Source organism: Salvelinus sp. IW2-2015, linkage group LG17 (genome assembly GCF_002910315.2).
Source record: "Salvelinus sp. IW2-2015 linkage group LG17, ASM291031v2, whole genome shotgun sequence".
Classification (NCBI taxonomy): Eukaryota; Metazoa; Chordata; class Actinopteri; order Salmoniformes; family Salmonidae; genus Salvelinus; species Salvelinus sp. IW2-2015.
Genome location: NC_036857.1, coordinates 36,351,887 through 36,485,842, shown reverse-complemented (window position 1 = coordinate 36,485,842; position 133,956 = coordinate 36,351,887). Strand labels below are relative to the sequence as shown.

Below are 133,956 nucleotides of genomic sequence, written 5' to 3'. Positions count from 1 at the left end.
GACTTTAGCTTCCCTCCAGGCCTGAGGGCGCACACTTTCTAGTAGGCTTAAATTGAAGATGTAGTAATATCGTCCGCTATTATCCTCAGTAATTTTCCATCCAGATTATCAACAATGACAAGCCGCCGGGGTATGATAGACAATATTGTCACCTCTTCCACCTCTTTAATTTCGGTTTTCCTAGATATGGCTATTATATTGTGATCACTACATCCTATGGATTTGGATACTGCTTTTAAAGCAAATTTCTGCAGCATTGGTAATGATGTGATCAATACATGTTGATGATTTAATTCCTGTGCTGTTTGTAAATACCCGGGTAGGTTGACTGACAACCTGAACCAGGTTGCAGGCACTGGTTACAGTTTGAAGCTTTTTCTTGAGTGGGCAGCTTTATGAGAGCCAGTCAATATTTAAATTACACAGAAAATGTACTTCTCTGATATCACGTACATTACAGAGCATTTCACACATATTATCCAGATACTGACTGTTAGCACTTGGTGGTCTATAGCAGCTTCCCACCAGAATGGGCTTTAGGTGAGGCAGACGAACCTGTAGCCATATTACTTCAACAGTAGATCTTCTCTATGCTTTACTGGAATGTGGTTCTTTATTTGACCGCAATACCGCCCCCGTTGGCATACGTCTTTTCTGTAAATGTTATATTTCTACCACTAAGTGAGTTTCAGAATATGAACGTTGTCTGTTACAAGCAAGTTATTAACTTCATGAACCTTGTTTCTCGTGCTGCATATGTTAATATGGGCGATTTTTTTTTTTTTGCACTTTTCTGGGTGGCTTGGTTGTTTTACTGGGAAGCTTATCAGAAGTAGACTTGATTGTGCAGGGTAAGCTGCACAAAGTGGTCTTCGTACTAGGGCATATACATGTAGTTATTACCACTAATGAGATCCTGACATTGTAGCCTGTACATTGAATATAGTCACTGATCATGTACTCTTCCTTGGCAAATGAAGGTGTGGTTCAGGTATGAATCTCTGTGAGACATTATTTTTGTCATTTCCAATACCAGGTGTATCAAACTCCAGTCCAGTCTTTGAATGATGCTGTCTGCATTACAATTATACACTTCAACAGTGTTTACCTATCCTGGTCTTGGGACATCAATGGTTACACATTGTAACTATGCAATAGACTACAAACATGATTTAACTAGTAAAAGGCTGACTTGTAATTCATATATACAGAAATATATACACTGCTCAAAAAAATAAAGGGAACACTTAAACAACACAATGTAACTCCAAGTCAATCACACTTCTGTGAAATCAAACTGTCCACTTAGGAAGCAACACTGATTGACAATAAATTTCACATGCTGTTGTGCAAATGGAATAGACAAAAGGTGGAAATTATAGGCAATTAGCAAGACACCCCCAAAAAAGGAGTGATTCTGCAGGTGGTGACCACAGACCACTTCTCAGTTCCTATGCTTCCTGGCCGATGTTTTGGTCACTTTTGAATGCTGGCGGTGCTCTCACTCTAGTGGTAGCATGAGACGGAGTCTACAACCCACACAAGTGGCTCAGGTAGTGCAGTTCATCCAGGATGGCACATCAATGCGAGCTGTGGCAAAAAGGTTTGCTGTGTCTGTCAGCGTAGTGTCCAGAGCATGGAGGCGCTACCAGGAGACAGGCCAGTACATCAGGAGACGTGGAGGAGGCCGTAGGAGGGCAACAACCCAGCAGCAGGACCGCTACCTCCGCCTTTGTGCAAGGAGGTGCACTGCCAGCGCCCTGCAAAATGACCTCCAGCAGGCCACAAATGTGTATCATGCTGTGCCCTCTGTGTAGCCATTTCAGATGTTGGAGGGGTTCACTGACACAGCTGATATAACTAGAGGATTTAAGGAGAAGGGGAAAGAGGGATGAAGTGAAGGAGAGAGACTGTTATTGAGAAAATAAGGTAGTTAAAGTGACAGTGTTCAACAGGAATCTGTGTGTGGCTTCACCTGGTGTCCACACCACACTAAGTGGCTGCAGAGCACTTTATGCTGAAAAACATGAACGGACACAAGAGGACAAACAATATAGCGTAGTTATAGAAATAATGAAGTGTCTTGCTCTTCTCTGGTTGGCCCTCTTGCCTATTCTTTGAAGGTGGAAGGGGACAGTTATACACCTGAGCCTGTTTACTGCACAACACAATCCATCAATCAGATTGATACACGAGTGTGTAGGTGTGGGTTATAGGGTGTCTAATTGTTCCAAAAAACTACAAAAATAGCCTTGTTTTGGTTTTGTACAGACATCACATCCTTACCTAAACAGGACCCTCACCTGAGAAGTAGAAATCAAAGGGAGAGAAACTGAGAATTGAATAACTCTAGTTGACATAGCTAAGTAAATTGAAGAATGCAATAAGAGTAATGTGAATGGCTCTTAAGAGCCTTTGGTTGTGCATAGTGTAGTCTGGTGTTGCCAGGGAACAGCACCCTCTTTGAAGAAGTAGGAGGTGAAAATCTCCTGCACACGGATTGCCTCTCTTGCTCCGTTGTTGGACCCCATCCTTGAAACATCCTGCAGAGCAGCAGACTCCTCCTCTGGCACGCGGCGGTGAGCTGCAGATCCCTTCCTGGTCCTCCTGGTCTGCCTTCACATGAATTCCTCCAGGAGGCAGTCCCAGATGGCCCTGGTCACCCAACCTTGCAGTGCCCTACACGGTAACTCAAGGCAATCGTTTTTGAAGGGATCTCCAGTTACATGGTATCTGTAGGAATATGGAAGACAATGTAATTATTAGACTTTTACATCACCAGGTAATTGTGGATTACTAAAGTATAATATCCCTGATAACAAATAATGATAACATTGGATTGATAGATGCATATGCACACACATGTGTAGCATGTGACAATAGCAGGATCATATCAAGGATAGCATCACAAATGAATACATAAATGCTTTGATAATTTGAATCAGCTGTGTAGTGCTAGGGCAAAAACAAAAATGTGCTCCCCTTTGAGTCCCCAGGACTGAGAACCACTGCTCTTCATTGGGACCTCTTCATATGTAGACTGGCTTTCACAGCTCTCTTTGTCTGAGGACAGAAAACCTCACAAGAAACAGACTTCATTATAGTCAAATTACACCGCACAGAATATTATGTTACTATTATCTCTGTCTTCACTTCTAGGGACTGCAATTACACAAAAGTACCTGCCCTATCCAGAATAGCCTCTACTACTTTGACAGTTGGGGCTGTGATCCTTTCACCCTCCTCCATGGCTGTTATCTAGCTACCTCCAAATGTATTTGGAGTTTGTTTTTTACAGTGATAAATACATCAAGATAGCTAGCTAATATGAAGTTAGGTAGCTGGTGGTATTTAATTCACTTAGCTAGATATCTATACAGTATTGGAAGTTGGCTAGATAGTTAGCTAGCTACGTTAGGAGCTCATTTGAGTTAGCCTGCACTGTAGCTAGTTATCTAATAATACATATTTTTGTACATTTTCAAAGTGTATTTACTTTCTTGAATAGGTTCTCCCAGCCATGTGGACGATTGGAAACAGAGCAGCAAAGTTTGTTTGTCACCAGAGTGTTTTAGAGGATATTACTATTGAACTATGTACCCATTTAATAACCAGATCGTCATACAAACTTGGGGGGGGGGGTTCTAAGCTGACATTGTTTTAAGAAAGTCTTACCATGGATCATTTAGGCCTTCTAGGCAGAGTTCCTCTGTCCAGTGTCCGTGTTCTTTTGCCCATCTTAATCTTTTATTTTTATTGGCCAGTCTGAGATGTGGCTTTTTCTTTGCAACTCTGCCTAGAAGGAAAACATCCCGAAGTCATCTCTTCACTGTTGACATTGAGACTGGTGTTTTGCGGGTACTAGTTAATAAAGCTGCCATTTGAGGACTTGTCTGTTTCTCAAACTAGACACTAATGTACTTGTCCTCAGCTAGATTATTTGGAGGTATCTGACGTACAGTTGAAGTCGGAAGTTTACATACACTTAGGTTGGAGTCATTAAAACTCGTTTTTCAACCACTACACAAATTTCTTGTTAACAAACTATAATTTTGGCAAATCGGTTAGGACATCTTCTTTGTGCATGACACAAGTAATTTTTCCAACAATTGTTTACAGACAGATTATTTCACTTGTAATTCACTGTATCACATTTCCAGTGGGTCAGAAGTTTACATACACTAAGTTGACTGTGCCTTTAAACAGCTTGGAAAATTACATAAAATGTCATGCTTTAGAAGCTGCTGATAGGCTAATTTACATAATTTGAGTCAATTGGAGGTGTACCTGTGGATGTATTTCAAGGCCTACCTTCAAACGCAGTGCCTCTTTGCTTGACATCATGGGAAAATCAAAAGAAATCAACCAAGACCTCAGAAAAAAAGTGTAGACCTCCACAATTCTGGTTCATGCTTGGGAGCAATTTCCAAACGCTTGAAGGTACCACGTTCATCTGTACAAATAATAGTATTCAAGTATAAACACCATGGGACCACGCAGCCGTCATATCGCTCAAGGAGACGCGTTCTGTCTCCTAGAGATGAATGTACTTTGGTGCGAAAAGTGCAAATCAATCCCAGAACAACAGCAAAATACCTTGTGAAGATGCTGGAGGAAACAGGTACAAAAGTATCTATTTCCACAGTAAAATGAGTCCTATATCGACAAAACCTGAAAGGCCGCTCAGCAAGGAAAAAGCCACTGCTCCAAAACCGCTATAAAAAAGCCAGACTACAGTTTGCAACTGCACATGGGGACAAAGATCATACTTTTTGGAGAAATGTCCTCTGGTCTGATGAAACAAAAATAGAACTGTTTGGCCATGATGACTATTAATATGTTTGGAGGAAAAAGGGGGAGGCTTGCAAGCCAAAGAACACCATCCCAACCGTGAAGCACAGGTGTGGCAGCATCATGTTGTGGGGGTGCTTTGCTGCAGGAGGGACTGGTGCACTTCACAAAATAGATGGCATCATGAGGAAAGGAAAATTATGTGGATATATTGAAGCAACATCTCAGGACATCAGTCAGGAAGTTAAAGCTTGGTCGCAAATGGGTCTTTTAAATGGACAATGACCCCAAGCATACTTCCAAAGTTGTAGCAAAATGACTTAAGGACAACAAAGCCAAGGTATTGGAGTGGCCATCACAAAGCCCTGACCTCAATCCTATAGAACATTTGTGTCAGAACTGAAAAAGCGTGTGTGAGCAAGGAGGCCTACAAACCTGACTCAATGACACCAGCTCTGTCAGGAGGAATGGACCAAAATTCACCCAACTTATTGTGCGAAGCTTGTGGAAGGCCACCCGAAACGTTTGACCCAAGTTAAACAATTTAAAGGCAACGCTACCAAATACTAATTGAGTGTATGTAAACTTCTGACACACTGGGAATGTGATGAAAGAAATAAAAGCTGAAATAAATCATTCTCTCTACCGTTATTCTGACATTTAACATTCTTAAAATAAAGTGGTTATCCTAACTGACCTAAAACAGGGATTTTTTTCCTAAGATTAAATGTCAGGAAATGTGAAACTGAGTTTAAATGTATTTAGTTATGTGTATGTAATCTTCCGACTTCAACTGTACTTGTCCTCTTGCTCAGTTGTGCACCGGGGCCTCCCACTCTTCTTTCTATTCTGGTTAGAGCCAGTTTGCGTTGTTCTGTGAAGGGAGTAGTACACAGCGTTGTATTAGATCTTCAGTTTATGGAAAATTTCTCGCATGGAATAGCCTTCATTTCTCAGAACAAGAATAGACTGACGAGTTTCAGAAGAAAGTTCTTTATTTCTGGCCACTTTGAGCCTGTAATCGAACCCACAAATGCTGATGCTCCAGATACTCAACTAGTCTAAAGAAGGCCAGTTTTATTGCTTCTTTAAGCAGGACAACAGTTTTCAGCTGTGCTAACATAACTGCAAAATGGTTTTCTAATGATCAATTAGCCTTTTACAATTATCAACTTGGATTAGCTAACACAACGTGCCATTGGAACACAGGAGTGATGGTTGCTGATAATGGGCCTCTGTACGCATATGTAGATATTCCATAAAAAGCTGCCGTTTCCAGCTACAATAGTCATTTACAACATTAACAATGTCTACACTGTATTTCTGATCAATTTAATGTTATTTTAATGAACCCAAAATGTTGGTTTTCTTTCAAAAACTAGGAAATTTAGAAGTGACCCCAAACTTATGAATGGTAGTGCATGTGTTGCCACCCTAGGCTCACGCACTGAAGCTCATAAAGCATATCTTGAACTTTTATTCAAAATAATAAAATACCGTCATACCGTCCAATTTAAATACACAATATTATATTTTGTTGATATTCCCCCCGTCCTACTGTAGAGCAGCTTCACAGCAACACGGGACATTTAATTTCATGAGGACAGGACTCTTATTTTCAAGTGATCGGGAAATATTTTTTTAAAGGAACAGACAGGTTAATGATATCCATATGTTATGCCATTTTCAGGGATGATGTAGAACACAGATTCAAATAAAAGTAAAATGTTGGAAATTAATACAAATATGCACTGTGCATGGGCTCATCGGAACCTGCCTCAAATCAAATCAAAATGTATTGGTCACATACACATGGTTAGCAGATGTTAATGAGAGTGTAGCGAAATGCTTGTGCTTCTAGTTCCGACAGTGCAGTAATATCACCATTCCCCAACAACGACCTAATACACACAAATCTAAAGGGGTGAATGAGAATATGTACATGTAAGTATATGGATGAGCGATGGCCGAGTAGCATAGACAAGGTGCAGTAGATTGTATAAAATACAATATATACATGTGATATGAGTAATGTAAGATATGTAGACATTATTAAAGTGCCATTGTTTAAAGTGACTAGTGATCCATTTATTAAAGTGGCCAGTGATTGGGTCTCAATGTAGGCAGCAGCCTCTCTGAGTTAGTGATTGCTGTTTAGCAGTCTGATGGCCTTGAGATAGAAGCTGTTTTTCAATCTCTCACTCCCAGCTTTGATGCACCTGTACTGACCTCCCCTTCTGGAAGGTAGCGGTGTGAACAGGCAGTGGCTCGGGTGGTTGTTGTACTTGAGGATCTTTTTGGCCTTCCTGTAATATCGGGTGCTGTAGGTGGCATGGAGGGCAGGTATTTGCCCCCGGTGATGCGTTGTGCAGACCGCACCACCCTCTGGAGAGCCTTGCGGTTGAGGGTGGTGCAGTTGCCGTACCAGGCTGTGATACAGCCCGACAGGATGCTCTCAATTGTGCATCTGTAAAAGTTTTGTCAGGGTTTTGGGTGACAAGCCACATTTCTTCAGCCTCCTGAGGTTGAAGAGGCGCTGTTGCGCCTTCTTCACCACACTGTCTGTGTGGGTGGACCATTTCAGTTTGTCAGTGATGTGTACGCCGAGGAAATTAAAATGTTCCACCTTCTCCACTGCTGTCCCTTCGATGTGGATAAGTGTCACGAGAATTATTTTCTCAATGTTTATAATTCAAATAATCTACTCAGTCTGCAACCCAGAATCTGTAAGATACTGGTTGAATGAAACTGACGGAGGCCCAGCTACAATAGTCAGAAAGTTTATTTACGAGAGCGCTAGTTAGTTGTACAAAACCATTCATTTTATACTGGCTCCTTACGCACATACTCTTGCACACAAACAGTAGATATCCTACGCACATACATACACACACAAACAGACTCTTTCCGCACATACTTTCACACACAAACATTAGTTATCCTACGCACATACTGTCTCACTACCCAGCCGACAGAGATTAGGGAGACCTTGGGACCTTGAGACGTACTCCCTGTCCTCTCCCGATCTCTAGTCAGGTCGGCACCGAATTTTGCTCAGACAGTCTGTGTTTAAGATACTGTAGAGACATATTGTTTTACTGACTAAAACTACACACATCATTAATTATAACTTTATAATTCTAGTCAATTTCATACAATTATATGGTTTCAGGGTGGAGTATTCTAATCATTAATTTAAACATATAAATTCCAACAACAATAAGGGGGTGGTCCCTCTGCTGTTTCCTGAAGTCCACGATCATCTCCTTTTGTTTTGTTGACATTGAGTGAGAGGTTGTTTTCCTGACACCACACTCCGAGTGACCCAACCTCCTCCTTGTAGGCTGTCTCGTCGTTGTTGGTAATCAAGCCTGCTACTGTTGTGTCGTCTGCAAACTTGATGATTGAGTTGGAGGCGTGCATGGCCACGCAGTCGTGGGTGAATAGGGAGTACAGGAGAGGGCTGAGCACGCACCCTTGTGGAGCCCCAGTGTTGAGGATCAGCAAAGTGGAAATGTTGTTTCCTACCTTCCCCACCTGGGGGCGGCCCATCAGAAACCCAATTTGCATAGAGCGGGGTTGAGACCCAGGGCCTCCAGCTTGATGATGAGCTTGGAGGGTACTATGGTGTTGAATGCTGAGCTGTAGTCAATGAACTGCATTCTTACATAGGTATTCTTTTTGTCCAGGTGGGATAGGGCATTGTGCAGTGTGCTGGGGATTGCGTCATCTGTGGACCTGTTGGGGCGGTATACAAACTGAAGTGGGTCTAGGGTGGTCGGTAAGGTGATATGATGGCGAGATCTCCCGGGTGGCGCAGTGGTCTAGGGCACTGCATCGCAGTGCTAGCTGCGCCACCAGAGTCTCTGGGTTCACGCCCAGGCTCTGTCGCAGCCGGCCGCAACCGGGAGGTCCGTGGGGCGACGCACAATTGGCATAGCGTCGTCCGGGTTAGGGAGGGTTTGGCCGGTAGGGATATCCTTGTCTCAGTATGTAAAATGTAATAAAATGTATGCACTCTACTGTAAGTCGCTCTGGATAAGAGCGTCTGCTAAATGACTAAAATGTAAAATGTAAAATATGATCCTTGACTAGCCTCTCAAAGCACTTCAAAGCATGACAAGTGAGTGATACGGGGCAGTAGTAATTTAGTTCAGTTATCTTTGCCTTGGGTACAGGAACAATGGTAGCCATCTTGAAGAATGTGGGGACAACAGACTGGGATAGGGAGCGATTGAATATGTCCGTAAACACACCAGCCAGCTGGTCTGCGCACGTGGCTAGAAATGCCGTCTGGGCCAGCAGCCTTGCGAGGGTTAACACGTTTAAATGTTTTACACACATCAGCCACTGAGAAGGAGAGGGGGAGGGGTGCAGTCCTTGTTAGCGAGCCGCGATGGTGGCACTGTATTATCCTCAAAGCGGGTAAAGAAGGTGTCTAGTTTGTCTGGAAGCGTGACGTCGCTGTCCGTGGCTGGTTTTCTTTTTGTAGTCCGCGATTTCCTGTAGACCCTGCCACATACGTCTTGTGTCTGAGCCGTTCAATTGCGACTCCACCTTGTCCCTGTACCGGTATTTCGCTTGTTTGATTGCCTTGCGGAGGGAATAACTACCCTGTTTATATTCAGCCATATTTCCAGACCTCTTTCCATGGTTAAATGCTGTGGTCGCGCTTTCAGTTTTGCACAAATGCCGCCATCCATCCACGGTGGTTAGGGTAGGTTTTAATAGTCACAGTCGGTACAACATCTCCCATGCGCTCCTTTATAAACTCACTCACTGAGTCAGCGTATAGGTAGATGTTGTTTTCTGAGAATGACCGGAACATATTTGTGATCTTCCTGTCTGGGTTGGCGCCCCCCCTTGGATAGTGCTGTGGCGGAGATCTTTGTGGGCTATACTCGGCCTTGTCTCAGGATGGTAAGTTGGTGGTTGAAGATATCCCTCTAGTGGTATGGGGGCTGTGCTTTGGCAAAGTGGGTGGGGTTATATCCTTCCTGTTTGGCCCTGTCTGGGGGGTATCATCGGATGGGGCCACAGTGTCTCCTGACCCCTCCTGTCTCAGCCTCCAGTATTTATGCTGCAGTAGTTTATGTGTCGGGGGGCTAGGGTCAGTTTGTTATATCTGGAGTACTTCTCCTGTTTTATCCGGTGTCCTGTGTGAATTTAAGTATGCTCTCTCTAATTCTCTCCTTCTCTCTTTCTTTCTCTCTCTCGGAGGACCTGAGCCCTAGGACCATACGTCAGGACTACCTGGCATGATGACTCCTTGCTGTCCCCAGTCCACCTGGCCGTGCTGCTGCTCCAGTTTCAACTGTTCTGCCTGCGGCTATGGAACCCTGACCTGTTCACCTGACGTGCTACCTGTCCCAGACCTGCTGTTTTCAACTCTCTAGAGACCGCAGGAGCGGTAGAGATACTCTTAATGATCGGCTATGAAAAGCCAACTGACATTTACTCCTGAGGTGCTGACTTGCTGCACCCTCGACAACTACTGTGATTATTTATGAACATTTGAACATCTTGGCCATGTTATAATGTGTTATAATTTCCACCCGGCACAGCCAGAAGAGGACTGGCCACCCCTCATAGCCTGGTTCCTCTCTAGGTTTCTTCCTAGGTTTTGGCCTTTCTAGGGAGTTTTTCCTAGCCACCGTGCTTCTACACCTGCATTGCTTGCTGTTTGGGGTTTTAGGCTGGGTTTCTGTACAGCACTTTGAGATATCAGCTGATGTAAGAAGGGCTATATAAATACATTTGATTTGATTTGATATTCCAGTCTGTGTGATCAAAACAATCTTGAAGTGTGGCTTCCGATAGGTCAGACCAGCGTTGAATGGTTCTCATCACTGGTACATCCTGTCTGAGTTTCTGCCTATAAGACGGTAGGAGCAAGATGGCATCGTGGTCGGATTTGCCGAAGGGAGGGCGGGTGAAGGCTTTGTAAGCATCGCGGAAGTTAGAGTAGCAGTCGTCGAGAGTATTACCCCTGCGCGTAGCGCAATCAATATACTGATAGAATTTAGGTAGCCTTGTTCTTAAATTTGCTTTGTTAAAATCCCCAGCGACAATAAATGCAGCCTCAGGATATATGGTTTCCAGTTTACATAGAGCCCAGTGAAGTACCTTGAGGGGGAATGTACACAGCTGTGACTATAACTGACGAGACTTCTCCTGGTAGATAAAATGGCCAGCATTTGATTGTAAGGAATTCTAGGTCGGGTGAGCAGAAGGACTTGAGTTCCTGTATGTTGTTATAATTACACCATGAGTCATTAATCATAAAGCATACACCGCCCTTCTTCTTCCAAGAGAGGTGTTTATCTCTGTCGGCGCGATGCATGGAGAAGCCCGGTGGCTGAACCGATTCCGACAACATATCCCAAGACAGCCATGTTTCCGTGAAACAGAGAATGTCGCAATCTCCGATGTCTCTCTGGAAGGCAACCCATGTCCGAATTTCGTCTACCTTGTTGTCAAGAGACTGGACATAGGCGAGTAGTATACTCGGGAGCGGTTGCCGATGTGCACGTCTACGGAGCCTGACCAGGAGGCCGCTCCTTCTGCGGCGCCATTGTTTTAGGTAGGCTACTGGGATTAGATCCATTGTCCTGGGTGGTGGTCCGAACAGAGGATCCATTTTGAGAAAGTGGTATTCCTGGTCGTAATGTTGGTAAGTTGACGTTGCTCTTATATCCAATAGTTCTTCCCGGCTGTATGTAATAACACTTAAGATTTCCTGGGGTAACAATGTCAGGAATAATACATAAAAAAACTAAATACTGCATATTTTCCTCAGAACTCAAAGCGAGGCGACCATCTCTGTCGGCACCATCTTGCCTATCATGACAATAAAAGAACTGGGAATAGAACAAAATTGAGACTTTAGAGGAAAGGATTAAAATAAGCAGATACTCCTTAAACATTGATAAAATACCTTAGAGTTGGGTAGTTTGCAGTCACATCAACTTCTGTCAATCATGTGTTGCTGAGAAATCACTTTGGATTGAGTCTCGTACTCAGTGAACCGAACAAAGCCAAAACCCTTTGAGTTCCCAGTCTTAACATCTCTTTTGACCTGCGAGCAGAGAGAGACAGAGAGAGCGAGAGAGAGGTATGATTACTGACATGCATGCTACCTCCATGAAGTACATCAACCATTAAACAAAATGTTGATTAGGTTGGGTTACCTGCACCATGATGACTTCTCCAAAAGTGGCGAAGTAGTCTTTCAAATCTTGCTCAGATGTTTTCCAATGCAAACCAAGAATAATGAGGTCTGATGTTTTCTCGATGCTCCTCTTCATTTAATCGCAGAGGCAGCAGCAGCGGGACTCTAACTCGGAAGCTTACAAGAAATCCTGCTATGCCCTGCGACGAACCATCAAACAGGCAAAGCGTCAATACAGGGCTAAGATTGAATCATACCACCCCGGCTCCGCTCGTCTTATGTGGCAGGGCTTGCAAACCATTACAGACTACAAAGGGAAGCACAGCCGTGAGCTGCCCAGTGACACGAGCCTACCAGACGAGCTAAATCACTTCTATGCTCGCTTCGAGGCAAGCAACACTGAGGCATGCATGAGAGCATCAGCTGTTCCGGACGACTGTGTGATCACGCTCTCCGTAGCCGACGTGAGTAAGACCTTTAACCTCTCTAGGGTACGTGAGATGGTAGCGTCCCACCTCTTCAACAGCCAGTGAAACTGCAGGGTGCCAAATTCAAAACAACAGAAATCCCATAATTAAAATTCCTCAAACATACATGTATTTTACACCATTTTAAAGATACACTTGTTGTAAATCCAGCCACAGTGTCCGATTTTTAAAAGGCTTTACGAAGAAAGCAAACCAAACGATTATGTTAGGTGAGTGCCTATTCACAGAATAACACAGCCATTTTTCCAGCCAAAGAGAGGATTCACAAAAAGCAGAAATATAGATAAAATGAATCACTAACCTTTGATGATCTTCATCAGATGACACTCATAGGACTTCATGTTACACAATACATGTATGTTTTGTTCGGTAAAGTTCATATTTATATCCAAAAATCGGAGTTTACATTGGCGCGTTACGTTCACAAGTTCCAAAACATCCTTTGATTTAGCAGAGAGCCACATCAATTTACAGGAATACTCATAATAAACATTGCTAAAAGATACAACTGTTATGCATGGAATTTTAGATGCTCTTCTCCTTAATGCAACAGCTGTGTCAGATTTCAAAAAACCTTTACGGAAAAAGCAAACCATGCAATAATCTGAGTCGGCGCTCAGAGCCCAATCAAGACACAAATATATCCGCCATATTGTGCAGTCAACAGAAGTCAGAAATAACATTATAAACATTAACTTACCTTTGATGATCTTCATCAGAATGCACTCCCAGGAATCCCAGTTCCACAATAAATGTTTGATTTGTTCCATAAAGTCCATCATTTATGTCCAAATTCTTCCTTGTTGTTCTAGCGTTTAGTACACTTTCCAAACTCACGACGCGCGGGCAAGTCCAGCGGAAAGTACGGACGAAAAGTTTTAAAAGTTATATTACAGTCCGTAAAAACATGACAAACGAAGTATTGAATCAATCTTTAGGATGTTTTTAACATAATTCTTCAATAATGTTCCAACCGGAGAACTATTTTGTCTTCAGAAGTGCGATGGAATAGAGCTTGCTCTCACATGAACGCGCATGGTCAGCGCATGTTCAGGTCATGGTAGACCTTACTCAATCCACTCTCATTCGGCCCCACTTCACAGTAGAAGCATCAGACAAGGTTCTAAAGACTGTTGACATCTCGTGGAAGCCGTACCAACATTATCAATATCCTACTGTATCTTCAAGAGGAGCTGAGTTGAAAATAGACCAACCTCAGATTTCCCACTTCCTGGTTGGATTTTTCCCAGGTTTTTGCCTGCCATATGAGTTCTGTTATACTCACAGACATCATTCAAACAGTTTTAGAAACTTCAGAGTGTTTTATATCCAAATCTACTAATAATATGCATATTCTAGCTTTTATGGCTTTGTAGCAGGCCGTTTACTCTGGGCATGCTTTTCATCCGGATGTGAAAATACTGCCCCCTACCCCAAATAAGTTAAACAGGTCAACATACACAAGGCTGCAGGGCCAGACGGCTTACCAGGACGTGTGCTCTGTGCATGTGCTGACCAACAGGCAGGTGTCTTCACTGACATTTTCAACATGTCTCTGATTGAGTCTGTAATACCAACATGATTCAAGCAGACCACCATGGTCCCTATGCCCAAGAACACAAAGGCAACCTGCCTAAATGACTACAGACCCGTAGCACTCACGTCCGTAGCCATGACGTGCTTTGAAAGGTTGGTAATGGCTCACATCTACGCCATTATCCCAGAAACCCTAGACCCACTCCAATTTGCATACCGCCCAAACAGATCCACAGATGATGCAATCTCTATTGCACTCATCACTGCCCTTTCCCACCTGGACAAAAGGAACACTTATGTGAGAATGCTATTCATTGACTACAGCTCAGCGTTCAACACCATAGTRCCCTCAAAGCTCATCACTAAGCTAAGGATCCTGGGACTAAACACCTCCCTCTGCAACTGGATCCTGGACTTCCTGACGGGCCGCCCCCAGGTGGTGAGGGTAGGTAGCAACACGTCTGCCACGGTGATCCTCAACACTGGAGCTCCCCAGGGGTGCGTGCTCAGTCCCCTCCTGTACTCCCTGTTCACCCATGACTGCATGGCCAGGCACAACTCCAACACCATCATTAAGTTTGCAGAAGTCACAACAGTGGTAGGCCTGATCACCGACAACGACGAGACAGCCTATAGGGAGGAGGTCAGAGACCTGGCCGAGTGGTGCCAGAATAACAACCTATCCCTCAACGTAACCAAGACTAAGGAGATTATTGTGGACTACAGGGAAAGGAGGGCCGAGCACGCCCCCATTCTCATCGACAGGGCTGTAGTGGAGCAGGTTGAGAGCTTCAAGTTCCTTGGTGTCCACATCAACAACAAACTAGAATGGTCCAAACACACCAAGACAGTCGTGAAGAGGGCACGACAAAGCCTATTCCCCCCTCAGGGAACTAAAAAGATTTGTCATGGGTCCTGAGATCCTCAAAAGGTTCTACAGCTGCAACATCGAGAGCATCCTGACTGGTTGCATCACTGCCTGGTACGGCAATTGCGCGGCCTCTGACCACAACGTACTACAGAGGGTAGTGCGTACGGCCCAGTACCTTACTGGGGCTAAGCTGCCTGCCATCCAGGACCTCTACACCAGGCGGTGTCAGAGGAACGCCCTAAAAATTGTCAAAGACCCCAGCCACCCCAGTATTAGACTGTTCTCTCTGCTACCGCATGGCAAGCGGTACCGGAGTGCCAAGTCTAGGACAAAATGGCTTCTCAACAGTTTTTACCCCCAAGCATTAAGACTCCTGAAAAGGTAATCAAATGGCTAACCGAACTATTTGCCTTGTGTGCCCCCCCAACCCCTCTTTTTACGCTGCTGCTACTCTCTGTTTATCATATATGCATAGTCACTTTAACTATACATTCATGTACATACTACCTCAATTGATCCGACCAACCAGTGCTCCCGCACATTGGCTAACCTGACCATGCATTGATGCACCTGAGTTTGCTGATGCAGTGGCACTGGACTCTGACCCTGATTAATAGTCTGGGTCAGCACAGAGATGAGGCTGAATACTCTCTCTGCTGAACACAAAGTAAACATTAGCTGGATATAGGGGAAAAGCGTCAAACGACTTGACCAAATTTGAATGTATCTAGCTTAAATAGCCAGCTAGTCCAGAGGGTAATTGAGAAACAATCAGATATATTTCAACGTATGCTTTTCCGTTAACCAAGTAGCTGTTCATAAAATGCGAAATGTGATTTCAATCTCATGATGTAAGAGTATCGTTGTGTCATGGTGGATACATGTAAGCTAGCTAACTGGAGACATTCGTGAGGGTCTAAAATCACAATGGCCTATTTCGACGTGACTTGGTTTAGGACAACCCTACCGCCTGGTAGCGAGTAGTTACGGGCACGCAGTGTCTTGCGATTTATTCCATTTGGCTAGCTAGTCCGGCACCAAAGCCTGCCAACTAAGCTAACGTAATTCACAATTGCAAGTCACGGGTAAATAATGTAGGGATATTAGAAGCGTGTCTATCTAATACATTTAATGACAAGCCATCTAACTACTTAAGTAAACATATGAATTACCTGTTGGCCAAAGTTTGGGTAACTGGTTCACCATGTTTAGATCATGCGGGCACAGGGGTGAAAGATTTGGCGAGTAGTGGTGATGTCAGACCGTCTGGTTAAGTAGCCAATAGAAAAAAAGCCTGTCTATCATGTTCATTGATGGGGTTAAGATGAACCGTCACTCCAGAACTAGTGGACCAATGGACACTCATTGTCTACGCCTCCCTCTAAACCTCGCCCTTCATGGAAAAATGGCAAAACTCGCAATTGAAAATACTGCCAGTGAAAGCAAAGTAACCCTTATTTTACCAGGTAAATTAACTGAGAACACATTCTCATTTACAGCAACAGCCTGGGGAATAGTTACAGGGGAGAGGAGGGAGGATGAAAGAGCCAATTGGAAGCTGGGGATGATTCGGTGGCCATGATGGTATGAAGGCCAGATTGGGAATTTAGCCAGAACACCAGGGAAAAAACACCTACTCTTACAATAAGTGCCATAGGATCTTTAGCGACCACAGAGAGTCAGGACACCTGTTTAACTTCCCATCCGAAAGACACAGGGCAATGTCCCCAATCACTGACCTGGGACATTGTGATATTTTTTTAGACTAGAGGAAAGGGTGCTTTCTACTAGCCCTCCAACACAATTTCCAGCAGCATCTAGTCTCCCACCCAGGGACTGATCAGGACCAACCCTGCTTAGCATCAAAAGCAAGCCAGCAGTGGGATGCAGGGTGGTATGTGGCTGGTAAATACAAGTAGGTTAACCAAAAGGTAGCAAATGCAGGCAAGAGGGTAAGCAAAATGGATTTAATAGAATTGGTTACTGGGAAAGTTTAACCAAAAACTATTTTTGTATTTGTTTACAGTACAGTAGGCCATTCGTGAGCTTCAACATGACTGATTCAATTCAGAAATCACTTAGATCTTAAATTAGTGTTAAATACAAGTAAAACCAAGCTCAAGCTGTTCTCTAGGTCACGAAATGTTGACCCTGAGGACCTGCATATTTGGCCTACAAATGGAAGCCAAATTGAGCTTGTTTCTCAATATCAGTACCTGGGTGTCTGGATTGATGACAAGTTGTCCTTTGTAACGCATATAGAAAATCTGACTAAGCTAAGATCCAAGATAGTTTTTTTTATATTGAAATAAATCAAGCCTCAGTATTGAAAATAGGAGAAAGATTGTTCGAACAATGCTTCTCCCTTTATATTGTTTACATGCATGCGGCAACCTCCGTTTTAAAACCCGTCTTCCATTCCACAATACGTTTTATCACAGGGGACAATTTTAGGACTCATCATTGTAGTCTGTATAAAATGTGGGACGGACCGCTCCGTCTGTCAGAAGAGAGCTGCATTCTCTTTTATTTATTTACAAAGCAATCTGACAAACTCTCTGCGTATGTAACTTCATTAATTAAGTTAAGAATCATAACTTACCAAACCCGTTCTTAAGAATGGATAACACTAGAGATCCCTTCAGTCTCCACAGAGCTGGGAAAATCTGCATTTAGTTTTTTGGCCCTAATTTGTGGAACAATCTGCAGAGTTCACTGCAGTTACATGTGATGGTGCCACTCAGGCAGTTTACATTATTGATTGAGGACCTCTATGTAGTTGAATGTGATTGCTTTTATTAAGCATATTTTGGTTTGTGTGCTGAATTATATTGTTTTATTATTATGTTTTTATTGTAAAATAGATTTTTAATCTCAATGTGACTCCCTGTTTAAATAAAGGTGAAATAAAATAAATACAATTACAACTGTAGCAGGCCAATCCTTCTGCTAGGGGTATGCTGTAGGCTTTTGTTCCAGCCCAGCGCTAACACACCCGATTCGTCTTATCAAACCTAATGAGTTGATAATAATGTGTATAATTGCTGGGCTGGAATAGAATGCCCAGCCAGTAGATCAGGGAGTGGAGCAGGGTTGGCCACCCCTGGACTTTTTTGTTCACCCGAAATGATGCTTTAATAATAACAGCTTGCTTTTACTAAGATGTCTAACATTTACAAACAAGTTCGATTATTTGTACTTTTTTTAAAATTATATTTTCATTCAATGTTGATTCATTGAAATATTTAAACTTGTATTAATTAACTTAAAAACCTTATTCAAGATGAACTAGTGTCCATGTTCATTAATTACAGATCAAAATTCTGCAATAAAAAGTTGTGAAGGGTATCTGTCTCTAATTTGTCTGTTTCCGTGTTGCTTTCTCAAATGAACATGACCTTTTTATCCAGTTGTGAGCTCTTCATTCGGTTTTATTTGATTATCACTGTCTCAGAATATCAGCCATGTGAACAAAATTTGCAAGTTAACATAAAGTATCACCAATGCAGTCATAGGCCAGCAGTATGATGGCCTAACTTGCATGTACAATCAATGTGCCCCTTGTCATTGTACATCTGAAGAAGAGTATAGCTAAACTCACATACTTACCATATTTATGGGCTGGCTATATGTTCTCAATTTAAAATGAGAGTGGATAAACAGCGAACAGTGCTTTCTTAATATGTGCATGAGGGGGCACACATTAAGTGTGTGGAAGAGCTGGTCATGTCTAATAGTTATCTATGGGACTGATACCAGTGTGGAAGAGCTGGTCATGTCTAATAGTTATCTATGGGACTGATACCAGTGTGGAAGAGCTGGTCATGTCTAATAGTTATCTATGGGCTGATACCAGTGTGAAGAGCTGGTCATGTCTAATAGTTATCTATGGGACTGATACCAGTGTGGAAGAGCTGGTCATGTCTAAAGTTATCTATGGGACTGATACCAGTGTGGAAGAGCTGGTCATGTCTAATAGTTATCTATGGGACTGATACCAGTGTGGAAGAGCTGGTCATGTCTAATGAGTTATCTATGGGACTGATACCAGTGTGGAAGAGCTGGTCATGTCTAATAGTTTCTATGTGGGACTGATACCAGTGTGGAAAGAGCTGGTCATGTCTAATAGTTATCTGTGGGACTGATACCAGTGTGGAAGAGCTGGTCATGTCTAATAGTTTATCTATGTGGGACTGATACCAGTGTGGAAGAGCTGGTCATGTCTAATAGTTATCTATGGGACTGATACCAGTGTGGAAGAGCTGGTCATGTCTAATAGTTATCTATGGGACTGATACCAGTGTGAAGAGCTGGTCATGTCTAATAGTTATCTATGGGACTGATACCAGTGTGGAAGAGCTGGTCATGTCTAATAGTTATCTATGTGGGACTGATACCAGTGTGAAGAGCTGGTCATGTCTAATAGTTATCTATGTGGGACTGATACCAGTGTGGAAGAGCTGGTCATGTCTAATAGTTTATCTATGGGACTGATACAGTGTGGAAGAGCTGGTCATGTCTAATAGTTATCTATGGGACTGATACCAGTGTGGAAGAGCTGGTCATGTCTAATAGTTATCTATGGGACTGATACCAGTGTGGAAGAGCTGGTCATGTCTAATAGTTTCTATGGAGATACGTGAGAAAGCTGTCATGTCTATGGATCTAGTGGACGATACAGTGGAAGAGCTGGTCATGTCTAATAGTTATCTATGGGGACTGATACCATGTGGAAGAGCTGGTCATGTCTATAGTTATCTATGTGGGACTGATACCAGTGGGAAGAGCTGGTCATGTCTAATAGTTTCTATGGCTGCTACCATGTGGAAGAGCTGGTCATGTCTAATAGTTATCTATGGAACTGATACCAGTGTGGAAGAGTGGTCATGTCTAATAGTTATCTATGGGACTGATACCAGTGTGGAAGAGCTGGTCATGTCTAATAGTTATCTATGGGACCTGATACCAGTGTGGAAGAGCTGGTCATGTCTAATAGTTACTATGGACTGATACCAGTGTGGAAAGAGTTGGTCATGTCTAATAGTTATCTATGGGACTGATCCAGTGTGGAAGAGTTGGTCATGTCTAATAGTTATCTATGGACTGATACCAGTGTGGAAGAGCTGGTCAATGTCTAATAGTTATCTATGGGCCTGAATACCAGTGTGGAAGAGCTGGTCAGTCTAATAGTTATCTAGGGGACTGATACCAGTGTGAGAAGAGCGGTCATGTCTAATGGTTATTATGTGGGATGATACAGTGTGGAAGCTGTTCATGTCTAATAGTTATCTGTGGGACTGATACCAGTGGAAGAGCTGGTCATGTCTAATAGTTATCTATGTGGGACTGATACCAGTGTGGAAGAGCTTGGTCATGTTTAATAGTTATCTGTGGGACTGATACCAGTGTGGAGAGCTGGTCATGTCTAATAGTTATCTATGTGGACTGATACCAGTGTGAAGAGCTGGTCATGTCTAATAGTTATCTATGGGGACTGATACCATGTGGAAGAGCTGGTCATGTCTAATAGTTATCTATGGGACTGATACCAGTGTGGAAGAGCTGGTCATGTCTAATAGTTATCTATGGGGACTGATACCATGTGGAAGAGCTGGTCATGTCTAATAGTTATCTATGGGACTGATACCAGTGTGGAAGAGCTGGTCATGTCTAATAGTTATCTATGGGACTGATACCAGTGTGGAAGAGCTGGTCATGTCAATAGTTATCTATGGGACTGATACCAGTGTGGAAGAGCTGGTCATGTCTAATAGTTATCTATGGGACTGATACCAGTGTGGAAGAGCTGGTCATGTCTAATAGTTATCTATGGGACTGATACCAGTGTGGAAGAGCTGTCATGTCTAATAGTTATCTATGGGACTGATACCAGTGTGGAAGAGCTGGTCATGTCTAATAGTTATCTATGGGACTGATACCAGTGTGGAAGAGCTGGTCATGTCTAATAGTTATCTATGGGACTGATACCAGTGTGGAAGAAGAGCTGGTCATGTCTAATAGTTATCTATGGGACTGATACCAGTGTGGAAGAGCTGGTCATGTCTAATAGTTATCTATGGGACTGATACCAGTGTGGAAGAGCTGGTCATGTCTAATAGTTATCCATGTGGACTGATACCATGTGGTAAGAGCTGGTCATGTCTAATAGTTATCTATGGGACTGATACCAGTGTGGAAGAGCTGGTCATGTCTAATAGTTATCAATGGGACTGATACCAGTGTGAAGAGCTGGTCATGTCTAATAGTTACTTTATGGGACTGATACCAGTGTGGAAGGCTGGTCATGTCTAATAGTTATCTATGGACTGATACCAGTGTGGAAGAGCTGGTCATGTCTAATAGTTATCTATGGGACTGATACAGTGTGAAAGAGCTGGTCGTCTAATGTTATCTATGGGACTGATACCAGTGTGGAAGAGCTGGTCATGTCTAATAGTTATCTATGTGGGACTGATTCCAGTGTGGAGAGCTGGTCATGTCTAATAGTTATCTATGGGACTGATACCAGTGTGGAAGAGCTGGTCATGTCTAATAGTTATCTATGGGACTGATACCAGTGTGGAAGAGCTGGTCATGTCTAATAGTTATCTAGGGACTGATACCAGTGTGAAGAGTGTGGTCATGTCTAATAGTTATCTATGGGACTGATACCAGTGTGGAAGAGCTGGTCATGCTAATAGTTATCTATGGGACTGATACCAGTGTGAAGAGCTGGTCATTGTCTAATAGTTATCTATGGGACTGATACCAGTGTGGAAGAGCTGGTCATGTCTAATAGTTATCTATGGCTCGATACCAGTGTGAAAGAGTTGGTCATGTCTAATAGTTATCTATGGGACTGATACCGTGTGAAGAGTTGGTCATGCTTAATAGTTATCTATGGGACTGATACCAGTGTGGAAGAGCTGGTCATGTCTAATAGTTATCTATGGGACTGATACCAGTGTGAAGAGCTGGTCATGTCTAATAGTTATCTATGGGACTGATACCAGTGTAGAAGAGCTGGTCATGTCTAATAGTTATCTATGGGACTGATACCAGTGTGAAAGAGCTGGTCATGTCTAATAGTTATCTTGGGACTGATACCAGTGTGAAGAGCTGGTCATGTCTAATAGTATCTATGTGGGACTGATACCAGTTGTGGAAGAGCTGGTCATGTCTAATAGTTATCTTGGGACTGATACCAGTGTGGAAGAGCTGGTCATGTCTAAAGTTATCTATGGGACTGATACCAGTGTGGAAGAGCTGGTCATGTCTAATAGTAATCTTGGGACTGATACCAGTGTGGAAGAGCTGGTCATGTCTAATAGTTATCTATGGGACTGATACCAGTGTGGAAGAGCTGGTCATGTCTAATAGTTATCTATGGGACTGATACCAGTGTGGAGAAGCTGGTCAGTTCTAATAGTTATCTATGGGACTGATACCAGTGTGGAAGAGCTGGTCATGTCTAATAGTTATCTATGGGACTGATACCAGTGTGAAGAGCTGGTCATGTCTAATAGTTATCTATGGGACTGATACCAGTGTGAAGAGCTGGTCATGTCTAATAGTTATCTATGGGACTGATACCAGTGTGAAGAGCTGGTCATGTCTAATAGTTATCTATGGGGACTGATACCAGTGTGAAGAGCTGGTCATGTCTAATAGTTATCTATGGGACTGATACCAGTGTGAAGAGCTGGTCATGTCTAATAGTTATCTATGGGACTGATACCAGTGTGAAGAGCTGGTCATGTCTAATAGTTATCTATGGGACTGATACCAGTGTGGAAGAGCTGGTCATGTCTAATAGTTATCTATGGGACTATACCAGTGTAGAAGAGCTGGTCATGTCTAATAGTTATCTATGGGACTGATACCAGTGTGAAGAGCTGGTCATGTCTAATAGTTATCTATGTGGGACTGATCCAGTGTGGAAGAGCTGGTCATGTCTAATAGTTATCTATGGGACTGATACCAGTGTGAAGAGCTGGTCATGTCTAATAGTTCTATGGGACTGATACCAGTGTGGAAGAGCTGGTCATGTCTAATAGTTATCTATGGGACTGATACCAGTGTGGAAGAGCTGGTCATGTCTAATAGTTATCTATGGGACTGATACCAGTGTGAAGAGCTGGTCATGTCTAATAGTTATCTATGGGACTGATACCAGTTGGAAGAGCTGGTCATGTCTAATAGTTATCTATGGGACTGATACCAGTGTGGAGAGCTGGTCATGTCTAATAGTTATCTATGGACTGATACCAGTGTGAAGAGTGTCATGTCTAATAGTTATCTATGGGACTGATACCAGTGTGGAAGAGCTGGTCATGTCTAATAGTTATCTATGGGACTGATACCAGTGTGGAAGAGCTGGTCATGTCTAATAGTTATCTATGGGACTGATACCAGTGTAGAAGAGCTGGTCATTGCTAATAGTTATCTATGGGACTGATACCAGTGTGGAAGAGCTGGTCATGTCTAATAGTTATCTTGGGACTGATACCAGTGTGAAGAGCTGGTCATGTCTAATAGTTATTCTTGGACTGATACCAGTGTGGAAGAGCTGGTCATGTCTAATAGTTATCTATGGGACTGATACCAGTGTGGAAGAGCTGGTCATGCTAATAGTATATGGGACTGATACCAGTGTGAAGAGCTGGTCATGTCTAATAGTTATCTAGTGGACTGATACCAGTGTGAAGAGCTGGTCATGTCTAATAGTTATCTATGGGACTGATACCAGTGTGGAAGAGCTGGTCATGTCTAATAGTTATCTATGGGACTGATACCAGTGTGGAAGAGCTGGTCATGTCTAATAGTTATCTATGGGACTGATACCAGTGTGAAGAGCTGGTCATGTCTAATAGTTATCTATGGGGACTGATACCAGTGTGAAGAGCTGGTCATGTCTAATAGGTTTCTATGGGACTGATACCAGTGTGGAAGAGCTGGTCATGTCTAATAGTTATCTATGGGACTGATACCAGTGTGGAAGAGCTGGTCATGTCTAATAGTTATCTATGGGACTGATACCAGTGTGGAGCTGGTCATGTCTAATAGTTATCTATGGGACTGATACCAGTGTAGAAGAGCTGGTCATGTCTAATGTTATCTATGGGACTGATACCAGTGTGGAAGAGCTGGTCATGTCTAATAGTTATCTGTGGGACTGATACCAGTGTGGAAGAGCTGGTCATGTCTAATAGTTATCTATGGACTGATACCAGTGTGGAAGAGCTGGTCATGTCTAATAGTTATCTAGTGGGACTGATACCAGTGTGGAAGAGCTGGTCATGTCTAATAGTTATCTATGGACTGATACCAGTGTGGAAGAGCTGGTCATGTCTAAATATATCTTGTGGGACTGATACCAGTGTGGAAGAGCTGGTCATGTCTAATAGTTATCTAGTGGGACTGATACCAGTGTGGAAGAGCTGGTCATGTCTAATAGTTATCTATGGGACTGATACCAGTTGTGGAAGAGCTGGTCATGTCTAATAGTTATCTATGGGACTGATACCAGTGTGAAGAGCTGGTCATGTCTAATAGTTATCTATGGGACTGATACCAGTGTGGAAGAGCTGGTCATGTCTAATAGTTATCTATGTGGACTGATACCAGTGTGAAGAGCTGGTCATGTCTAATAGTTATCTATGTGGGACTGATACCAGTGTGGAAGAGCTGGTCATGTCTAATAGTTATCTATGGGACTGATACCAGTGTGGAAGAGCTGGTCATGTCTAATAGTTATCTATGGACTGATACCAGTGTGGAAGAGCTGGTCATGTCTAATAGTTATCTATGGGACTGAATACCAGTGTAGGAAGAGCTGGTCATGTCTTAAATAGTTATTTATGGGACTGATACCAGTGTGGAAGAGCTGGTCATGTCTAATAGTTATCTATGTGGGACTGATACCAGTGTGGAAGAGCTGGTCACTTTTAAAGGACTTTGTGAATGATTACCTTGACAATAGGATGATTTAATATTGTCTTGCAGAGAAGTGAAAGATGTTAGAAATGATTTTCCCTGTGAGTTTCCTCCTAATACAGGATTTGTGTGGTATTTCCAACACAGAGATGCATCAGCAGGATGAGGGACACTCGGGCGTCAATACATTAAGCTCTCTCTACACTATGCCACAATCAAAGTAGTTGTTGGTTTTGTATGTCTGCTCCATTCACATCAAGGGCAGGTATTCCATTAGAGTATTCCTTTTAACCAGAGTGACATGTTGGGTATATGGAGAGATGTTAATTGGTATAAGGCGATTATTGGTACTAATTGGGGTAAGAATGTTGAGTATCAACATGCGAGAGTACCTACAAACTGAGAATGCCGACGGATTATTTCACTTAAAAAGTGAAAAGCTGAGGACAGGGGAGACTGAAGATCTGACTCCCAGCATAACATTTTGATTTGTCCTCTGAATAAACCTATTTTCCTCTCCCTGATTTGCTTTGGAGTTTGTGTTATTGAAGAACAACATAAATTGCTGACAGTGGCTTGTCATTGTTGATAGACAAAAATATTTTTTATGAACTGTTGCGTTTATATTTTTGTCCAGTGAAAGTTTTACTACTTAACCAAAATGGATCTCCATTCCCATATCCTAAATGTATCACCCTCCCTAACAAAGTATACATAAAGGCTTACAAAACTCAGGAAAAATTAACAATGAAGGCGATTGATTGCATTTTGCTGCTAAAACCTGTAGGCTGTGACAACTGCTTATCCTTGCAGCGTTATATGCATTCAATCTGTTAAATATATGCACATGTAGATATATATACACACACAAAGTCATGAGAAAAAATGTTTAAAAGTTGTAATTTTATTATGTTTCATTTTTAGAGCCAAGGGCCTTTAGATGACGATCTGATAAAATAAGGATAAAGGGGGGGGGGAAATCACAGGTTTCTTTTTTTCTTGATGGTATTGAATTCAGTCGTGGTGATAACATCCTTTACCCCCGGAGTTGGGTGTCACTAGAGGAAACGTCCCTGGCCTTGCTTCTCTCTCATCCATGCCTGGATCCTCTCCTTCAGTTCAGGGACTGTGAATAAAGACACAGCAAAACGTGACCACAAACCCCTGAGGACCTTAACAGTTAATAAGGTGTGCTAGTAGGACATGTTGCCTAAAAGAAAATGGAAAATAAACAGACTTAAATTGCATTTAGATTGCTGGTCCCCTTCTTTCATTCTTATGTGACCAGCTCTTGACTGGAAGACCATGCTGTGTGTGTACATACGTGACTCCAGCATGCTTTCGTTGAGAGGCTGTCTGTTAAAGGGGTCAGTTGGGGAGTTGAGAAGGTGGCGGAGGATGATGGCTCGGTCCATGATGTTCCCAGAGGGCAGTATCACAGGGTCAGTCATTAATGTGTCCATCAGAGGGTCTGTGGACACACACGTACACAGACAAAAACAAAGATAAAATTAAATTTTATCTTCAATTAAAATTAAATTCATAAAATCAACATATACTTTCCTCTCTTCAGACATTGTTATTACGCTCTCTGCAATTATTTTTGCATGCAAGTGTCTATGCTAAAAATAAAGCAGACTAGAGAAATGTAAAAATAAATCTTAATTAAAAGTTGTTTCCTATATTGAGAGGTTGCTGTACTGTAATAGAGGGTTTTATGTTACACGTGAGGACTGTCATGACTGGCCTGTTCAGGTCATGTTACCATGGATCACAGTCCTACAGAGACATTTCTCACTGCCGCAGAGGTGGGGGTTTATGACACCTAACGCCCACTGTAAATCTTAAAGGCAGCAGACGAATCCTTTGTCCTCTCAGTATGGAGGATTGGAATGTGTGAGTGGGTCCTATGGAGAACCTACCTCAGGACGGTAACATGCAATAAATGGACTTCGGGACAATATATTCCATCAGCCAAAATGTTGGTAACAACGATAGATGGAATATGAATGTCGTTTTTGTTATGTTATTAAAAGTTAAGACGACATTATAACAAAAACTTAACTAGTTTATAATAGTACCCAATGTTTGCATACTGTGCATTGTGTGGAAAGTCTCCAGATCAAATATGTTTTTGGTAAAGATGAAATGTGAAGTTAGTTATCTAAACCGGATCCGAGTAAAATCCATACCTTGCCTCGTAACTAGATACGCCATAAAGACGTAAACGCCCCTTTGTGACCCGGGGGTATAAAACATGTGAACAGACTAGGTGACCACGCGCTGCAGCCAAGGTCCACGAGTTGTCGCAACCCCAAAACATAACACGAGAAGATGAGATTAAAGACAGAGCAAAGTACAGAGAGATCCTTGATGAAGTCCTGAGCGCTCTGGAGCAGGTTTTCAAGACAATGACCCTAAGCACAGAGCCAAAACAACGCAGGAGGGGCTTCTGGACAAGCCTCTGAATGTCCTTGAGTGGGCCAGCCAGAGCTCAGACTTGAATCTAATCGAGCCTCTCTGGAGAGAACTGAAAATAGCTGTGCAGCAACACTCCCCATCCAACCTGACAGAGCTTGAGAGGCTCTGCAGAGAAGAATGGGAGAAATTCCGCAAATCCAAGCTTGTAGCATCATACCCAAGAAGACCCAAGTCTGTAAATCGCTGCCAGAGGTGCTTCAACAAAGTACTGAGTAAAGGGTCTGAATACATATGTAAATGTTTCATTTTTAATATATATTTGCAATAATGTCTAAAAATCTGTTTTTGCTTTGTCATTAATGGGTTTTGTGTGTAGATTGATGAGGGGAAAAAACCCAATTGAATCCATTTTAGAATAAGTCTAACATAACAAAATGTGGAAAAAGTCAATGGGTCTGAAAACTTTTCGAATGCACTGTAATTTATAGTATTCCGAGTGATGCAAGGCTCACTACCGTGGCTAGACCCATGGAATAAGCTTATGGGCCAATAGCATTCATATGATAATGGAGTCGGATTGAATATTATGGTCGTATTACTCTTATACTAATTTCGGATATCCTCAGTTGGGAGTGGATTTTCACTGTATTACAACGGCACACTCCATTCGAGCACTGCGGATAGTGAGGCATATTTATAAAATGTTTTATTTAACCTATATTTAACTAGGCAAGTCAGTTAAGAACAAATTGTTATTTACAATGGTGGCCTCCCCCGGCCAAACCCGGACCACGCTGGGCTAATTGTGCGCCACCCTATGGGACTCCCAATCACTGCCGGGTGTGATACAGCCTGGATATGAACCAGGGACTGTAGTGACGCATCTTGCACTGAGCTGCAGTGCAAACTGCAAACTGACTTGAAGTCAGCTCATTTGACCGAAGTCCTGGACTCATGAAAAAATCCTACGGACATTCAGAACATTGCGGACAGATATGTAAGATAGAGAACAGACACGGTGCTGTAGCAGGCCTAATGTGGAATAGAGGACTGTGACCAGTCTTAGTAATTTAAGTCTTACTACGACGTTGCATCCAAATGAACATGCCGCTGCGGTCAGGGGCAATTAGTAACACATCAAATATATATGTTTTGTTCCAAAACTTGCCAGTTTGAACACTAGAAAGTGAATTTAAACACTTGCGAGTTTGAACACTGGAAAAGTTGAACACTTGCCTTTAAACTCGTCAGGTGCGTCACTGTAGTCCATTTCGGACTGCGAGTTCCTGGCGACTATCTCCTCCACCTTCTCCGATAGCAGCTTGAATTTTTCAATGGTGATGGTGGACTTGATGCCGGCTTTCTTCATCTTGGAAATCACTTCCTCAAAGAGCTCTCGGCTGTATGACCGCTGGAAAGGGGGAGAGAAAGAACACCATGTAAGCCTGTGGAGTATGTATTACTACACACCATAGCAAAACGTTCTGCAACAGTAGATCCCTCCACGCTTTGGCCTGTTTGGTTCCTAGTGAATACATCCCTGAAAAGGGGGGGGGAAGGGGAGCAAACAAACAGCCTTTCGGGGGAATTTTCCGTGAGGCCTAAGGATGTTCCAAATTATAACTACATTGAGATGTCAGCATGGTCGGTACTGACAGAACAGTCACTAGCACTGCTATTTCTTCCCCAGGCTTTGTATTGTGCTAACAACCATGTGCCTTGAATTTCATAATCAATTAAGTACTTTACCCAAACCTGGTATAATGACATACACTCCCCCTCCATATGTATTTGAACAGTGAAGCAACATTTTTTTACATTCGGCTCTACACTCCAGCATTTTGGATTTGAGATCAAATGTTTCATTCGAGGCAATACAGAATGTCAACTTTAATTTCAGGGTATTTTCATACATATCCGTTTTAATGTTTAGAAATTAAAGCACTTTATGTATCCAGTCCCCCAGATGAAGAAGTATTTGGACAAATTCACTTACTGTATTAGTCAAAAGCTTAGTATTTGGTCCCATACTCCTTGCTTGTGACTACAAACTCGGATGCATTTGCGGTCTGTTTTGGGTTATGTATTGCCCAATAGTAACAATGGTGAATGGAGTATTTTTTTAAAATAAGTGAGTAGATAAGACATTTCTGAACACTTCCAAATGAATCCTGATAATACCAAAATCCTGAATAATGAGTGAGATGCCGTTCAGAGGCTACAACAAAACACACTAAACTCTCACCATTACCAATAACAGGGGAGAGGTAAGCATTTTTTGGGGGTATGATCTTTGTGCCTCTAACTTTCTCACTCATCATTATCCATGTGTTCAGAAATACACTACCGTTCAAAAGTTTGGGGTCACTTAGAAATGTCCTTGTTTTTGAAAGAAAAGCTCATTTTTTGTCCATTAAAATAACCTCAAATTGATCAGAAATACAGTGTAGACATTGTTAATGTTGTAAATGACTATTGTAGCTGGAAACGGCTGATTTTTAATGGAATATCTACATAGGTGTACAGAGGCCCATTATCAGCAACCATCACTCCTGTGTTCCAATGGCACTTTGAGTTAGCTAATCCAAGTTGATCATTTTAAAAGGCTAATTGACCATTAGAAAATCCTTTTGCAATTTTGTTAACACAGCTGAAAACTGTTCTGATTAAAGAAGCAATAAAACTGGCCTTCTTTAGACTAGTTGAGTATCTGGAGCATCAGCATTTGTGGGTTTGATTTCAGGCTCAAAGTGGCCAGAAACAAAGACCTTTCTTCTGAAACTCGTCAGTCTATTATTGATCTGAGAAATGAAGGCTATTCCATGTGAGAAATTGTCAAGAAACTGAAGATCTCGTACAACGCTGAGTACTATTCCCTTCACAGAACAGTGCAAACTGGCTCTAACCAGAATAGAAAGAAGAGTGGGAGGCCCCGGTGCACAACTGAGCAAGAGGACAAGTACATTAGAGTGTCTAGTTTGAGAAACAGACGCCTGCCATGTCCTTAGCTGGCAGCTTCATTAATAGTACCGCAAAACACCAGTCTCAACGTCAACAGTGAAGAGGCAACTCCGGGATGCTGGCCTTCTAGGCAGAGTTCCTCTGTCCAGTGTCTGTGTTCTTTTGTCCATCTTAATCTTTTATTTTTATTGGCCAGTCTGAGATATGGCTTTTTATTTGATTAGTCCACATTTTAAGTTTTTGGTTTCAACCGCCGTGTCTTTGTGAGATGCAGAGTAGGTGAACGGGTGATCTCTGCAGAAGCATGAGGAGGTGTTATGGTGTGGGGTGCTTTGCTGGTGACACTGTCTGTGATTTATTTAGAATTCAAGGCACATTTAACCAGTATGGCAACCACAGTATTCTGCAGTGACAGAATACTGGGGTTCTGGGGTTAATGGGACTATCAATTGTTTTTCAACAGGACATTGACCCAACACACCTCCAGGCTGTGTAAGGGCTATTTGACCAAGAAGGAGAGTGATGGAGTGCTGCATCAGATGACCTGGCCTCCACAATCACCCAACCTCAACCCAATGGAGATGGTTTGGGATGAGTTGGACCGCAGAGTGAAGGAAAAGCAGCCAACAAGTGCTCAGCATATGTGGGAACTCCTTCAAGACTGTTGGAAAAGCATTCCAGGTGAAGCTGGTTGAGAGAATGCCAAGATGGTGCAAAGCTGTCATCAAGGCAAAGGGTGTCTATTTGAATTAACTCAAATATAAAATATATTTTTGGTTACTACATGATTCCATATGTGTTATTTCATAGGTTTGATGTTCTCTCTATGAAAACAGTCAAATAAAAACCCTAAATGAGTAGGTGTGTCAAACTTTTCACTGGTACTGTTGTACCCAACATCCGACCATTGAGCAAGACGTGGAATAGAATCAAATTGTGAAAAGCCACCCACGGAACCCCACCCCAACAACCGGTATACAGTATCAGTTCTCTGTCTGACAAGTAGTATGGAGCTGCGGCTTTGAGTATTGCTTCTTTATCCTATGGGATGTACTGCCTTGTGAATCTGGTGATGTTTTTTTTCTGCCTGTTCAGAGAAAATAGCCATTGAAGTTAATTGCATTATTTACCATGAATTAGTGTTAAAGTACCAGGTTTTGCCCACTAACTAGATGCCAATGTTCCTGCTACTGCCATACCCTTTTATCAATTTAGCTGGTCTAGTGTTTATTAAATGGATCACAACATTTTCTTTGGAACTTGGGGTCGAAAACCAATGGCTTTTGCTCATGATGAAAATACATTGTGTGGTCATCCTCACAAGTCAAGCCAGTCCTCAATGAAAGCAATTCAGTTTGCCCCTTTCTGAAGCTGGGTGTACACTACACGATTTTGGCACCGATTTAGCAGTCCCGACAAGATTTTGAGATGGGAGACAACATCCCTGTCTTTGCCTACTCAGGGAGCACGGCCTTCACAGACACTTGTTTAATGTGAGCAGGTCAGAGACGCAATCGGAGGGCTACCGATCTCGTCTTTGAGCAGTCCCAGACGTCCGAATATTTTCAAACATTTGATTTTAAATCGGCACCAAATCTGCAATTCTCTTGTAGTGTGAGATGTGCAACAACAAACTGGTACTGGAGTAAAACATGCTTTTATAAGCCCAGTCATTGCGCAACAAATAACCATTCTAAATGCAAACAAGTGACAAACATTTTTGAGGGATGGCCACGATTAAAAATAGCTAGTATTTTTGGTTCTCAATCTCAACTCGTAATTCAAGCGTCTTAGTCAACAGTAGGCAGGCTAACAGCACATCACCCACTACTTTGCAACGTGAGCTTGAGGCAGTAGAATTGCTTGAAAGCTGAACGTTTTACTTTAAATTTCTTTGCTTCAAAGTAGCCTAGCGAAAATCCAACCATAGATACGTGAAGGCAATTTCTTTTATAAAGACCCTCATGCCATTAACCATAAATGTTTCTTTAGTTGTCCAGAAGACAAAGCCACAATCCTAGTCATATTAGCAACCCATCCTAGTTGTTGCTATTAGATTCCCCACCTTTTAAAATTCGAATAGAGATTTCTCTCTCACATATGGAACCACGCACTGTGTGCTGTTTAGAACTGCATTTTCCCACCAACTGCCTTTTGGTAAATGTGAAACGTATGTTTTATTAGCAGCTTCATTACAGGAGTTGCATGTTCAACAATTGGCAATAGCCATTTGACTAAGATGACAGGCTTGCTATTGTTGCATGTTTCCATTAAGCTCTTAATTAAAAATGTCAGTTCCTTGTATGCATGGATAGTAGGCCATTTTCTGTTGGTCACATCATTTTACTGTTCGAAATTTTGTTGACCAGTTAATGAGGGTTGGTTAGTCGGCGGCAAATTGACCGACATTTTCATCTCTAATTATAAAGCATTGCATGGCAGTCATTTTTATCAATAAAACTATTCTAAAACATAGCGATATGTAGTGTGATTAGTGACATTTACCATTAAACCCAACATTACAAAACACTATACTGTGGGTGTTTGGGACTTTTACCATTATTCAAGACCATAATATTGAAACCATTAGAACTGCTGTAGCCTAACGGTTTGCTTTAAACACACACAGATGGGCCGTTTCCTGGAGACAGATTAAGCCTAAGAGAAGGACAAACTGAATTGCCTTCATGGAGGAATGGCTTGAACTGTCCAGAACAGAATACGGGAGGCGCACAGTACTACATAGAGCCATGACTACATGGAACTCTATTCCACATCAAGTAACTGATGCAAGCAGTAAAATTAGATTTTAAAAAACAGATAAAAATACACCTTATGGAACAGCGGGGACTGTGAAGCAACACAAACAAAAGCACAGACACACACATACAAACGGATTTTGTGTTGTAGATATGTGGTAGTAGAGTAGGGGCCTGAGGGCACACACTTAATGTGTTGTGAATAGTATTGTAATGTTTTTAAAATTGTATAAACTGCATTAATTTTGCTGGACCCCGGGAAGAGTAGCTGCTGCCTTGGAAGCAGCTAATGGGGATACATAATAAAACACAAAAAAACTGAGGATGACCACACAATGCATTTTCATCATGAACAAAAGCAATTGGTTTTCTATCCAAAGTTTAAAAGAAAATGTTGTGATCCATTTTAAACCCAAGAGACCAGCAACATAGATAAAATGGTGTGGCAGTAGCAGGAACAGAGGCATTTAGTGGGCAAAACCTGATACTTAACATTCATTTATGGTAAATAATGCAAGCAAGTTCAATGGTAAATTTCTCTGAACAGGGGGGGGAAAAACATCCCCAGATGCAGAGGGAATACATTACATAGGATGAAGAAGCAATACTCCAAACCTCAGCTCCATACTACGTGTCAGACAGAGAACTGTTACTGTATACTGTTGGGGTATCTGTGGTCTTTGATCATTTTCCTGGATTCCTCATATCTTACTCATTGTTAGGAAGAATTATGGTCCAAATCGGATGTTAGGTACTATAATTATTGAACATTATATTATGAATCCTATAAATTAAAAAAGTCAAATTTGGGTGCAATCAATTAGCTTAATCAGAGATCAAATTCAATATAAACAAAACAATGTTTCATGAATGTTAATCTTATCGGTTTCTAAATACAGAAACTATTTCAGAAAAATCTGAGATGGTGGGTGTTGAGATCCTGTTTGAGGTGTAACGACCCTTGGGGGACTATATACAGTGCCTTCAGAAAGTATTCATAACCCTTGACTCATTCCACATTTTGTTGTGTTACTGCCCAAATTCTAAATTTATTAAATATATTTTCTCACCCATCTACACACAATAACCCCCTAATGACAAAGTGAAAACATGTTTAGACATTTTTGCAAATATATAGGAAATTAAATACACAAATATCTAATTTACATACGTATTCACGCTCCTGAGTCAATACTTTGTAGAAGCACCTTGGCAGCGATAACAGCGGAGTCTTTCTAGGTAAGACTAAGAGCTTTCCACACCTGGATTGTGCAATATTTGCCCATAATTCTTCAAAACATTATTCAAGCTTTTTCAAAAATCGGTTGTTGATCATTGCTAGACAACCATGTTCAGGTCATAGATTTTCAAGTAGATCAAAACTATAAACTCAGACACTCAGGAACATTCACTGTCTTCTTGGTAAGCAACTCCAGTGTAGATTTGGCCTTTTGATTAGGCTATTGTCCTTCCAGTGCCTTGTGGAAAGCAGACTGAACCAGGTATTCTTCTAGGATTTTGCTTAGCTCCATTAAGTTTATTTTTTATCCTGAAAAACTTCCCAGTCCTTAACGATTACAAGCATACCCATAACATGATGCAGACACCACTACGCTTGAAAATATAGAGAGCGGTACTCAGTAATGTGTTGTATTGGATTTACCCCCAAAATACACTTTGTATTCAGGAAAAAAAGTAAATTGCATCTTGTAGTGACTGGGTGAATGGATACACCATCCAAAGTGCAATTAATAACTTCACCATGCTCAAAAGGATATTCAATATCAGTTTATTATTTTACCCATCTACCAATAGGTGCTCTTATTTGTGAGGCATTGGAAAACCTCCCTGGTCTTTGTGGATGAATCTGTGTTTGAAATTCTCTGCTCGATTGAGGGACCTTACAGAAAATTGTATATGTGGGATACAGAGATGAGGTAGTCAATCAAAAATGTTGTTAAACACTATTATTGCACACCGAGTGAGGCCATGCAACTTATGTGACTTGTTAAGCACATTTTTACTCCTGAACTTATTTATGCTACCCATAAAAAGGGTTTGAACACTATACATATTAGCTCAAGACAAACTTTTCATTTTGAATTAATTAAATGAATTACTAAAAACACAATTCCACTTAGGCATAATGGGGTATTGTGTTTAGGCCAGTGACAAAACATCTCAATTTAATCTATTTTAAATTCAGACTAACACAGATTTTTGGGGGGAATAAGTCAAAGGGGTATGAATACTTTCTGAAGGCACTGTACATGAAGTGCTTTCATTTCTAAAGTTTTTACTTAATTTAAACTTTATATAACTAGGCAAGTCAATTAAGAACAAATTCTTATTTACAATGATGGCCTACCCCGGCCAAACCCTCCCCTAACCCGGATGACACTGAGCCAATTGTGACTCCCGATAATGGCTGGCTGTGATACAGCCCAGTTGTGATACAGCACGGGATCGAACCAGGGTCTGTAGTGATGCCTCTAGCACTGAGATGCAGTGCCTTATTCATACACCACATTATGTGTTACATCCTGAATTCTAAATGTTTTACACACAATACACATACAAATAAATCTAATTTACATAAGTATTCACACCCCTTTGCTATGACACAACAAATTGTTATTCTTAAAAATTTGCAAAAACTTTAAAACCTGTTTTCACTGTCATTATGGGGTATTGTGTGTAGATTACTGAGAAGTTTTTATTTATATAATCAATTATAGAATAAGGCTGTAACGTAACAAAATGTGGAAAAACTGAAGGGGTCTGAATACTTTCCTTAGGCACTATACTGTATCTGGGGAAGGGTCTAAACAATTTCTAGAGTGTTGGAAGTTTCCAAGAGCACAGTGGTATTCATCATTGGAACTAAACAGACTCTGCCTAGAGCTGGCCATCTGACCAAACTGAGCAACCAGGCAAGGAGGACCTTGGTCAGGAAGGTGACCAAGAACCCAATGACCACTGACAGAATTACAGATTTCATTGGCTGAGATAGGAGAACCTCCCAGAAGGACTACAGTCCTTCACCAATCTGGGCTTTATGGGAGAGTAGCTGTAGTATAGAGCCAAATAAAAAAATATATACTTTACTGTGGGAGGGGAGTGTAGGTGTGTAACATTAGAAATTTGAGTCAGTAGAACTGTTTTTACTTCCTGATTCACTGCTATGGGTACACTCAATATACAGTCAGGCTGCAGTAAGGTCTTTCCTGCAGAGTTATTTTAATGTATAAAGCTCTTTATTTAGCAAGGCTTAGGGTTTAGTTTAGATGAGATTAATGTATTCGTCATAAATGTTAAATCTTTCTGGTCATACATAGATACATAAAGTTATACAGTATATAAAATACAGCAGAGCATCCATACAAAAATGTATTGGGTCCTACTTCTACTCAGACATGGGTTCAAATACTTAACATTTTTGCCAGATGGGTGGGGCAGTTTTGGGACTTTTCTATTTGAAAACCCAGGTATGCGACTACTACAGTTTACCTGGTCGTCGGCGATGGCCTTGGCGAAGCGGGCACAGTCAAGTTGCAGGTAAATGTCAGTAAGCTGGTCTAGGAGCTTCTTGGGCTCAAAACCGTACTTCTCTGGGTTCTCCACCTTCAGGTCCCGGCACTTGGGCCCGCATAGCTGCTGGAGGTTAAAGTTCAGCATGGCCGCCAGACGAGGCCCCAACTCCTGGAACGCACAAAGCAGGAAGTTCAGTCACCAGGAAAAATATTTGTGTATCTACGTCGATGAATAGGAATGGTTTAAGGTTACTATTGAAGTAGGCTTTACACCGTACAGGCCTTGACATTAAGGTAAATTTGCCAGTGGCACACCGGGCCAGTACCAAGTGAAAAATCCTGGCTAACTAGGTTGTCTCTTCTTTCTTCAGTCGGGTGCTATTCTGTTGTGTGAACGATAGGCTGAGCCCTGGATACAGCAGCCAGTATTACTCCAAACACGCATCACTCGTTCGCTTACAGCCAGTAGTGATCTGAACCCCCACCCCCCCGAAAAAAACTTCTCATCGGATCTACATGATTCACGTAGTTCACCAATTTTGGATTCAAAATGGAGAATTTCTCAGAAAGGTGACTCGCTTGCATCCCTGTTATTGCATCAGACATTGGGAAGATTGAGAAGGATTAAATACAAATATAAATACCTTTTCTCTGTTTTGGAGTTTGAAAATGTGCTGGCCAAAGCTTGATTAACTGGCCCGGCGAGCTTGGCAGATGTGGAGCACTGCAGTAATGTTTTTTCACAGTGCAATTTGTCCCATGTATAGTTGAAGTCGGAAGTTCACATAAATAAGTTAATGACCCCAACCTGAGTGTTTCAACCTCTCCACAAATTTCTTGTTAACTTCTTATGGCTGGGGGCAGTATTGAGTAGCTTGGATGAATAAGGTGCCCAGAGTAAACTGCCTGCTACTCAGGCCCAGTTGCTAAAATATGCATATTATTAGTAGATTTGGATAGAAAACCCTCTGAAGTTTCTAAAACCCGTTTGAATGATGTCTGTGAGTATAACAAAACTCATATGGCAGGCAAAAACCGGAGAAAAAAATCCAACCAGGAAGTGGGAAATCTAAGGTTTGTAGTTTTTCAACTCATTGCCTATCGAATATACAGTGTCAATGGGGTCATATTGAACTTCCTAAGGCTTCCACTAGATGTCAACAGTCTTTAGAACTTTGTCTGATGCTTCTACTGTGAATAATGAGGGAAAGAGAGCTCTTTGAGTCAGGTGTCTGGCATGAGCTGATCACGCGCTCTCCCGTGAGAGTGACCTGCGTTCCATTGCATTTCTGAAGACAAAGGAATTCTCCGGTTGAAACATTATTGAAGATTTATGTTAAAAACATCCTAAAGATTGATTCTATACATCGTTTGACATGTTTCTACGAACTGTAATGGAATTTTTAAACTTTTCGTCTGGCAAATTCTGCGCATCGTGAATTTGGATTTGTGAACTCAAGGCGCGAACAAAAATGAGGTATTTGGACATAAATGATGGACTTTATCGAACAAATCAAACATTTATTGTGGAACTGGGATTCCTGGGAGTGCATTCTGATGAAGATCATCAAAGGTAAGTGTATATTTATAATGCCATTTCTGACTTCTGTTGACTCCACAACATGGCAGTTATCTGTATGGATCGTTTTTGTCTGAGCGCTGTACTCAGATTATTGCATGATGTGCTTTTTCCGTAAAGTTTTTTTGAAATCTGACACAGCGGTTGCATTAAGGAGAAGTGGATCTAAAATTCCATGCATAACAGTTGTGTCTTTTAGCAATGTTTATTATGAGTATTTCTGTAAATTGATGTGGCTCTCCGCAAAATCACCGGATGTTTTGGAACTACTGAACATAACGCGCCAAACTGAGAAAAACTGAGATTTTGGATATAAATATGAACTTCATCGAACAAAACATACATGTATTCTGTAACATGAAGTCCTATGAGTGTCATCTGATGAAGATCATCAAAGGTTTTGAGAAATTGGTTGTGGTTATTCCTTTGTGTAATGAAGAAGTACGGCCATCTTGAACGAGAGTCACATTAAGTGTCCTGTTAGATAGAAGCGCGTGACCAGAAAGGCTATAGTTGGTTTTAATCCTGCATTGAACACAGATCATCCCGTCTTCAATTTTATCGATTATTAACGTTAAAAAATACCTAAAGTTGTATTACAAAAGTAGTTTAACATTTTTTGGCAAAGTTTACAGGTAATCTTTGAGATATTTTGTAGTCACGTTTGAGCAATTTGGAAGCGGTGTTAATCTGGATCAAACGCACCAAATAAATTGACATTTTGGATATATATCGACGGAATTAATCGAACAAAAGGACCATTTGTGATGTTTATGGGACATATTAGAGTGCCAACAACAGTAGCTCGTCAAAGGTAAGGCATGAATTATATTTTTATTTCTGCGTTTTGTGTCGCGCCTGCGGGGTTGAAATATGCTTATCTCTCTTTGTTTACAATGGTGCTAACTCAGATAATAGCATTGTTTGCTTTCGCCGAAAAGCCTATTTGAATTCACAACCAGTGTAGCTTTAATTTGGTATCCTTCTTGTGTGATTTAATGAAAGTTAGATTTTTATAGTAACTTTCATAGTAATTAATTTGAATTTGGCGCTCTGCATTTCCTCTGGCTTTTTGCCAAGTGAGACAGTAGCGTCCCGCCTAAACTCAGATTTTTGGATATAAATATGAACTTTACCGAACAAAACATACATGTATTGTGTAACATGAAGTCCTATGAGTGTCATCTGATGAAGATCATCAAAGGTTAGTGATTAATTTTAACTCTTTCTGCTTTTTGTGACTCCTCTCTTTGGCTGGAAAAATGGCTGTRTTTTCCTGTGACTTGGCTCTAACCTAACAATCGTTTGGTGTGCTTTCGTCGTAAAGCCTTTTTGAAATCGGACACTTTGGCTGGATTTACAACAGGTGTACCTTTAAAATGGTGTGAAATACTTGTATGTTTGAGGAATTTTAATTATGGGATTTCTGTTGTTTTGAATTTGGCGCCCTGCAGTTTCACTGGCTGTTGACGAGGTGGGACGCTAGCGTCTCACATACCCTAGTGAGGTTAAGGACAACAAAGTCAAGGTATTGGAGTGGCTATCACAAAGCCCCGCAATCCTATAGAAAATATGTGGGCAGAACTGAAAAAGCGTGTGCGAGCAAGGAGGCCTACAAACCTGACTCAGTTACACCAACTCTGTCAGGAGGAATGGGACAGAATTGTGGGAAGCTTGTGGAAGGCTACCCGAAACGTTTGACACAAGTTAAACAATGCTACCAAATACTAATTGAGTACATGTAAACTTCTGACCCACTGGGAATTTGATGAAAGAAATAAAAGCTGAAATAAATCACTCTACTATTATTCTGACATTTCGCATTCTTAAAATAAAGTGGTGATCTTAACTGACCTAAAACAGGAACGTTTTACTGGGATTAAATGTCAGAAATTGGTAAAAACTGAGTTTAAATGTATTTGGTTGGTGTTTGTAAACTTCCGACTTCAACTAAAAACTAAATCAAGTTTATTTTATATAGCCCTTCGTACATCAGCTAATATCGCGAAGTGCTGTACAGAAACCCAGCCTAAAACCCCAAACAGCAAGCAATGCAGGTGTAGAAGCACGGCGGCTAGGAAAAACTCCCTAGAAAGACCAAAACCTAGGATGAAACCTAGAGAGGAACCAGGCTATGGGGGGTGGCCAGTCCTCTTCTGGCTGTGCCGGGTGGAGATTATAACAGAACATGGCCAAGATGTTCAAATGTTCATAAATGACAAGCATGGTCAAATAATAATCAGGAGTAAATGTCAGTTGGCTTTTGTATTTTGTATGTATTTTGTGCTGCTGCACAGCAATGTTCTATTCTTGGGAAGAAAAACACAAAGGGGATGATTGCGACCACTTAGTAAACGAAAAATGTAGACAAATGAATGTTGGGCCTTACTTTTCCCATCACTCGTGAAGAAAACGGATGAAGGCACATACCAGGCCGAAACACTTTGGCGTTTGTTTTTCAGGTTATTAATATTTCTACCGTAATGCCAAGACAATAAACACTTTTTAAATCAAGAAGTTATTCCCTGCGTTTTCTTCAAGAGTGCCTTGATAGTGAAAAGTAAACCCCACAAAACATTTTTCTACATTTTCCGTTTACTAAGTGGTGGCCATCATCCCCTTTGTTTTCCCGCCAGTCATAGGATACCCTTTTCAAAGAGGCTTTAAAATGTTTCATTCATTCGAGTAGAACAGCACATCGTTTCTTCTTCTCAATGTTCTATTGTTGTTGTCGGCTGCTGTATGTGGCTATGTTGACAGCCAGTAAAAGTCACGCAAACCTCATCTTTGTCAAAAACAACATTTGTAAATGGGGTGATCTAGAGCCCCTCTCTGCCTTTGTAGCCTGGAAACAGAGCATGATTCAAATGTGTATTTTTTGTCCTGGTCAGAGTGGTACTCACGGGCCGGAGGAAGGGCTTCTGGACCTGCTTGGTGAGGATGTGGAACATGTCGACCGTCTCTGTAGCCAGGGCCAGGTAAGAGCGTGACACCCGCTCATCCTGGGTCAACTGGGACTGGCGGCTCTGCTGCTGCTCCTGAGGGAGAAATGGAGGAACACTCAGTGTTTCAGTCTTAAGGCACTACAAATGAGCTTCGTAACACATTTATAAGCACTTCACAACCCATTTGTTACCTCCCCAGAAATTCCGTACTGACCCTGGGAAGCTGATCCCACTGCTCCTTGTTTTTAACCTCCTCCTGGACCTCGTGGATGCGCTTCAGGGACTCCAGGCTCTCGTCCAGCAGGAAGGTGGTGTCGTTGATCAGCATGTTGATGTAACGCACAAACTGTTTCCCGGAGCTACAGCGGAACAAACAGATGTATTGATTGACTGGGAGGCCTGTGGAAGCCACACAGAAAACTCACTATGAGTCTGAACTAGTTCTGAGTACATTTTACACGCAGCATACAACCATGACCGGACAGTGGACACCTATTTAGACCAGGCAGTCACCATAAAAGTAATTGTCATGAGATGAATACTAAGCTTTGATTTTAGCCCACTTACTTGAACTCTTCCAGGAAAGTGCCATGGTGGCCCATGTTCTGCCAGAGGCTCTTGAAGATGGTGCTGATGTGGTAGCGGATGGTGAACTTGTCATAGAACTCGCTGGTGGCACCGGTGTGCTCCACGTCTGCGGGAGGGAGGATTTACTCAGTCAGTTGCCTGTGAGAATCAGTCCACTTAACATTTTCAGACAACTGAGTCGAGCCAAACCGTACTACACATCCACTGTAGTTGATGGAACCAAGACCAAATGTGAAAAAGAAAAAAATCCAAGCCAGCACAGTTTATTGCCGCACAAACTGGACCCCCCAGCGCACCAAGTGGTCTCACCAGTGTAGAACTTCATGAGGGCCGGGACCAAATGTTTGACGGACAGTGGGTGGTTCTCCATCATCTCAGAGATGCGCTGGGTGCGCGGCTGCACAGCTGGGTTGGTGACAAACAGAACCTCCACCAGCTTGGCGATCAGGTAGGGGTTCCGGATGTAGTTCTGACTGCAGATGAACACCACCAGGAAGGTGACAATGTTCTGGACGCAGGGCTCATACAGAACCTGAGGGGAATACCTGGCAGGGCATAGAAAATGGATGCTGACTTTCAGTCAAAATCCATTTCTCAGAAGATGCATTATTTTACATAAAAAAAAAAAGGTAATTTCTATATGACCCCCATTCAAACACCCTCTTATTTAAAAGTGTTCTGCAGATATACCCTTGTTAATTCATAATGTGTAAGCAGCAATTTGGGAGGGGTGTTAATTAAAATGTATGTAATTAATCTTTCCTTGATTTCTTGCTTCCTCTCTGCTCACCACCTACTCATAACGCACTGGAGAAGAAGGTCTGGGGGGAGCGACCTTTGAACTTCTCCTGCAATGCGGTTTGAGAAGGTGCAGAGAGGATGCGAGGAAATGAGGGGAGACTAACTGAGAAAAAGTCAAACAGAGGAAACTTGTCCAGGGAGGAAGAGGGTCCCCCTCATGCATGTATCAATACAAGGAAAGAGAATGTCCGCTGCATGTCAGGGCCAGGAGTTTCTCTGGTTGGGTCAGATCGTTAGGAAATCCTTCTGGCCCTACTTATATCACATCCCTTTGAAGTGACCATTTATACAATACTCCAATAAATGTTTTAAAGATAAGACTGAAACATTTGCTTCAGGTAAAACAGGGTAAATTAACACGATCAATCCCACTCTGGTGGTCCCCATTATAGTCTGTTGGTCAGGATTGGCTAAAGCTCCAATGAAGTTGTTTTAGGAGCCAATCAAAACGAAGGATACAGCAGCCCAGTTTTTATGACATAAAAGAAAAACTTTTAACACCCAAGTTTGTAGAAATGTTTTTGTCTTTGTCTGGCTCTGCACTATGTAATAATTATGAGCATCGATCTGTCGACTTACTGCACAACAAAAAGCAGGAACTCAGCCACATCTTCAATGTAAAACTCTGGCAGAGCAGCAAAGCTTTTGGGGATCTCGGGATTCAGTGGTAGAGTTATGCTGCAAAAAGGAAAGAAGGAATATAAGGGAGCGTTATTGACCTACTTAATGCAAGTCACAAACAATACAAACAATAGCTCAATTGCTCAGTTGTGCACCAGGGCCTCCCACTCCTCTTTCTATTCTGGTTTATTCTGGTTAGTTTACGCTGGTTTTGTGAAGGGAGTAGTACACAGCGGTGTACAGGATCTTAAGTTTCTTGGCAATTTCTCGCATGGAATAGCCTTAATTTCTCAGAACAAGAATATACTGATGAGTTTCAGAAGAAAGGATTTTGTTTCTGGCCATTTTGAGCCTGCAATCGAACCCACAAATGCTGATGCTCCAGATACTCAACTAGTCTAAAGAAGGCCAGTTTTATTGCTTCTTTAATCAGAACAACAGTTTTCAGCTGTGCTAACATAATTGCAAAAAGTTTTTTTTTTTTTAATGATAAATTTGATTAGCTAAAACGTGCTATTGGAAACAGGAGTGATGGTTGCTGATAATGGGCCTCTGTACAACCTATGTAGATATTCCATAAAAAAATCTGCCGTTTCCAGCTACAATAGTCATTTACAACATTAACAATGTCTACACTGTATTTATGATCAATTTGATGTTATTTTAAAAATGGACAAAACATTTATTTTCTTTAAAAAACAGGGACATTTCTAAGTGACCAAGCTTTTGAACGGTAGTACACACACAGAGCAAAAAAAGAAACGTCCTCTCACTGTCAGCTGCGCTTATTTTCAGCAAACTTAACATGTGTAAATATTTGTATGAACATAAAATCAACAACTGAAACAAACTGAACAAGTTCCACAGAGATGTGACTAACATAAATGGAATAATGTGTCCCTGAACAAAGAGGGGGGGGGGGGTTCTTGCTGTGACGTTACCCCACTCTTTCACCAAGGCAACTGCAAGTTCGCGGACATTTCTGGGGAGAATGGCCCTCACCCTCACCCTCCGATCCAACAGGTCCAATGTGCTCAATGCTCTCGCTGGCCATGGCAGAACACTGACATTCCTGACTTGCTGGAAATCACGCACAGAACGAGCAGTATGGCTGGTGGCATTGTCATGCTGGAGGGTCATTCAGGATGAGCCTGCAGGAAGGGTACCACATGAGGGAGGAGGATGTCTTCCCAGTAACGCACAGAGTTGAGATTGCCTGCAATGACAACAAGCTCAGTCCGATGATGCTGTGACACACTGCCCCAGACCATGACGGACCCTCCACCTCCAAATCGATCCCACTCCAGAGTACAGGCCTCGATGTAACACTCATTCCTTCGACGATTAACGCGAATCCAACCATCACCCCTGGTGAGACAAACACGCGACTCGTCAGTGAAGAGCACTTTTTGCCAGTCGTGTCTGGTCCAGTGACGGTGGGTTTGTGCCCATAGGCGACGTTGTTGCCGGTGATGTCTGGTGAGGACCTGCCTTACAAAGGCCTACAAGCCCTCAGTCCAGCCTCTCTCAGCCTATTGCGGATAGTCTGAGCACTGATGGAGGGATTGTGCGTCCTGCATGGTGTAACTCAGGCAGTTGTTGCCATCCTGTACCTGTCCCGCAGGTGTGATGTTCAGATGTACCGATCCTGTGCAGGTGTTGTTACACGTGGTCTGCCACTGCGAAGACGATCAGCTGTCCGTCCTGTCTCCCTGTAGCACGGTCTTCGGCGTCTCACAGTACGGACATTGCAATTTATTGCCCTGGCCACATCTGCAGTCCTCATGCCTCCTTGCAGCATGCCTAAGGCACATACACGCAGATGAGCAGGGACCCTGGGCATCTTTCTTTTTGTGTTTTTCCAGAGTCAGCAGAAAGGCCTCTTTAGTGTCCTGAGTTTTCATAACTTTGACCTTAATTGCCTACCGTCTGTAAGCGTCTTAATGACCGTTCCACAGGTGCATGTTCATGAATTGTTTATGGTTCATTGAACAAGCATGGGAAACCGTGTTTCAACCTTTTACAATGAAGATCTGTGAAGTTATTTGGATTTTTTACAAATTATCTTTGAAAGACAAGGTCCTGAAAAAGGGAGTTTATACACACAAAATATATGGGGAATTGGGATGATGCAGACTATTACATTGATGAAGCCACAATCTGCAATATTAAAGCTGATCTATAAAAAAATAAAATACAAACTTACAAAGATGAGGAAGTTGATTCTAATATAAAAATAAACATCTTTGAATTCTTAGGTTAGTAAGAATCATTTCTCCAGGTAGCCTACTTTACTTCGTAATATAACCTTATATTACAGCATTAAAACAGTTCCCGATTGTGGCATAGTAACTTACTGTGGGTAGGCAGGATCCACCATGCGTAGGATGAGCTGAATGACCATACTGTAGAACTGCAGACATCTGCGTAACAGGTTCTCATCCAGAAGACCCGCATCGGCACAGGCTTTGGAGCACACCAGTTTCTGTCAGGGCCAAAGATCACACGATCGACGGTTTCTACTGAATATTGTCCTTCACTCGTTGTGACAAGTTAAGATGTTGAATTTTCCTGTCTGCAATACTAATTTCAGCATAAAGCATGTATCAAACAACACAAAATGGAAGAACATTTGGAAAGAAACTATGACGCACTGGATAAATGTTGCGTTTTCTATTGTTTTTGCAATTCGAATTCACCAAAGATGTATCACGTATGAAAAGTAGAACACAAGCATATGGGAGAATTGGTAAAGTTCCATACGACTGAAAAACAAAACAAAAAAACCACACATTTTTTTCAGTTAAAGTTACCAAACCTTGAGCTGGGTTTTGCATCTCTTCAGCATCTCTCGGTGTCGGCTGGCCAGGGGAGAGTCCTTCCACTGGCTCTCACTATTCTTCAGCTCTTCCACCGTCCTGCCACGTCAAACAACAGGGTCATCTTCATTAGGGCACATCATAGCAAAACTGATAACGAAAAAAAGCCTCTCTATTGGACCACTTCAAACTGACTGTGTGTGTGTGTACCTGTTGAGCTCGCGAATGGCTCTCAGCCTGCGGATGTAGCGTCGGCAGCCTGGTAGGATGGACAGGTGGTGGGTGTGCAGCGTCAGAAAGAAACACTCTGTGGGGAACTTGGGATCATAGAACTTGGAGGGGTCATCTGTCGATAAAAACAATTAGGACAACATATAGGACAATTTCAGGTAGGTGAATGGCACATCCAGTTAGTCAATTTTGCAGGTAATAATAATTATAATGAATCCCAATTAGCAGACACTTATCCAAAGCGACCTACAGTCATGAGTGCATACATTAACAGGGCATATACAGTTGAAGTCGGAAGATTACTGTGTTAACGAGAGAATCACTGTCATGTCAGCTGGTCCTTTTGTGGCAGGGCTGAAATGCAGTGGAAATATTTTTGGGGGATTCAGTTCACTTGCATGGCAAAGAGGGACTTTGCAATTAATTGCAATTCATCTGATCACTCTTCATAACATTCTGGAATATATGCAAATTGCCATCATACAAACTGAGGCAGCAGACTTTGTGAAAAATAATATGTGTCATTCTCAAAACTTTGGCCACGACTGTAGACTAGGGTTCGTGCAGATAGATCTTACGACTTTCAGATGAGACTGATAGAAGGTAAAGAATAATTAATGACTGATTGATAACTGAAATGTAACAGATCTTTAGATCTCTAAGAGTTCATTGGGAAGACGGAACTCCTTAAATAAACTTCTCCGTGGTGCCCCAGGTTGAGTTAATTGTTGCATTATTTTATTAATTCACGTAATCAATTAAACGTTAGGTAATCGATTTGATAAAATATGCCATCACATTAATTATACTAAAGACACATCCCAGAATTAGTTCCATATGGATTGATTTGAGACTGGTTCAGCCAGCAAGCAGACACCAGCTAGCTAACGTTTGCTAGCCAATTTCCGTGCACATTTCGAATTTCATTAATACTGATTCTACCACTGCTAGATGTACAATTAGGTAGTGAAGACCTGCTCATGAAATAAACATCAAATATTTGTTACAGGTTTAGTTTTAAGGTGAGATTAACTCAGACTTGAGGATGTAAGGGGGTTCAGTGGACGATGTCATCTTGATGACATTTTCTAATGTTAAGAAAGCATATTGTAACCAAAGTTCTTTTTCGCTATCCCAGGAGTATTTGCAAGTTAGACAGATCAGTGCAGACGGCTGTCGCGCTGATCTGACATGAGACCATGGCGCTTATTAGACTTGGTTTCAATGAGAAAGACAGATCTGTAACTCACATTCCTATGTGCATTTGGTTGGGTCGTGAACAAAGCTACATATCGCGCCTTTAAAGATGCATTATTGCTTATTGCAGTTAACCACAGAAATACTTTTTTTATGCAAACAATAGGCCTATAAGCTTTTGTTCACGTGTGGAGAGGTGTGCCCCTTTCCCCTATCCATTTAGGAGACCTATGTTGGCTCAAGAGAACCCCTAGAGGCAAACGTTCTGTATAGCCATTAGCAGTGTGCCTACAAATCTTCAGTGTTTCTATGCATAATCTCAACCAGACCTGTGTTCAAATGGCATTTGTTTTCTTTCAAATGCTTAGCTGTGCTCGATTGAGCTTGCCTGGCACAACAGAACCAATTGAATAGTTCCAATCTTTTGGTACTCTGGGCCGACTCAATCCAATGCTAAAGCATTTGAAAGGAAACAAATACCAATTGAACCCAGCTGTGATCTCAATGAAATACATTCCCCATCATCATCATCATCGTTGTGAGGGCCCTCAAATCCTCAAAAAGTTCAGCACTGCCCTCGATCGCATGGCGCTACAGAGGGTGGTGCGGACAACCCAATACATAATTTGGCCGAGCTCCCAGCCATCCAGGACCTCTATATCAAGCTGTGTGAAAGGAAGGACCGGAAAATCGTTAAAGACTCCAACCACCCAAGCCAGACTGTTCTCTCTGCTTCCGCACGGGAAGCGGTACTGGTGCATCAATTCTGACACCCAACAGGCTCCTGAACAGCTTCTATCCCCAAGCCATAAGATTGCTAAATAGCAAAAAGAATGGCTTCACGGACTATCGGAGTTTACCCTTGTTATATTTTTGCACTCACAGGACTCTACACACACACACACACAACATGCACTCACATAATTTATGCTGCTGCTACTCCGTTTATCATATCTTCTGATGCCTAGTCACCTTACGTTTACACATATCTACCTCTATTACTCCAGTATCCCTGCACATTGTTAATATGGTACTGAACTGACCCTGTATATATATTCAGAGATTCAGATTGTTTAATAGTCACATGCACAGGGTTGCAGGTGCGACTGCAGGGTACAATGAAAATCGTTAGGGGGAGTAGCGGGGGGGGATTGTCCATAGGGGGAGTAGCAGGGCGAGGGTGGAGCAGGTAGCCAACTATTCAGCAGCCTGATGATCTGAGGGTAGAAGCCATTGGACAGTCAGTTTTTGCCATGATGTTCCTGTACTGCCCGTGTCTAAATGATTGAAGCGAGGAGAACAAGGTGGCTGGTGATCTTCTTGGCCTTCCTGTGACACCTGGTGTTGTCGGTGTCCTGTAGGCCAGGCAGCGTGCACCCAACGAAGCGTTCGGCTGCACGTATCACCCTCTGGAGAGCCTTGCGTGGAGGTGTAGTTGCCGTATCAGGCTGTGATGCAGACCGACAGTGTTCTCTCCATGGTGCTCCTGTAGAAGACCGTTTGGGCCTTCGGGGACAGGCCAAATTTCTTCAGCATCCTGAGGTTGAGGAGTCGCTGTCGTGCCTTCTTCACTACGGTGTCCGTGAGGTCAGACTATTTCAGCTTCTCCGAGATGTGTACGCCAAGGAATTTGAAGTTATTGACCATCTCCACAGCGGCCCCGTTGATGAGGATCAGTGTGCTCAAATCTTGAGGAAAAAGGTGTCGTCTGGTAGGTTGACGTTGGTGACCGTGATTCTCTCGTGTTCTTATTTCTATTTCTGGTGTGTTTTTGTTCTACCTTGTCATTTTTTTGTGCTACATTGATATTGATTACTACATTGTTGGGTTTGGAGCTTGAAAGAAAAGGCATTTCACTGTACACTTGAAACATTATTATGACGACAACGGTGGTGTCCACATAGATAGAACAGAAAAATGGAGCTGACAAATTGTTCCATTCTGATGCATAGGAAATCTATGACATCGGGCATATTTACTGTTATATTATCTGTGTGTGTCCACTCACGTATCTCGGCCAGCCAGGTGTTGAGCTCTTCCATGGTGGCCTTGAGCCGGGTCTCCTCACGGCTGACCTGCAGGCGGCAGCGTGGGTCGAAAATGTAGTACGGGTCCACCGTCTCCAGCTTGATCTTCATGCTCAGCTGTTGCAGCACCGACAGGAAGTTAATCATGAAGCCGTCCGTGGACACCAGCTTGTCGTCTGTCTGCGAGAGTATGGGAGGAGGTGGGAGGGGAACATATGACATATAATATGAAATAAAGAACTGCTCAATAACTCCCTTAATAGTTCTGTTATTTAAGGAGTGGGNCGTCTCCAGCTTGATCTTCATGCTCAGCTGTTGCAGCACCGACAGGAAGTTAATCATGAAGCCGTCCGTGGACACCAACTTGTCGTCCGTCTGCGAAAGGATGAGGGGAGAAAGGGAAGATACGAAAAAAAGAAAAGCTCAATTTATTTAAGGAGTGGGGCAGTCCCACTTTTCCAGATAGTCTTTCACTGTTCTAACAGGAAAGGTAGGGAGAGAGGGGAGACTGTGCTAGAATAGCATTGGGTCTATTCAGACTTTGAGGCCAGACATTCTAGCTTGAAATGGTCACATTAGAAACCCTCAATACAGATGCTTTACAGATTAAATTAAAATAGGATCAATAAGCCTTTTACCTGCATCTGGGCTTTCTTCACATTGCGGTTGACCAGAGCTGCCATATAGTTGAGCACTACCTCTCTTGTCTCTCCATTTAGTAGGATGTTGTGGAGAATCTTAAACAAGTCACCCTGACAAAGAAAAAAAATGTAGGGTCACAACCAAACTTAGGAGCACAATGAAAAATATTTGAGTTAACAAAGCTAGAATCCTGAATTGTTCTCGGCACACTGGTGCTCCTAAATAAAAATTCCAGGTCGCACAGTAAAATATTTAGCCGCATATGCAAGTACAATGGTCGCACTGTACAGCCCTGCCAGGTGGGTGGGACTTACCCGGGCTGACTCCAGGTAGTGCTGCAGGGTTTGGCTACCCACGCGAATGTTCTCCATGGTGATGGCTGGGCCCGAGAAGTACTTGTCACTCACTTTGGTCTGAGTAGGAAAAGACCCCAAACAAAGTAATTTTTTTGCTGGTAAAATACAATGGCAACATAATATAAACTTGTCATGGTCATTTGTATATCTGTGAGCAATTAATTTAAATTAAAAAAAGCATTTTGTGAAGTAAACTTAGGCAACACAACAGGAACCACCAAAAAGATGTTAATCAGCAAAATTGGTGAATTCACAAAATTCCAAGGGACAAGCACTGCTGCTGGGCTGCATTCCTTTTCGTCTTTTGGCCAAATTACATTGAGTCACACAAGCACACATTCATCTAGCTCCAGGGTGAAGTTTCCTCAATGTACAGATTTAGGATCAGCTTCCTCTCCCACAATTCCAACCTTAACCATTAGAGTAGAAACTCAATACTGACCCAGGATCAGCATCTAGGGGCAACTTCACTCTACCCCTATTACTCACGTCATCTTCTGCAAAGACCGACAGGCTGAAGAATGCTCCCAGGAAGGACAGTCTCTGAACCTCTCGGCCCATCCCCGGGCCCAGAGACTTGGGACACCACAGGGACAGAGATGTCATCTGGACAGGACACACACGAGACAGGCACATAAACTCAGCAAAAAAAATAAACTCACTTTTTCAGGACCCTGTCTTTCAAAGACAATTCGTAAAAATCAAAGGGTAATTTGAAAAGGGTTTAAACACTGTTTCTCATGCTTGATCAATGAACAATAAATAATTAATGAACATGTGTAGGAGTACATGAGATACATATATAACATATATACGTATAGGACAGCACATAGATGTATAAGCTAGCTGAACATTAAAAATAGACAATTGGACACTGGGGATAGGGGAGAACTGAACAAGGTGTACATTGACACATTGATGGAGGGAGGTGACACATTATGCTGACACGCTAAATAGTAGAGGGACCCATGGTCAGTTGCTTCTAAAAACCTATAGGACAGAATCTGCTGATTCCAATAAAGGCAAGCTGAACAGGGAGTACATTGACACATTAATGAAGGGAAGTGAGACTTTATGCTGACAAACTAAAAAGATAGAGGGTCCAGCCACCATTATAATCTAACTGAAAACAGATATGGGCGTTATAGGGCATGAACCAGTAGGAAGCTTGAACTAAAAGATAATGGTGGTGAAGGACTTGGGAAATGAAGGGTCATTTGCATAAGGGATGGACATAGTACTATGTGTGTATAAATAGAGTAGCTGGAGTTCTGAGAAAGGGTGTGTTCCGCGGGACATTCCAGCTGGCTATACAATTGTATTAAAAAGCATGTTTGATTTTACAAGTTCTTGTAAGCGTTATATTTGAACTGATTTTCCACGACACATGCACCTGTGGAATGGTCGTTAAGACACTAACAGCTTACAGACGGTAGGCAATTAAGGTCACAGTTATGAAAACGAGGGACACTAAAGAGGCCTTTCTACTGACTCTGAAAAACACCAAAAGAAAGATGCCCAGGGTCCCTGCTCATCTGCGTGAACGTGCCTTAGGCATGCATGAGGACTGCAGATGTGAGGAGGCATGAGGACTGCAGATGTGGCCAGGGCAATACATTGCAATGTCCGTACTAAGACAGCGCTACAGGGAGACAGGACGGACAGCTGATCGTCCTTGCAGTGGCAGACCACGTGTAACAACATCTGCACAGGATCGGTACAGCCGAACATCACACCTGCGGGACAGGTACAGGATGGCAGCAACTGCCCGATTTACACCAGGAAAGCGCAATCCCTCTCACATCCCTCTAACATCTCACAGCAAGAACTGGTAAATCTGGTACAGTCCATGAAGAGGTGATGCACTGCAGTACTTAATGCAGCTGGTGGCCACACCAGATACTGACTGTTACTTTTGATTTTGACCCCACCTTTGTTCAGGGACACATCATTCCATTTATATTAGTCACATGTCTGTGGAACTTGTTCATTTTATGTCTCAGTTGTTGAATCTTGTTAAGTTTGCTGAAAATAAACGCAGTTGACAGTGAGGACGTTTCTTTTTTTGCTGAGCTAACATGGTGACTATTACATTACTAAGGCATACTTGATTGGTAACGGCAGTCACCAATACCACTACCCTGACAATTCAAATTGCATGTGACCTGTACAACACCCCTTCACAATGTGAAACAATGTTTGTGTCTTCTGCCTATTGTAGATCTTTGTAACGCAACCCAGCTCAAGCTCCTGAGGACACCACCTATGCTTTTTTCTCACCAAGGCACTATTACGAATGGAATTGCCTTACATCATGGTTCGCACTGATTTCAAACTCTGATGGGCACGATTCTAGTGTCGCTAAAAACAGTATAAGCTTAGTGCCGTCGGAAAGTATTCCGACACCTTGACTTTTCACATTTTTTTTAGGTTAAAGCCTTAAAAATTATAATCCCTCAGCAATCTACAAAAACAACATATTTACATAAGTTTTCAGACCATTTTCTGTGAGACTCGAAATTGAGCTCAGGTGCATCCTGTTTCCATTGATCGTTCTTGAGATGTTTCTACAACTTGACTGGAGTCCACCTGTGGTAAATTCAATTGATCGGACATTATTTGGAAAGGCACACATCTGTCTATATAAGGTCCCACAGTTGACAGTGCATGTCAGAGCAAAAACCAAGCCATGAAGTCGAAGGAATTGTCCGTAGAGCTCCGAGACAGGATTGTGAGAAACAAGATTCTCTGGTCTGATGAAACCAAGATTGAACTCTTTGGCCTGAATGACAAGCGTCACATCTGGAGGAAACCTGGCTCCATCCCTACGGTGACGCATGGTGGTGGCAGCATCATACTGTGGGGATGTTTTTCAGCAACAGTGACTGGGAGACTAGTCAGGATGGAGGAAAAGATGAACGGAGCAAAGTACAAAGAGATCCTTGATTAAAACCTGCTTCAGAGCGCTCAGGACCTCCGACTGGGGCAAAGGTTCACCTTCCAACAGGACAACGAACCTAAGCACACAGCCAAGACAACGCTTCGTGGCTTCGGGACAAGTCTCTGAATATCCCTGAGTGGCCCAGCCAGAGCCCGGAGTTTAACCCAATCGAACATCTCTGGAGAGACCTGAAAATAGCTGTGCAGGAACACTACCCATCCAACCTGACAGAACATGAGAAGATCTGCAGAGAAGAATGGGAGAAACTCCACACATACAGGTGTGCCAAGCTTGTAGCATCATACCCAAGAAGACTCGAGGCTGTAATCGCTGCCAAAGGTGCTTCAACAAAGTACTAGTAAAGGGTATAAATACCTATGTAACTATGATGTTTATTTTTTTATAAATTAGCAAAAAAATAATGAAAAACCTATTTCTGCTTTGTCATTATGGGGTATTGTGTGTAGATTATGTTTAAAAAAAAGATATACATGTTAGAATAAGGCTGTAACCTAAAAATGTGGAAAAAGTCAAGGTGTCTGAACACTTTCTGAAGGCATATATTCCTTATTTACGCATAAGGGGATTTTGTCTATGTCCCAAAGGGCACCCAATTTCCTTTATGGTGCAATACTTTTGACCACAGCACCACGGGACCTAGTGAAAAGTAGTGCACTACAAAGGGAATAGGGTTCCATTTGGGACGCATCCTTTGTCTTCCCATGGGGAAGAAGAGAGGAACTATGGAGGAGATTGTTAGCTAATTCTAAGGGGTGTAACGGTGAACCTATAGTTCGGGTACGTATTGTGGTTTTGGGGTCATGGTTCGGTTTCGGTACAGCGGGAAAATTAAATGTCAACAGTTACTGTAGTTAACTTATGTTTATTTAAGAAAATACAAAGTGTTGATAATCCTAATTCTATATGGTTACGAGTCATAATGCCTGATGAGAGCACAATCAAAAATCCCAACACTTTGTATATTTTTACATGAAAAAACAAACAATTACTCAACACTAAAATAAAGTGCAATATGCATGTGAAATCAATGTAAACATGGCTATGACATTGTATTGGCCTGTGCTAGAACGTTTTCTAACAAAGAAAAATCATAAAGGGGGTGATTCTTTTGCACCGTACTTCTACTTTCCCACTCTGGGGTAATGAGATGTCACTTAAGTAGCACTGTAGCCCTGGAGGGCCATCCATCTGTAGTAAGCTCAACACACGGTGCATTGGCCAATTCATCGATTTTGCTTGATTATATAGAGCGGGTAGTACCAGTTTGCTGAAATGGGTGCGAGAGGGCGAAGTTTGTATCGTGGCTCGCGCACTTTCACGAGGTGCTGAAACCCCCTATTCTTCTCAACCACTGAGAATGGGCGCATATCCACGGCTATAAACATACCTATCGCTCTTGTAATTTCTTTGACCCGGTCAGAATCAGCTGCAAAGGGCTGCTTAAATGTATGGGGAATATGTGGTTGTGTGGTTGTTTTGCATTTCTGTCTTGGTAGGAATACTGGGGTGATGTCGGCGTAAATGTGACAACATGTTTGAGGTCTCTCTGTCCATCGCCGTAGTAATCTACTGGGAAGCCAAAATGTTCCCAAACGGAAGATTCTCCTGGTTTATCTACCTCACCACTCGCCATCGTACAGAACAAGTTCCCGGCTGCACCTCACGAAAGGCCAGCTTGAAGTGCCACAATTAAGATTTAAATGTTGATTACAACGTGCGCATAGGCTCTAGTTGTTTTAACGGAAAAGCCTGAAATTTATTTTAGATCAGATTTACTCAAGTAGCATACAATGCAGCGAAGGCATAGCCTCTAGGCCTAGTGTTTAATGTTTTTATGTATTAATTCATGTTCAGTGTGGACCGAACCGAGGTCCCTGTACTGAATGGTTTAGTACGAAAAAAAGTACCTTTAAACGCCTACAAATTATGTAATAGATGAAGAGATAAGAACGATGTCTCAGTCTCTACGAACATACTCACCAAATTGCACATGGGGTGAGTCTTCCCAAACTTGATCTCACAGAGCTCAGCTAAAGCCTGTAGAAAACAAAACACGTCGTAAGTGAACGTAAATAAACACCCATCCAAAATAGCCTCATAACATTGACCATTGACTGTTAAATGACCATATTCAAATGTGACCTTCAATTAAGTTTCCGTCACCTGGTGTAAAAAAATAAATAAATACCCGATGTCATCTTATGGCACGTGTGTTGTTACCCAGCCTTGAGTTTGAGTACTGGGAGCCATAGAAATGTAATTACTAGCCACTCAGACCACGGCAATTTGAATGGAACCCACGTGCACACTCAATATTGCAACCGGTCCACCAATAACAGAACCATTGACTTCAATGGGAAAATTCCCATTCTTGAATATATATTTCTATGGTGGGAGCCTATAAGGTTCGCTCAGGGTTTACTGGCTCGTCACGCTAGCAGAGGTTCAGCCATACCGGGAACATAATCCATTTGGCACATCTCAAACYCCCCCCCCCCCCATCAGTTAAATAGACAGGCTCTCTCACAGGCTGCACTACTTCTCCGCTGCCACCTTACCATGAGGGGGAACTTAAAGTTGTCACTGTCGAAGGAACATTCTTTCACAGCCAGAGCCAGCCCTTGAAGGATTGGAACGAAGATCTGAAAGACACATAAGAGCAGGTGAGCAAATGAGGATTGCACCACAGTAAAGATAGCTGAAAATCAACATGGTGAAATGTACAGGATAACTTGGTATAATAGGGGGGAAAATCGTCTGCATTTCACATGGATTTTTCTCAAGTGTTTGATCGAATTCTCAATTACCAAATGTTTTCTAATTGACCTTTAAATGATTGGTCTTACCTATTACTAGCTTGGACAACGTCACACTAATAAAAGCATAGTCTGTGTGTCATTCAGTCTGTCGGTTGAGCCCACCTGTCTAAAGACCTCCTCCTGGTGGGTCATGCAGGCCAGCTCCTGGATAAAGCCATACGGCAGGTTTCGGCACAGCATGTAGGGCACCAGCAGGGACTGCTGCAGGGGGCTCCTGAGTGGAGGGGCAAGGGGAGGAGGAACGCTTTTACTCAGACACACAACCTGAACCATGTCACCTGGCCAAATACTAGTTTGAGACCAAATTAGGAGCRTATTTTGAATAAGAAAATGTGCATTGTATTCTTGTTTTCTACCATTTAACAATTGGCAGAAGAGGCATTCTTACAAAAGCCTATTTTATACTGTACGTATGTTTGCGCCGAGTTACTAAAAGCGTTGAGTTACTATAACGAACATATTAAAAATATTTCAAGAGCAGCTTTTTCCATCTTCATAACACTGCAAAACAAATCTGAAACTTTGTCAGAAACTAATCCATGCTTTTGTCACTTCAAGATTAAACACTGCAATGCTCTACTCTCCAGCTAGCACTAAATAAACTTCCGCTAGTGCTAAATACATCTGCTAGAATCTTGACTAGAACCCCAAAATGATAATCTAAATATATCATTTTACTCCAGGGCTAGCCACTCTACACTGGCTTGATGTTAAGGCTAGGGCTGATTAAGGTTTTACTGATAATCTCATTACATTGACAAGCTCTTACCCATCTCTCCGATTTTGTCCTGCCGTACATACCTACATGTATGTGTATGCTGCAGTCACAAAACGCAGGCCTTATTGTCCCTAGAATTTCTAAGCAAACAGCTGGAGGCAGGGCTTTCTCCGAGAGATCGCCATTCTACTTATCCATGTGAGAGACGCAGACTCGGTCTCAATCGATAAGTCTTTACTGAAGACTCATCTCTTCAGTAGGTCCAATGACTGAGCAGTCTGGCCAAAAGGTGCTAATGTGAACGGCAAGGCATTGGAGTGACGAACCACCCTTGCAGTCTTTGCCTGGCCGGCTCCTCCTCTCTCCACTGGGATTCTCTGGTTTGCTAGTGCTCTCTCATGCCGTCCCTAGAAGGAGTGCATCACGTCTTGCCCAGCTTTTTTCACTATACTCGACTTGAGTGGGTAGTCACTGACATCTTCCTGTTCGGTCACGCGCCCCCTCGGGCTCGTGTGGTGGGGGAGATCATCGAGGGCTGTACGATGCCTCATCTCAGGGTAGTAAGTTTGTCTGTTGATATCTCTCTGGTGGTGGGAGGCTGTGCTTCGGCAAAGTGAGTGGGGTTATATTCTGCCTGGTTTGTCCTGTCCAGGGGAATTGTCAGACGGGACCACGGTGTCCCCCGACCCCCGTCTCAGTATGTATGCTGCAATAGTCTACACAATATATACAAAAGTATGTGGACACCCCTTCAAATTAGTGGATTCGGCTATTTCAGCCACACCCGTTGCTGACTTGAATGAAATTGAGCAACAACACAGAGCTTAAAAATAGTCTGTCCTCGTTTGCAACACTCACTACGGTGTTCCAAACTGCTTCTGGAAGTAACATCAGCACAATAAATGTTCGCTGGGACGTTCATGAAATGGGTTTCTTTCGCAGAGCAGCCGACAGAAAGCTAAGATCACCATGCGCAATGCCAAGCGTCGGCTGGAGTGGCGTAAAACTCGCTGCCATTGGACTCTGGAGCAGTAAAAACACGTTCTCTGGAGTGATGAATAACGCTTCACCATCTGGTAGTGCGACAGGCGAATCTGGGTTTGGCGGATGCCAGGAGAACGCTACCTGCCCCAATACATAGTGCCAACTGTAAAGTTTGGTGAAGGAGGAATAATGGTCTGGGGCTGTATTTCATGGTTCAGGCTAGGCCCCTTAGTTCCAGTGAAGGGAAATTTTAACGCTACAGCATACAATGACATTCTAGACAATTCTGTGCTTACAATTTTGCGGCAACTGTATGGGGAAGACTCTTTCCTGTTTCAGCATGACAATGCCCCTGTGCACAAAGCAAGGTCCATACAGAAATGGTTTGTCATGATCGGTGTGGAAGAACTTGACTGGCCTGCACAGAGCCCTGACCTCAACCCCATCAAACACCTTTGGGATGAATTGAAATGTCGACTGCGAGCCAGGCCTAATCGCCCAACATCAGTGCCCGACCTAACTAATGCTCGTGGCTGAATGGAAGCAAGTCCCCATAGCAATGTTCCAACATGTGGTGGAAAGCCTTCCCAGTAGAATGGAGGCTGTTATAGCAGCAAAGGGAGGACCAAATCTATATCAATGCACATGATTTTGGAATGAGATGTTCAACAAGCAGGTGACCGCATACTTTTGGTCATGTAGTGTATGTGCCGAGGGGCTACGGTCAATCAGTCATCTCTGATGTATTTCTCCTGTGTGATCTTAAGGATGCTACCTCGATTTCTCCAGACTTTCGCTCTTCCTTCCCGGAGGACCATACCTCAGAACTACCTGGCCACTCCTGACTGTCTTAGTCCCCAATCCACCTGGTTGGGCTGCTGACCCAGTTTCTGCTGTTCTGACTGCAGCTATGGAACCCTGACCTGCTTCTGCCTCTCACTATACTATGAAACAAAGATAAATTATATAAAGGATGATAGTAAAAAAAGCATTGGAGCACCTTCAATGAAATTTTGGGCAAAAAGGCAAACTCAGCTCCAACATTCATTGAATCAGATGGCTCATTCGTTACAAAACCCACTGATATTGCCAACTATTTTAATGATTTTTTAAATTGGCATGATTAGCAAAATTGGGCATAACATGCCAGCAACAAATGCAGACACTACACATCTAAGTACAGCACCAGTCAAAAGTTTGGACACAGCTACTCATTCAAGGGTTTTTGGTTATTTGTATTATTTTCTACACTGTAAAATAATAGTGAAGACATCACAACTATGAAATAACAAATAAGTAATCATGTAGTAACCCCAAAAAAGTGTCAAATCAAAATATATTTTTGATTCTTCAAAGTAGCCACCCTTCGCCTTGACAGCTTTGCGCACACTTGGCATTCTCTCAACCAGCTTCACCTGGAATGCTTTTCCAACAGTCTTGGAGTTCCCACATATGCGGAGCACTTGTTTGCTGCTTTTCCTTCACTCTGCGGTCCAACTTAACCCAAACCATCTCAATTGGGTTGAGGTCGGGGGATTGTACAGGCCAGGTCATCTGATGCAGCACTCCATCACTCTCCTTCTTGGTCAAATAGCCCTTACACAGCCTGGAGGTGTGTTGGGTCATTGTCCTGTTGAAAAACAAATGATAGTGGGACTAAGCGCAAACCAGATGGGATGGCGTATTGCTGCAGAATCCTGTTGTAGCCATGCTTGTTAAGTATGCCTGAATTTGAAATAAATCAGAGAGATGTCAGCAGCAAAGCACCCCCACACAATTACACCTCCTCCATGCTTCAAGGTGGGAACGACACATGCGGAGATCATCCGTTCACTTACTCTGCGTCTTACAAAGACACGGCGGTGGTAAGCAAAAAGCTCAAAGGACAGATTTCCACCAGTCTAATTTCCATTGCTCGTGTTTCTTGGCCCAAGCAAGTCTCTTCTTCTTATTGGTGTCCTTTGGTAATGGTTTCTTTGCAGCAACTCGACCATGAAGGCCTGATTCATGCAGTCTCCTCTGAACAGTTGATGTGTGTCTGTTACTTCCACTCTGTGAAGCATTTATTTGGGCTGCAATCTGAGGTGCAGTTAACTCGAATGAACGTATCCTCTGCAGCAGAGGTAACTCGGTCTTCCTTTCCGGTGGCGGTCCTCATGAGAGCCAGTTTCATAGCGCTTGATGGTTTTTGCGACTGCACTTGAAGAAACTATCAAAGTTGTTGACATTTTCCGGATTGACTGACCTTCATGTCTTAAAGTAATGATGGACTGTCGTTTCTCTTTGCTTATTTGAGCTGTTCTTGCCATAATATGGACTTGGTCTTTTACCAAATAGGGCTATCTTCTGTATACCACCCCTACCTTGCCACAACAACTGATTGGCTCAAACACATTAAGAAGTAAAGAAATTCCACAAATTAACTTTTAACAAGGCACACCTGTTAACTGAAATGGATTCCAGGTGACTCATGAAGCTGGTTGAGAGAATGCCCAAAGTGTGCAAAGCTGTCATCAAGTCAAAGGGTGGCTACTTTGAAGAATCTCAAATATAAAATACATTTTGCTTTGTTTAACACTTTTTTGGTTACTACATGATTCCATATGTGTTATTTCATAGATTTGATGTCTTCACGAATATTCTACAATGTAGAAAATAGTAAAAATAAACCCCTTGAATGAGTAAGTGTGTCCAAACGTTTGACTGGTATATCTGACCAAATTATGAAAGACAAGCATTGTACATTTGAATTCCTTCAAATGAGTTTAAAAGACTTTTTAAAAAAGTATTGTCTATCAACTATGACAAGCCACCGGTGTCTGACAACTTGGATGGAAAATTACTGAGGATAATAATGGATGATATTGCCCCTCCTATTTTGCCTTAACTTCAATGTAAGTCTTCTAGAAAGTGTGCGCCCTCAGGCCTGGAGGGAAGCAAAAGTAATTCCGCTACCTAAGAATAGTAAAGCGCACTTTACTGGCTCAAAAAGCCGACCAATCAGCCTTTAACCAACCCTTATTAAACTTTTGGAAAACATTTTGTTCGACCAGATGCAATGCTATTTTACAGTAAACAAATTGACAGACTTTCAGCATGCTTATAGGGAAGGGCATTCAACAAGCACAGCACTTACACAAATGAATGATGATTGGCTGAGAGAAATGAATGATAAAAAGATGCATGTAAATGGCTCAAAGTGGAGGAGAGATTGACTTCATTACTACTTGTTTTTGTAAGAAATGTTGACATGCTGAATGCACCGAGGTGTTTGTTTAAACTACTAGCACACAGCTCGGACACCCATGCATATGTCACCAGAGGTCTCTTCACAATCCACAAGTCCAGAACAGACTATAGGAGGCGCACAATACTACATAGAGTCATGACACAGGAGCTAGCACACAAACTCTAAACACACGGTGTAATATTGTTGTATGATGGTATTCTACATTTTAGATATGAAGTGGTAAACTAATGTTATGTTTAATCTGTAATTATGTGTTGGATCCCTAATAGATACAAATACTCTGTCTGAATGCTCGGCTATGAAAAGCCAACTGACTCCTGAGGTGCTGACCTGTTGCACCCTCTACAACCACTATGATTATTATTTCACCCTGCTGGTTATATATGAACGTTTCAACATCTTGAACAACAATCTTCACTGACATAACCAGAAGAAGACTGGCGACTCCTCAGACCCTGACTGCTCTAAGTTTCTTCCTAGGTTTGCGCCTTTCTAGGGAGTTTTTCCTAGCCACCATGCTTCTACATCTGCATTGCTTGCTCTTCTGAGTTTTAGGCTGGGTTTCTGTATAAGCACTTTGTGACATCTGCTGATGTAAAAAGGGCTTTATAAATAAATTGTACTGATTGACTGCGTCGATCTACTAAACTGAGGCTACACACGCTTGCGACTATGCAAGCTGGCCATTTTGCGTAGCTAATTTTCTTTCTTGCAATGCGTATTGCGTAGGATATAACTTAGGCTTTACTCAGACACACAACATACCTGGAACGAGTCTCCTGGCCAATACTATTTGGAGGAACAAACTTATTATTGACCAAATCCTTGCGTCATATACTTGTATTCTGCCCTTTAACAAGTGGTAGCATGCATGCTAACTAACTTGCTCAGAGAATGGTGAGAGGAAACTCTAGAGTGTGGGAGCAAAGGTGTAAAAGGCATGGCAAAATAATGTGTATATGTGAACCCAATGATAAATGAGTTGCTATGGTGCTCGAACAGTAGCTCCTGCTAGGGGTGATGAAATAGCAGACAAAAAGAACAAAACATGTATTTTCCATAGTTTAATTGCTGTTTTCTTCCATGTGTCTACGAGTAGATAATTGGGCTGTAAAAAAATATCTATTTGAAATAAATGGGTCATCTGAAACGAACATGCAACAGACCTAGACAGCTAGACACTCCTATTCAATGGCAGGGGAAACACTGATGAACAGAATAATAGAAATGACTGTATTATGACCACAGTATTGGAAGAGGTCACATGTGACAAGGAAGGTGTCAGACTGACCTGGGCTGCGTGAGGGCGCCCTGAAGGACAAGAGCGGCATGGGAAATGCACTGTGAGCGTATGTTGCTGAGGAGCTGGCTGACACCGGGGTGGCTGCAAATCTGAGAAGACAAGAGGAGGAGAGAGAAGTACAAGTTCAGTTTGTTTCGACACCATCAGGGCTGCTCATGTCAAGGTGACACTGTCTCCACATTCTTCTGCAGAATCATAATTTGGTCACAGAGGAGTGGCGCTTCCTCTCATCGTGAGCGGCATTGTGGTTAGGGCTGTTACGGTGACCGCATTACCACCACACCGCTGGTCACAAGTCATGACCGCAGTCAAATTCCATCTCACTGTTTAGTCATGTAACTAGTGTTAGGTTCTTATTTTTCTGAGTAAATAACTCACGGACACTAGAGAAGCTTAACCAAGTTGAATTCTTTTAACATTTCTCTCCATCCCAGTTATATACATCCCACTTTAGGACACTCCTCCTTCTCTCTCCAATCCTTACATCTTATGGTTCAACAGAAAGAAGGTAACCAGATACTAAACCCTGATCACTCCCCTAGGGGAATTGACCTCAACCCCTCCTTCCCCCAGTCCACAGATGTCTATCTGTCTCCCCTATCTCAACCGTTCGTTGCTCTACTCCCTTCCACCCAACGCATTCCAAAGCTATCCGTCTTCCCACAGAGAACCATTCACTTGACACACAAACCAGTCTCTTCCTATTCAAGGCTCGATCATTTATTTAATATCTCAATGTTCAAAGTTTAGCCGATTACAACACTAGGCTTCTCCAAAACTGTGCTCTGATGCTGCTGGTGGTCATTAGTAGCCTACCAAACTTGCTAACTGCCTGGTACTCAGCACTCTATTGTCTCTCTAATCACTGTGACATCAATGCAAATGTTTTCGAAAATCTAAATCAAAACACTTCATGAGAGCCCATGAGCTCATGTTGCGTAACATTTCTATAGGCTATGCAATTGTCTATAGAATGTATTAAAAATCAAAACCTATACCCCAACGTTTGTATCACAACTAAAGTTGCATAAATAACTAAATTAAGCATATAGGAGGACTTGTTTCTTTTCTTTAGACCTGTCTAAAATAAATAATGGATTTATTGCGATGGTGTAGGCTATATTACATGTATTTATTAGACTTTTTAAAATGTATATGTTCCAAAGGTCAGCATCAGTGGCTTGTAGGCTGTGCGTGGAAGCCAGGAGATGCTAAATGTGTTTATGTTCATTAAAAAGGTAAATTACCGTGAGACCGGCAGTTATTAGCTTAACAATCACCGGCTGACAAAATGTCATGACCGCCACAGCCCTAATTGTGGTCAGGCTCTTTGAACTCAATTGGGTATTACCTGATTTGTGTTGCGAGGGGTTTATGTTCATGTATATTGTCCATCTCTTTTAAATAACACGCATTTTAAATCAGAAAAGAGCGTTCCGATGTGCAAATGTAACTTTGCCTAATCTCAGGACAAGGTTTTAGGCATAGCACACCACGCATGGCAGAAAAGTAAGTATTGTTTGGGGACACTATCTTAAAATGGTGTTTCCAAATGCTTCAAATAGTATGATAGAAACCCATCGCTATATTATTTTTTGGACGATGTTACTTTAACTCCCATGTAATGGTTGGTAAAATGCAACAACAAAAATGTTGTGCTAAGTAGCGTTAGCTAGCACTAGTGGGCTGTACCTGTGGCAAAACGCCGCTATTTTTCATCCTATAGCTTGTTCTACATCTTATTTTTAAATTTGTGAACCAACATGTTTTCAGTACTTCTATTTCCATGACTGATCAAAACTAACTTTCTCATGCGCTCACTTCTCTCTGCCGCAGACAAATAGTGAGCAAAATGTTTGGAACATCTTCTAAATAGAAATCGTAGTATCGAATCGCAATAAATAAAAATCGGCACCGAAGTACGGTGATAATATCGTATCGTGAGGTCCCCGGCAATTCCAAAACCATACTTCCAAATGAGTAGATACCACATATGTTCGGGGTGTTTCCAGTTTACCTTGGGCGCCTTACTTTCCTCCATGCCTGCACTGTCGAAGCGCTCGATGAGGTAGTTGAGCATCTCTGTCTCCATGCACGCCTCGATGGAGAAGCAGTCGTTGCAGGATTGCGAGTCCATTCCCCCTGCAGACACACCCAGACTACACAGAGAGACGGAGGGTAAAACAGAGACAAAGTCATTACATTTAACAGAACAGGAGCAGAACCAGGGCACCATAAGAAACAAGCCGCGTAGACAAATGTGGTAAATAAGCGACCTTTCAGGTTCTCCTGAAAGAAATGTCAAACGTTAGCTACAGTGCTGCAACGTAGTGTTTCAGCATTTTTTATCCACAACTCTTGAGTTTGAAATCTAACTAACTTAACTCTTCGATTTGACAAAATTCCTTCAATAATTTCCCTCAATAGCAGTTTGAAGTTTGGTCGTGTTTAATAGGGCACGCAACGGAAAACCTTTTGCAACCTTTTGTTTCTTTTTGTTCAACTCCATGTAGTCGCTTGCTCCCTCCTGGTTTGTTTCAGTCCATTTTTAGTTAATTTTCTTCCATTTGGTGCCTAATGAACACAATACAGGTAATGGATTCCACAGAGATATCCATTGACCACAAGGGTTCACAGGTGTCTAAGCTAATGCATTGCTAGTGGTCTGTTTCAGAAGACAGACCGGTGGGTAACCTGTGAGCATCTTCACACCACCACAAACCTCTGGCTATACCGTTAGTCATGTAATCTACAGTTGCAGACATTAAAAGTTAATTTTTTTAAAACAACATTTACACAGGTTTTTGTGACAAACTATCGCTAGGAGACACCAGGGCTGCATTGCACACGTGTTCTGCCAATACCGCAGAAATCAAAATTTTCAGTGACTGCAGGAATAATGTGGATAATTATTCTGCCAAAGGGTGCTTGACAGATTTCTAGCAGAGACTTGAATGCACAGAACGGAGAACTGATTGTCTTGTGATATTGGTTGAGAACTTGCACTTTCAATCCAGCAGATTGTTTATCCGGGGTGCAGCAAGCAGCATTTGCAGCAACAGACACCATCTGAAGACAAGATCAAACCTGTTGTCGTCTTTGATCTGAATTATGTTTGCAGAAAGATTAAACAGCGTCTTTGACATGTACTTCCAAGGCTTATTTGCCTGGTCTTGACAAACAGGTCTAAACTTGGATCCTTTCCACAAATTTGACAGGCCTAATTCACAGGGAAATTACAATCCTGGGCCAAACTCATGCTGATTATTTCCAAGACCTTCAGGATCCTAGTGCTTGAGTACCTGATATCAGGCTACTTACTAACTGCAGTGCTAGCCTAGTCATAATTTTGTTTTTGTTCACTTAACTGCAATTCAGACAACAAAGCTGAGTACCCTGCCTCAATCTGTACTGAAATAAACTAGTTCCAAAGTTGAGCACCCTGCCTCAATCTGTACTGAAATAAACTAGTTCCAAAGCTGAGCACTGCCTCAATCTGTACTGAAAATAAACTAGTTCCAAAGCTGAGCACCTGCCTCAATCTGTACTGAAATAAACTAGTTCCAAAGCTGAGCACCCCTGCCTCAATCTGGTACTGAAATAAACTAGTTCAAAGCTGAGCACCCTGCCTCAATCTGTACTGAAATAAACTAGTTCCAAAGCTGAGCACCCTGCCCTCAATCTGTACTGAAATAAAACTAGTTCCAAAGCTGAGCACCCTGCCTCAAATACTGTAACTGAAATAAACTAGTTCCAAAGCTGAGACCCTGCCTCAATCTGTACGAAATAAACTAGTTTCAAAGCTGAGCACCCTGCCTCAATCTGTACTGAAAATAACTAGTTCCAAAAGCTGAGCACCCTGCCTCAATCTGTACTGAAATAAACTAGTTCCAAAGCTGAGCACCCTGCCTCAAACTGTACTGAAATAACTAGTTCCAAAGCTGAGCACCCTGCCTCAATCTGTACTGAAATAAAACTAGTTCCAAAGCTGAGCCACCCCTGCCTCAAACTGTACTGAAATAAACTAGTTCCAAAGTTGAGCACCCTGCCTCAATCTGTACTGAAATAAACTAGTTCCAAAGCTGAGCTTCAAATACAGCCGAGGCCTGTAAAATCTGCAAGTGTTTACAGCCTCTACATTTCTCAACCTGTCCCTGCTGCAGCTAGCCTGCAGTGGTTTAACTCTGGTTACGTCCCAAAGGGCATCCCATTCCCTATATAGTGCACTACATTTGACCAGGGACCTGGGGTTCTGGTCAAAATTAGTGCACTAAGTTGGGACGCAACCTCAGCGGTTATTGGCTAGGCTTGTCACACTGCTGAAGCATGCCGTTTAAATATATATATTTGTTTACTTAACTAGGCAAGTCAGTTAAGAACAAATTCTTATTTACAATGATGGTCTACCAAAAAGGCAAAAGGCCTCCTGTGGGGACGGGGGCTGGGATTAAAAATACAAAATTAAATATAAAACCTCTCCAGAAAGGAGAGACAGGTTAAAAAGTTGGTGATAGGCTTGGTGATGATATGGGCCACATACGTGTGTACGTGTGTGCCGAGCCTTTCGCCAAATGCAATTCCTGAGGTGGAGTAACTCTGCAAGATCGCAGCCAAACCAGGGGCTGAACCTGTTTTTAATTCTCATTTTCTTTATGGGGGCGTGTTAACAATACCACTGAAAAAAAGGTCCAAGCATCTTCGCCAAGGGGATCAAGCTGATTCTATACCATGTTACAGAGGCCAGGTCATGAAGGAAGGCTTGCTCATTAAAGTTGTTTAGCAAGCGTCTATGACAAATCAGGACAGGTCGTTTCACTGAGCAGCCATTACGAACACAGGCTGTAAAACAGTGATCACTAAGGTCATTACAGAAAACACCAGACTGATACCTATCAGGATTATTTGTGAGGATAACGTCGAGGAGAGTAGCCTTATCTGGGTGTTTGGAGTCATACCTTTGTGGGATTGGTAATAATCTGAGATAGATTTAGGGATTCCCATTGCTTTAGGACTCGGTCAGGTTGTTTAAGCATGTCCCAGTTTAGGTCACCTACCAGGACAAATTCAAACTTAGTGTAGGGCCAGGAGAGAGCTTAGGAGAGAGCTTAGGGCAGGTAGGGTACAGGCCAACCTGCCGGTGAGTCTACTGAACACACAGGCCATGCAGCGGTGTCTACCTGGACCCAAACTGAAACTGCGAAAAATCCTCCTCCTGTTCATCCTCTTCGTCGCTGCTGTCCTGAGACATGTCAGAGAGGGTGAAGAACAGAAAGGAGAGGGGGCTGGCGTGGAGGAAGGAGGGATAAGATAGGTGGTCAGGGTGGAAAAACACGAAGACTAAGATGGGGATTTGATGGACAGTTTAGACACACAGGTCATATATAAGAGAGGGTGGGGTAGGGAAGGAAGAGGGTAGCACTGAGGAAAGGACGTAGGAAGGAAGTGATATGACTAGCACGCCTTCTCTCGGGCTTCAGCTGAACCCTGATTGTGATTCACTGTGGAATAAAACACCAGACCACTCCCCTAGTGCTGACCTTATTCCATGTCCATCAGTACATGTTATATGAAGATACAAGGACACATGGGCTCCTACAGCTCCCATAGACAAAGAGTACCAAAGCTATGCTTCACACAAAAAACATGCAGGACAAGCAATGCATTTGCAAGCAAAATAAAGGGTCTTTCTCCTGGTTTCTCAATGACACTGTTCCAGCTCCAAGTTTTGATTCGTCAGAACTGGGCCATTGTCCCAACACTGAGCATTTTATTTACACATAAACAAAAAAAATTTATGGCAGCGATTGTAAATTGTTCTAATCAGAGAATTGAAGGTTTGTGGGTGGGAATTATATGTAAACCTTTACTCTGACTTCTTCCCCAGACACAGATTAAACCTAGTCCTGGACAAAAAAGCAACTCAAATGGTGAAACTCCATAGAAATGCATTTTTAGTCCAGGACTAGGCTTAATCTGTGTCTGGGAAAACGGCCATATTAATTTACGCAATAGGCCTACAAGAGGTACTCAGGTCAAGTGTTATATTAGTACCAGACGAGATTTGGAAGGATGCCCCACGAGACTAGTATCACCCACCAAACAAAGGCTGCGTCCAAAATGGCACCATACCGTATTCGCTATAGGCCCTGGTCAAAAGTAGGGAACTATACAGTAAATAGGGTGCCAATTGGGGGACACACACCAAGTGTCTAGTGGCACATTTCAGGAAGTGGCATGCAGCACAAGGGAGTACGTTTAAATTCTAACTTGGTGGAAAGGGCTTTACTTCTCATTTCATTTGACAGCGTATGCAACCACCTTTAAAATCTACAGAGCAAGCTTTTCAGTTCATACCCCAATCCAATCGTGTTAGGGGGGATATATCATGGGCAGCGGAGGATTAATGTTTTAGTAAGGTAGCTTGTTGCATGTCACTCTGTCACACAGGTGGTTGAGGAGGTACCTAGAAGGGATCCGGGCAGCTTGTCGGGAAGCTGCTCTGGGCGAGGTGGGCACCAGAGGGAGTGGCATGGAGCTGGGCGGGCGAGGTCTGGGGGAGGGAAGGAGAACCGACTGGGGAGTGGTTGGTAGTCTTGGGGCTGGCGCCTGGGACAGGGCGATGGGCGGTACTGGGAAACATGCAGGGACAGTGCCAGGGACGGAGGAAAACCCAGCGAGGCTAGCCAGAGTGGGGCAAGGGGGGGTGGAGAACCCTGAGGGAGAGGTGACAGAGTAGGGCCGGTAGCGCTGGGAGACGGGCAGGGGGGCGGAGAGAGAGAGCCTAGAGGAGTTGGCCATAGTAGGGGGACTTGGGGCTACCATTGGATGTGGGGAGGAGGGGGTGGAGGCAGGTAGAGATGGAGAGGTCATCCTGGCTGGGTTCAAAGCCAGTGGGTGTGGACTACACCCGTATAGGCTGTGGACAACATGGCAAAACAAAGGGGTTATATAAAACTTAACGAAGAACACAGAACGATACCATGACTGTGCCAGTTCAAAAAAGACAGCACGTCCTACTGAGTAGGCCTCAATTACAAGAAAGGGAACAATTCAATCTCTGTCAATTTCAATATCGGAATTCCATTAGACACTATTTTGAATGGATTCCATCAGGGTGTCTTGTACAATTTCTAATCAGAGATTGAGTTAAATGGCACTGGTTGAATTTGAACAACCATATGTGCAAATGGTAAGTTTAGGCTGAGCTCCAAATGGCACCCTATTCCCTATACAGTGTACTACTTTTGACCAGAGCCCTATGGGAGCTAGTCAAAAGTAGGGGAGCTCTATAGGGAATAGAATGCCATTTGGGACACAGTCCTACTGTATTTACCCAGGACTGGGGGCTAGTTGTGGGGTCATTGGGCGTACTTGCCTGGACAGAGAGCTGGCCCCAAATGAGCCTGCAGAGGTGGCCATGGGACTGCCGCCCTGGCTAGAGGGCTGAACCAGCGTCAGGTGGTGGTCGGGAGATTTGGCAGCAGCAATTGGCTGGGACGTGGCAGTCAGGCTGCCGAAGGGGTTGTGGATGTGCGACATGGTGGACATCATGAGAACCTCCATCAGGATCTGGCCAATCAGGTCTTTGAAGTCAGAGTAGACTGGGAGGAGGAAGAGAAATAGCACACACACATTTAATTTGTGACTTGTCATTGCAGTGCAACGTACAATAGTATACATGAGAGAAAAAACTATTTGCATTTCAATTTAATACATATTTTCTTCAAATTTCAACAGAAAGGATGGGTTAGAGATACATTTTTTATAGCTGTTGCATTCAGATGCCAATATCATAAAGCACTAATCTAGGACTTTTCTGCAAAAAGCTATACAACTGAAGGAGAAAATCATATCAACTCCCCTGCATCTTTGCACTACCTTCTTTGGGGCTGCTCTGGTGGAACTCTGCGGCAAGCGAGGGGAGAAAGATGACATCTCTGTCCTGCTCCTTCCAGGAGACACGCAGGATCTTACAGATGAGCTGCAGAGCCTGCTCTTCAGAGACATCTGAGGTTTCAGCGGATTCCTGGGACAGGCACACCCATGGAGAGTTACAAGGACTAGCTAGAGCGGACAATGCTGTTCAAGTGACAGGTGGACCTGCGGTCATGTTGAGTTTACCGATAGGCGGTAAAAATCGACATTTACATACCCTTGGGTAAATGCAGGGGGATCAGGGTTCAATGTGTGAAACGAAGGCCAAGAGGCCGACATGTGAACAAATTTGGATTAACATCAACCAAGTGACAGTCCATTCATCTTAAATCATACTATTGGGGTTAGCACAATGGACAGAGCTGTCGTCTGGAGAACACAGTAGGGCAGGGCCCATCAATGTTCACGTTCAGGACCTTGGACAGAGAAATACTTCATTTAAACATGCCGTTAACTTTTTCATCGATCTTCACCATTTCCACTTCGTTACGTTATAGCTTTATTCTACAATGGATTAAATAAATAAAAATCCTCAATCTACACACAATAAACCATAATGACAAAGCAAAAACTGTTTTTTAGAAATGTTTACAAAAACTATTCAGACCCTTTGCTATCAGACTCGACATTGAGATCAGGTGCATCCTGTTTCCTTTGATTATCCTTGATGTTTCTACAACTTGATTGGAGTCCACCTGTGGTAAATTAAATTGATCGGACACGATTGGGAAAGGCACACACCTGTCTAAATAAGGTCCCACAGTTGACAGTGCATGTCAGATCAAAAACCAAGTCATGAGGTTGAAGGAATTATCCATAGAGCTCCGAGACAGGATTTTGTTGAGGAACAGATCTGGGGAAGGGTACCAAAACATTTCCAAGAACACAGTGGCCTTCAACATTCTTAAAAATAATTAGTTTGGAACCAACAAGACTCTTCGGGCTGGCCGCCCGGGCCATACTAAGCAATCGAGGGAGAAGGACCTTGGTCAGGGAGGTGACTAAGAACCCGATGGTCACTCTGACAGAGATCCAGAGATCTCTGTGGAGATGGGAGAACTTTCCAGAAGGATAGCCATCTCGGCAGCACTACACCAAATCAGGCCTTTATGGTAGGGTGGTCAGAAGGAAGCCACTCCTCAGTAAAAAGGCATGTGACAGCCCTCTTTGAGTTTGCCAAAAGACACCTAAAGGACTCTCCGACCATGAAAAACAAGAGTCTCTGGTCTGATGAAACCAAGATTGAACTATTTGGCCTGAATGCCAAGCATCACGTTTGGAGGAAACCTGGCACCCTCCCTACGGTGAAGCATTGTGGTGGCAGCATCATGCTGTGGGGATGTTTTTCAGCAGCAGGGACTGGGAGACAAGTCAGGATCGAGGGAAAGATGAACAGAGCAAAGTACAGACCGATCCTTGATGAAAACCTGCTCCAGAGCGCTCAGGACCTCAGACTGGGATGAAGGTTCATCTTCCAACAAGACAACCCTAAATACAGCCAAGACAACGCAGGAGTGGCTTCAGGACAAGACTCTGAATGTCTTCGAGTGGCCCAGCCAGAGCCCGGACTTGAACATCTCTGGATAGATCTGAAAATAGCTGTGCAGCGACGCTCCCCATCCAACCTGACAGAGCTTGAGGGGATATGCAGAGAAGAATGGGAGAAACTCCCCAAATACAGGTGTGTCAAGCTTGTAGCGTCATACCCAAGAAGACTTGATGCTGTAATCGCTGCCAAAGGTGCTTCAACAAAGTACTGATTAAAGGGTCTGAATACTTATGTAAATGTGAAATTTCATCAATTTTAGATGAAGGCTGTAACGTAACAAAATGTGGCAAAAGTCAAGAGGTCAAAATACTTTCTGAATGCACTGTATATTTACCAGTAAGAGATTATCCAATTGATGAGTTCAGCCATCTTACACAATTGAACGCATGGAAATATAATGCCTTTGAATTAATTAGTTTGAAGTAAAATTCACTCGATGAATGAGCCTGTTTCTGTGAAGCAAGTTTGGTGAATTTAGGAAATATTTGACAGAAAAACACCACCCTTTTAAAGAATTCAGAGTGAACGATAGCTCCAAAGAATGCCAAGGGTTAGATCTGAGCTCGTTCAGATGAGAAATCAGGCCTGGGCCAAAACCAGGAAAACTGACTGTAGTGGACTGGCAATTTTTCAGACAATTGAGAAACGTATGTACTATCTCAAAAAAAAAAAAAATGCTAAATCAAGCTACTGTTTAAGCTCTCTCGGACTGCTGGTGATCCTCTTCTTACCTGCCTAAGCAAGTTCTGTCTGACTCTGGCATAACTGAGAAGGGGATAAGTGATGTTTTAAAATCATTTTATCTCTGCCGGCTTTTTATTTGAGAGAAACGGTGGCTTTTGACAGTCAAATCGACTGCTCTTCCCTCTACCAGCCTCTCAACGGTTAACACGTCAACTCATAGTAAATTGCTGAAATGAAAACAGATTCACCATCTGCTGTGCTAGATGAAATGCTTGATCCAATTTCCCCCCGATTGCTGAATCATTAACCCATATTTTTGAGCTGATGATTATATCTAGTACTATCCCCAGGTTTGGAAGCCGGCACACTACCCCATCACAAAAGTGGTGACCCTTGTGACCCAAATAATACATCAAAAAAATATAGAATAAAAATAAAAATAACCCTATTTCTAAACTGTCTTGCCTCGCTAAAATATTAGAATCGTTGATTAATTCTCAGCTAAGATCTTTGAAATGTATTCTAAATGTACATCAGTCGAGTTTAGACCAGGTCATAGCACTATCTCTGCGGCATCCCTAATTACAAACGTGGTTATTTGTATGGATAAAAAGAAACTGTGCTGCCCTCTTCATGGATCTTTCGATACGGTTGATCACGCACTGCTAATTCAGAGGCTTTCCTCATTTGGCCTGGACCAGGCTGCATGTAACTGGTTAAAAAATTAGATGACAGATATAACTCAATGTGATATAACTCAACTGATGGTGTTAAATCAGGATTACTGGATATTACGATAGGTGTCCAGCAGGGGTCAATTTTGGGTCCTATATTTTTTACTGTTTACATTAACAATATTAACTTGTCTGTATAAAAAAATGATGATACTGTTGTGTCTGCTCTTTCCCCCACAGTTGACCAGGCTCCATCTGAACTACAGTCTGCCTTCATTGTATTATGATACTGTTGTGTCTGCTATTTCCCCCACAGTTGACCAGGCTCCATCTGAACTACAGTCTGCCTTCATTGTACACTGCTCAAAAAAATAAAGGGAACACTTAAACAACACAATGTAACTCCAAGTCAATCACACTTCTGTGAAATCAAACTGTCCACTTAGGAAGCAACACTGATTGACAATAAATTTCACATGCTGTTGTGCAAATGGACTAGACAAAAGGTGGAAATGATAGGCAATTAGCAAGACACCCCCAAAAAAGGAGTGATTCTGCAGGTGGTGACCACAGAATTCTGAGTTCTATGCTTCCTGGCTGGATGTTTTGGGTCACTTTTGAAATGCTGGCGGTGCTCTCACTCTAGTGGGTAGCATGAGACGGAGTCTACAACCCACACAAGTGGCTCAGGTAGTGCAGTTCATCCAGGATGGCACATCAATGCGAGCTGTGGCAAAAAGGTTTGCTGTGTCTGTCAGCGTAGTGGTCCAGAGCATGGAGGCGCTACGGAGACCGGCCAGTAATCAGGAGACGTGGAGGAGGCCGTAGGAGGGCAACAACCCAGCAGCAGAACCGCTACCTCCGCTTTGTGCAAGGAGGTGCACTGCCAGCTGCAAAATGACCTCCAGCGGCAAAATGTGCATGTGTCTGCTCAAACGGTCAGAAAACAGACTCCATGAGGGTGGTATGAGGGCCCGACGTCCACAGGTGGGGGTTGTGCTTACAGCCAACACGTGCAGGACGTTTGGCATTTGCCAGAGAATACCAAGATTGGCAAATTCGCCACTGGCGCCCTGTGCTCTTCACAGATGAAAGCAGGTTCACACTGAGCACATGAGCACATGTGACAGACGTGACAGAGTCTGGAGATGCCGTGGAGAACGTTCTGCAACATCCTCCAGCATGACCGTTTTGGCGATGGGTCAGTCATGGTGTGGGGTGGCATTTCTTTGTGGGGCCGCACAGCCCTCCATGTGCTCGCCAGAGGTAGCCTGACTGCCATTAGGTACCGAGATGAGATCCTCAGACCCCTTGTGAGACCATATGCTGACAAATGCACATTTGTGGCCTGCTGGAGGTCATTTTGCAGGGCGCTGGCAGTGCACCTCCTTGCACAAAGGCGGAGGTAGCGGTCCTGCTGCTGGGTTGTTGCCCTCCTACGGCCTCCTCCACGTCTCCTGATGTACTGGCCTGTCTCCTGGTAGCGCCTCCATGCCTGGACACTACGCTGACAGACACAGCAAACCTTTTTGCCACAGCTCGCATTGATGTGCCATCCTGGATGAACTGCACTACCTGAGCCATTGTGTGGGTTGTAGACTCCGTCTCATGCTACCACTAGAGTGAGAGCACCGCCAGCATTCAAAAGTGACCAAAACATCAGCCAGGAAGCATAGGAACTGAGAAGTGGTCTGTGGTCCACACCTGCAGAATCACTCCTTTTTTGGGGGTGTCTTGCTAATTGCCTATAATTTCCACCTTTTGTCTATTCCATTTTGCACAACAGCATGTGAAATTTATTGTCAATCAGTGTTGCTTCCTAAGTGGACAGTTTGATTTCACAGAAGTGTGATTGACTTGGAGTTACATTGTGTTGTTTAAGTGTTCCCTTTATTTTTTTGAGCAGTGTATTATGATACTGTTGTGTCTGCTATTAGACCCATGGTTGACCAGGCTCCATCTAAACTAGTCTGCCTTCATTGTACAACAAAATAATTCTACTGACTTTCTGCTTGCATTTTGTATTTATATTTTGATGTGTATTTTCTGTAACTCATCTGTAAAAGAGACCTTGGTCTCAGTATGACTCCCTGATGAAATAAAGGTTAAATAAAAAGACATTGATCAAGCCCCTGTGCTTCACAGTTGGGATGGTGTTCTTCGGCTTGCAAGCCTCCCCCTTTGTCCTCCAAACATAACAATGGTCATTACGGCCAAACAGTTCTATTTTTGTTTCAGACCAGAGGACATTTCTTGATCTTTGTCCCCATTGCAAACCGTAGTCTGGCTTTTTTAATTGTGTTTTTGGAGCAGTGGCTTCTTCCTTGCTGAGCGGCCTTTCAGGTTATGTCGATATAGAACTCGTTTTACTGTGGATATAGATGCTTTTGTACCTGTTTCCTCCAGCATCTTCAAAAGTTCCTTTACTGTTGTTCTTTGGATTGATTTGCACTTTGCACACCAACGTACGTTCATCTCTAGGAGACAGAACACGTCTCCTTCCTGAGCGGTATGACGGCTGCATGGTACCATGGTGTTTATACTTGCGTACTATTGTTTGTACAGATGAACGTGGTACCTTCAGGCGTTTGGAAATTGCTCCCAAGGATGAACCAGACTTGTGGAGGTCTACACTTTTTTGTCTGAGGTCTTCGCTGATTTCTTTTGATTTTCCCATGATGTCAATCAAAGAGGCACCGAGTTTGAAGGTAGGCCTTGAAATACATCCACAGGTACACCTCCAATTGATTCAAATGATGTCAATTAGCCTCTCGTCAGAAGCATCTAAAGCCATGACATAATTTTCTGGAATTTTCCAAGCTGTTTAAAAGGCACAGTTGACTTAGTGTATGTAAACTTCTGGCCCAATGAAATTGTGAAATAATCTGCCTGTAAACAATTGTTGGAAAAATGACTTGTGTCATGCACAAAGTAGAGGTCCTAACCAACTTAACAAAACTATAGTTTATTAACAAGAAAATTGTGGAGTGGATGAAAAATGAGTATTGACTCCAACCTAAGTGTACGTAAACTTTTGACTTCAACTGTACATACCCCAACCAGAAGCCATGGACTACAGGCAAAATTTGCACTGAGCTTAAGGCTAGAGCTGCCGCTTTCAAGGAGCGGACTCTAACCAGGAAGCTTATAAGAAATCCCGCTATGTCCTTTGACGAACCATCAAACAGGAAAAGCATCAATAGAGGACTAAGATCTAAATCATACTACACCGGCTCCGACGCTCATTGGATGTGGCAGGGCTTGCAAACTATTACAAACTACAAAAGGGAGAGCTGAGAGCAGAGAGCTGAGAGCTGCCCAGCGACACAGGCCTACCAGACGAGCTAAAAAAAAATGATATGCAAGTAACACTGAAACATGCATGAGAACATCAGCTGTTCCGGACAACTGTGTGATCACGCTCTCCGCAGCCGATGTGAGTAAGACCTTTAAACAGGTCAACATTCACAAGGCCGCTGGGCCAGACGGATTACCAGGACGTGTACTCCGAGCATGCGCTGACCAACTGGCAAGTGTCTTCACTGATATTTTCAACCTCTCCCTGTCTGTGTTTAATACCAACATGTTTCAAGCAGACCACCATAGTCCCTGTGCCCAAGAACACTAACGTAACCTACCTAAATGACTATCGCCCCGTAACACTAACGTCTGTAGCCATGAAATGCTTTGAAAGGCTGGTCATTGCTCACAACACCATCATCCCAGAAACCCTAGACACACTCCAATTTACATACCGCACCAACAGATCCACGGGTGATGCAATCTCTATTGCACGCCACACTGCCCTTTCCCACCTGGACAAAAGGGGCACCTATGTGAGAATGCTATTCATTGACCACAGCTCAGCGTTCATCACCATAGTGCCCTCAAAACTCATCAATAAGCTAAAGACCCTGGGACTAAACACCTCCCTCTGCAGCTGGATCCTGGACTTCCTAACGGGCCGCCCCCAGGTGATAAGGGTAGTGAACACGTCCACCACGCTGATACTCAACACGGGGGCCCCTCAGGGGTGCGTGCCCACTCCCCTCCCGTACTCCCTGTTCACTCATGACTGCACAGCCAGGCACAACGCCAACACCATCATTAAGTTTGCTGATGACAACAGTGGTAGGCCTGATCACCAACAACGAGACAGCCTATAGGGTGGTGAGAGACCTGGCCGTCTGGTGCCAGGACAACAACCTCTCCCTCAACATTTTCAAGACAAAGGAGATGATTGTGGACTGCAGGAGGACTGAGCACGCCCCCACTGACATCGACGGGGCTGTAGTGGAGCAGGTTGAAAGCTTCAAGTTCCTTGGTGTCCACATCACCAACAAACTAACATGGTCCAAGCACACCAAGAGTCGTGAAGAGGGCACGACAAAACCTATTCCCCCACAAGAGACCGAAAAGATTTGGCATGGGTCCTCAGATGCTCAAAAGGTTTTACAGCTGCACCATCAAGAGCATTAAAGTGGAAAAATTGCAAGATTGTTATAATACTTTTATTGCATTAAATGGTTGTTTTATGCAGCAGAATAGAATATTCTTCTAACTATTGTGTGTGTGTTCTACTGAGGATGGGCCTCTGGGAGATAACTGACATAGGAAATGTACACTGTCTTTTGGGTGATAAAACCTAAAGAGCATGTTTCTCTATACCGTACCAGGGAGAGATGTTTGGAGTCAGAGGACCAGACACTGGTCTCTATACAATGAAAACTGTTGACACAGCAGATACTGTCTGCTATGTATTATAGGTATCTTACAAACAGATCTTAACCTTGTGAGCCATTCCATATATCGGTTGATCGTCATGTAGGTTGAAAGAGGTGTATCTTGGCTATAAAAGACCTTTGTACTTTTGTCTCGGGGCTCTCCACGAATCATCTGAGCGTGAATCGTCGACCAGCCATGACCAGCCATCATTATTGTAGAGCACTCAATCGATTCACTTTATATGTGTGCATTGTATTGACCTGCTCCCTTATTAATAAGTGATTAAAGTTTTAGTTTAAGTATAACTCTGACTTGTGTGATAAGTGTCTCTCCTCATTTGATAGTGAAGAAATGAACCACCACAGCATCCTGACGGGTTGCATCACTGCCTGGTATGACAACTGCTCGGCCTCCGACCGCAAGGCACCACAGAGGATAGTGCATACGGCCCAGTACATCTCCGGGGCCAAGCTTCCTGCCATCCAGGACCTCTATACCAGGCGGTGTCAGAGGAAAGCCCTAAAAATTGTCAAAGACTCCAGCCACCCTAGTCGTAGACTGTTCTCTCTGCTACCGCACGGAAAGCGTAACCGGAGCGCCAAGTCTAGGTCCAAGAGGCTTCTAAACAACTTCTATCCCCAAGCCATAAGACTCCTGAACAGATAATCAAATGGCTACCCAGACTATTTGCATTTCCACACCTAGATAGCTAACCGTACGCTTTAACTTGAAAACGACAGACTAAATTAGAAACGTGTCATATCTGAAAATGTAGCTAGCTAGCCTCTTACCTGTATACATGGATGGACGCCACTCCCTCTGTCACAGATGCCATGGTTGCCCTTAGTTTGAATATGTATAAAATACCTGTCTCCGTATTACAATAGTCTTGTGTGTGTTCTCTTTTTGACTCCCTCTGCATATTTGCAATCAAAACGCTAGAATTTTCTCCATTAGCTATCATACTCTAATTCCACTGATTTCAAAACTCGGTCCTCCAGAAAGTGGAGACTGAGGTACTTATTGTTTGAGCCAATGCACAGAAACAATCTAGCCACATTTTTTTATTCACGTGCTATAAAGATAAAACACCAAGTAAAAATATATTTTAGGTACTGAACTAAATGTCAAAAATAAATAATAATAATATCACAATAGGAATGTGACCAAAATAGCTTTTTACCACCTCAGGAACATTGCCAAGGTGCATCAGTTTCTCTTTCTGGCTGAAACAGAGAGAGACTCTTCCATACTGTTATTACAAGCAGGCTTGCCTCCTGTAATGCTCTGTCTGGCCTACCCAAGAAAGCCATTGGTCAACTGCAAACCATACAGAATGCTGCAGCATAAAGAAATCCTAGACTGTGCACCGCAATATATGTCAGACATGCTTTTAAGTTATGTACCCAGTAGGTCACTCAGTTAAAAGGACAGTGCCAGAGGACCTATCCCAAAGCCTAGGACCAAGAGGCATGGAGAGGCAGCCTCTGGAATAGCCTGCCAGAGAACTTGAGGGGGGACAAAACTGTGGAAACATTTAAAAAACAGATCTTAAAACATTTTTAGCTTCGCTTTCCTTGGGGTCCTTTTAAGTCATTCAGTTTGTCTATTTAATCGTATTTTTGTTGTGCAGTAAATATTACTTTAATTTTAGTTTTTTCCTGTGAACATTGTGTTACGTTACGTGTTGGAAATGTGCTGTATAAATACAGCTTGATTTGATATAGCCTCGTTATCTATTACGTTACGTGTTGGAAATGTGCTGTATAAATACAGCTTGATTTGATATTGCCTCATTATCTATTGTGTCCTTTACTTATATTTGTTCTTAACTTTACACTGTTGGTAAAGGGCTCATAAGTAAGCATTCACGGTAAATCCTACATCTGTTGCATTGACACGTGACAAACACACATTTATTTGATTTGGAGTACATGAATCCCCAGCTCATTTGGTCCAAAGTATTGATATACCAACTCGCACCAAAACAGAAAAAGAGTTCTGTTATCTCCAATTCATTTGGCAGACCCTTTTCATGATAGAGGCTGCGTCTGAAGGCTCTGGTCAAAAGTAGTGCGCAATAGAGGGTGCCATTTTGAACACAGCCAAAGAGCGACTGATCAAAGTACATACCGGAAGGAAGAGGGTGGATTGGGAGCCCTGCCTACCTTTTCAGCCAGGTTCCTCCTCTCCCTGCGGTCACTGTCCTCCACCTCCATGTTCTCTATCCCTGAGTCCACATCCACTTGGGATATGCTGCTGGGCCACAGAGAGAGAGGGGGGGAAAAGCAACATGGTCAATGAATTCATCCCTGCATCAAATCACAGTAACAGGCTATCAACTGTACTCTACCCACACAAAAGGACAACACACACAGTGGCGAAGAACAGTTAAATGCAGTGGGTGGCCGTCTTATCGCAACACTTGCCGTCATTTTCTTTTAACCTCTAAAAGTCTATTAGGGGGTATATACAGTGCAAAGTATTCACACCCCTTGACTTCCACAATAATCAAAAAAATGTAAATATATTTTGATATATTTAACACTTTTTTGGTTACTACATGATTCCATGTGTTTTTTCATAGTTTTGATGTATTCACTGTTATTCTACAATGTAGAAAATAGTAAAAATAAAGAAAAACCCTTTAATGAGTAGGTGTTCTAAAACTTTTGACCGGTAGTGTATTTTCCTAAGAATGTTAGAGTAGGGTGAATCCCTTGTAGGCTCTTGAATCAGGTCCACCAGCACCAATGACGAACGTCCTAACCCAGGGATAATCAACTAGATTGTCCAATCTTGACTGGTACTGAATATTTATACCCCCCTCCAAGGAGGCGGAGTCAACTCCTTGCACATCTAGACGGACAATACATCTGTTGTTCGTCAGTATTAAATGGCGCCGGAGAGTATGGCTGCCGTTTCATGGGTTCTTAACCAACCGTGCTATTTTGTTAGTTCCTTCGCATTTTTTGAAACTTATTTTTTTGTACATAATGTTGCTGCTACTGTCTCTGATGACCGAAAAGAGCTTCTGGAAATCAGAACAGCGCTTACTCACCTTGAACCGGATGAAGAATCTYTTTAATGAGTTGGACGAGAGCGATTTACTCCAGACACCCAAAGAGGCCCTCATCCCAGTCAATCGCTGGAGAAAGAGACGGAAAAGAAAAATCGGGGTGCCTTGTGAGGACCCGCCGATGAGTGGCAAATTTGCCCTCGCCATCCGTACTACTGGCCAACACACAATCGCTGGAAAATAAATTGGACGAGCTTAATGCAAGTATATCCTACCATCGGGACAATACCGTAATATCTTGTGTTTCACCGAGTGGTGGCTGAACGACGACGTGATCAACATACAGCTGGCTTGTTACACACTGCATCGGCAGGATAGAACAGCAGCCTCTGGTAAGACAAAGGATGGCGGTCTACGTATATTTGTAAACAGCTGGTGCACGATATTTAAGGAAGTGTCGAGGTTTTGATCACCTGAGGTAGAATATCTTACGATAAGCTGTAGACCACACTATCTACCTAGAGAGTACCTGTATTTTTCGTAGCCGTCTACATAACACCACAGACCGATGCTGGCATGAAGAATGCACTCAATGAACTGTATACCGCCATAAGCAAACAGGAAAACGCTCATCCAGAGGCGACGCTCCTAGTGGCCGGGGACTTTAATGYAGRGAAACTTAAATCAGTTTTACCAAATTCCGATCAGTATGTTAAATGTGCAACCAGAAAGGAAAAAATCTAGACCACCTTTACTCCACACACAGAGGTGCGTACAAAGCTCTCCCTCGCCTTCCATTTGGCAACTCTGACCATAATTCTATCCTCCTGATTCCTGCTTACAAGCAAAAATTAAAGCAGGAAGCACCAGTGACTTGGTCTATAAAAAAAAGTGGTCAGATGAAGCTAAGCTACAGGACTGATTTGCTAGCAGACTGGAATATGTTCTGGGATTCTTCCGATGAAATTGAGTAGACCACATCAGACACTGGATCATCAATGATTACGTCATCCACACATTGACTCTCATACCCCAACCAGAAGCCATGGATTACAGGCAAAATCCGCACTGAGCTAAAGGGTAGAGCTGCCGCTTCCAAGGAGTTAGACTCTGACCCGGAAGCTTATAAGAAATCCCGCTACGTCCTCCGACAAAAATCAACAATCATGCAAAGCATCAATACAGGACTAAGATCGAATCATACTGCACCAGCTCCGCCGGTCGTCGGATGTGACAGTCTGCTTTTAGTCACCTGAAGGTAGGACAGCCGTGGATTAAAAAGAAGCGAGGAATTCGGCCCGAGGTCAGGTCATATGAAGTGAGAAGGAACTGGAGCAGGTTAGGACCTCAGACCGGGGCGAAGGTTCACCTTCCAACAGGACAACGACCCTAAGCACACAAGACAACGCAGGAGTGGCTTCGGAAGAAGTCTCTGAATGTCCTTGAGTGGCCCAGCCAGAGACCAGACTTGAACCAAGTCTAACATCTCTGGAGACTTGAAAATAGCTGCGCAGCAACGCTACCCATTCAACCTGTCAGAGCATGAGAAGATCTGCAGAGAAGAATGGGAGAACCTCCACAAATACAGATGTGCAAAGCTTGTAGCATCATACCCAATAAGACTCACTACCGCAAGGTCTTCACAAAGCACTGAGTAAAGGGTCTGAATACTTATGTAAGTGTGATATTTCAGTTTGTTATTTTTAATAAGTTTGCCACAATTTCTAAAAACTTGTTTTGACTTCGTCATTAGGGGGCATTGTGTGTAGACTGAGGGGGGAAAAAACTATTTAATACATTTTAGAATAAGGCTGTAACGTAACAAAATGTGAAAAAATTCATAGGGTCTAAATACTTTCCGAATGCACTAAGAGTAAAGTCTTTTGTCTATAATGTTTTCTTCCATTGTGTCGGACTACCGTAAGCTAGCTATCGCCATTTGCGTCGGCTAAATGAGGACCTTAATAAAAATAACACACGTAGCTTAAACTGGCGGATTTTGATTGGGATTTTTAAAATTATGTTACTTGATTTATGCACGGACAATTCTACATGTTGAATTGCCACTATTCGGCGACACCCAGCAGTTGATTGCTTGCGCACTGACCTTCCACTGGTTTTAACTGTTTATCTGCAAAGTTTTGTCCTTAAGRCCTGCTATTACTGGAATGTTCAGGAAAACAAATCCTTAGGCCTCTTTTCTGCATTTAAGTGCTTTCATGTTTTGTGCCATTCCGCTCATCTTACACACACACACACAGTATGTAGCCATAAGCTTTCGGGGTTAGCTTTGATGTCATCACGCAACAAACGTCATCAGAGCACGCAACAGAACAGTGTACTGTCTACACTCGGTTTGTTGTTTTATGAAATAGTTTTGATTAAATGTTTCTTATSATAGCTAAAGTTTTTATTGCTACAGATTCCGTGATGCGGTTAGCCTTTACAGCTGGGACTGCAAGTTTGTGTTCCSGATCCCTGTTAAGTAGGAGTTAGCTGCTAGCCGTCATGAAAAAGGAGCAGGCTAATGCTAGCAGTGCAAGCCCACCTGTGTTTTTATCCACGGCTGGGCACAAATTATTTAGGCGCAAGCCGATTTCCACACAATCGCAAGATGATCGAACAGGGATTGGTCTGCCATAAATGCACCACCTTAGGGAAGAGATCCTCCGGCTGCTCGCTCGGCTGCGAGAAAAGCATAACCTTCTTTCTTAGTTCACCGACCTTGCTATAGCCCAGACAAACTGAAACTCAGTTATAGCAAAGCTGTTGATGAGTAAGGCAGCATTGATCTGTCCCAATCCAACAGATGTTCAGCTCAACTCAGATAAGATCCAATCCAGCTATCAAATAGCTTTGCCCCGCTTGAGACGGACGTACCAGCCCCAGGAGTCAGCACTGGGAGTATACCACTAAATTATTCAACACCCTCATTTGCAGAGGGAAGGGAATCATTTTCGCTGGCCCCCTCTTGTGTTATTGAAAGGGTTCGGAACATTTTCCCAGCAACAAACTGTTTTAGAGACTGACTGAGACAGGGTCTGGTAGTGCTCCAGTCCCAGCAACATCAAACTGTTTTAGAGACTGACAGACAGGGTCCGGTAGTGCTCCAGTCCCAGCAACATCAAACTGTTTTAGGACTGACCAGAACAGGGTCTGTAGTGCTCCAGTCCCAGCAACATCAAACTGTTTTAGAGACTGACAGACAGGGTCTGGTAGTGCTCCAGTCCTCTCTGTCAATATAACCAACAGAGGAAAGCATATCAACTCCTGTAGAAATGGCACTAGGGTTATTGTGAGTAACCTAATTTATGTTCCTCTAACTCCGCCTTCTCGTGTATTTATACAACATCCTACCATTCTGATAGATAAGAGACGGTCAGAAAAAGTGGTTGTAACATTATTAACTGGATTGTTAAGAATTTGGCCCACACTCATTGAATACGGCACTTTTAAAATGTTACAGCAATCACTAATAAATCCATTCTTGTGAATGACCTCATTACTGAGTGCAAAGTTGATCGCATGTTTCTCACTGAAACATGGCTGTCAGACTGAAGTGCCGTTCTTATTGAAGCCTCCCCATCGGATTACAGCTTTTCACTCTACTGTTATCAGAAAAAAGGAAAAGCYTTTATTTTTTTACTAATACACTCCGCTATAAGGCCATCTCATTTGGCAACATGCCATACTGTTTACATGTCAGCCACCAGTGCTGGCTCTATCCCTGTATTGACCACCAAAGCAATGCCTCACCTAACTGATTTGTGGTCGCAGGATTAGAAGATTGTTATATTTATGCACCAAATGATTGTTTTATGAAATAGAGAAAGGTTCTTAGGACCCACTCTCTCCCTTTCTGAGTTAACTGAGAGGAGTCTTTTTGAAGCGTGGGCTGGCAACTGTTAAAGAGATGGTTTCCACTCTAGCTTCCTGCAGATAGTCTGGGCGTATGGTCAAGGGAAATTGTTTTTTCCTAGAGACAGCTTGAGCTGACAATGGCTTGGTGATAAAAACCTAAAGTTGTCATCCATTGACAAGATGTGGTTTGTGTGACTCGAGAGCGAGAGAGAGAGAGCGAGAGCGAGAGAGAGAGAGAGAGAGAGCCTGGAAGAGTTTAGAACAATGCCTCATTGTCTCATCTTCCTGGCATCTGGGAAACTAAGCCGGGTTGGGGGTAAAACACCATCCTGTGTAGATAACCAAGGTGGCTTAAGAGAGTTGGAACTAAGTCTGACTAAGCATTTTTAGGTCCTATAAAACATCWGTTTTTTTTCATTATCAGTTAGGCTCTCGSCMMAACAGTCGATGGTTTCATTATTGCAATAATTAAATCCATATTGAATAAAKATGATTGTTCGAAGAAATKTCAAAGTCTCTCTCACTTGAATAGAATATTCCACCACATTTCTCTGAACTATTGTCCTTGAGAACTAGGATAAAATAATTMTGTTGGGCGATTTTAATATTCATGTTGACAAAGAGACTGACACCAATGCCATTGAATTTATGAATCTTTTGAGCTCTATGGACTTTATCCAACATGTTACTGGGCCCAACCCTAACTTCAGCCATACTCTGGACCTGGTTATTACCAAGGAGCTTTCTATTGACATATCCTCTATTGTTGATGTTAGTTTATCTGATCACCATGCTGTATTTACTACATTGTTGCCCATAGCCCAAGGTAATACTGAACAAATTATTTAGAAAYGCTATCTTACCTCTGAAGTTGCTAAAGATTTCTTTTTTTGTGTGTGTATGAATAATACACCATCACCTGTTCTGCCTTCCTCGTGATGATTTAGTTGAGAACTTCAATAACAAATTAAGGGCAACCATTGATGCCATAGCTCCAGTAAGGTTGAAAAAGGACACATCCAAACAGARAGCCCTGTATAGGACACCAAAGCACTGCCTCACTTAACTGATTTCTCAGAACTATTGTCCATTGTCCTTGAGAACTATGATAAAATCACAAATGAGTGAGGAAACAAAATCAACTAAAAACAAATTGCAGAAAGGCAGAACGTCAAAGTTGCAGGTCCATTATGATATTCTGAGCAAGGCAACTTGGCATATATACGGCAATTAGAAATGCCAGATGGGCACATTTTTCAAACTTGATCATTAATAAATCAGAATCATTTGAGAGTGCTATTCAACCATAGATGGCCTGATAAATCCTACGTGAACTTTACTCCACATCTAAATGTGATGAGTTTGCTGCATATTTCAGAGATAAGATAAAACATTAGGCTGGGTACCAGTCAAGCAAGACCTGATGAGAAGTTTGATGTTATGTGACCTAGCCTGCCAYGCAAAGACACTATGGAGTTACTTTCCCTGCTTGAAACATGCTCAGGAAAGTGATATCACAACTTAAGCCTTCTACCCGCCTTCTCGATCCTATCACCAACACCTTCAGAACAGCTTTAAATTGCATATTTGAAGAATTGCAAGCTATTGTTAGGCACTTTCCMCGCTGCACTAACAACTGCTATGGTGACACCCCTTCTGAAGAAAAGTAAATTGATTATTCAGCTCTGAGCAAGTGTCGGCCAATCTCCAACCTTCCATTCTTAAACTAAATTATGGGAAAATTGGTTTTCAAACAGCCAAATGTATTTAAAAAAAAAATCCAAATCTGTTTTCTGTGCCCACCACAGCACAGAGAGCCTTAGTTAAGGTCATTTACAACTTTAGAGCCAACAGATGCCAAACAGCTCTCTGTCCTTTTACTATTGGATTTAAGTCCTACATTCAACACTGTTGACCATGATGTCCTTCTGGACAGGTGGGTTGACTTCGCCAGTCCAGTTCTACATTGGTTTAGGACCTATTTAACCGCTCAAGGGTTTATCAACYCTTGGTGTACATAACTCAGAAAATACATATCCCGTGGCGTTCCACATGGTTCGGTACGGTTCAGTAGGTTACCCACTGGCAGCATTATCAGAAAGCACGGCATTGATTTTCAGATTATACACAACTTTGCATTTGTGTCACCAGAGGATTTTAGCTCCACAAATAAGACTATTAGTGATTTAAATACTTGAATGGCTCACAACTTCCTCCAGCTAAATCAAGACAAGACCAAGGTACTTATTRTTGGAGCCAAAGGACAGAGAAAGAATCTTCACACAGGAATGTGAACAAAATAGCCTTTTAGCACCTGAGGAACATTGCYACGGTGCGGACGTTTCTCTCTCAGGCTGAAAGACTCAYCCATGCTTTTATTACAAGCAAGCTTGMCTACTGTAATGCTCTTCTGTCTGGTCTACCGAAGAAAGCCATTGGTCAACTGCAAAACATACAGAATGCTGCAGCACAGACAATGACTTTGACCAGACCGCACGCACACATTACACCGTTTTTAAAGTCTCTGCACTGGCTGCCTGTGAGTTTTAGAATTTATTTTAATATTTTGTTTAACGCAATCCACGATTGTACACCCCAATAGATGTGTATTTATTAGGGATCTCCATTAGCAGCAGCTACTCTTCCTGGGGCGCAAACACATTAAGGCACTTACATTACATATAAAACAAAGTCTAACAAAACAGCCCCCCCAATGTTAGACATTTCTCTCAGCCAATCAGTCATTTGTGTAAGTGCTGTGCTTGTTGAATGTCCCCTACAAGCGTGCTGAAAGTGTTGTCAATTTGTTTACTCTAAAAATAGCATAGTATCTGGTCAAACTATTTTTTCCGGAAGTTTACTAAGGGTTGTAACAGGCTGTTGGGTCAGCTATTTAAGCCAATAAAGGGGGCTTTACTATTCTTGGGTAGCGGAATAACTTTTGCTTCCCTCCAGGCCTGAGGGTACACACTTTSTAGTAGGCTTAAACTGAAGATATGGCAAATAGGAGGGTCAATATCGTTCACCATTATCCTCAGTAATTTTCCATCCAGATTATCAACAATGACAAGCCACTGGGATCTGACAAACAATAGTTTCACCTCTTCCACACTCACTTTACAGAATTCAAAAGTACAATGCTTGTCTTAACATCATTTGGTCAGATTAACAGTACCAGTCAAATTGACACACCTACTCTTAATATCCTACATTGAAGAATAGTGAAGACATCACAACTATGAAATAACACATAYGGAATCATGTAGTAAGCAACAAAAAAAAGTGTTACATCAAAATATATATTTAATACTCTTCAAAGTAGCCACCCTTCGCCTTGACAGCTTTGCACACTCTTGGCATTTTCTCAACCAGCTTCACCTGGAATGCTTTTCCAACAGTCTTGGCGTTCCCACATATGCGGAGCACTTGTTTGCCGCTTTTCCTTCACTCTGCGGTCCAATTTACCCCAAACCATCTCAATTGGGTTGAGGTCGGGAGATTGTACAGACACGGCGGTGGTAAGCAAAAAGCTCAAATTTTGCATCATCAGACCAAAAGGTCAGATTTCCACCAGTCTAATATCCATTGCTCGTGTTTCTTGGCCCAAGCAAGTCTCTTCTTCTTATTGGTGTCCTTTGGTAATGGTTTCTTTGCAGCAACTCAACCATGAAGGCCTGATTCATGCAGTCTCCTCTGAACAGTTGATGTTGATGTGTGTCTGTTACTTCCACTCTGTGAAGCATTTATTTGGGCTGCAATCTGAGGTGCAGTTAACTCTGCTGTAGAGGATATGTTCATTAGAGGTAACTCTGGGTCTTCCTTTCCTGTGGCGGTCCTCATGAGAGCCAGTTTCATAGCGCTTGATGGTTTTTGCGACTGCACTTGAAGAAACTTTCAAAGTTCTTGACATTTTCCGGATTGACTGACCTTCATGTCTTAAAGTAATGGACTGTCGTTTCGCTTTGCTTATTTGAGCTGTTCTTGGTATTTTACCAAATAGGGCCATCTTCCGCATACAACAGCTACCTTGTCACAAAGGATTGGCTCAAATGCATGAAGTAAAGAAATTGCACAAAATGTACTTYTAACAAGGCACACCTGTTAATTGAAATGCATTCCTCATGAAGCTGGTTGAGAGATTGCCAAGAGTGCGCAAAGCAAAGGGTGACTACTTTGAAGAATCTCAAATATATTTTGATTTGATTAACACTTTTTTGGTTACTACATGATTCCAGGTGTGTTATTTCATAGTTGATGTCTTCACTATTATTCTACAATGTAGAAAATAGTAAAAAKAAAGAAAAACCCTGGAATGAGTAGGTGTGTCCAAAGTTGACTTGTACTGTACATGGATGTGTAGTGTCAGCATGTGTTCCTGGCATGTCATTCCTAGGTTTGAAAAWATATATAATTAAAGTAGTTGGCAATATCAGTGGGTTGTGTGATGAATGAGCCATCGGATTCAATGAATGGAGCAAAGTTTGCGTTTTTYCCCCAAAATGTCATTTAAAAAGGTACTCCAAAGCTTGTTGCTATCATTCTTTAAAGGATTTATTTTTGTTTCAATGTGACTAAAAAAAACATTTCAAACATGAGGTRGACGTTGATCCCTCACACTTTCTGTATGATTGGCAATAGCATGATATATTTTTGAGTCTCTATATTTCTTCCACATCCTACCTAATCCACTCAGAACTGAACGGCTTGGCAGTATAGGGGCTAAGGGTCGTTTTGAAAAGATCGATCCGAGGTGCTCACCTCTTTTCACAGGAGGCAGTGTCGATGTCCATACTCTGAGATCTGGATAGACTCTGGGTCKCCAGGCTGTTGGAGGGAGAGCTGGAGAGGGAGCTCACACCCTCGCTGCTCTGACTGCGGTACACCACACCTGAGACAGGAACGACAGGAAGAAAAAACAAATAAGGGCAACAGAATGAAACCATTTTTTATTTTTTTCAAATGGCACCCAATTCCCTGTATAATATAGGCCGTGGTCAAAAGTAGAGCACTACAGTGCATTCAGAGCTCTTAACTTTTTCCACTGTCACATTACAGCCATGTTCTAAATATATATATATATGTATTAACACACAATGACAAAACAAAAACAGGTTTAGAAATGTCAGCAAATGTATTAAATAAAAAAACTGACTTTATACATTTACATAAGCATTCAGACCCTTCACTCAGTCCTTTGATGAAGCACCTTTGGCAGCGATTACAGCCTCGAGTCTTCTTGGGTGTGACCCTACAACCTTGGCACGCCTGTATTTGGGGAGTTTCTCCCATTCTTCTCTGCAGATCCTCTCAAGCTCTGTCAGGTTGGATGGGGAGCGTCACTGCACAGCTATTTTCAGGTTCTCCAGAGATGTTCGATCGGGTTCAAGTCTGGGGCCTGGCTGGGCCACTCAAAGACATTGAGACTTATCCTGAAGCCACTCCAGCGTTGTCATGGCTGTGTGCTTAGGGTCGTTGTCCTGTTGAAAGGTGAACTTTTGCCCCAGTCGGAGGTCCTGAGCGCAGTGGAGCAGGTTTTTATCAAGGATATCGCTGTACTTTGTGCTGTTCACCTTTCCCTCGATCCTGACAAGTCTGGCAGTCGCTGCCGCTGAAAAACATCTCCACAGCAAAATGCTGCCACCACCATGCGTCACCGTAGGGATGGAGCCAGGTTTCTTCCAGATGTGATGCTTGGCATTCAGGCCAAAGAGTTCAATCTTGGTTTCATCAGACAAGAGAGTCTTGTCATGGTCTGAGAATCATTTAGGTGCCTTTTGTCAAACTCCAAGCTGGCTGTCATGTGCCTTTCACTGGGGAGTGGCTTCTGTCTGGCTACTCTACTGTAAAAAGCCTGATTGGTGGAGTGCTGCAGAGATGGTTGTCCTTCTGGAAGGTTCTCCCTTCTCCACAGACAAATTCTGGAGCTCAGTCAGAGTGGCCATCGGGTTCTTGGTTACCTACCTGACCAAAGACAGCTTTTAGGAAGAGTCTTGGTGGTTCCAAACTTCTTCCATTTAAGAATGGAGGCCACAGTGTCTCGGAGCTCTACGGACAAGTCCTTCGACCTCATGGCTTTTTTTGTTTTGCTCTAAAAGCATTATCAACTGTGGGATCTTATATAAACAGGTGCGTGCCTTTCCAAATTATGTCAAATCAATTGAATTTACCACAGGTGAACTCCAAATCAAGTTGTAGAAACATCTCAAGGATGATCAATGGAAACAGGATGCACCCGAGCTCGCAGCTAGATATTGTATAACTAGTAAGTTAACTGTCCAAAATGTGCTAAATGCTGTGCAGTTGTGCATTTGGGTTGCTCATTTAGAAACTAGTTAGCTGTCTAGCTAAGTGGTTAGCTTCTTCCAAACCAAGTTTCGCTTGGTAACAGCAGAGAATCCCCTCCTGGATTAAGAGTCTTGATGTCTAATATTTGCTTTGAGGAAGCAGCAAACTGAGTAAAAAATGTTGTGTTACTAGTATAACTTTATGAGCTGGGATGTCTGTCCTGAAAATACTTTAGGTCAGATTCTATAAAATGTTTGCAATGCGCTCATCAGCATTCTCTATGGGATTTTACATGTACTTGTTAGCATTACTAACCTTTAGATTACAATAGCACCCCTTGTGTTCAGTGCCGGGTATTACTGAATATCCCAGCATGGCACGAGGTTCGGTATGAAGGTATGACAATCTGTATACCGCCCAAGCCTAGCCTACGGTCAAGTTAACAGGTTGTTAGCTAGCTAGGTAACATGATTGAACAACATTTGTTATCAAAGGAATAATTAGCAAACCGGGATTATAATTATTTTTTTTAAAGGTCAACAACTTGTTTTGTGAAATTATATCAAATGGGTACAAATAACAATAGAAAGAAAAAAGCTCTCCAGTAAAGAGTAAATTGTTTAATGTTTAAGCTAGATACAAGCCGTTTTTGCTGTAAAGCTGCAAGCATGCCTCTGCTCCATTTCCCCCCCTTGCAAAGTCTACTCAGACTGGTTATAACAGGTGATGAAATGATACAATACATCAACTTCGCTCGCTCTGCTCCAACGTAACAAATCTAACAATAGAAGGCTCAGCAGGGTCTGCCAGTATGGCTAAATTGTATTATAAAAACTGATGAAGAAATATATGCGCAGGAAGAGCAGACAGAGAGAAGCAGGTGAGTGTAGGGGATGCGCTGGCTGATTACAGCTGCCACATGTGATATGCGCATGAAATTGAAGTGGATATTATTGGACCGGCACATTCAAGAGACTCGTGGCTCTTGCTGCAATTCAACTGAATTTATAAACAGAAAAAAAGAAAACAAAATGGATAGTATCATATGAAACGGTACAACGGTGTTCTAAAATGTTGGTATTAAAAGTATCATGATGTTTTGGTACTGGTATAACGTGTAACACTAGTGGAAAGTACACATTTGTATATAAGCATGTTCACGCAATACAACATGGCTAAGAAGTGAAGTATTTTGTTCTAGTGGTGCTTTTTACTAGCCAGTGACGTCTGTGAACTTGACCCATTTTCCTAATTATGGCTGACAACAAAAACACAGGCATTCTCTGCATGTAGAAGGCTGAGGCTGAAACATCCATACAGGGCAAATAAAGGAATTTTATTGAAGTTTAGCCTCATGTGTGCTGTCCATTTAATTCACTATTTAGCATACACCAATGCCTTTACACCAAAAAATAGCAGTCTGACAAAACTTGTTTGGCTTCCAACGTAGGAGATTGTGTGAAAGCTAGCTAAATAACGCACTATAGAAATTCAGCCAAAAGACTGAGGCTTTGCTGAACGTTTTGATCAATTGTAGTCGTCTTTGAAAGGGATAGCGCTGTCCTGGCAATTAAGCCCTTTTTTCTACTTCCCCAGAGTCAGATGAACTCATGGATAACATCTTTATGTCTCCGCATGCAGTTTGAAGGAACTTGTGTGCAATGACTAAGTCCATGGGAACAGCTAGATAGTTAGCAATGGCTCATGAAACGACCTTCAACTTCCTTCAAGCTACACGCAGAGACAAACAAATGGTATCCATGAGTGCATGACAAGTGTTTCTGGGGTTATCCCTAAGATCTGGAAAACGGCACAAGTCCTCCCTCTACACAAAGGCGGCGATCCTTCCGACCTGAATAACTACTGTCCAATTTACAAGCAATCTTGCCTTGCCAAAATGTTTGAGTCCCTGGCCAACTCTCAGCTTAGAACTTTAACTCATACAATTCTAACCGCTTCAGCGGCTACACTTGTCTTGGATGTGCTATATTGTTTAGACCATAAAGAACATTGTGCTGCCTTATTTATTGACCTGTTGAAGGAGTTTGATACAGATGGCCTTACTTGTCTGAAATGGGCCTAGATCAGGCATCTTGCAATTGGTTCAAGAACTAATGGACAGTTTCCTCAATATTATGAAAGGTGTGCCGCTGGGGTCGATTTTAGCCAGAGGACATACGCATTTGCACATTAAAAGGTGACCAAATTGAGCAATATCCCCATTATTAATACTTGGGTATTCTGATTTACGATAAGCTCTTTTAAAACAATGAAAAACAGGGGGGGGCAGAATTAAGATAAACCCTATTTCAATAAATGAAACCAGCCTCACTTTGAAAAGAAGAAGGCAGATTGTTGCTTGAACACTTCTCCCAGCACTTCATTATGGTGATATAATCCACATGCGGCAGCCTCCGTTTTAAAACCTTTAGACTCAATCTATTACTCAGCACTGGGGACAATTTTCATACACATCACTGCATTTTATCTAGTTCCATTGGCTTGGAGTCTCTGACAGAAGGGCCCAGAACTGGATGCTTTTTGGTATATAAAGCAGTTATTTTCAGACCCGCTCTCTGGACTGGCTGGTTCTGGCGGTCCCACGGGTCTCCACAAAGCTGAGGGAAAATGCTTTTAGTTTTCATGCCTCCAGCTCGTGGAATAGCCTTCAGGCCACCTTGAAGCTGAACTTGCTGGTCTCCATTGGACAGTTTAGATCAATTTTGAGGGATATAATAGTTGAGTCATCTTTTGTATTTATTGTAATGATGTTGAATTGTGTGTTCATGTTCACAGAGCTCCCTTGAGAATGAGACCCTGGTCTCAATGGTGTCCCCTCTTCTAAATAAAAGTTAAACAATTTAAAAAAACATATTGGACTCTGGGTAAGTAGAAAAAGGGCATAATTGCCTAAATCTCACACTATCCCTTTAAACATAATCTGTCTGTGCTCATACCAGAGGCGCCCATAGGAGAGGTGGCGGGGGTGACACTCTGGACATTGAGTCCCAGTGCGTGTGAGGCAGCTGGTGGAAAGGGCTGGGGTGTGGCCCCTGAGGTCCCAGGAAGGGGCCCAGGGGGGGTCTCTCTCTGTGGGGACGTCAGGGGAGTGCTGGGCTGGGATGTTTGTCCTCCTGCCAGTCTTGCCAGTCTCCTCCTGCGGATCTGCAATGAACAGATGTTAGTTAGACTGAATCATCATTAACTATCTACCGGTATAACAGACCAAATATGAGAGACACTCAGGGATTTTTTTTTAGAAACCATAATGATTAAATCAGTGTGATACATATTTAGTATACATAAAACATGTGGATTAAATCATGGGTAACGTTACAGTATTAATACTAACGAATAGCTAGCTGGATAGGGAATTGTAATATTGACGTTTTTAGATCTTACATAACTAGCTAGCCAGCTAGATTGAAATTAATACGGTTTAGGCTCATTTATCTTCACTAACGTTACCATTACAGCAAACAAGAACGTTGGCTAGTGAGCAGCTAACTGACTATAACACCGGCTAGCAGGTAAAACGGTCATATAAATCTAGCCACCACTGATCGAAAATGGCATCTAGCTAGTTACAGAACTAGTTAGATACCTAATCGGCACGCAGCTAAACTGGCTTGATTGGGTTGCACATGGTGGCCTTCTGTGTTAGTTACTGTTAGTTAATATGTTATCTAGCTAGATTAGGTGGGCTAACTAGCTAAATATCCAGTATTACGATGGTATGTCCCATTAATAGACGTCAAGGTATCCAACCCCTTATTATTATCGAAAAGGCTCGTGTCATACGAAGATGCGTGTTGTTAGCTAACAATTACATCTGCGGATCCTCAATGCGTTACGTTACAGACTCAGCTAGTTAGCCAAGCTAATATCAGCTAGTTAGCTAACGTTAGGCTTTGAAAAGATAACGACATGGTCTTGCACAGATAATCACGACCACAAGCAGTAACTTTCGTTGACACATATTGTATCAAACTAATTGTAGTTTTAACAACATTTAGACGTTACCTTACCTCGTCGGCACTCAACTCCATCGTTTATCCTTTACTTTCAGCTAGCTTTAGCTTACCTATTGTGCCAGCCAACTAGCTAGCTTTCTATATAATATACACAAATGTGCATAGTCTAACTCGTATAACAAATAGCAGTTTGTATTGATTGTCATAAATTTAAAAAGGGGAAAAAACAGTTTCCTACTAAATGTGTTATCTATTCAAATTCTACGAAGAATGAAACAAACATAAAAGTATTATTAATCAAAACACGAAGGTGGCCATTTTTATCAGGTGTCACATGACTGGGGACTCAACAGAGAGGAAGAGGCAAAGCAAGAGGGTGTACTCCGCACAAAAGCTGTCCACTAAAATAAGACCACGAAGTGAGGAATCAATGAGTGTCGAATTTGATCAACACAATTTTTTACTTCACATTTTCTACGTGAGGCTTATTTGATCGAATAGAAGTTTCGTAATGTTTAGGTTGTTATGAATGCACTGATATAAGTGGACGCACGTGGCATTTCGGCAACATAAAAAAACGACTTTGTATCGGAGTTGTGCCTGTTCTTCACTGTGAGATTCTGCCCGCTCATTGGCAAGAACGGTCCCACCTGATCTCGACTCCTCCAGCTTGCCTTCTATCTTTGAGGACATGTTTTTTAATTGTTAGAGTGGTTACTCGACTATCTTGTCATTATAATAAATAATCTTTGGTCACACTGAATAATCACTGTTACACTGAATTGTGAAAATTGTGTAATTATGTGGGTTGAATTATATTTTGCAAATTGTATTTGGGCGACTGGTAGCCTAGAGGTTAGAGAGGCGGGTCAGTGATCCACGTCACCGGTTCGAATCCCTAAGGCCCTTCATTTCACCCCTAAAATTGCTCCATGTGCACCCTTGCTTCAACCTCTGTGTAAGGCCTATGCATTTTTTTTCAGAGGGTAAGGGACAAAGCACAACACAAGTTTCCATTTGTGTACAATGGAAAAAAAGTAATCTTCCTCTAATCTTGACATCCTGCCCTGTTTTGGGATTAAAATAAAGTGGGACAGAGGCAGGTAGGCATACAGGCTGTGCGTGCCCCTCATGCTCTACAAACTATGCGTGCCCCTCATGATCTCCAAACTATATGCTATATAATTACTGGTAATTAACACAGGCCTTGTATTGCCAAATCTAAGGGGACTGCAGATGTGAATGAGCTGTTAGCTAACTGGTGCAACTCATCACTTTTCACTTCAAAAAAATGTATGTTTTTGTTGTATATTGTCCCTGTCCAAATAAACTAAATAAATGACTGCTGCTAATACAACAACCAGTCCTGGCAGTCAACTTTCACTACCATATTCTCATCCATCCTGGTCATGGTCAGTGGTACAGGGGTTTGAGACAAAAGTGATAGCCCAGACCAGTCTGCTACAGGTAGCACTAGTCACCTGCAGGAAGAACATTTTCAGAGAATGCATACACTCAAATGTCTACACTCAAACATAAACCCTGTTTATACCTGGTGCTGACATGGGTCTTTTTTCCTGATCTTGTCTACATTCTGATTGGGCCCACGTTTCCAGAAATGTGTCTACACATGGTATTAAAATATGTCTGTTATCCGTCTACGGTGTCTGCATTGTGACCAGATTTCCTAATCCCTCCCTTTATGCAAATTACATCAGTTATTCTTTCAAAATAATATTTATTTATTTTAAGGTAGATTAATTTATACCTGGCGCTCCAAAACCCATTTGTCCGGATCTTGTTCACATTCTGATTGTGCCCACATTTTCAGAAATGCGTCTACACATGGTATTATGATGTGTCTCATATCCATCCACTGTGTCCGCATTGTGAGCAGATTTCCTGGTCCCTCCCTGTATGCAAAATATTAAACAGCGATTCTTTCACAATAATACTTATTTATTTATTTTAAGACAAATATTGATGACATAATTGAGGAATGGGCAACTCCAGTCCTCGGGGGCCTGATTAGTGTCATACTTTTGCCCCAGTCCCAGCTAACACAACTGACTCCAATAATCAACTAATCATGATCATCAGTTTAGAATGCAATTAGTTTAACCAGCTGTGTTTGCTAGGGATGGGTAAAAAGTGTGTCAGCACCCCAGCCTCTGAGGACTGGAGTTGCCCATCCCTGCCATAAGTCACCGTCTACACACAATGCGAGTCTGACGACCTCCGGAGGTGGGCAGGATGATCTGATCACAATCAGATCAAAATGTGTATTTTGACTGTCTACACCTGTCTAAAAATGTGGGCACAATCAGAATGTGGATAAGATCAGGACAAAGGATGCAAATTAGAACCAGATATAAACAGGGCTATAGACACCAAAACCTTTGGCTGCTGCTATTCATCCCTATTGATCATAGGCTACACATGAGCTCATGCTCACAATGCAGTGAAAAGAGTGAGTATTTTAAGTGCATTATAAAAATACATATTTTAGACATCAAAGATGTTGACCTCACATGCATTTTAGGTGCTGAATAAAAGGTATTTTTAGGTACTGAATGAAAGGTAAATAATATGTATTTTTCTGCCATTAATTCTATGGCCAAATTTCAACTGCTATATATTCTAAATTAAGTTAATTGGATAGAAGAGCCAACTGAAAAGTACAACAAATATGTATTATTGCTCCCACTTAGCAAAACTACTTTTCTAAAGCTTTAAAACTGGCAGCAATTATGTTTAAATTAATACAACATTTAGAGGAGACCAACAGACCACTTCGACTTCAATAACATTCTGAGTAACGGATACAGAATTGTTTTTCTTATTTTACTGTGATATGTTGTTGTTGTTTATCTAACTTAGTTGAATGCACTGTCTGTAAGTCACTCTCGATAAGAGCATCTGCTGCATGAACAAAATGTAAATGTTGAAAAATACTTGCCAAGTATGCTGGTTATTATGCTAATGAGCTCTGCCCCCAAACAAGTACACATTTGGTGGGTGCGGACCAGATCCAAATTTGAACGAATCATAGGTGTGAACATCACACTACAGTACGGCACAGTTTAGTACAGTAGAGCACAGTATAACATAGAAGAGTACAGTACAATATGGTACGTTATGGTATGGTACAGGACAGGACAGTAGAGTTTTATTCAGTAGAGTACAGTAAGTACATTTCAGTACAGTATGGTACAGTACAGTACATAGCCTTTAATTCATTAAAATAGAGTACAGTAAAGGACAATACAGTAGTGTACAGTAAAGTATAGTTTAATTCAGTAGAGTACGGTATAGTATGGTACAGTAGAGTTTAATTCAGTAGAGTCGAGTACAATACAATAGAGTAATGTAGGGTACAATACAGTACACTTTACTGTACTCGTGTGCTCTACTGTATTGTACTCTACTGTACTATACTCTACTTTTCTTTACTGTACTGTAATGTACTCTGATGTGCTCTACTGTAGTATACTGTGCTGTACTGTCCAAACTTGTGAAACATAGATGGCAATGACCAAATCCGGTCTGAACCAAATCTGAAACAATTATAGATGTCTATGTCTGGGCTAAATCAAGTCCGGTCCGGACCAAATCTGAACGTCTATGATTGTGCCAAATATAGGCTGGTCCGGACCCGATGTCTCTGGACATCTATGATTGGTTCAGATTTGGTCCGGACCAAAGAAAGACGTCGCCTGACGTCAAATGCTTAGTGGGGTATGATTTATGGAGAGTCAACACTAATTGACAGTGATCAATTTTCACATTCGTATTTTATTTTTCATAATGTAAAAAATCATACTCCATATTATATAGACGATTTGTTGAATTTTATTCACAAGTTAGAACTGATTTTTGCAGCAAGACAAATGACTTCGGGCAAATCAAATCCAGTTGTGTATACATTATTCTTAGATCCACACAATGCCTCGTGGCATTTGGAAGACCCATTTTCGACCAAGCTTTAACTTCCTGACTGATGTCTTGAGATGTTGCTTCAATATATCCACATCATTTTCCTTTCCTCATGATGTCATCTATTTTGTGAAGTGCACCAGTCCCTCCTGCGGCAAAGCACCCCGACAACATGATGCTGCCAACCCGTGCTTCACGTTTGGGATGGTGTTCTTCGGCTTGCAAGCCTCCCCCTTTTTCCTCCAAACATACCGATGGTCATTATGGCCAAACAGTTCTATTTTTGTTTCATCAGACCAGAGGACATTTCTTCAAAAAGTACGATCTTTGTCCCCATGTGCGGTTGCAAACCGTAGTCTGGCTTTTTTATGGCGGTTTTGGAGCAGTGGCTTCTTCCTTACATTTGTACCTGTTTCCTCCAGCATCTTCACAAGGTCCTTTGCTGTTGTTCTGGGATTGATTTGCACTTTTCGCACCAAAGTACAGTGAGGGAAAAAAGTATTTGATCCCCTGCTGATTTTGTACGTTTGCCCACTGACAAAGAAATGATCAGTCTATAATTTTAATGGTAGGTTTATTTGAACAGTGAGAGACAGAATAACAACAAAAATATCCAGAAAAACGCATGTCAAAAATGTTATAAATTGATTTGCATTTTAATGAGGGAAATAAGTATTTGACCCCCTCTCAATCAGAAAGATTTCTGGCTCCCAGGTGTCTTTCATACAGGTAACGAGCTGAGATTAGGAGCACACTCTTAAAGGGAGTKCTCCTAATCTCAGTTTCTTACCTGTATAAAAGACACCTGTCCACAGAAGCAATCAATCAGATTCCAAACTCTCCACCATGGCCAAGACCAAAGAGCTCTCCAAGGATGTCAGGGACAAGATTGTAGATCTACACAAGGCTGGAATGGGCTACAAGACCATTGCCAAGCAGCTTGGTGAGAAGGTGACAACAGTTGGTGCGATTATTCGCAAATGGAAGAAACACAAAACAACTGTCAAACTCCCTTGGCCTAGGGCTCCATGCAAGATCTCACCTCGTGGAGTTGCAATGATCATGAGAATGGTGAGGAATCTGCCCAGAACTATACAGGAGGATCTTGTCAATGATCTCAAGGCAGCTGGGACCATAGTCAYCAAGAAAACTATTGGTAACACACTACGCCGTGAAGGACTGAAATCCTGCAGCGCCCGCAAGGTCCCCCTGCTCAAGAAAGCTCATATACATACCCGTCTGAAGTTTGCCAATGAACATCTGAATGATTCAGAGGACAACTGGGTGAACGTGTTGTGGTCAGACGAGACCAAAGTGGAGTTCTTTGGCATCAACTCAACTTGCCGTGTTTGGAGGAGGAGGAATGCTGCCTATGACCCCAAGAAACCATCCCCACCGTCAAACATGGAGGTGGAAACATTATGCTTTGGGGGTGTTTTTCTGCTAAGGGGACAGGACAACTTCACAGCATCAAAGGGACGATGGACGGGGCCATGTACCGTCAAATCTTGGGTGAAAACCTCCTTCCCTCAGCCAGGGCATTGAAAATGGGTCGTGGATGGGTATTCCAGCATGACAATGACCCAAAACACACGGCCAAGGCAACAAAGGAGTGGCTCAAGAAAAAGCACATTAAGGTCCTGGAGTGGCCTAGCCAGTCTCCAGACCTTAATCCCATAKAAAATCTGTGGAGGGAGCTGAAGGTTCGAGTTGCCAAACGTCAGCCTCAAAATCTTAATGACTTGAAGAAGATCTGCAAAGAGGAGTGGGACAAAATCCCTCCTGAGATGTGTGCAAACCTGGTGGCCAACTACAAGAAACATCTGACCTCTGTGATTGCCAACAAGGGTTTTGCCACCAAGTACTAAGTCATGTTTTGCAGAGGGGTCAAATACTTATTTCCCTCATTAAAATGCAAATCAATTTATAACATTTTTGACATGCGTTTTTCTGGATTTTTTTGTTGATATTCTGTCTCTCACTGTTCAAATAAACATACCATTAAAATTACAGACTGATCATTTCATTGTCAGTGGGCAAACGAACAAAATCAGCAGGGGATCAAATACTTTTTTCCCTCACTGTACATTCATCTCTAGGAGACAGAACGCATCTCCTTCCTGAGCGGTATGACGGCTGCGTGGCCCATGGTGTTTATACTTGTGTACTATTGTTTGAACAGATGAATGTGGTACCTTCAGGCGTTTGGAAATTTCTCCCAAGGATGAACCAGACTTGTGGAGGTCCACAATTGTTTTCTGAGGTCTTGTCTGATTTCGTTTGATTTTCCCATTATGTCAAGCAAAGAGGCACTGAGTTTGAAGGTAGGCCTTGAAATTCATCCACAGGGACCCCTCCAATTGACTCAAATGATGTCAATTAGCCTATCAGAAGCTTCTAAAGCCATGACATAATTTTCTGTAATTTTCCAAGTTGTTTAAAGGCACAGTCAACTTAGTGTATGTAAACTTCTGACCCACTGGAATTGTGATACAGTGAGTTAAGTGAAATAATATGTCTGTAAACAATTGTTGGGAAAATGACTTGTGTCATGCACAAAGTAGATGTCCTAACCGACTTGTCAAAACTATAGTTTGTTAACAAGAAATTTGTGGAGGGGTTGAAAAATGAGTTTTAATGACTCCAACCTAATTAGACTATGATCACGTAGGAGATGGAGAAAATACTGGCGTTTGATTGCAAATATGCAGATGGAGTCAAAAAGAGAACACACAGAAGGCTGTTGTATAAAACACATGTCTCCAGATTAAAACGTCAAACTAAAGGCAACCATGGCCTCTGTGACAGAGGGAGAAGCGTCCATCCATGTGTATGGGTAAGATGGTCTAGCTAGCTACATTTTCAGATATTACACGTTTCTAATTTTGTCAGAAAGTAGTTTTGATTTCAAGGTAAAGTGTACCGTTAGCTAGCTAACTAACGGCACGTGTAGGATCTGTGTAGTTATATTGTTTGTATCTTAGAGCCATTTGCATTGCTAGTTGAACCTGGTTGGTTAGCTACCTGCAGATTCATGCAGGGTAGTAACGTTATCAGTTCGGATTGTGGTTCATTGTTTAGCTTGCTACATGTCTAAACAAAAGACTCCACTATGCAAGTAACCATTTCAATAGAATGTTCATAATGTCATTGCGACAACTGTCGATAGTAAATTCGTAAATTCGCTCTGGCTATTTGCTCCGATTTCAGAGCCCTCTCATCTGAGTGTGCCAGAGCGCAGAATAACTGAGGAATTTACGAACGTTCAACACCATGGCTGTGGATCTAAGAATAATGTATACACAACTGGATTTGATTTGCCCGAAGTCATTAGTCTTGCTGCAAAAATCAACACGAGCACTGAAGAGCCATGGTGGAGGATGTGGCAGTGGTATTACCTGCTGGTCATCTGTTATCTTTTCCAGACCTAGGTCCTGGTGAGGAAGAGGATTAATGCCTGGGCTGGCTGTACATCATAGGCTGCAGTCCACCTCTTCCATGCAGAGCACTGAAGAGCCATGGTGGCGGGTGTGGCAGTGGTATTGAGCCTGAGCTGAGGTTTCTAAAGTTTACTTAAACACATTTTACTATTTATTTTTATGCTCTACTATTTTCCACTTGAGGCAACCTCAGTCTTGCAAATGCTGATTCGCCTCAGTCAATTGGACGCAGTATTTGCAGCATACTGCAGTTATATTGCAGTGTACTGCTGTTATACTACACTCTGACTGCAATCTTTTTTAATAAATGGGGCCTTCCGTAGATGCCTTAGTGTCACATCCGTTGTTAGGAGACCAAGGTGCAGCGTGGTAGGCATACATTATACTTTTATTTTAAATGACAACAAAATACAAAAGAACGTAAAGCTATATGCCGTGCAGAAAGCAACTACACACAAACAAGATCCCACAACTGAAGGTGGGGAAAAATGGCTGCCTAAGCCTCTGATTGGGAACCATGCCCGGCCAACAAAGAAATAGACAAACTACAATGCCCACCCAAATCACACCCTGACCTAACCAAATAGAGAAATAAAAAGGCTCTCTAAGGTCAGGGGGACACACAGAGGGACTTCCATCTGGTTTTGCGCAATTCAACATATATGAAGAGTAAAATATACATGAATGCTAACCAATAGCAAAACATTTATTTTGTCATTACAGGTGCTTGGCATCTGGAGACTCTATTTGCAACCTGGCCTTTACCTATCTGCTTGGATTCCAGACAGTGTCTCAGTGCATTATGGAGACCTGTGGGGCCATATAAAGGAGGATGCTGGCAACCTATCTGCCACGACCCACTGAGGAAACCTGTATCACATCCGACCGTCCATAGGGCCGCCCAGCATCGTCTGGGTTTGGCCGGGGTAGGCCGTCAGTGTAAATAACAATGTGTTCTTAACTGACTTGTTAAATAAAGATACAAACTTCTCAAGACTTTAGTATTTACTTTATTGCAACTATTCTTACTCACAAGTAAGCATTTAACGGCAATGTCTACACCTGTTGTATTCGGCGCATGTGACAAATAAAATGTGATTTGAGAGGTACATTTTAAAGGACTAGTAACTGTCGAGCTCTATTAGGTCGTTTCATCGTACGACTCAATATCGCCACCTACCGGCCTTTGGGCTACATGCCAGTGAGAGTTTATCTTTGACTGTGTTCATAAAATGTGAAAATCAGAACGATCTTAATCTATATATTTATTCTAGAAACGTTTGCATACAATATAAACTACAGTAGATAAACTGATAGACGACCTACCTTGACGTGGTGTCTTCTTCAGTGTGTCCAATCGATTCGCCATGGTGAATGAAAATCTGCGAATATTTTCCTGGGTGGAACTATTAGAAGCACAAGACATGTTTACGCCGGACTTTGAATTCGAAGCACACGAACGCGAAAAAAAATAAGAAAAACTGTTTCGCAGGCTAACACGGTTATAGTGGATGAATGATCTTACTTTTCTTTATTTGCCTATAAACTATCGTAAAATTGTATTTTTGGCACTCAATTGAACCCTTTCACTTCAGCAAGCAAACTTCATTTTGTTACTTTGGCCTTTTTACCAAGCGAACTGCGGTGCAGCCAGCAACAAACATGAACGTTGATACTCCACAGCCAGTCATAACAGGGGGCTCTTCAAATTCCTCGACATCCAATAATTGCCTCACTAACAACAATGCAGCAATTAACGTCAGCAGCATACCCTCGGTTGCCATAAGTAATTGTAAGTATTCAGACGAGTTTTGAGGTTATGAACAGCTTTATGAGCTGGCTTAATACATGGTTACACGAATTAATGGTCTGCTATCTACTGTAGTTATGTTAGAACTTTTGTCGACATTTTTGAAGTACAGTAGCCCACACCATATAGCCCTGTGCAGAATGTGAGAACCATCTTAGAGCTAGCTCTGTTCATTGCTTGCTGCTATGTGAAACAACGGCTTAGACCACTGCTGGACCTTGGCTATCAACATATTAGCTACATTTAGAAAGATATTAAACCATGTATTTCTCTTTATTTGTTTCAGCCCCAACCACAGCTGCCATGGCCACACCATCTGGCACATCCGTGTCCAACGGCGTGTATGTGCCTAGTGGCATTGCCAACGGCGATGTGAAGCCTGTAATCACAACCACACCACTGGCTGACTTTCTTATGCAATTGGAGGACTACACTCCTACAGTGAGTCAAACCCCCTTAATTGGAGTAATGTTAGTTCAACAAAATGTACATTACTTTTTTCACATACCTAGGCTGATGTCAACAGTCGCTTGGTCCATATACATAATGCATATTTGGGTTATGTAGTTAACAGGTGCCTCTGATTCACTTAGCATGTAAATCCTCTGGTGTCAATTGTGAGATGCTAGTGTACCAAAAAAATAAAAATACGCATTGCAATGACTTCAGTTCAACCTCTACCATGTTTTTGCCAGATCCCTGATGCGGTGACAGGCTACTATCTCAACCGGGCCGGCTTTGAGGCGTCTGATCCGCGAATGTAAGCATGTCTCTTAGCTCCTTAACTGCCAAGAGTCCTCTCCATCTATTTCAGCTTTTACACCAGTTCAATTCAATATTAACTCACGTGAGCGCCAAACGTAAACATTATTTATGTCCATCATTTTCAGAATCCGTCTAGTCTCCCTCGCGGCTCAGAAGTTCATCTCAGACATCGCTAACGATGCCCTGCAGCACTGTAAAATGAAGGGAACTGCCTCAGGGAGCTCCAGGAACAAGACAAAGGTTAGTACATTTCTAACCTAACGTTGCAGGCGTAAAAGAAACACATGAGCAGCGTTTCTTTCTTACTGGTCCAGATGAGAGAAAAACGGTCGGGGGAGGTTCTCTAATGCCCTGTTCAACCAATCCACCAATCCAGTAAATGTAAAGAAGTTAAGATGGAGTGTCGCCTTGGTTAACGTCCAAAACCGGATGTCTCGTCACAGGTTCTTTTTCCATTTCCCATGAAATGAACACATGAACTGTTGTTAATGTGAGATGCACAAGTATGAATGCTGTTTGGATCTTTTTGATTGGTTTCTCACTCTGTCCTCCCACCTCTTTCCTCCCAAAGCAAGACAAGAAGTACACACTGACCATGGAGGACCTCTCCCCTGCCCTTTCTGAGTATGGCATCAACGTAAAGAAACCTCATTACTTCACATAGGAAATTGGTCTTACACTGTCGCAACCCCCTACGATCATGGTTCTTAAAGATGTCAGTAGAATATTCATTGCAGTCACTGTTCTGTTAGTATTTTTTTTTTTTAAGTAGAGCATACTTTGCTTCATGTGTAATTTTGAGCTACTATTTTATTGATACAAATAAAATGTTCAACAATTACTTATTTCTGACTTTATTGCCTTTTTGTTTATGTAGTCTGGTGATAACAAGGGGAAGAGTTGTTGGTAAAATATTTATCAGGATGGTGTAACAGTACTAAAAATAGTATTTAACCTTAGGTTGAGTGGGTGCAGTCGGTAATAGAGAGAAAGACAGTGTATTTTTGTAGGCACTAACTCCGCCAAGGTTCGTTGGACAAAGCCTATGAAGAAAATGAATGGTGTTTTTGGATAAATGCTGAAAATAAGGTCTGTGGTATACACAGGCTTAGGAGATTTTATACATTTTGTTTAATGAGATCATCTTAATCAGCTAACATCACTTTTTGTGAATTGAAGAATGTATGTAATAGTAAGAAAACAATACATAAAGGTCATGTTAACTGACTGCTATTATATCATAGCACAAAACTTATAAGATCTCCTATGCCTGTGTTAACTTAAGACCTTATTTTAGGCGTTCATATCGAAACTGTTCTTTCACCACTCTTTTTTTTCACATAGGGATGGCTGAAGAAACCAGAGATAACTTGTTTTCGGACTACAAGCTGGCGAACTCTATATTTGTCCTTGGAAGTCAGCCGTAGTAAATGTCCACCCATGGCTACCGTAGATTTAGGAAGCTCGGTTCTTTTTGAATTATAAGTGACATGCTTTCGTCTAACCACTGAGTAGTTTCACTTAATAACCTATTGCTTTACTTGTGAAAGTAAATCACAATGAATGTTTAGCCCTATAATCCCAACAACTCGATGGTGTTCTTTGACGTCACCATTGGAGGACAAGTAGTTCTATTGCTTTCATAGCTATGAAATCCATTGTTCCTGTTCCCAAGAAAGCTAAGGTAACTGAGCTAAACGACTACCGCCCCGTAGCACTCACTTCCGTCATCATGAAGTGCTTTGAGAGACTAGTCAAGGACCATATCACCTCCACCCTACCGGACACCCTAGACCCACTCCAATTTGCTTACCGACCCAATAGGTCCACAGACGACGCAATCGCAACCACACTGCACACTGCCCTAACCCATCTGGACAAGAGGAATACCCATGTAAATGCTGTTCATCGTTACAGCTCAGCATTTAACACCATAGTACCTCCAAACTCGTCATCAAGCTCCGACCCTGGGTCTCGACCCCGCCCTGTGCAACTGGTCCTGGACTTCTGACGGGCCGCCCCCGTGGTGAGGGTAGGTACAAATCTCCACCCGCGATCTCAACACTGGGGCCCCACAAGGTGCGTTCTGAGCCCTCTCCTTATACTTCCCTGTCACCCACGGACATGCGGGCCTGCACGCCTCCAACTCAATCATCAAGTTTGCGGATGACACTACAGTGGTAGGCTTGATCACCAACAACGACGAGACGCCTACAGGAGGAGTGAGGGCCCTCGGAGTGTGGTGTCAGGAAAATAACCTCATACTCAACGTCAAACAAAACAGGAGATGATTGTGACTTCAGGAAACAGCAGAGAGCACCCCCCTATCCACATCGACGGGTCAGGAGTGGAGAAGGTGGAAAGTTTTAAGTTCCTCGGTGTACACATCACGGATAAACTAAACTGGTCCACCCACACAGACAGCGTTGTGAAGAAGGCGCAGCAGCGCCTCTTCAACTCAGGAGGCTGAAGAATTCGGCTTGTCACCAAAAGCACTCACAAACTTCTACAGATGCACAATCGAGAGCATCTGTCGGGCTGTTTCACCGCCTGGTACGGCAACTGCTCCGCCCACAACCGTAAGGCTCTCCAGAGGTAGTGAGTCTGCAGAACGCACACCAGGGGCAAACTACCTGCCCTCCAGGACACCTACACCACCCGATGTCACAGGAAGGCCATAAAGTCATCAAGGACAACAACCACCCAAGCCACTGCCTGTTCACCCCGCTATCATCCAGAAGGCGAGGTCAGTACAGGTGCATCAAAGCAGGGACCGAGAGACTGAAAAACAGCTTATCTCAACCATCAGACTGTTAAACAGCCACCACTAACATTTAGCGGCCGCTCAACATACTGACTCAACTCCAGCCACTTTAAAAATGGGAATTGATGGAAATTATGTAAAAATGTACCACTAGCCACTTTAAGCAATGCCACTTAATACAATGTTTACATACCCTACATTACCCATCTCATATGTATATATACTGTACTCTATATCATCTACTGCATCTTGCCATCTTTATGCAATACATGTACCACTAGCCACTTTAAACTATGCCACTTTATGTTTACATACCCTACAGTACTCATCTCAAGTAATACCTACTCAATACCATCTACTGCATCTGCCATGCCGTTCTGTACCACCACTCATTCATATATCTTTATGTACATATTCTTTATCCCTTTACACTTGTGTGTGTGTGTAAGGTAGTAGTTGTGGAATTGTTAGGTTAGATTACTGTTGGTTATTACTGCATTGTCGGAACTAGAAGCACAAGCATTTCGCTACACTCGCATTAACATCTGCTAACCATGTGTATGTGACTAATAAAATTTGATTTGATTTGATTTGAAATCCCAGAGATATCAAGTTGGCTAGCCATCCAGCATTAGCCTACCGTACAGTGTGGGAAAGCTAGGCGCTAGCTAACTTTGTCCCAAAATGTGATGACGAATCTAGCAAGCTGGCTAGCTATCACATTGAGGCTCAAAAACAACTTCCCATATAATATCTATACAAGTGGTCTTGAGCAATGGATAATGCATTGCTAACGGTAAGTGATAGCATTTGATTTGTAACGTTAGTAGTTAGCTAGCTAAAGGATAGCTTGCTTGAAGACGAAGGTCGACCATAGCCTCTGCGAATCCAAGAGTGGAAGACCCCTCTCGTCTCTAAACATGTAGGCTCGCTTTTTGTGAACAGTAGTAATGGGTTATTCGCGAACGAGTCGGCTCTAAGAGCCGGCTCTTGTAGCTGAATGTTGGGAGCCGGCTCGCATATCAGAAGAGCCGAATCTATCTTTAAAAATATTTTAAAAATAAGATATGAATAATCAAAAGATTTAAATTCATAGAATTAACTAATTCAAAGAACGAAAAAATAATATAGGCCTAAATGCTCAAGCACACACACATTTGTTCTGACTGCTCAGACTAACAGCCTCACCTGTTGTTCCTGTCAATCAGACACACAGTGTCAACCAATGAACCAAAGATGCGTGAGGGAGGGCCAAGCCAACTCACTCACAGTCACATACTTAGCAGCCGAGGAGAGAGAGGAAGGACAGCTGTGAAAACAACAGCTGGAAAATGAGTCGGAAGCACAGTAGCATTTGGATGCATTTTAATAATGTAGACAATAATAGAGCACAGTGTAGAATTTGCCAAAACAAAATCTCATATAAAGCCGGTTCTACCAGTTAATGCCAAAGTCTATGTCTGTAGCAAAACAAGGCAAAATTGATATTGCATTGGCTAAAATGATTGCCACCGATTTCCAGCCATTTTCAATTGTGGAGGACAGAGCTTTTAGAAATTATAGCAATAGTCTAAATCCAATGTACACAATTCCAAGCAGGAAAACCTTTTCAAAATCACTTATTCCACAACTGTATGAGAGCACACAGGCTTCAGTGCTGCTGGTTGTAACATGGCAATAAAGAAGAGAGAGAAAAGAGGGACCAGTTTCATGTTTTAAGTGGGATGTTGCAGTTTTGCACATTGTTATTTATTTTTCTTTGATATGGTGCAATATTCTAATATGTTCAGATTGTATTCGTTTTGAATGGTTAGATTTATATGCACTTTGTTCATATACATTAAAAAGTTATACTTTAACTGCAAATGTTTAATATAATTATTTTTAATAACAAACCAATACATTTTTAAATACATTGTAGTGAAGGTTGAGTATGATTTAATTTAATTAGAATTGTTTTAACACCAATCATAGTCAAACTATCGCAAACTGACTTGAAAAAATACAACCCAAAAAATTTTAAGAGCCGTTTGGGAGCCAAAAGACCTAGCTCTTTTTGGTGAGCTGAGCCGAACGAGCCGGCTCACTGAAAAGAGCCGGAATGCCCATCACTAGTGAGCAGTCCCATCAAAAGTCAGACTGAATAAACTTTACCTTACCTGTTTGTCTGCTGATTTTGCCCTCATGTAGGAGGTAATCTGATACAAAATATCCACAGGGAAGTGTTATTAGCCCGACTTTCAGTACACTGGTCTGCTGGGGCGGCAGGTAGCCTAGTGGTTAGAGCGTTGGCCAGTAACCGTAAAGGTTTCTGGATCGAATCCCCAAGCTGACAAGGTACACATCTGTTGTTCTGCCCCTGAACAACCCACTGTTCGTAGGCCGTCATTGTAAATAAGAATGTGTTCTTAACTGACTTACCTAGTTAAATAAAGGATAAATAAAAAATGTGGTTGGTAGTTCTGTTTTTTATATATATATAATCGGAAAGTATTCAGAACCCAATCTTTTTCTCATCAGCACAATACCCCATAATGACTACGCGAAAACAAGTTTTTTTTTTTTTTTATGTTTGCAAATGTATAAAAACAGAATGATCTTATTTGCATAAGTATTCAGACCCTTTGCTATGAGACCCGAAATTGAGCTCAGGTGCATCCTGTTTCCATTGATCATCTTTGATGCTTATACAACTTGATTGGAGTCCACCTGTGGTAAATTTAATTGATTGGACATGATTTGGAAAGGCTCACACCTGTCTATATAAGGTCCCACAGTTGGCAGCGCATGTCAGAGCCAAAACCAAGCCATGAGGTCAAAGGAATTGACCGTAGAGCTCCGAGACAGGATTGTGTCGAGGCACCAATCTGGGGAAGTGTACCAAAACATTTCTGCAGCATTGAAGGTCCCCAAGAACACAGTGGCCTCCATCATTCTTAAATGGAAGAAGTTTGGAACCACCAAGACTCTTCCTAGAGCTGGCCGCCTGGCCAAACTGAGCAATCGGGTGAGAAGGGCCTTGGTCAGGGAGGTCACCAAGAACCCAATGGTCACTCTGACAGAGCTCCAGAGTTCCTCTGTGGAGATGGAAGAACCTTCCAGAAGGGAAAGGAAAGGGGGCTACCTAGTCAGTTGTACAACTGAATGCCTTCAAATGAATTGTGTCTTCCGCATTTAACCCAACCCCTCTGAATCACAGAGGTGCGGGGGGCTGCCTTAATCGACATCCACGTTCAGAAGGACAACCATCTCTGCAGCACTCCACCAATCAGGCCTTAATGGTAGAGTGGCCAGACGGAAGCCACTCCTCAGTAAAAGGCACACGACAGTCCACTTGGAGTTTGCCAAAAGGCACTTAATGGACTCAGACCATGAGGAACAAGATTCTCCAATCTGATAATGCCAAGCATCACGTCTGGAGGAAACCTGGCACCATCCCTACAGTGAAGCATGGTGGTAGCAGCATCATGCTGTGGGGATGTTTTTCAGTGGCAGGGACTGGGAGACTAGTCAGGATTGAGGGAGAGATGAATGGAGCAAAGGACAGAGAGATCCTTGATGAAAACCTGCTCCAGATTGCTCAGGACCTCAGAGTGGGGCGAAGGGTTACCTTCCAACAGGACAACAACCCTAAGCACACAGCCAAGACAATGCAGTAGTGGCTTTGGGACATGTCTCTGAATGTCCTTGAGTGGCCCAGCCAGAGCACGGACTTGAACCCGATCGAACATATCTGGAGACCTGAAAATATTTGTGCAGCGACACTCCCCATCCAACCTGACAGAGCTTGAGAGGATCTGCAGAGAAGAATTTGAGAAACTCCCCAAATACAGGTGTGCCAAGCTTGTAGCACCATACCAACAAAAACTCAAGGCTGTAATCACTGCCAAAGGTGCTTCAACAAAGTACTGAGTAAATGGTCTGAATACTTATGTAAATGTTTTATTTCCGTTTTTTTTATTTAATACATTTGCAAAATGTATGAAATCCTATTGTGTGTTGATTAATGGGGGGGGGGGGACTATTTAATAAATTTAAGAATAAGGCTGTAACAAATTGTGGAAAAAGTAAAATGGTCTGAATACTTTCCGAATGCACCGTATATACTGATGCCATTTGACAGTGACAAACACACGATATGGCTGAGCCTAAACGAACCACAGCTGATTTGCAAGGAAACGTGCCTTTGTACACTACATTTGGTTACATTCGGCCATTATTGTTGACATATTGTGCATCACCTGAAACGCTTGAAAGGATTGAAAATTACAAGTGACAACCTACTAGCGCCGCAAAAAATTGGGTAAACAACACTTTCCACCTCATACTGACAAAAGAACAAACAGCATGTACAACTGGTTAAAAAAAATCAACAATCTGGCTGGTGGAGACTATTACGTCTTTTTTAGGGCGACTTCGGTCAGATTGATAATCCATGGAGTAACCATGGTAACAGTGATGTTTAGACTAAGTCGACTAACGTTCGCTAACGTTAGCTAGCTATACCCTATGTAAACATCTGTGTTCTAACAATTTACCTGTACCCCCACATATTGACTGGGTACCGTTACCCCCTGTATATAGCCTAATTGTTATTTTGTGTTATTTTATTTTTCACTTTAGTTTATTTAGTAAATATTTTCTTAACTCTATTTTCTTAAAACTGCATGGTTGGTTAAGGGCTTGTAAGTAAGCATTTCACGGTAAGGTCTACACCTGTTGTATTCGGAGCATGTGACAAATAAAATGTGATTTAACAATCTGGCCTGTAGTTATAATGTGCAACCCCCAAAGGAGAAAAGCAACCAATGTTTAAAAACATTCCGTTTTCCGTTTAAGAAACATTCTGTTTACATTCCGTTTAAGAAACATTTTTCAACAGAATCAGCGGAAAGAAATCACCCTTGATCACCTGCAAACACAGTTCACTTTCACATACAAACAGTATGATCACTTTGCTCGTTGTATAATTCTGAATCCCATCTACGCACTATCCTCCTCACACCTTTTTCCTTCGCTTGTGGACTTCAGTGCGCAACACAACAACTGTCTGTGACCAGGTGAAAAAACCTTTCCAAGCCCAACCTTCATATCATTACCGCTACACACAGCCTACACTGTTGTCACCATATTAGCTAATAGTCAACATAGCTTTTAACTTGACTTGGAAGAATTCCAGTGTTGGATAGCCATAGCCAGCTAGCTAACCTAGCATCGCTCTCTGTTTGAGCCAGGTGCTTGTGTAGGTTTAACTAGATAGCTACATTTGCTAAGTGAAAGTGAGTTAACTTTGAGTCAACTGCCCACCACATTTTAAGCACCGCAATGCTAGCTAGCTGTAGCTTATGCTTTCAGTACTAGATTCATTCTCTGATCCTTTGATTGGGTGGACAACATGTCAGTTCATGCTGCAAGTTCATGCTACCCCATGGTGCTACCCCAGAGAGTGCTGTTGAGGCTACCGTAAACCTTCATTGCAAAACTGTATTTTAAACAATTATTTGGTGACGTAAATATGCAGTTGAAGTCTAAGACCAAAAGGCTTCTACTCTCAAGCCATAAGACTGCTGAACAATTCATCAAATGGCCACCGGACTATTACATTGACCCCTCCCCCATTTGTTTTGTAAACTGCTGCTACTCGCTGTTTCTTATCTATGCATAGTCACTTCACCCCTACCTACAGTTGAAGTCAGAAGTTTAAATACACTTATGTTGGAGTCAGTAAAACTCGTTTTTCAACCACTCCACAAATGATTTTGTTAACAAACTATAGTTTTGGCAAGTCGGTTAGGACATCTACTTTGTGCATGACACAAGTCATTTTTCCAACAATTGTTTACAGACAGATTATTTCACTTATAACTCACTGTATCACAATTCCAGTGGGTCAGAAGTTTACATACATTAAGTTGACTGTGCCTTTAACCAGCTTGGAAAATTCCATAAAATGATGTCATGGCTTTAGAAGCTTCTGATAGGCTAATTGACATATTTTGAGTCAATTGGAGGTGTACCTGTGGATGTATTTCAAGGCCTACCTTCCAACTCAGTGCTTCTTTGCTTTATATCATGGGAAAATCAAACGAAATCAGCCAAGACCTCAGAAAAAAAATTATAGACCTTGTAGTCCGGTTCATCCTTGAGAACAATTTCCAAATGCCTGAAGGTACCACGTTCATCTGTACAAACAACAGTACCCAAGTATAAACACCATGGGACCACGCAGCCGTCATACCGCTCAGGAAGAAGACGCGTTCTGTCTCCTAGAGATGAATGTACTTTGGTGCGAAAAGTGCAAATCAATTCCAGAACAACAGCAATGGACCTTGTGAAGATGCTGGAGGAAACAGGTACAAAAATATCTATATCCACAGTAAAACGAGTCCTATATCGACATAAACTGAAAGGCCGGTCAGGAAGGAAGAAGCCACTACTCCAAAACCGCCATAAAAAAGCCAGACTAGGGTTTGCAACTGCACATGGGGACAAAGATCGTACTTTTTGAAGAAATGTCCTCTGGTCTGATGAAACAAAAATAGAACTGTTTGGCCATAATGACCATCGTTATGTTTGGAGGAAAAAGGGGGAAGCTTGCAAGCCGAAGAACACCATCCCAACCGTGAAGCACGGGGGTGGCAGCATCATGTTGTGGGGGTGCTTTTCTGCAGAGGGACTGGTGCACTTCACAAAATAGATGACATCATGAGGATGGAAAATTATGTGGATATATTGAAGCAACATCTCAAGACATCAGTCAGGAAGTTAAAGCTTGGTCGCAAATGGGTCTTCCAAATGGACAATGACCCCAAGCATACTTCCAAAGTTATGGCAAAATGGCTTAAGGACAACAAAGTCAAGGTATTGGAGTGGCCATCACAAATCCCTGACCTCAAACCTATAGAACATTTGTGGGCAGAACTGAAAAAGTGTGTGCACGCAAGGAGGTCTTCAAACCTGTGTAATGTAGTCTGTGTGTAGCTGGTGTAGAGGAGTCAGGCGCAGGACAGCAGATATGAGTAAATAAACGTATTTTACTCAAAATAGACAAATAGAATACAAAATAAGCGAGCCCACATAAGCGGACCGTATTACATAAAAACAATCACTCACAAACAAACATGGGGGAACAGAGGGTTAAATATTGAACAAGTAATTGGGGAATTGAAACCAGGTGTGTAAGACAAAGACAAAACAAATGGAAAATGAAACGTGGATCGGCGATGGCTAGAACCCCGGTGACGTCGACCGCCCAACGCCGCCCGAACAAAGAGAGGGACCGACTTCGGCGGAAGTCGTGTCAACCTGACTCAGTTACACCAGCTCTGTCTGGAGGAATGGGCCAATATTCACCCAACTTATTGTGGGAAGCTTGTGGAAGGCTACCCGAAACATTCGACCCAAGTTAAACAATTTAAAGGCAATACTACCAAATACTAATTGAGTGTATGTAAACTTCTGACCCACTGGGAATGTGATGAAAGAAATAAAAGCTGAAATAAATCATTCTCTCTACTATTATTTTCTGACATTTCACATTCTTAAATAAAGTGGTGATCCTAACTGACCTAAGACAGGGAATTTTACTAGGATTAAATGTCAGGATTGTGAAAAACTGAGTTTAAATGTATTTTGGCTAAGGTGTATGTAAACTTCCGACTTCAACTGTGTATTTAGTATAGTTTTATCTAAAAAGGAAACATTGTTTCTTTATTTTTATGAAATTCACTGAGGAGGATGGTCCTCCCCTTCCTCTCTGAGGAGCTTCCACTGGTGTTTAGTAATGGCTTGGAAAATGCACAAACTTAGGGTCTCCTAGCCTAGTCAGCGTTACGGTGTGACGGTAATTGAATAACAGTTGTAACTGATGGTTATGGATGAAAATAAAATAACCATTAAACCATTTATAGGCCTACATTCATTTTAGGATTTATTAACTTCTTTTCATGGATATAAACTTGACTAATAAGCAGGGTGTTTATTAATGTTATAAGCAATTGTTTGCTATCTTAGGCTGTCTATTAAACTTCGTATGCTGTCCATAATTTTCCTCTTCTTTTCAACTGTCCTTTGCTCAAGCAGCTAATCTGCTAGATGAGCAGGAGTGTAGAGCACTATAAGCTAAACTCAGCAAAAAAAGAAACGGCCCTTTTTCAGGACGATGTCTTTCAAAGATCATTTGTAAAAATCCAAATAACTTCACAGATCTTCATTGTAAAGGGTTTAAACACTGTTTCCATGCTTGTTCATAAACAATTAATGAACAATTAAACAATTAATGAACATGCACCTGTGGAACGGTCTTACAGCTACCCCCCCCTTCTTTCAATTTCCGCCTGAAGACACCTAAAATACAACATACATTAAAAAAAATGGGAGAAAAAAATATATACATTTACAGAATAACATGGGTAACTATTTACACACTTTCAATATTTGGAAGTCCCTCAGTCCTCTATCAAATCAAATCTATTTATATAGCCCTCAATTGTAAATATGAACAGTTTACCTCTAGATGGCCCGGGAGGTGTGGAGCCAGAGACAGCAGGGGTCCAGCTGGATGAACCAGCTTCAGAGGGGGATGGACACACGTTGGGGATGGACACGTTGGCGGCAGACACAGAGTTGAGGAAGCATGCGCTGGAGGAAGTATAGCCAATGTGTACTTTACACATTTCATTACATTTTTATATATTGCAAATAAAATGTAAAAACAATCACAAATAATATTTTATATTATTAATTTCAAACAATGGCATTAGCATGAGAAGAACTTACCAGTCCAAAACAATGTCCTCTTCGTTTGAGTCATTCCATTTGAGTCATGGTCGCTAACTGAGTTGTCTTCCAAAAGCATATGTTTCACTTTCACGATCAATTTCCTCTATAATTGTGTCTACATTCGTATATCTAGTCTTAGATTTAGCTTTCCCTGACTTATTCGCCATGATTTTCRATATATAAACATCTGAAGATGCTTGTTACCGAAACAGTGCTGTGCGTAATGAGTTTGGCTACTTCCAGTATGAAACTTCAATGGCGAATGACGATCTTTACGCCGGAGTTTACTACATGGGTTGGTCTTCCAAAACACAAACATTAGATATTGCCGTTTACCTCTGCTCATTGGCTATCTACCCAGCTAGATTTCAAGACGATCAGTGGTCATTGGGTTAAAATACAGTCAATCAACAAAACAGCAGTCATATAATTGGTGCACAATGAGGTAGTTACTTGTTGTCTTCCAACCATTTTTTCGGGTCAATACGTCCCGCGAAATGACCCAACAAGTTTGGTTGTGTTACAAACAAACAGTTGATTGCAAGGAAACCATACATGACTGGATAAAGTCAGGTTTAGTCTGTGTATTTACGTCGAATGTTTCGTCKAAAATTGAATGACACGAAATTCAAYGAGATAAGCGTTCACAAAATGTTTCGTGTTAGGCTATAAAAATGGATTTAACCGAACAAAAGACCATTCATTGTGTAACAATGAGCCTTGGGATTGCAAACAGAGCAGGATCTTCAAAGGTAAATGATTTATTTCATTGCAATCTGTGATTTTGTTACGCCTGTGCTGGTTGAAAAAGTAGTTTGGTATGGGGCTCTGTGCTCAGATAATCGCATCGTATTCTTTCGCAGTAAATCCTTTTTTAAATCTGACAACGCAGTTGGATTAGCAAGATTCTAGGCTTTTGAAGCATGTGAGACACTTGTATTTTCAGGAATGTTTAATATGACTATTTGTGGTGATCACCGTATGTTGTCGAATTCATCCGGTATCCGTAGATAAGAGAAGTTAAGACACTAACAGCTTACAGACGGTAGGCAATTGAGGTCACAGTTATGAATTCTTAGGACACTAAAGAGGCCTTTCTACTGACTCTGAAAAACAACAAAAGAAAGATGCCCAGGGTCTCTACTCATCTATATAAACGTGCCTTAGGCATGCTGCAAGGAGGCATGAGGACTGCAGATGTGGCCAGTGCAATAAATTGCAATGTCCGTACTGTGAGACGTCTAAGACAGCGCTACAGGAAGACAGGACGGACAGCTGATCGTCCTCGAAGTGGCAGACCACGTGTAACAACACCTGCACAGGATCGGTACATACGAACATTACACCTGCAGGACAGGTACAGGATGGCAACAACAACTGCCCGAGTTACACCAGGAACGCATATCAGTGATCAGACTGTCCGCAATAGGCTGAGAGAGGCTGGACTGAGGGCTTGTAGGCCTGTTGTAAGGCAGGTCCACACCAGACATCACCGGCAACAGCGTCGCTTACGGGTACAAACCCACCGTCGCTGGACCAGGACTGGCAAAAAGTGCTCTTCACTGACGAGTCGCGGTTTTGTCTCACCAGGGGTGATGTTTGGATTCACGTTTATCGTCGAAGGAATGAGCGTTACACCGAGGCCTGTACTCTGGAGCGGGATCAATTTGGAGGTGGAGGGTCTGTCATAGTCTGGGGCGGTGTGTCACAACATCATCGGACTGAGCTTGTTGTCATTGCAGGAAATCTCAACGCTATGCGTTACAGGGAAGACATCCTCCTCCCTCATGTGGTACCCTTCTTGCAGGCTCATCCTGACATGACCCTCCAGCATGACAATGCCACCAGCCATACTGCTCGTTCTGTGCGTGATTTCCTGCAAGACAGGAATGTCAATGTTCTGCAATGGCCAGCGAAGAGCCCGGATCTCAATCCCATTGAGCACGTCTGGGACCTGTTGGATCGGAGGGTGAGGGCTAGGGCCATTCCCCCCAGAAATGTCCGGGAACTTGCAGGTGCCTTGGTGGAAGAGTGAGGTAACATCTCACAGCAAGAAGTGGCAAATCTGGTGCAGTCCATGAGGAGATGCACTGCAGTACTTAATGCAGCTGTTGGCCACACCAGATAATGACTGTTACTTTTGATTTTGACCCCCCCTTTGTTCAGAGATACATTATTCCATTTCTGTTAGTCACATGTCTGTGGAACTTGTTCAGTTTATGTCGCAGTTGTTGAATCTTGTTATGTTCATACAAATATTTACATACTGTATGTTAAGTTTGCTGAAAATAAAACGCAGTTGACAGTGAGAGGATGTTTCTTTTTTTGCTAAGTTTATATGGCGCTAAAGTAAAAACAATCATTTGTGTGGACTTTTTATACAAATAATTTTTCAACAGCCGTGGACAAGGTTGTTTTGGCTCTTACGCCTATAAAGCGATAATGTTGTGTCAAATGGACAATGCACCAATCCTCTCCAACCTGGCATGGTATAATTTGATAAGGAGTCTTTTCTTAATATACAGAATAATAATTGCTGATCAGGTCCGGTCCTGGCCGATATGCCATCTTAGACAAGACCCCCCAAAATTACAGCACTCCTATCCCCGCGAAGTAGAATAGTAGCTTCGGCTATAGTGTTGGCCCGCAATGCACTTTTATGAATGCCCATGTGGTAGCCTACCGTTTGTAAAACAGGCAAATTACCATTAATCCCTGTCATTTGGTTATATTAATTTCTGTTAATGCATGTATTAAGTACAGTAATTTACTGTTTTCATTCTCGGAGTGGAAACGTAGTTTGCAGATTTCACAACCTGCTACACTTCTGAGAAACAAGTTTTGATTTATTTAATCATTTACATGTTCCATGTGAGCAAACGGAGCACTCACAGACGTAAGTACCTGGCCTGCTTTCACTTCATGTCAAAAGAAGGAATGTGCCCAGCTGGGCTTCTGTCATTTTTTTCTTCACCTCACACAGTAAGTCAACAAAGTGTTATTATGGTATTTTCATCCATCCAAATAATAACAGTTCCTCACAATATTTGAAAAATATTTCCAACACTCCCCTTCGATAATCAGCGTCGCTGATAAAAAGGTTATGGACATGTTGCATGTATTTGTTTCTATTTTAATGATTGTTAATTTCATCTCCATACTATTGCATAGCTGGCCCCTTCATACTTTCCTTGTCAGTTCATTATCTTATATCATACTTTCGGTAGGCCTAGGTTTTTAATGCATTTTAAGGAAAGGAGAAATATTTGCTTGTGTCTGAAATATGCTGGTGGCTTTGATTGACGGGTGCTTTTACAGGGATGTGCATATGTGTGTTTGCAGATTCTCTCTATAGGCCTATATGTCCTTTCAGAACGTTTCCTAAAGTATCCTGCCTGGACTCCATCTCTTTAAAAAGAATCAAACGCTCCTGTCATGATTTAATGTTGTAAAAGGCCTATTTTATGTAGCTTAGGCTACATTATTTATCTCTTTGAATAACATATGCCACTGCCATCAGCAGCAGGGTTTGTGATGTTGTCCAAATGTTTCCGGAAAAGTGGAAGAAAACACATCGGACTTCATTTGAATGGTTTTGTGCGTCGAAATAGGATCTGTATTTAATTTCTTTATATGCAGAAAAGCCAACAGGCAAGGACAAGGTAGGGGGATACACTACATGACCAAAAGTACGTGGACACCTGCTTGTCGAACATCTCATTCCAAAACCACATTAATATGGAGTTGGTCCTCCCTTTGCTGCTTCAACAGCCTCCACTCTTCTGGGAAGGCTTTCCACTAGATGTTGGAACATTGCTGCAGGGACACACACACAGGCAGCATACGTGGCAGCAAAAGGGCTGGACTCTGTCATCACATTTGATGACAAAGTAGATTTTTTATTTTGTGTAGGGTAGTGTATCATTATGCCAACACTAGGGGCTCAATTCATTTTGGTACAGTAGCTGTCTATTCTCATGGTCAGTTATAACCACAATGATTTTACATACCAGAATAACCTGTCAGTGTCGAGTAGTCTCCCCTCATTGGTGTATCTACCTACTGTTACAGAGAAACATGAAACTCGAGGAGTGAGTGAGATATACAGAGTTTATTGATCGAACATTGAAGAAGCATACAAAGTATGCTACATAAACTGTTGCAGGTCCTTTTTATGTCCATGTCCTTGCATGTGTGTGAGAGAGTGAAAGTGTCAGTGTGTGTGTGTGGGAACAATGTGGTAGCTTAAACTAAGGTCAATAATTATTGTAATTACATAGGCTAGGCCTACTAACTAGGTTCTCTGTAGAATGTAACAGCATAACTGTTGTCATCGGTGTTCTTAAAGGAAAGATTCAGCCATTTTTAATGTTTTAGGGCATCTCTGATGTTCTATTGGTTGCTGGGGTCATTTCATGTGTATCTGAGCTCTTGCCGTTCACACAGGCAGAAATACAGTCAGTATGATGTAGCATTGTGATAAAGCCGCTCGCACTAAAACAGGAAGTTAATAGGAAGATGATTTTTAGATTGCTAAAACAATCAATTCAATTTGGGACGATGTCATAACGCGGGAGGTTGTCTTCTCTCGCATGACCCATTGATAATATTTTAGCAATATTCCTACCTTCAGAAATGTTTAATTTAACAGAGGGTCCACCAAAATTCTCCTATTTTTCTGCCTCTTCAGTCCAGGGTGCATTGCATGATGCTGCCCAGTGGCTCATAGAATGGAATGGTGAGAGACTTTGTTGGAAATGAAGGAAACGATCCTCTCCCCAAACTTCTTGGGAGAGGATCGCCTAATCTTAGAGGTTAAGGGGAAATGCTGTTTTATGAAAAAACGGTAACAGATGGAGGTAGTGTTGTCATGATACCAGAATTTCGCTTCGATACCAGATTTAGTATGACAATACTCGATACCAAAATGATACCACTGCAAAAACATGAGGCATATTAGCCAAAGTCATAGAATGACACTTGATCCAGATATGTAAACTCAGCTACTGTCCCAGACCTGCTGTTTTCAACTCTCTAGAGACCGCAGGAGCGGTAGAGATACTCTTAATGATCGGCTATGAAAAGCCAACTGACATTTACTCCTGAGGTGCTGACTTGCTGCACCCTCGACAACTACTGTGATTATTATTATTTGACCATGCTGGTCATTTATGAACATTTGAACATCTTGTCCATCTTCTGTTATAATCTCCACCCGGCACAGCCAGAAGAGGACTGGCCACCCCTCATAGCCTGGTTCCTCTCTAGGTTTCTTCCTAGGTTTTGGCCTTTCTAGGGAGTTTTTCCTAGCCACCGTGCTTCTACACCTGCATTGCTTGCTGTTTGGGGTTTAAGGCTGGGTTTCTGTACAGCACTTTGAGATATCAGCTGATGTAAGAAGGGCTATATAAATTAATTTGATTTTGATTTGATTTGATTCAATCGTTGGGCATCTTTTGAGTTCAATATCATTCAATTTGAACATTTTAATGTAAAAAATTTGAGACAGCCATGTATGCATTAATGAATCAATTATACAATCAATTTGACTTTGGCTTTACCAATCTAACTACAAAACAACAATAGTAATAATTTATTTGAATGGTAAATCTTCACTGATAAACCAGGTGAATCAAGATGTAACCTAGGTCTATTCACAATACAGGTGAATGCATATTATTCAATAGGAGTGATGCATGCATTGAGCTTGTTTTAGCTAATTTCACAGGGCTACAGATGACAAACAATCCCTCCCTTTTATGACTTATTTTATTGGCAACTGCTAGGAGAACATATTGTATTGTACTGATCAACAACATTTGCACAGAAGAAGCACACTTCTTTTATAAAAGTGTGCACTGTCTCTTTAAGAAAGTAATGCTGTCATTCACACGGCAGAATGTGGCTGTGGAGTCGGACTTTGTGGCTATGGAAACCAGACTGGAGCACCTGGAAACCATGTGTTTGATGTATTTGATACCATGCCACTGATTCCACATTCCAGTCATTACCACGAGCCCGTTCTCCCCAATTAAGGTGCCACCAACCTCCTGTGGTAGGCTTACATTGCGATTAATTAATTCAACTATCACACCTGTGCATATTATATTAAATATGAACACTGATGTTCAGGATAACATGGCTTTATATTAGTTGATAACTAATATTGAAAAGGTGATATGATGCAATTTAAGCCAATTTGTATATCACTTATTCATAATTTATGCTAGGGTTCGTGCTGATACCCAAGGGTTTGCGACATTCAGTAATGAGAACTGATGAGGTAATTATAATACATTAATAAGCACTGTTTTGAAAATAATCATACATTAATAAGTGACTGTTTTGACAATATCTGAAGAGTTATATTCGGGAAATTGACACTCTATAAACATATTTTCCGTGGTGCCCTGGCATCCTAATTGATTAAAGTAGTTTAATGATTAGTTTAATCGCATAATTAAATTACACATAGAGAATTGATTTGATAATATCACTTGTCACTTCCTCCAGTACATCTTGTTCTGCAAATGTTTTATGTGTACTATGTTGTCAACAAAGTCTAGGTCTGCTAATTGGGACCAGAGGATCCAAGGTTTTCTCCTGTGGTGGTTTCCTTCATTATCCAGTTGACTGCCATTGGAAAGAGAAGGGGGAACCACAGGCAGCCATGTCAAACTTCTGTGTTTACAGGGAAGCTATCAGTGAGGTGTCCATTGTGTATTACTCTGCAGGATGACTGTAGGTATAACTGTTGGGTGATGTTGATGATCGTCTTTGTAGCGTAGTCACGATACCAAAATTCTGACTTCGATACCAGGTTTAATATCATGATACTCGATACCATCATGATACTCGATATCAGAATGTTACCACAACATTTAAATAAAGCTGTATTAGCCAAAGTCCCAGAATGGCACTTAAACTCAGCTACTGCTCTGTTCAATTGTTGGGCATCTTTCGTTTGCATAGAAGAAGCAATCTCTTATTTTATAAAAGTGGGTGCTGTCGTGTAAAATTGCATAATTAGTCATGCTATCCCGTGTTTTACTGCTTAAAGAATAGTCTCTTGTTATATGCTAGTGTTTTTTCTAACTTGATACAAACTTGTCTTGGTGTCACTTAGTCATAAGACTGGGCTTACAGCTAAGAGATGTTTGGGTGCGACCGCAGCATGTGAAATCCAGTGGGTTTACTATCTACAGAAAATCACATGTACGGAACCTTGTGTCAGGACCCGGTGCGAGAAACAGTCACTAATAATTGGCAGAACCCAGAAGATGAGGCAGACACAGCAGTACTAGAGATGGTGGTTTAATAAAAAATAGATATCTTCCAAAATACAAAAGAAAATCCACAAAGTGGTAAAAACAGCAAGGGAAAAAACAAACCTCAAAAGACCAATCCAAAAACACACGAGAACAAAACCAGAGAACCTCTGGAAAATCCAACAAGAGAAAAATGTTCACAAAGGCTGGGGCTGGGTGCTAACATACAAACACTGAGCAAGGAACTAAGGAACACACAGGGTTTAAATACTAACAAGGGAATGACTTACAGGTGCAAACAATAATTAGGGCAAGAAAAACAAAAGGTACAAAAAAGGTGCAAGGGGGACATCTAGTGAACAAAACCAAACATTCCTGGCCAAAACCTGACACCTTGCAGAAAGGAGTACAATATAGTGTTTGTTGTTGTGAATGCAGGTAGACGGTTAAGCCCTTGGGCTATCAACCTTGTCCTATCTTAAGTTTACACAGACAACAAATGACCTTTTATACACTATCTTCTGACTGCCACGAATACAGAAAAGGGGTTGTATGTATTTTCTCTATAAAGGCATTGAACCGGCACTGTTTGTTGATCCTTTTCAACTATGCGCTGTTGAGTGGGTAGTTGATTCTCCATTTTTGCAAATCTCATGATAAAGTGTTTGAAAGAATCTGCAGTCTCTCTTCCCTTGGATTAGATATTCCACGACAAATTAGTGACAGTGGTGGGATGCTAACTCCGCTTGCAGATTGCTCCCAAGAGACCTAGGTTAAACTGTGCACAGGGGCTCCGTTAGATGTTAGATTTCCCAAGTTCTCTCACGTCACCCCGCTCCTCCGCTCTCTCCACTGGCTTCCAGTTGAAGCTCGCATCCGCTACAAGACCATGGTGCTTGCCTACGGAGCTGTGAGGGGAACGGCACCTCCGTACCTTCAGGCTCTGATCAGGCCCTACACCCAAACAAGGGCACTGCGTTCATCCACCTCTGGCCTGCTCGCCTCCCTACCTCTGAGGAAGTACAGTTCCCGCTCAGCCCAGTCAAAACTGTTCGCTGCTCTGGCACCCCAATGGTGGAACAAACTCCCTCACGACGCCAGGTCAGCGGAGTCAATCACCACCTTCCGGAGACACCTGAAACCCCACCTCTTTAAGGAATACCTAGGATAGGATAAAGTAATCCTTCTAACCCCCCCCCCCCCCTTAAAAGAGTTAGATGCACTATTGTAAAGTGGTTGTTCCACTGGATATCATAAGGTGAATGCACCAATTTGTAAGTCGCTCTGGATAAGAGCGTCTGCTAAATGACTTAAATGTAAATGTAATGTAAATGTAATAAAACGGAGCAGAGGGGGACCCACCTTGGACCTGCCGGGAGTGTCAGTCAGTAGATATGTCATTCCGGACAGATAAGAGAAATTCAGGGTGAGACTGGTTTTCTTTTAAACATCATAGAAAATCCTGTTCTAAGAACAGGTTGTGCACATTATGTATTTGTTGTAGCAAAGACACCCCGAGTTAGAAACTTTGTGGTAGCAGAGTTATTTCTGAATAGGGAAAGTCCTAGACCCCTGTTGAAGCAGGGTGACCCTGTAGGAGCAGGGGACATCTCCGATTGGCATCTTTTTGTTGAAGCAGAAGTAGGGGTTGTGTTTCTCTGTTGAAGCAGAGAAACAGCCATGGGATGATATGACACAGTTAAAAGCTATGTGATTCCAGGTCACAATCCTGAGAAAAAATACAAATATTCCCACAGGTACATTTTAAAAACTTTTTTTTTTAAATAACAAAAAATATACAAAAATATAAACATTGTAAAAGAGTAATTAGTAATCAGTGTACTGGTAAAACAGTTGGTTATGATTGGGAAACCAGCTATAAAGTTAAACCCTACACGGAAATGTGCATAGGAGGAACTACCATGTGGGTACAACATTTAAAATTACATAGAGTAATTAAAAAAACATTTTATGGAGTAGAAATGACTCTTTTCAAATTAGAAAGGAAGACATTCCTAACCAAATACTGTTTGTTTTGTGTGTCTGTTTTTGTTTCCAGAGTGTGTATTAACAAGAGATGTATATTATGGACGGACAATCAATCAATCAATCAATTTTATTTTATATAGCCCTTCGTACATCAGCTAATATCTCGAAGTGCTGTACAGACACCCAGCCTAAAACCCCAAACAGCTAGTAATGCAGGTGTAGAAGCACAATGGACCCTATCAGCCCGACTGGCTGCACTGTGTGACTGAATAAAGGAACACACATTCTCCAGTAGTTAACTGGCAGACGTTCTAGTATTGGTTCTAATACAAGGTATCAAAACCGTTACCAATTAAAAGGCACAAGAACCATAACTACTCTCCAGGGAAGTGTGTATCATTACTTTAGATAATGGTTAAATTGGCATATATTAGAGCAGTGAGTGAGTAAATCTAAACACAGGCCACAGCCAGGAAGAGGTCAACTATAGCAAAGCCATAGAGGCACTAAAAGAAGAGCAAGCATATTCTACCAATTCGGCTAGAATATGGGGAGAATTGTTTTTATTTCAGGATAAAATTCGGCAGCATTTCCCTGCTGATGGAAAATTCAAATCTAATAAAGAATTCAGATGCTATTGTGAGTTGGCACAATGACATGAAATGAAAGTCTAAGGCTCAAAAAAAAAAAAAACTTTTATTTAACGAGGTAGGGCAGTTGAGAACACGTTCCCATTTACAACTGCAACCTGGCCAAGACAAAGAAAAGCAGCGCGACACAAAACAACACAGAGTTACACATAGGATAAACAAAAGCACAGTCAATAACACAATAGAAAAATCGATATCAGTGTTTTGATGTCACCGTTCTATAGGCAGAGGAGAAAAACCCGATAGAACCAAGTTTCGTAAATGTACTCAGCATAACCGCACTAACCTTACTAAACTCACCAAAAAAAGAAACGTCCCTTTTTCAGGACCCTGTCTTTCAAAGATAATTCATAAAAATCCAAATAACTTCACAGATCTTCACTGTAAAGGGTTTGAACACTGTTTCCCATGCTTGTTCAATGAACCATAAACAATTAATGAACATGCACCTGTGGAACGGTCGTTAAGACACTAACAGCTTACAGAGGTAGGCATTAAGGTCCACAGTTATGAAAACTTAGACACTAAAGAGGCCTTTCTACTGACTCTGAAAACACCAAAAGAAAGATGCCAGGGTCCCTGCTCATCTGTGTGACACGTGCCTTAGGCATGCTGCAAGGAGGCATGAGGATGCAGATGTGGCCAGGGCAATAATTGCAATGTCCGTACTGTGAGACGACTAAGACAGCGCCACAGGGAGACAGGACGGACAGCTGATCGTCCTCACAGTGGTAGACCACGTGTAACAACACCTGCACAGGATCGGTACATCCGAACATCACACCTGCGGGACAGGTACAGGATGGCAACAACAACTGCCCGAGTTACACCAGGAACGCACAATCCCTCCATCAGTGCTCAGACTATCCGCAATAGGCTGAGAAAGGCTGGACTGAGGGCTTGTAGGCCTGTTGTAAGGCAGGTCCTCACCAGACATCACCGGCAACAACGTCGCTTACAGGCACAAACCCACCGTCGCTGGACCAGACAGGACTGGCAAAAAGTGCTCTTCACTGACGAGTCGCGGTTTTGTCTCACCAGGAGTGATGGTCGGATTCGCGTTTATCGTCGAAGGAATGAGCGTTACACCGAGGCCTGTACTCTGATGCGGGATCAATTTGGAGGTGGAGGGTCCGTCATGGTCTGGGGCGATGTGTCACAGCATCATCGGACTGAGCTTGTTGTCATTGCAGGCAATCTCAATGCTGTGCATTACAGGGAAGACATCCTCCTCCCTCATGTACCCTTCCTGCAGGCTCATCCTGACATGACCCTGCAGCATGACAATGCCACCAGCCATACTGCTCATTCTGTGCATGATTTCCTGCAAGACAGAAATGTCAGTGTTCTGCCATGCCCAGCGAAGAACCCGGATCTCAATCTCATTGAGCACGTCTGGGACCTGTTGGATCGGCGGTTGAGGGCTAGGGCCATTCCCCCCAGAAATCCCCCAGAAATGTATTTGTGTCTGGAAGTAGCAAGCAAACTAGCCAACTTTAGCCAGTTAGCTTGGGTGCTTGACTGCCTTTGTGAGGTCAGAGAACTTGGATCAACCCTGCTCCTTGGCCAGAGCGGGCAGTGTGTGCTCTAAACAGTTCAAATTTCCAAAACACACAAAGTTGTAAAATGTCTAACTAGTAATTTGTTATGCTAACAAGCTAGCAAGAGGCTGCATAGCAACAGCATCAACTTCCAGTAGACATGTAAAGCTCAACTGAAAGGTTATCGTTTGGTTACAATATACTAAAATGAACTAATAGTATATAGTATGAAGTATATACTCATCAAGCATGTAGTATATGGTATATTAGTATGGGTATTTGAACACAGCTTGGGTATGTGAGTATATTGATAGAATGGGTACGTCTGCTTTGATGGCAGGTTGGAAACCAGTTATCAGCATGGATATTGCAGGGGTAGCAGAAAAATACCGAAGCCTAGTGTGTGGTGCCATTGGTCATTCAAGAAGTGAGTGTAGGGGCAATAAAAAATGCACTTGGTTCGTAGAACCGGGGTTACATCAGTAACCTCTGGTAGCCGCTAGATGTCATAAAATACCTTTTCATGACAGCAGCCAAGCATTGATGATCATGTCACCAGAATAAGGCCCTCAATATTTATTGGAAATGAGCATCAAGCTCATCCACTTACTTTCACCACTCTGTGAACTTACTTTCACCACTCTGTGAAGTTCATCATAATTTATTTAATCTGTAGCCTAATAAACTGCATGCTTTCCAGACAAGTCGTAGTGGGACGACCATACAAAGTCATCGCGTGACTCCAAGTTAACAGTGGTGGAAAAGTGCTCAAGTAAAAGTCAAGATACCTTAATATAAAATGACTCAAGAAAAAGTGAAAGTCACCCAGTAAAATACAACTTGAGTAAAAGTCTAAAAGTATTTGGTTTTAAATATACTTAAAGTATCAAAGTAAATGTAATTGCTAAAATATACTTAAGTATCAAAAGTAAAAGTATAAATCATTTCAAATTCCTTATATTAAGAAAACCAGGCGGCACCATTTTCTTTTTTTAAATTTTCTTTTTACGGATAGCCAGGGCCACACTCCAACACTCAGACATAATTTACAAAGGAAGCATGTGTATTTAGTGAGTCCACCAGATCAGAGGTAGTAGGGATGACCAGGGATGTTCTCTTGATAAGTGCATGAATTTGACAATTTTCCTGTCCTGCTGTAACGGCAGTCTATTTCTTCCTCCTCGGACGAGGAGAGGCGAGAAGGATCGGAGGACCAATGTGCAGAGTGGTAAGTTTCCATGATTTTAATATACACGAAAACAAGACACGATACAAAATAACAAACAAACTAACCGTAACAGTCCCGTGTGGCACAAACACTGACACAGGAAACAAACACCCACAAACCAAACGTGAAACCCCGGCTGCCTAAGTATGATTCTCAATCAGGGACAACGATTGACAGCTGCCTCTGATTGAGAATCATACCAGGCCGAACTCAAAATCCCAACATAGAAAAACACACATAGACAACCCATCCCAACTCACGCCCTGACCATACTAAATAAATACAAAACAAGGGAAATAAGGTCAGGAACGTGACAACGTGACCACCTGCTAAGCATTCAAAAGGTAATGAGTACTTTCGGGTGTCAGGGAAAATGAATGGAGTGCACCTCGTCTAGCGTATTTTGTTTTGTCGACATATTGAAATGTTACTGATAAATGTTTCTGTTTCCATCGAGCCTGACGTACATTTTTTTATTCGACATGTACTTTACTCACATATAAAGGTTGGATGGAAACCTGGTTAATGATGATTTTATTTTCTACACACAGAATATTATACAATGATTGCCTATGACCTTGTGAACTTCCCAATACATGAATACATTCGTCACTTCAAATATACTTCCTTTAGATTGAAGTACTGTCAGACTGATTTGTAATGAACTGTCATAGCCCCAATTGAAAAAGTTAACATTGGCCGTTGATTACACCCTTTTTTTACATGGTGCAATTTAAAAGAAACATCAAAAAGGGTCGCAGCCCCAAAAAATGGAGAACCCTGTACTAGCCCTATGCACGTATCACTGGAAACATACTGCATCTTTAAAATGTCAGTCAATTCTCAAAGCACTTGTCCTGACTGCATGTCTCATCATTTTGTTTATCATTGACATTATTAATCATGTTATTTTCAAGCAAGTTTAATGGCAGTAATCACCTCGTTGGTTGGCACACAATTCTGGACCTTAACTTGTGCGTCTCAGTATTGAAGCAGGAGCTCTCAACCAGATCACAATGAGCTGGGGTTTTGTTGGCCATAACAAGCTTTCATTTCTTCCCCCCTCAAAGATATGGCAGAGAGGAGACTCTGTAACATACATGGGTGGACTGACTCTTGATGGCCAGTAACTATTGGTGGGTGAAGGAGTTTTCTGCAGGGATGCCTTGGGTACAAACAGCTCTTTCAGAGGGGCTGAATGTCTCCCTCTCCACCCCCCCCCCTCCTCCACCCCCACAGCGCAGTGACAGTCCGGTATGTGTACGTTTCATCTACCAGCACCACACTCTGAGGCGTGTGGGCAGACAGAGACCTAGCCCAGCACAATCCACACACACTCATTAAATGATGCGATAGATTACCATGAATTACAGTACAACAATGATTCTCCTCACGTCTCCATACCGGTTAGGCTAGATGCTATATACGGTATTTGAATAAGTTCCTGTAAGTAGGGAAATGTAGGCCCATTTGTTTTACGCCCATATACCAGTTAGTAAATCGTAACTTCAAGATCTGACCAGAAACAAGGGCGTAGGAGCCGGGGGGGAAGGGTAGACACATGCCCATGTTAAAACCAGGTAAAACGGTTCCCCCCAATAATACAAATAATAATCTGCAAGAATTTTATTTAGAAAAATGAATCCCCAGATTCGTTGAGGGACTCTGATTTTGAAAAGGCCTCTGCTGCTGGAATGTGTCACTTCCCCCCGCCCCCACTAAATGCTTCATTGTCACTCTCAGTTGTTACAAGCAGTCTGGCAGTGTGTGTAGCACCCCCATCATTACTCACTGCACCGGGTAAAGTAATTGTTGTTGGTAACAACAAAGTAAGTTTAAGTAAAACCTGTATGAATGAGAATAAACTTTGATATGTTAGAACGAACGTGAGCAACTAAAACTTTATCTTGGCTAGTAGCTAGTTGGCTTTACAGGTTTTATCTAACTAGTAAAATGTTTTTAATTTTTTGTATTATTTTTTTGTGTGGCGTGCTAAGCCTTTGCTAGACGTTTATTATCTCACTTTTTTTTTGCCGATAATTATACTTTTTTTAAACTGGAGAAAATAAATGAAATTGCATGCATTGGTTTCGAAATTGCATTGATATTCACTGCAACGTTGTAGTTCCCAAGGTATATCAATCCTGATTAGCCAATGGGCTTTCATGATTTTGCAGGAGTTTCATATTATTAGTTCAGCGCAAGACAACCCCCCCTCGCCTCTCCCGCCAAATTCAAAACCAAGGCAGCACTGAAGATGAGAGATTCGTTTTCACATGGCTAACAGCTAGTAAGCCTTCTTTTGTTATTTAAAAAAGTTCAGGGAGCAAAATGTCATCAGCAAAGAAAAAGAAGGCAGGTGTCCGCTCATTTATTGCCTCTTGGACAAAGGAATATGGGTTTGTTTTGCTGAAGGACTGGTCTGTTTGTGCTCTCTGTTGTAAAACTGTTGTTTGTCGGACATGAAGTGTACAGCATTATTTTGAAACGAGACATGAGAAAAACTTCAAGGATGAGTACAAGGCTGAAGGAATCAATAAGGCAGTGTCCAGGTATGACAAAAGCAACAGAGGTTTTTCTTTTAATTTATTTTACCAGGCAAGTGAGTTAAGAACAAATTCTTATTTACAATGACAGCCTACCCCGGACAAACCCTAACGGCGCTGGGCCAATTGTGCTCCGCCCTATGGGACTCCCAATCACAGACGGTTGTGTTACAGCCTGGAATTGAACCAGGGTCTGTAGTGACGCCTCTAGCACTGAGATGCTGTGCCGTAGACCGCTGCACCACTCAGGAGCCCGCCCCTATAGGTGAGCTACAAAGTTGCACAGTGCATTGCTAAACATGGAAAACCATTTACTGATGGGGAATGTATCAAGGAGGCTTTCCTCAGTAGTTCGCAGGCCTTATTTGATGGATTGCCTAAGAGACACAATCATCTCAAAGATAAAAGACATGCCTGTGTCTGCCAGAACTGTTGAAAGGTGCGTTACCGAGATGGTTGAAAATGTAAAGGAGCAGCAAACTGTAGTCAATACAAAGCAGCAGACTTTGACCGCACTGAAGTCTAACAAAACAGCCCCCACAATCTTTTTATCATCAATTTCTCTCAGCCAATCATCAGTCATTTGTGTAAGTGCTGTGCTTGTTGAATGTCCTTTCCTGTAAGCATGCTGAAAGTTTGTCAATTTGTTTACTGTAAAATAGCATTGTATCTGGTCAAACACAATTTTTTCCAGAAGTTTACTACGGGTTGGTAACAGACTGATTGGTCAGCTATGAGACAGTAAAGGGGGCTTTACTATTCTTAGGTAGCGGAATTACTTTTGCTTCCCTCCAGGCCTGGGGGCACACACTTTCTAGTAGCCTTAAATTTAAGTTATGACATATAGGAGTGGCAATATCGTCTGCTATTATCCTCAGTAGTTTTCCATCCAGGTTGTCAGACCCTGGTGGTTTGTCATTGTTGATAGACAACAATTTTTTAACCTCTTCCACACTCACTTTACTGATTTCAAAATTACAATGTTTCTCTTTCATAAGATATACTTGGATGTGTAGTGTCAGCATTTGTTGCTGGCATGCCTAAGTTTGCTGATCGTTCCAATGAAAAAATAATTAAAAGTAGTTGGCAACATCAGTTTGCCCATATATCAATTTAAAATTTGCCCATATGTAAGTTCAAATTTGTTTGTATCCCTTTCAAAAAATTCACTAGAAATTGGCATTTAAAAGCTGTTTTTCAACAACATTAAATCTGGATCCCTGTAGCAAAATGTCAGAGTCGCTCCTACACCCCTGACTGGAACTAAAGGGGACTTGGTACTAGGGTTGTAACCATATACCAGTATTGTGATACTCAGAAGTATCATATCAAGCAAACAAAACGTGAAGCAGACTTAATTTATTGAGAACTGTAGGCTAATGTTAAAAACAAACAGCCTTATGGAGTCACATTTGTTTATTTCCCAAGCTGTACCACATTTGACATAAATCAGGTTATCAAAGAGCCATGGAAAATTGAGTATGGTGACAACCGTACAGTTAGTACTACTTAAATGGGCAGTGCAATTAGAAGTGATTTTCTTACTATAAAAAAAAAAAATGTTTTACACTATGAGGTCGAAATAACACTGAAATTGTGGAAATGATGGTAATGCCTTTTTTGTGTAAGAGCTGTTTTAAAAAATGCCTGGAATTTCAGCCTGTTAAAGTGGGATGGAACTTTTGGCCCACACCATGATTTCACAATATGATCTGATTATAATAGACCAATAACTGACCATCTGGGTAAGAGGTTGTGCTCTAGACCATCCTATCAGCCAATCAGGGCTTTGTATGTAAATCTTCATATTTTTTTTCCTAACGCCCACACGATCCAACTGAGCATTTCAATGGCCAAAGTAGGCTCAGGGAAATAACTGATACAAAATATATTTTGGAGTTATTTTCATCAAATAAACACTAATTTATTAGACATTGATGAATTTTTAAATTAAATTACAAACACTGCATGGGGGCTTTAGTTATCCAAGGGGAATCCACGTGTATTCATTAAAAACTTCTTCAAATGTAGGGTTCCCTAAATAGGGGACTTTGATATAAAAAAAAGTATTCAATGTCGCCAAAATGAGAACAGTAGCCCCTATTCATGAATACAGGGTGTCTCCTGAAAGCTGGGGATCTTAGATTTCTAGATAAACCATACAATCTTTGGTGCGACTTAGTACCGTATATGGGCATTAAACCATAAAAGGGCAGGCCACAC

At 42.2% G+C, this 133,956-nt stretch overlaps 2 protein-coding genes and 1 long non-coding RNA gene across 8 annotated transcripts; 2 read left to right on the top strand and 1 right to left on the bottom strand.

The window, feature by feature from the left end:
• Positions 1-25,674: 25,674 nt before the first annotated feature.
• Positions 25,675-95,377, bottom strand: LOC111976466 (ubiquitin conjugation factor E4 B). 6 transcript variants are annotated; one of them, XM_024005298.2, is made up of 29 exons: positions 95,070-95,377; positions 93,999-94,206; positions 89,515-89,644; positions 80,045-80,135; positions 70,188-70,335; positions 69,685-69,910; positions 68,773-69,225; positions 67,487-67,591; positions 64,327-64,468; positions 62,298-62,398; positions 56,157-56,268; positions 55,794-55,877; positions 55,216-55,272; positions 50,763-50,879; positions 50,232-50,330; positions 49,914-50,027; positions 49,257-49,455; positions 46,031-46,166; positions 45,820-45,919; positions 45,359-45,486; positions 42,960-43,058; positions 41,889-42,124; positions 41,559-41,685; positions 41,206-41,350; positions 40,950-41,084; positions 36,445-36,636; positions 28,451-28,625; positions 26,118-26,264; positions 25,675-25,919 (listed from the first exon to the last, which is right to left on the bottom strand). In XM_024005298.2, the coding sequence occupies exons 1-29, from the start codon at positions 95,088-95,090 to the stop codon at positions 25,852-25,854; spliced, it is 4,095 nt and encodes a 1,364-aa protein (XP_023861066.1). In that variant the 5' UTR covers positions 95,091-95,377; the 3' UTR covers positions 25,675-25,851. The 6 variants fall into 6 exon arrangements, with proteins under 6 accessions (XP_023861066.1, XP_023861067.1, XP_070304216.1 ...); XM_024005299.2 differs by having other exon boundaries at positions 80,045-80,132; XM_070448115.1 differs by having other exon boundaries at positions 80,045-80,132; positions 95,065-95,368.
• Positions 95,378-101,285: 5,908 nt separating this feature from the next.
• Positions 101,286-103,348, top strand: LOC111976367 (uncharacterized). The gene is made up of 3 exons (XR_002878919.2): positions 101,286-101,787; positions 102,377-102,509; positions 103,115-103,348. It is a non-coding gene; the product is annotated as an uncharacterized lncRNA (long non-coding RNA).
• A 460-nt stretch (positions 103,349-103,808) lies between these two features.
• On the top strand, positions 103,809-105,811 carry LOC111977249 (transcription initiation factor TFIID subunit 10). The gene is made up of 5 exons (XM_024006627.2): positions 103,809-104,183; positions 104,488-104,642; positions 104,897-104,961; positions 105,092-105,206; positions 105,538-105,811. Exons 1-5 carry the CDS (start codon positions 104,054-104,056, stop codon positions 105,628-105,630), a joined length of 558 nt encoding a protein of 185 aa, XP_023862395.1. The 5' UTR covers positions 103,809-104,053; the 3' UTR covers positions 105,631-105,811.
• The last annotated feature ends 28,145 nt before the right edge of the window (positions 105,812-133,956 follow it).

Coding starts and splice junctions, on each gene's coding strand:
- LOC111977249 (XM_024006627.2), top strand. CDS start 104,054: ATGAACGTTGATACTCCACAGCCAGTCATAACAGGGGGCTCTTCAAAT. Junction 104,643..104,896: donor TGGAGGACTACACTCCTACA/GTGAGTCAAACC, acceptor TGTTTTTGCCAG/ATCCCTGATGCGGTGACAGG. Junction 104,962..105,091: donor GAGGCGTCTGATCCGCGAAT/GTAAGCATGTCT, acceptor CATCATTTTCAG/AATCCGTCTAGTCTCCCTCG.